The sequence below is a fragment of the Pezoporus occidentalis genome, unplaced genomic scaffold (genome assembly GCF_034315485.1).
Source record: "Pezoporus occidentalis ecotype Australia unplaced genomic scaffold, CSIRO_AGI_Poc_V1 ctg1, whole genome shotgun sequence".
Taxonomy (NCBI): Eukaryota; Metazoa; Chordata; class Aves; order Psittaciformes; family Psittacidae; genus Pezoporus; species Pezoporus occidentalis.
This window is the reverse complement of record NW_026912778.1, coordinates 7,743,645-7,887,823: the sequence shown is the minus strand read 5'-3', so window position 1 is coordinate 7,887,823 and position 144,179 is coordinate 7,743,645. Positions and strand designations below refer to the sequence as shown.

The 144,179-nt window shown below is 37.2% G+C and overlaps 1 protein-coding gene across 2 annotated transcripts; it reads left to right on the top strand.

Moving 5' to 3' along the window:
- The first annotated feature begins 71,243 nt into the window (after positions 1-71,243).
- Positions 71,244-143,111, top strand: VEGFC (vascular endothelial growth factor C). Of its 2 annotated transcripts, XM_062622561.1 has the most exons (8): positions 71,244-71,947; positions 94,381-94,437; positions 122,256-122,469; positions 124,349-124,539; positions 133,362-133,513; positions 137,264-137,373; positions 137,627-137,957; positions 142,332-143,111. In XM_062622561.1, the coding sequence occupies exons 1-8, from the start codon at positions 71,804-71,806 to the stop codon at positions 142,444-142,446; spliced, it is 1,314 nt and encodes a 437-aa protein (XP_062478545.1). In that variant the 5' UTR covers positions 71,244-71,803; the 3' UTR covers positions 142,447-143,111. The 2 variants fall into 2 exon arrangements, with proteins under 2 accessions (XP_062478545.1, XP_062478631.1); XM_062622647.1 differs by lacking the exons at positions 71,244-71,947; positions 94,381-94,437 and adding an exon at positions 121,311-121,466.
- Positions 143,112-144,179: the final 1,068 nt, after the last annotated feature.

The window sequence follows — 144,179 nt, the reverse complement described above, 5'->3', positions numbered from 1 at the left end:
CAAATTCAAGTATGATCAAATTATGTAGAACTGATCCAGGTTTGGATATTAAATTAAAAAATGAAACAAAACTCAACATTTTGGACAGAACAGCATTTTTGAAGTTGACTACATGAAGGAAATTAAAAATTTATTTTTTTTTTAAATATTAAAAAAAAAAAAAAGAGACTCCCAGCAGTTCACTCCCACAGGCTGTATGTAGTAGAACAATCCACAAGGAAGATAGTCCTGTATCTGATTAGTGATGATCACTCAAAACTGATTCACGATGGTAAGAAACACTATGTCAGTTTCTAAATATTTCTGAAATAATACTAGTCAACCTTCAGTTTGTTACTTCAGCTGCTTAAGTAATTCAAGTTAACTAAAGAGCTCATCTTTGTCTTGCAGTGTGGCTTATAGCTATGAATCATCTCTAAAACTGTTTGGCAACATGTTCATATTTTTCCCCTAAGAAAATGTCATTTTGGCAAAAATAAAACTTTTTTGGAAGAACATTTTCATTGGAGAAGTGTTTCTTAGATGCAGACTACAATTTCTAGCCAAATCTGTGGGAAAATAAACCCAGCCTACACTTCCTAATTGTCCGTAAGACTCCACTGAGGTTGGTAAAACACTGGGTTCCTGCATTATAGTAAATGCCACAAACACCGGGCTTGCCGTTACCGGGGAATATCTTCTCTGCTTTGTCATGCTTTGTGAAATTTCAGCTTTCTGAAGGAAATAGCTAAATCAAACATTTCTCATGTAATTTCTTTTTAGTATTTGATAGAAAATGTAGTTGCTTCCCCCCCAAAACTCTCTCTAGTAACTTTTGATTTACTGTGGTGTTCTCTTGTAAAGTAATTTAAGATCAATCGTCTGAGACCAGTGCTTGGTAAATAAAGGAGAATGGGAAAAGAGGACATTAAACCATATTTTTTTCTCAGTAAGTACAATAGCATGTATATACAAAAATACTTTAAAATTTGCCAGAATGTAATTATTTTTAAAAAAATAAAGATTCTGTTTTTCAACAGCTCTAAGTTTCCACGTTAGGAATTAGTTTTGGTATTGTCCAAATCTGTTTTCCATCAAAAAACAATGATGTTGAAAAAAATACTAAATTTAGCCCGTTTCTAAAAATAATACCAGAAAAAAAAGAATTTTTAACACTAGAAGAAACTGGAGTTTTCCTAATAGTTATTGCAAACCTTTGGTTTCGAAAAGTCTATTTTCAAAGCATGAAAAATAGGTAGGGTCCTTGAATCAATACTGTGCTTTATAGCACAAGAGTCAACAGGTTAATAATTTTCAACCAGCTAGCTGAACAGAGATATAGTTTAGTTATCCTAGATCAGTCTATAAGGTATATCAATAAAGTACCAGGTACTCTTCTGTAACATTGCAATCTTTTTGATAATTTCATTTGTGAATTGTTGTCTGTGATCCTTCAATTATCTTAAAAAAAAGTGTCCTAATGATCACTTAGCCCAGTATGAGCACCTACATTCTATCACAGTTTTCAGTTCACATAATAATCTTATTAGAAACTTTGCATGTTAAACAGAAATGTTAATCTTGACCTTATTTTGCCTAATATCCTCATAGTATTAAAAAAATTGTAATGGTGACATCTTAATACAGCCATTAATACTTCTCCCTAGCTTGAATTTTAATATTTCTACAAAAAAAATATAATTTATGCTGAAAATATTTATACCAGTTAAATACACATTTTCTATGTCCAGGAAAACTATTTTCATATAACTTGGAACTTACCCTACAGATCTTCTCTGTCAATAAGAATATTAATTTCAGTGTTTCTATTTAGCTTCGCTGCTTATGCTAGGAGACTTTTCAGTGAAGTAGACTCTAAGTAAATGTGGTGCTGAGGATCAGCAATAAACTATGAAATCACCATTGGTTTTAGCAGGCCAAAAATCAAACAGATCACTGATAGGCCTTTTAGTAACTAAGCATTTCAGCCTTGTTTTGTAAGCTTTATTCAATCTGTGTCAATCAGTGCCAATGATCAATATAAATAATAGTCCCATCTGTGTGAATGCTGCTTCTACTGGCATTCTTATCAAGGTCCCTGTAGAATTTTATCCTTGGATTATCTCCAGTTCTACCTACCAAATCATAATTTAGAAATAACTATGGATAACACTTGGCAGTGTGAAATAGTGGGATGCTGATATTTTACAATGGGAAGTAGAAAGAGCAATGTATAAATATGTGAAGAGATCCCTCTAAAACGTATATATAAAAAAATAATTGTTGTCATGACAACCTTTTTCCATTGACAGAGAGGAAAGATGAGGACGAGAAACATATGCAGTAAAAGATACGAGACTTAAAAGTAGGTACAAGAGAAATGTAAGAATAACATGACCAGTGTATTCCACACAGCTAATCAGGCAAACAGCCAGATGAATCTTTCTTTGCCTCTTTGCCCCTAATGAAATCTCATTTGTTTTTGAGAGAAAATAGCTTTGTAAACTGTTTCCCATCCAACTAGAAACAAAGCCAAGCATGAATACAAGGCTTTCGATGTGAAGTACAGATGAAGGAAGGTTCCGTTTTAGAAGTTCCAGCCAAAATACTTCTCGCCAGCCTTTTCCCTTCAGTCTTGCTCTATGACTTTCGTCTTGTCTGGAGTGAAAAGCCACATTTTGTGTTGGGTTTTTTTTTTTCAGTTCATACCGAGTCATACTGCTACCAAGCATCTATTGCAGAAGTGAGGCACAGTTCTAAAACTGAGAGATGTTTCTAACTTCTTGTTAGAATTTCTGATAGTATTGTGTGTAGTAAAGTTGTGAAATCTGTGGCTTTATTCCTTTCCAGTTTCACTGAGTTTCATTTTTATGAAGTTTCACATAAACCTCAGAATTTGAAAATCTGTTGTGTCATTCCAGTGCACTTGCTAGTAAATGAGACCACGCATTCTCAGACTTTATGCAAACATAGCTAGTAAACTGGGGAAATATCTGATAATTTAAAATATGTTTAAAATTAAAAATATTTACATTAAAATTAGAATAACTGTTTTCCCACTGGAGGAGCTGAGGATATTTAATTACTCTCTCTTTTTTGAAAAAAAATGAAGACAAGTTGGCTTTACATGCATTTAAAAGGCCTTCATCTCTACCTAACTGCATAATGTGCAATATGAGAAAGGCAGTCAATTAAGTTGTTAAAGCTATTGTTGAAGGGCATAGACTAAGGAGATGTCTACTGTGGATTTGCTGTGAGATCTGGGTCGAGTGTCAGAAAGCCTGCAATTAAATGTAACTTGTTTACTTCTGTTAACCTACAGAATTAGGTACAGAATTGGTATAGGATGAGGCTGAAAATTATTTTACTTCAGATCCCAGTTTATAAAAAGACGATGATATTGTCTTACTACAAGAGCTATTGCTGGCCCAAGTTCATTAGTATTAGTATTTTGATATGGCTATACCAGACCAGACCAAACAAAATTCCACCTAGCCCACTTATCTTTGTCCAATAATAACTAGCAATACATGTCTAGAATCAATAGGGAAACAATCTGGTACCTTCCAGGAATATTTCTGTGCCCTGCAGAAGACTGCATCTCAGAGATTTAATGAGGTCATGCTGGTCTACTTGTGCTTAATAATCCAGTAAGTTTGACTGCTTTCTGAAATTGTATGAATTCTCAGCAACATCCTGCAGGAAGGACCTTCACAGTTACTTTATTAGGTTTGTGCTCTCGTTTTGTTTAGTCCTTTTGGTTACTGCATCATAATTCTATAGTAAATATCAGTCATTATTCATCCTCTCAGAATTATAAAATCATAGAATAGTTTGGGTTGGAAGAACTGTATGTTGAACAGGGTTCCAACCCCCTTGCCATGGACAGGGACACCTTCCACTAAACCAGGCTGCTCAAAGCCCCATCCAGCCTAGCCTTGAACACTGCCAGGGACGGGACATCCACAGCTTCTCTGAGCAACAGAGAATGTCTCACCACTCCCATCATAAAATATTTCTTTCTTCTATCCAATATAAATCTAACCACTTTGAGTTTTAAGCCGTTGCCTCTTATCCTGTCACTGCAAGCCTTGGTGAAATGTTATCATTTTATAAAACTTTATCTTCTCTACCAAGTATTGAGATAGTATAGTAAAGAAATAGGAACATAGAGTAATCATGTAAGAATGTTTTTAATGCACATTTCTACTAATAATTTATGAAGACTTTATGTTGTTTTTTAAACACACCCCCCCCCCCCAATTATTTTAAGTTCTTCTCACTGTCTGTTTTGAAGACCAGGCCTGCAGAGCATTTTCCCAGAAGAATATCATGCCAACTTTTGTAGTATTAAACTTATCTGTGTTTATATGAGCTCCAATTCAACATTTTTATATCAAGAAATTCAATGGTGGTCAGTGATATGTAAAAAGACTGTTATCAGTCATTGTGGGAAAGAAAAAGAAAGACATAAGGAAAGTAGAGAGGAGGACTGAATATGTTACGGAAGGTCCAGTGGGTACTAAAATTTTAATGTATCCAAAACTAGACCCTGGATTTCTTAAGGATCTTTCTTCTGTAGGTTTTGAAAGTGTTCCCCTGCCTTAGTCTGCAGAGTTGGGTAGGACTTGCCCACAGGGTCCACCTATGATATTCGCTGGCTTGGGATATAGACGGAAGTTGAAGACCACCGGGACCTAGTTAGTATATCTGCGGAGTCATTCAAGTAGTCTCAGTCCCACTTTATGACACCAGTGCCACTAACAGCTGTGAAAAGGGACATAAGCTGTTTTCCATGGTGTATCTCAGTGCCATACTTCTTTGACAATGTACTGCAAACTCCACAAAATCCTGGGTCCCTGACCCACTCCCCACTAAAGCTATCACCAGCCTGGTACAGAGAATGCAAAAAATTCAAATGCAGGTGGCACTGCTATTTGCAATGTAAAGTGCATCATAACATAAATAATTTATTTCAATATTTAGCTTTTGTTTTTCTGGAATCATTCAGTCGAATTGGTTATGAACTTCAGTACACAAGCAGACCAAATTGCTTATAACCAGAACAGTTAAGATGTACCCAGAGAAACTTTTCCACTTGTCTTAGAGTACATGCAGAAAATACGGTGACTAAAGCATTTACCATGAGGCTGGTCTGAAATTATAGACCTTGTTCTGGTGATAAAAAAACAACTTCTAACAGAACAGAGGCTATTCAATGAGTATAGCTTAGTTATCCATACCTTAGATGACCTCTGCTCAACACCCTAACCGTTCTGAATTCCATTCTAATTCTTCCTAGGCTGTATTTCAGGATGCAAAATTAACTTGCCTAATTAATGGCTTCAGTGTTTGGATAGGATTTTAAAAGCCAAATGTTGCAGTGCCTACATCTTGAAAGTCCCGTGTCTTTGTGTATGCGATCTCTAAATTCTGAATTTTATAAAAGGGATTAATAATGATACCTACTTGAAAGGTATGTTTGGGAGAGTGAATACAATAAAGATGAAGAAATGGCCAGACATTTACCATCATGGGATCCTTATGTAAACCTGACAGGTTGTTTTAAAATATTTGCCATAGTCAAATTAGCATCAGACTTATTCTATAAATAAGCGAGTGCAAAGAACAATAAGACAGCTGTAATGAGAAGTCACAAGTCCATTCCATTGCCTTTCAATTACTTTGCTGAAGATTGCAAAAATGCACATATGTCTATATAAATATGGTTTGGGGTTTTTTTTATTTCCAGACTTACTTGGTGAGGGATGCCTGGAAGGGGTTGCATTTTAGATTGATGGCGACATGTTAATCTGAGCAAAACTGCAGTGCTATTATTGTTAAAATAATAAGTTGTAAACTGTTGACTTCCTCCAGACTCTCTACTTGATTTTCTTCTTACTGTCAGAAGCTCAAGAGAAATGCCAGAAACCAAGAATTCATAATCCTGTGCTCAAGTATTGCAAAGTGTCATGGTAGTGTTGGAACATGAATAAGACAGAAATAGAAGTTACATAAACAACTCAGCTGACCTCTTTTTATCAAAGTTTACTAGAACAAATACTGTGCCTGAGAAAAGAACAGATAAAGTAAAAATATGACCAAAATAAAACTGCCATGAAACAGTGTTTCAGTTAGAAGATACCTGGAAATAGATGTATAGCTGGATTTTATTCCTCAAAAGGACTTTAGTGATAATATACACCACTTTAGGCACTTAACTACCCATTTAGGCAACACTGATATCACTAACTGCCACCTTTCTCCAAAGACAGGTACATTCGCTGCATTTCAAGTTCTGCTTATGAGTTTGTGTTCACATCAGTTCTGATTCCAGCCTGCTGTTATCTTAGCTGCCGCTGAGTCCCAAAGGAGCACTCCCAGCCTAAGCACTTTCTTCCTCAGTAGGCTCCATTTTGCAGACATGTTCTGACCACAAATATGAAAACAGATTAGAATAAAATCGCTCCAAGTATTGGTCAACTATTTTTACTTTCAGTCATGTTGTCAGTCCAGAACACCTTGAAAGCCTTACAGTAAAGATACTTACTGAGGATAAATGACTGAAGCTGAAATTCCTGTGTCAAATTAGGTAAAGAACAGATTTCAACCTACATCCTGAGTAGTTTAACTGGGCTATTTTTTACAAAAGAGCTGTAAGTTTCTGCTTATTCCTTCTGGTTTAGGTTCTCTTTCTGTCTGTACAAACAAAGAAAACTGGAACTTATTGCCCTGCTCCCAGGAAAGGAGTGTACAGGTTTAGGACTGCATCCTAGTTCTACATCATTTTAAGGGGTTGCTCATTAAGACATTTTTGATGATCCTTCGTAATGCATCTAATTCTGAGATAGATATCTGCATCAAAATTAGTGGGCAGCTGTATAAGGATTTTTTGACAACTTCACATGAAAATATTCAGATTCATATCTGTCTGTTTTGAGAATCAGGTATCTTAGATCAAGTCTGAAAATCGAGATGGTGTATTAGTAAGTGAATGTGAGTACCCAGAAAGCGAGATGAACAATGATATTAGATCCAAAGCCATTAGCTAGTTCCTTATAGTATAGGAACTGAGGTGTGTCTTAATGGATGTCTCTCTTAACAAATACTGAAAAGACAGTAACTGTGTTTTCAAAAATTACTCCTTTTTAAATAATATTGGTTAAAATACCATGGGACTGATTTGGATGCCTAAACAGAGGTGCCTGCTATTCTCAAAACCATAGTGGCAGTATAAAATCTGAGCACCTTTTCCAGACCACAGTTTTACAAAGTGAATAATGTCAGCTTTAATGAATTTTGTGCGCATTTTTCCTTCAATAACTTCAGTGTTCTTTCACTCTCTCTCCATATGCCACTCTCTCTGTCTGGAAATATTTCTCTTTCATGCTCTCTCTGCTGTGATAGCAGTTTAATATTAATCAGGAAAGCTGAAACACTGTTTTATAAAAATTGTATGTGTTGTTAATCTATTTATTTTCTTCCCATTTACACAATTTACATTTCAATTTTTGCCCTTGTTTATTTTTTAGTTTTTTTTTTTTTTTCTTAGTTTTGGTGTTAGAGTAGTAATAAAAAAAACAGGCTATGTACCTGTAGTGCTGTCAGGAATATTCCCTACTGTAAAAAATAAAGCACATTCTGGAGCTCTTCTGAACAAGGGTTCCAGAGGTGCAGACAACCACACATAAGACCAAGACTTGCCTGACGCATAGCAGAGTTTAAGCCCACTGAAATTTTACTTCCAGCAAAGTTCAATCTCTATATGAGCTTCTTTCCATCTAATGACTTTCCTCTTTAATTCACTCTTCTTCCTTCAGAAGGGGAAAAAAATGAAGCAGCTTCTCAGAACAGTTTTCAGAGAGTGCCACCTCTTCTGGACTTTACCAGTAATCACTGGAGATAAAAATATCTGAAGAGAACTGTGGTGTGAAAAGATTTTCTGTTTAGGAAAGAATTATGTCTAGAATGACTCCCAGACTCTGTAAGGGAAGATCCTGTTAACACTGGCTGAAGTACTGAAAAAATCTGGCTTTGCATTTACTACCCAGGCAGAAAGAAAATATTTCATTAAAAATGTCATGCCGAGTAAATAACTTCAGTGCTTCATATTTCTGCCATTAACGTTTATGTCATTCCTGGTACTGTCCCATTCTAACAACGTGCAGAATACCTCCTAGCGGAGACTGAAGTTTAGTATGTCTGCATTTCCCAGCTGATAACTGAATTCCATACTGGTGTACTGGTAAGAGTCAGATATGGATGTGACAGGAAATTATTTAGATGTCCTTGAAAAGATCTTATTTTAGAAACAACTGGTGCTTTGGAAGGAGCATGGAAGCAGGCTAGACTATAGGAAAGGACTCTTGTCTTATTTGAAATTACTAAATACTCAGATATTTAGACATGCTAAGTAGAGCTGTGTTTAAGGCAGTACTATCTAGTTTAAAATAATTTGCTGACTTCTGATGCCTGGCTCCTACAAGTGTTTCCCAAAGTGGAATGGAAAAGCCGTCCTTCAATGGAAAAATGCAAAACATGCACTTGCATTGTCCAAAGGAGGACAATGTGTAGAGCAAATCAGGCGTGTGGAGTTTCATGTGATGCTACATTTAAAATTTAAACTTTTTTTTTTTTTTTAACAAAGACATTGTCTTTTGTATTAACATCAAGACATCGTTTCAGCCTTATAATTTGTTGTTGTGTAGGACACACGAATTGTTCCAAAACATTTCATATATCACATTGTTACAAAGAACATGCACATAAAGTTTAATATTGTTCCACACATTACAATGATTCAGTCATATTTGCTAGACATAGATAATTAAAAAAATCATTTCAGCCGAGTTTTTATTACTAAACCACAAATAAAGAGGAGATATGCGGGCTAATCTGAGCAGCTCTGTTCCAGATTCAGGTACCTTTGGAAAAGGAATTTTTTTCCATTTCTGATTTAGTTGTATTTTCTCTAAACTGATTATTTTTTTATTTAGAAAATAGACATTGATTATCACAGTGACTGAAAAATGTGCCTACACTTGGCTGTTCTCTGATGTTCTCTGAGTTTTTAGGCTTGCCTTCACATAAAAGCAGTATTCTAGGTAAAGCAACCATCCAGGAAGAAACATGTTGACATCAAAATCTCTCTGGAAACAATTTTACAGCAAATACTTGACATTAATTGAGATTATCAACTGTTTACTGTGGTTTTTATCCACAAAATCTTCCAATTAGCATTTGCAGAAGCAAATGTGCTGCTTCAAAATGCTGCCAAAGCCTACTTACTGCAGAAGTTTGTTTGAAATTAAAAGCAGGAAATGAGATAAAAAATCCTTTGGAACATGCCAAGTGCAAACACAAGTTTTATTTATTAAATTTAGGCTGTAAACCCTCATGTAAAGTGAAGAAAATGTAAAGTGAAGAAATCAGCAAGTTTGCCGATGACACCAAGCTGTGTGGTTCAGTTGATACGCTGGAGGGAAGGAATGCCATCCAGAGGGACCTTGACATGCTTGTGAGGTGGGCTGATGCCAACCTCATGAAGTTTAACCATGCCAAGTGCAAGGTCCTACACCTGGGTCAGAGCAATCCCAGGCACAGCTACAGGTTGGGCAGAGAAGAGATTCAGAGCAGCCCTGTGGAGAAGGACTTGGGGGTGTTGGTCGATGAGAAAATGAACATGAGCCGGCTTCAGTGTGCACTCAAAGCCCAGAAAGCCAACCGTATCCTGGGCTGCATCAAAAGGAGCGTGACCAGCAGGTCGAAGGAGGTGATCCTGTCCCTCTACTCTGCTCTTGTGAGACCTCACTTGGAGTATTGTGTGCAGTTCTGGTGTCCTCAACATCAAAAGGACATGGAACTGTTGGAACAAGCCCAGAGAAGGGCCACGAGGATGATCGGGGGACTGGAGCACCTCCTGTATGAAGACAGGCTGAGGAAGTTGGGGCTGTTCAGCCAGGAGAAGAGAAGGCTGCGTTCAGACCTCATAGCAGCCTTCCAGTATCTGAAGGGGGCCTATAGGGATGCTGGAGAGGGACTCTTCATTAGAGACTGTAGTGATAGGACAAGGGGTAATGTGTTAAAACCTAAACAGGGGAAGTTTAGACTGGATATAAGAAGGAAATTCTTTCCTGTTAGGTTGGTGAGGCACTGGAATGGGTTGCCCAGGGTGGTTGTGAATGCTCCATCCCTGGCAGTGTTCAAGACCAGGTTGGATGAGGCCTTGGGTGATATGATATAGCGTAAGGTGTCCCTGCCCATGGCAGGGGGGTTGGAACTAGATGATCTTAAGCTCCTTTCCAACCCTAACAATTCTATGATTCTATGATTCTAAAAAATTTAAACCCTATTTAAAAATATATAAATTCCAAATGTAATTGTGTTTTGTCAATTTTCTCCACTAGAAATAGCATCAGTTGTTCCTTGAGAAATCTAATCACAGATGCTTCTAGAATTTTCTTGTGCTTTTCTATTAAACAAAATAACAAGTGTCTTGTTAGAAAACAAGATATTTTCATATAATGCAAAAATATAATATAATTTAAAGGAAAAATCTGTTCTCAAGAGGCTGTAGCTGTTTCTTTTTCTAATTCAACTTCTCTGTCTCAAAGTTAAACATGCATGAAATACGAACAATGTTATTTGGTGTCAAAAGAAATACCCCAGCTTTTAAAAACCCCTTTAACTACAATTAATTGCACAGGCTTTGTGCTGTTGCTAGATCTTGACTTCATCGCTATTATAAAATGGACAAAAGTGATACAAATCCCATCCTTAGAATGTTTAAGCTTGGTCAGATACAGAATTGTAAGAACACTGACAGCTGAACTGTCAGTCGTAAGAAGTCCTAGGGTTTGGAGCTAGATGATCTTAAAGCCCTTTACAGCCCTAACCATTCTATGATCTGATGATCCTAACACCTAAGTAACACGTAAGCTGTAGTCCATCATTACTGTAATTTCTACTAATGCCAATAAGGGCACATGAATGACAGTGCCCTTACTACAGGAAGACACTCCAGCCTATTTCCTGAGATAACAGCAGTGTAAACAACCAGACATTTATACAGCCTTGGGCAAAAAAGTAAATGCCAACTTCCCACTGAATGCTTGGCAAGAACTGCCAGTATCAGTGCCACTAGGGCTTTCAAAATGTATAGCTATCTAAACATCTTAGAAACATCCCGAAAATACTGTAACCTTAAGAAATTTCAGTGATGGATTAGAAATCTAGAGTTAGACTCTCAATCTCCATCTGATAGTACTAGAAGTTAACATAAGAATTGAATTGGGCTATTGGATGAAAAATGTTTTGAAAGGTATGTGTTTATGCACATGCATATTTTCATACTATATTAAAACCTGAAAAAAAACTAGAAGAACTGTGTAGTTGCTTCAGTTTCAAGATACCTTAAACTGAGTCATTGTACTATGCTGGAATTATTAAACTTTCGCTTAAAGAAAATCCATCCTCCCAGGAGGATTTTCTTAGGTAGCAGTCATCTTGTTCTTAGAGAAAACTGATTCTTCAGATCATCTTGTCAAATCCAGTCTTTTTACAGGTCAGAATAAAGACACATTCGAGACTTTATAAAGCACACTTGAAAGTCTTAGGAAAGTTGATTGCCATCCTTATTTTGGATAAAATATATTGACTGTGGGAGTTACTGATATATAGACTAAAGCAGTTCTGTCTTTCATTTCCAGAAATGATAAGTAATATTCATCCTTTATTAAAGTAAAAAACAAAGAAAATATTTTCTAAACAATAACAATATTGACACCATTAAAAATCAACTGCATTATGCTAAATATAAAATTTAAACTGAATGTTCTTAGACACTTTAAAATCACTACAGTCATTAGTCTAAAAAGTAAGTGTACGTGAAGTATTATTTTATTGTTTATTTACACAGATAAGTATAGAATTAAGCTTATATACTTTTTATCATATAAAAGAATACTAGTCTGCATCATTGAATGCACCACTGTCATCTTGGAATGCCTAGCACATGGGAAATTATTCCTCATATCTGAATTATCTGACAGATGTGTCATAGAAGATTCACAATTTAGGTACACTGGGATGTCTTATATTAGCAACTATGGCTTACTGACACGAGAGTTATGTGCATTATGAAATCAACTACTGTAGCATTCCAGTTTTTGTCATGCTCTTAAAATATTTAGTTGACACATGCTACTTATATAAATAACAAAGTAACACTAGCAGAATGTTCAAGATTTCTCAGTACAGTTAATTGTTAAACTGAAGCAATTATTTATGGGAGACATTACTGTGGGGATCTGTTACAGGTCACCTGATCAAGAAGACTATGTGAATGAAGCACTAGACAGATAGGAAAAGCCTCACACTCACAGGACCTTGTTCTCATGGGGGACTTCAACCACTCTGATATCTGTTGGAGGAATGGTACGGCCCGGCGCAAGCAATCCAGGAGGTTCCTTGATTGTGTGGAAGACAACTTCCTTCTGCAAGTAATAGAGGAGCCAACAAGGAGAGGTGCCATGCTTGACCTCGTGCTCACCAACAGGGAAGGGCTGGTTGGAAATGTGACTCTGCAGGGCAGCCTTGGATGCAGCGATCACGAGATGGTCGAATTTGAGATCCTCAGGACAGTGAGAAGAGCGTGCAGCAAGCTCACTGCCCTGGACTTCAAGAGAGCAGATCTTGGCCTCTTCAGACACCTGCCTAGTAAGGTTCCATGAGATATAGCCCTAGAGGGCAGGGGGGGCCCAAGACTCTTGGTTGATATTCAAGGATCACCTGCTACAAGCGCAGGACTGTTGCATCCCAACTAGAAGGAAGTGCAGCAGGAGGGCCAGGAGACCTCCTTGGATGGATAAGGAGCTCCTGAGGAAAACTCAAAGGAAAAAAAGAGGCTTATAAAAGGTGGCAGCAAGGACAGGTGGGCTGGGAAGAATACAGGGATGTTATCCAGGATGCTAGGGACCAGGTTAGGAAAGCTAAGGCCCAGTTAGAATTAAACTTGGCTAGGGATATGAAAGATAACAGGAAGGGATTCTTTAGGTACACTGCAATTAAAAGACAGTCTAGGGACAATGTGGGCCCTCTCTGGAAGCTACTGGGAGAGCTGGCTACACAGGATTTGGAGAAGGCTGAGGTTCTGAATGACTTCTTTGCTTCGGTCTTCACTGGCAAAGGCTCTGACCAAACCACCCAAGACTTGGAAGGCAGACGCAGGGACTGTGAGAATGAAAACCTTGGGCCCACTGTAGGAGAGGATCTGGTTCGAGGCCATCTTAAAAATCTGAACGTGCACAAGTCCATGGGTCCTGATGAAATCCATCAACGGGTCCTGAAGGAGCTGGCAAATGAAGTTGCTAAGCCACTGGCCATCATATTTGAGAAGTCATGGCAGTCAGGTGAAGTTCCCGATGACTGGAAAAAGGGGAATATAACCCCCATTTTCAAGAAGGGGAAAATGGATGACCCGGGGAATTACAGACCAGTCAGTCTCACCTCTGTGCCTGGCAAAATCTTGGATCAGATTCTCCTGGAAGGCATGCTAAGGCACATGAAAATCAACAAGGTGCTTGGTGACAGCCAGCATGGCTTCACTAAGGAGAAATCCTGCCTGACCAATTTGGTGGCCTTCTATGATGGGGCTACAGAACTGATGGACATGGGGTAGAGCAGTTGATGTCATCTACCTGGACTTGTGCAAAGCATTCGACACTGTCCCACACAATATCCTTGTCTCTAAATTGGAGAGACATCAATTTGATGGATGGACCACTCGGTGGATAAAGAACTGGCTGCATGGCCGCACACAAAGGGTTGTGGTCAATGGCTCAGTGTCTGGCTGAAGACCAGTAATGAGTAGTGTCTCTCAGGGATCAGTGTTGGGACCGGTCTTGTTCAACATCTTTGTCGCTGACATGGACAGTGGGATTGAGTTCACCCTCAGCAAGTTTGCCAATGACACCAAGCTGTGTGGTTCAGTTGATAATGCTGGAGGGAAGGAATGCCACCCAGAGGGACCTTGACATGCTTGTGAGGTGGGCTGATGCCAACCTCATGAAGTTTAACCATGCCAAGTGCAAGGTCCTACACCTGAGTTGGAGCAATCCCAGGCACATCTACAGGTTGGGCAGAGAAGAGATTCAGAGCAGCCCTGAGGAGAAGGACTTGGGGGTGTTGGTCAATGAGAAAATGAACATGAGCCTGCTTCAGTGTGCACTCGGAGCCCAGAAAGCCAACCATATCCTGGGCTGCATCAAAAGGAGCGTGACCAGCAGGTCAAAGGAGGTGATCCTGCCCCTCTACTCTGCTCTCGTGAGACCACACCTGGAGTATTGTGTGCAGTTCTGGTGTCCTCAACATAAAAAGGACATGGAACTGTTGGAACAAGCCCAGAGGAGGGCCACGAGGATGATCAGGGGACTGGAGCACTGCCCGTATGAAGACAGGCTGAGGAAGTTGGGGCTGTTCAGCCTGGAGAAGAGAAGGCTGCGTGGAGACCTCATAGCAGCCTTCCAGTATCTGAAAGGGGCCTATAGGGATGCTGGGGATGGACTCTTCATTAAGGACTGTAGTGACAGGACAAGGGGTAATAGGTTAAAACTTAAACAGGGGAAGTTTAAATTGGATATAAGGAAGAAGGTCTTTACTGTGAGGGTGGTGAGGCACTGGAATGGGTTGCCCAGGGAAGCTGTGAATGCTACGTCCCTGGCGGTGTTCAAGGCCAGGTTGGACAGAGCCTTGGGTGACATGGTTTAGTGTGAGGTGTCCCTGCCCATGGCAGGGGAGTTGGACCTAGATGATCTTAAGGTCCTTTCCAACCCTAACTATTCTATGATTCTATGATTCATTTTAAGTATGCACCTCTCTGCATCTCTGTTGTATTTTCTTTTTTTTTTTCTTAATTTCCTAAAAAAAATACTGCTTTCAGAAGTTAGTCTTTTGGGGAAATACTTCATCAAAAAATTATGAGTACACAGTTTCTGCTGCACATAGGAACACTTAGTGTCAATCTATGTCAATTAAGATTTTATTCCAGTTGAAAAAGTTCTCTTTAGACATCAAATCACATACTGTGCAAAGACAGCTAAAAAGGAGTGTGTACTTGCTCCTGCTTTAACAGTTGAACTTGGTTATTTAATGCTAGTCATAACAGAATTATTCTAACTTTTGGTTAAAGAAAATCTGTTTTCCCAGGTGGATTTTCTTAGGTGGCAGGCATCATGTTGTTTATCTGGGGAAAGCTAATTCTTCAGATCATTTTGCCAAATCCAGTCATTTTGTAGGTCATAAGGAGACAAGTTGTCAAATTTTATAAACTCCTGGATCATTTTAGCTTCTGAATAAAAGCCAAAAGGCAATGCACTCAGTCACTAAAATGTTTTGTAAGAAAAAAATAGCAGATACAGGAAGTAATTAAAGTGTTTGATAATTTTCAATACCTCCAAAAATATCCTGCCTGTTGTGGCTGATACTTTCAAAAGTAGTTAAAAATCTCAACAGTCTTCAATAATAATGGCATTTGTTCAAGGCACTTTTCTGAGTGTATGAAATCTATTTTGTGAATTTGTTTACTGAGCCTGCCTTTCAGACATGTTTTATTTTATATGTGTGTACATGTCATGCAAAGTATGAAGTGGCCCACCCTTTGTAAATAACATGAGAGACATTAAATCAGTTTCTTAAACAGATTTCCCAACAGGCTGGTGGCTAATTGTGTGAGATACTCATCATATAACTAATGTAAAACTCACAGATTCAACACACTAATAGCCATTTCACTTTCAGCAAAGTAATGGTTTTGATAAATTTCATCCAGATCCAGATTCTTATGAGTAACCCATTGAGATTAACAAAATCTCTCAGCTGATTTAACTGATTGTGTATCATATTGCTAAATTAAAGCTTTCATCTGCAGTGTTAAAAATCAAGCCTGATATGAAATTTTACCCTATGCAATATTTTATTTGATCTATTCGTCTCCATGTACATGCCCTAAAATAACAGAAGATGCTTGGTTTCTTTCAAGAAAATTCTGCTAGCTGGGGAGTAGAAAATTAGGTATATAGTGAAAAGGAATCACTGAAATACTGTGAATTCTTACTTATTTAACACAACATTTGGGTTTGAGGCAGTAACACAGCATTTTGGAGTCTCCAAACTACAGAATGTTTTGTAGCTGAAAAGATGTGGCTGATATGGCTGGTGTTAAACCAGGCCAGGTAATTTTTTTTAACAGTGTTTCTATCTTAGAATAGGAAGAGGTGATTTTTCCATTTCTAAGATTTAAGGGAATAATTTCCAGGAACTTCCTTATCTGGAAGTAATAATTTAGGTTCTCCTTTCCCTTTTTTAATCAGTGCCTTCATCTAGTGAAATTTGGATTGCTTTGTTATAGATGAGAGTAGAGTTTGACCTGCGTAGCTGTTTTGTTTTTTTTTTCTACATGTTGAAATTTTGGCTAGTCTTTCATAAACAACAAGAAAAATCTAGGGAGTATTCATGTAGATAGGAACATGAAAAGTTTCATAAATCATGCAGCTTCAGTCTGTATTTTAAATTTTTGTTAGTCCAAATATCCTTTCTTACTCAGATAAATTGTTCTCTTCCTACAAAGTTAAATTTAAAAATTATGGTAAGTGTAATATATAATCATTATCTTAAAAGCACAGACTATAATGAGATCTAGAGATCCAAGAAATTATATGTCATCAAATTACTGAATATATTAAACATCTGTTTTAGTTATGCAAAGTTTATCAAAAAGCAGTCACTAAATATAAAATAGAAACAGGTCAGATTCAGGAGAATATACTTACTTCATAGCAACATTTTGAGCAGAAAACACTCAATCCCTACAATTGCAAACTAGTTGTGCAGCTGATCCAAAGTCACAGTAGATGATCTCAGGACATTCCTTAGATCAGCTTATCATAGACACAGAATCAAATATCAGGTACCAGTGTGAATACACTCTTTTGAATTATAGCCTAAGTGAAAATAGCCCTATCACAATTCACCATCTGAGCAGTTCTTACAGTTTTTACTGTTTGTGCCAAACAAACTGTAGTCACAGTAGATAGTTTTCATTACATCTCCTTAAAATGATGAAAATGTAGAGGAGTAACTAATCTTATGCAATGACCATGTTCAAGCTGCCATAAATCTGAGGAAAGGAATTATTTTGAAGAACAATTTTAATTCAACAGTGTCAAGTTTGAACATGCTTTGATCTTACATGCTATAAACTTAATTTGGCAGTCATAAGGGTTTAAGTGTCATTGCCTTAAGGTATCTGTATTTCGAAAGGATGAACAGTGGTTAGCTTTAACTTTTTTACCTTTTCATTTTACTCATTTGATGTTGAAATCAAATGTTTACCTTTCTGAAACAGTCATGTTTTCTGAATACTCTCAAGAGAAAAGGTAGTTGTTAAGTGCTAAAAAAGTGGAGCCTTCCTTTAAGTTTACATAACAGAAAAATACTTCACATAGGAAGTAGTCATCAACAACAGTAAAGTGATGTACAGAGCTTATGTCCTCAATAAAAGGCTAAGATATTTAAGCACATTGTCAAAAGGGAGATTATGTGGCTAGATAGGATTTAGTTATCTAAGTAATTCTGGGGATTTAGATATTCTTTCCTGGAAATAAATCATAAGGCTGAAATTATAGAAAGTTTTAAATTGAAAGATTAATATTCCACGGCCTTTAAGTTACATGAATAATAATCCTTATACTCCTTTGGGGGTCTTGGTAAAATAGTAGGACATTTTTTGGCACTAATAGTCTGAGAGGTTTAAACAAAATTAGTTCATATCCTCTGGAAGGAAACGTAGACCTTGTTTTTTCCTTTCATTCCTCCATCTCGTTTTGCAGTTTATTAGTACACTGCATTCCTGATGTGTAGTGAGCTGAAACAAATTTTAGTGCTAGAGCTTACGGATCTTTCTACAATTCCAGAATGTTTCCTTTTCTCATGATGAAGAAATATGTCCTTACACATCTATCAAAGGCCACTCTGTTTTCCATCACTACACTGGTTTAGCTGACTGTTTCCTTTTTTATGCGAGGAGCACACATTGCTTCTAGTGCCTGTTTTTCTTTTATCATAAATCCCAGTCCCCACAGAATAGGAAGATATTTGTTCACATTACTTATGTTTTCAAGCAGGAACATGAAGTTCAGATTCTGAAATATGTTTGAAAAGAAAAGTCAGAGCTGTTGTTGTTAGGAGTTCAAACTTCGTGTAACGCTGACATGAAACATTGCACTCATTGTTATGGGAGAAGCTTGACAGTTCAGATAGAATCTGTATTACAGATAGTTCCAAAAGGGAAACTAAAGGAGTACTGATCATATATTTTTAAAGCACCTTTCTCTATGCTCAGTTATATGTTATTCATGAAAGTGAGGTGGCCTTGCAGCGAAGAGACAATGCAAGCAGTGATTTATAAAAAAGCCTTATCGCAACTTGTATTAAAAAGTGAAAGGAAAATGTAGGTGTAGATTTCATAGTCACTCTATTAATTTTGCCTGTTTATAAGGAACGGTGCATAAAGAGAGAAGTTGCTAGTGTCTTTACTTTTAACGGATGGGTTCCTACCAGTAGAAGATGTGCACGTCATGAAAATAATTAAGTACTGCAGACAAAATGCCAAGACAGTCCTAGTAACAAGGGAATACGTAGTATCACTGCAATGTTTAAACTGCAACTTGATTTGATCATATTCTTAAATAATAAAATTCATTAATGAAGTTTTGATTGACTTTCTTCTTGGGGATACCAGACAACTGTAAATTCATAAGAACACCCTGATTCTTAGACCAACACAGAATGTTTTAATTCCACATTGTAAAATGTTATATGAGCTCTTAAATATCTACACTAGGTTAAATGTTTTGTTGTCTATTTGCTAGGGAATTATTTTGAACATACAAAATTATCTCATTTGCTTAATTTATATTGACATGTGCTCAGCACATGCAATTGCTCTAATGTTTTGCTGATTTAGGGTGTTCATCAATGTGACTATTTCATTATACCTGATAAATGCATCTCTGTCATAAACAGTGGTAAGACAAAGGATAAGATTTTCTAAACAGTTGAACCAAACAACGCTTGTTTGCTTATCTAACATTGTGACATCATAATATACATCATAGTCTGCTCTTCTGTGGATGTGGAATGCAAGGATGTTGCGTTGTCAGTTTTCAGAGTATCAGCCTATCATCTCCTCTTTGGAAGAATGGTTGGATTGATTAGTGGTTTTTTTTTGTCAAAAAGCAGAAAGATGTTATAGTTGATATCATGCTACAAAATAGTAATTATTTTTGAGTGCTATAATTTGCATAACCTCAACCAACATAATTATGCAGACAGGTACTTGAGACACATTAGTTGGAAACCATGGCTAAGCGAATTTTAGCAGCAACTGAAAGTAAGTCTTATTAATTGCTACCAAGGACCAAGCTGTTGGATACCATAAGTATGAGATTAATGTCTCTGTGTTCCAAGACAACTTTAAAGGGAGAGATTATCGCTCACATTCTTTAAAATTCCACTACAAAAGTTTAACCCTATTAGGAGCTGTACTACAAACATCAGTCAGCTGTAGGCTCATGTTTTCCTTTCTGTATCGTAGTTACACAGTAGAACACATTCATTTAAATTTATCAAAATTTTAATTTCTTAATATTTTTTATTAATTTTTTTTTTTGTCAAGTTGATAATGCAGAATGAGCTGTAACCAAGAAGTATTTAGAAAGTAGGTATCTGTGACTAACAAGTCACTAGTAGGTAACTGTCTTGAAATTGCTGAAATGGATCTCGCTACTAAACATTGATTTTTTGCACCTACATGTGGCTTGGAGTATTCAATGGTACACACTCAGTGAGTGCATCAGTAACACAGTTGTAGAGCTAGGACTAGACCCACAGAAGTCAAAATACCCAGCTGTTATTGAATCTGAGTTACACGTCCAACCTTTCTTAATGATGCAAAATTGGGTGAAAAACTACAGGTAGATAGTTTAATGAAGTTGGGAAGACGCTCTATCATACCTTAATCTAGCTACTGTGACAATCAATAATAGCAAAGAGAGAGCGCATAGGCTTTATGGTATGCTAACAGCCAGTGTACACTCTTCAAAAGCCTTAATTTGCTGTTTCCTTGCATGTCCTAAACCTTGAGTGCTTGTGTTTTGTTTTCTGTTACGTATAGGAAACTGGCTCTGGTGTGCCAGTGTATATCAGAATCATAACTTCCCATGCTCATGTAGATATCATAGTAGGACTCAGTATATCACATGCAGTGAATGACTGAATAAATGACTATGTAAGGTAGAAAAGGAACACCAAAGACCACTCCATTACTGGTTGAGGCCCAGCTGTGACTCTTGAGAGAATTGTCTCAGATGAAGACTGATTCCTGAAGGAGGATATTCATTTCAATGCTGTACTTCATCAGTATTGTAATGAAAATCCAGGTTAATTAAGCCAGGTGCCAAGCTATTTCCAGCACAATGGTATTGCTTCTGATATGCAAAATTAATAACCTCAAGGCACTGCACACTGCACATTTAGACATGCAAAGGTTAGAAGACATCTCCCTCTTACCCTGTCAATAATTTATGTGCCTCTTTAGATGAGAAACCAGAATCTTGCACTTAGATAAGCCTGAGCTTTTCCCATGAGAGATGGCAGTTGTGCCTAATGTACAAAAACTCTGTGAGATTACACATCAGAGACTTAGCACTGCAGTCAAAATACATTCACAAACTGCCTTTTTAGACACCGTTAGGCAAATGATATTTTACTGCAAGTTTACTGAGCTGCTTTCTCACCTCTTAAGCAATGGCTTGCTCAATTAGATTTTGGACATTTCTAGGTGTGCAAAACCCTGTATTTCTCACCGCATGGTTATCTTCACTCACAGAAGCTTACACATTCAGTGATTTTAAGTGCCCTCAGGATCAGAGCCTGGGACTGAAGTTTTGGAGTAAAGTTCAACCAAAAAAAAGTTTAAATACACAGCTAGGTCATTTGTGAGCTTTCTCTAACTCTTCTATGAATCTAGCCCATAAATGACATTTTATTCTTCAGTAATTAATAAAACTTCTCATAATGAGACTGAAGCTACAGACCTCACTCCAATCATTTCTTTCTCTGTTTGCTCTTCTTTCACCAGTTAGTATTAAATGCAAGAGAGTCAGAGGACTGAAAATCCATAAGCTTTCATGCATTTGGCCTGTTTGATTAGCAATTGTAGATGCCAAAGCAATTTTCTTTGTTATATGTAGTTAAAACATTCCTGTAGCTTTTGCCAGGATCTGATCAGTACTTACCAACTGAAATACTAAGTACTGAGTGACAATGAGGCACAATTACCATTATTTTGTCTATTATTTACTAAAAATAAATTCTTAACAATGCAATTCATTTCCCTATTAAGTGATTTGAAACGGTTATTCACAGCTCCAAAAAGTTTAAGAAGATCTTAAAACTACACAGATTTAAAAAACAAAGGAATGGAAAATCATTTATTGTGTACAATGTAACTGCACTAAAAGCACAGGATATATACTTCAGTACAGCAGAAAGGGCTCATTATCTAAATGGCAGAGAGATTTTTATTTACTGACAATTTAAAACATAGTAGTTCTATTTAATCATTTATTTAGTGTGACCATAATTGCTACAGTCTTCATGGTGATTTACTAAATTGCTGATTTTGAATATAGTTTAAAAATATTACGTTTACTTGTTGAACATACTTATTTAAAAACATGAACTTTTCCAGGTTTGATTTTGTTTTCTATTTTACTAACATTTTTCTCATACTCTAAAACAACAAGTGTGAGACATTATCAGCTAACGCCTGAAATGTACAACAAATATTAATTAACTCTTATTCAAAGCTAACGTGCCCAATTTTACAGGCCTTTAGAAAGTTACTTTTGAGTTGCACATTTGCTTTCTGCTGAAGTAGAACTCTGGCCAGCAGAGGTCATACTGAGTCAGTGGGATTTCGTATTCCCATTTTTCTGATGTTCTCTTCAGGTGAAATGTCCAATAAAAACTGAAATAATGTTTCCAGCAAAAATATCCCACAGCTGCGATAATATTCATAGCATGAACTGAGAACTTTCTTCCCTAGTCTGCAGGTTGCCAGTCATCAGTCTGCACCTTGACAGTGTCTCCTAATTATGGTAAAGTTCATTTGTTAAACTTTTCTTTACTATGTTATTAATTTCAAGATCTTCTCTATAACTGTCCACCTACACAGCACAAACTATCTTACTGGTAGGTGCCAGTTTTACAGGTTACAGAACACAGGACCATGGCAATAATGACTTTCTTCAGGGCCATTCAACAGCAAAAGACACAACTAGGACAAGAACTGTGCCTCCAAATGAACATGTAAGTCAACAGCCCATGCAGCTTTTCACCAGAATGCATATACAGCCTGGCTAGTTTTCCTCAAGCACCAGAAGAAATAAATAATCTAGGACTGCATAGGCATTAGTAGAAATTACTCCTTTCAGAGTAATAGCAGAAGTTACTCCTTTCACAGCAATAGCAGAGAATGCATTGGGGTGAGGGGTGGATTGATGGAATGTGTGGAACTGCAAACGGGAACTGGAAAAACTGAAGTATGTGCAAGATGCATCACAGTGGAGCAAAGGCAGGGATAGTGTCATCACAGTTTTCTATTCGCAAATCTAGAGCAGCACTCAGGAGCCAAGACCAAAGTAAAGGTGGCCAATAGATCATTACTTCCAGGAGGCAGCTAGCAGTAGCTCTGGGAGAAGAGAAAAATGAGAGTTTGAGCTGATACAAGAAAAGGAAAAACAGGCACCTTTGACCAGCCCTGACTGGTGAAGAGGGGACAATCCCCTAGGGTTTTTTAGACAGCAACATTATAAATCAAATGAAGGCTGGAGTGTAGGGGCAGAAGTGCTTCCTATTTGTTTTAAGACTAAATTTGTAGATACTCTACATATTAGTCCAGTCACATCTACCTCTTGCTACTTATATTAGGTGCTGCATCATCTCTGAAGACTCATGATGTTATTTTGAACATATGCAAAAGCTTTATTGTGATTAACTTAATTCACCAGGCTGACCTGTGACTGCAAGATGAGTTTACTATTTCTTCAACCTGAGAGAATTCACGCGTCAGCACAGCAGGCTAGTCACTCAACATTAGGCAAGGCATGATGAAGAGGTTTTGACTGATTATGTTTCTCATTCTCTTTGATAGAATTCATTATGTACCCAGAAAAGGAAAAAAACTACTTTTCTTGTCCAATTTCTGGTTTGTTTTGGTTTTTAATGTATTTATTTTTGTTGAGTGTAAAGATACTTGTCTTTGGTTTCAGGTCTTCCCTGTTGGCTAGTAGTTAAAATAATTTTTGCTTTCTGTGTTTAGAAAGCTAAAATACATGTGGGCTATAGCCTGTGTTAAATATTTCTCCTTGTATTTTGACTAATATAAAAGTTAGAAAATGTCAGTTATGGTTGGGATTTATTCTGATATCAACTGGTTGGAGCCCATACCAATATTAAAGAATTCTTCTGATCATGAAATCTGCCTCTTCTTTCATCTGTTGACCTGGGAATCTTTAAGCACCATTCACGCCTTGCTTATCTAAGACTTTGAATAAAGGTTATGTAAGAAAGCTTCATTTAGGGACTATTCACATCAACAGGTTTGGAACATCCTCTCTCTTCTCTCTCTATATATATCCTTTATTCTGTATACTGTAAACTATATAGAGTATTCCATATACTGTAGATCATATCTATCATATACTTTATGAAATTTATATTTCATTTTTCTATATATATGTAGTGTCAATGACTGAATGAAACAATGGCTTTATGTATTAACAATATATAAATGCATGTGATTCATCTTGAATACAAAAGGCTTCCATTCAGTTCTATGCTACCTTTATAGAATTAGTCTGCTATAACAAATCTTTTCCTACCCTTTTATGAAACTTTAAAGTTTAGAACATTACATAATACCAAGTGATGTTATCTCATATTCAGTATTTTTATAGTATATGACCTATAATGTCATTACATGAAAGAAAATATGTAAACTTATATTTAAAGAAAATAAATCTGTAGCTGGATAACAGAACTAATTCAACAAATAATACTCCAGTACAAATTGCTTTATGTTTGGTGTACAGCCAAAACATGCTGAAGTATGTACATTATTTTTGGCAAAACTTGAATTCAACTTGGAGTACGCTACTGGTTGCTTAGTTTTCTGTTACCACAGTTCCGCATACCTACTGCATGTAGTGAATATAACAGATAATGAATTGTAAAAGGCACTACTTGCTTGAACCCATGATAGAGAAAAAAAAAACAATCTGAGGGCACTTGGAATGTGTGGGGTTTGAATTTATTAGTCGTTTTTGTGTGATGCTGGCCTTTGGTATTCTGGGGCAGTTTAGGATTCACTTAGCAGGAGTCTACTCTGTTTTTATTCTTAGTGTGATATAAAAGCATAACACTATCTAAATAAAACTTTGTAGTTTAGTGTATAAATAACGTCTTTCACTGTCATATGATATGAACATTGGAGAAGAGCAAACAAAAGAAAAGGGCACTGAACACAGAGAACAACTTCAGTAAACCCATTTATATAGTATGAAGTATTTTGGCTTTTATTGTTTGCATTAGGTTACTACTAAAATGTCTGTTCTTTCACTCAGGGTAGTAAAATTACTCTAAGTACAGAAAGTATGCCTTATTTCTACAGATTGCATAGTACATCAGAGCCCTGTTCAGATTAGAACTGCAAAATATTTCTGAAATGAACATAATAGTTTTTTACTGGGGGTGTGTTCTAACCAAATCAAAACTAGTTCTCTTTAAGGACTCTTTGGGATTTCCTTCTTGAGAAAATCCCACATGTATCTGTAACCTGAAATATCATTTGAGTAGCAAGCTCTTGGGTGCATTTCTCAATCCTGCTGAACACATTTGCCATGTTTCATTTGTCCTGAGATTCAGTGTGGCCTTTACTAAAAGAAATTATGGGGGATTTAAGGGTAATCTGTAAATTGTTTTTAAAGAGGACCCAGAATACCTTTGTATCAGTTTGACCTACCACAGGTTTTAGTATTGTTAGTCAGTAATGATTCTAAAGCACTCAGGTATAAATAAAAGGGCAAAAGGACAGGGTTCTCTGGCACTTCTTGTTGATTATGTAGCTGTAAAGACATTCCGTTAAAGATTAGTGATAATATGTAAGAGACACATAAAAATTCCTGCTTTGGTTAGTGAGAGAATTAGAGATGTTTGCTTACAGGCAAACTCAACTTGGAATATATTTTCAGTATGAAGTAAACCCAGCTCTGTTTCTACCGTGCTAAAAGTGCCTAGTGGTCAGCTGCCTTTGCTTAAAAAGACAGCCTGTTTCCCAACAGTTACCACATTGTGGTTTAAGATAACGCCTTTTACCCTTTTATTATATGAGATACCACTGTGTACTGACGTGGTAAACGTAGACTTTTAGTGTTCAACTGAGCTGTCCAAATATTTAGCTGATCAAAAACTTCAGCTCTGTTTCCTTGTTTTAGTGGGGACTTTTAGTGGTATTTATGTGGTACTAATAAATGAGCACCTAGGAAAATTATCCAAGTTTTGTATTTGGAAAACCTGCCATCTTTAAAGTAGTAAGAAAAATTACAAACTATAGGCCATAATTGTCAGCATCAGTAAATGAATTCATGTCAGATTACTGATAACTCCTTGTCTAACTTGTGAGATTTAGCCTTTAGGAGTCATTTCATCTAGGCAAAATTTATGAATGCCGAGAATATTCAGCATCTATTTAGAAAGATTTTAAAAAATATTATTCTATTGAAAGTCTGCTCACATGTAAGTGCTTTATATAATATTGGTAACATTTCTGAAATATCATAATAACAAAGTTTAAATGTTAACATAGCAAGTGTGAGAAACCGCTTTATTTCCAGATGTACTATATACAATTTATAAGAAACATTTTCCTTTTGAAATATTGCTCTATAAGCAGTGTCTTTGAAACAAACAATATGAGGGAAAAGTCATAAGCCAAATACAAAACATTATTCAAAAGTACAAATTAACATAAGTATAATTTGACAATTATTAAACTAGAAGGTAAAATGGTACTTTGCAGAACCACAACCACAGTGACTCATGTCTGTAGTAGCTTCTCATTAGGAACGTTGGTCTTGTGGTTATGGCAGGGAACTGTGACTTGGCAGATACACATGCAACTCTGTAGAGCTCTGGTACAACGAGTTTTCCTGTGTAATATTTAGAATGGAATTTAAGGTTAGATTAAAAAAACCAACCAAACAAGAACCCCCCCCAAAAAAACAAAACGATAAAACCAAACCAAACCTAAACAAAACAAAAACTGCACCACCAAACAAGCTTGATGTTACAGTGCTGAGCAGCACTGCCCCTAACCTGCTTCATTGCCCCCCAGTTCCTATACAGTGCACAAAAATAATCAACAACACTTGGACTAGAGTGCCACTTCCTGCTGGCCTAACATAATCCTGAAAACAGGAATGTGGTTTAATTCAAACCCTTATCCTCTATTTAGGTGTTTTTCTCAGTGTTGCAGAGATGTGCCTCGTCTCATTCAAACTTCACAGCTGAAATCCTACTCTTCAGATAGCTGCCTGTATCCTTCCTTTCAAAACCTGTCTAGAAGAGGTGATAGTGGTGCCCTCTCACTTCTGCTTTTATACTAAGATAAGAAAGACCCAATACACTATTTTGACTGAGAAAATTGAAACTTAGTTCTTTTAGGCTTTCAATCTCTGTCCTACATACAAGTTATGAAAAGATAAGTACAATTTCCATCCCACATATTTAAACTATTCTGTTACAGGGAAAAAAATAAAATAATAATTTGACTATCTCAGAGAGAATACCAGAAAGTGATCAGGCCTTCTAGCCTACTGGTAAAGGTCTTCAGCTACAGGGAGCAAGATAGTATAGCTAAAACCTGATCCCTAGTTCTGTTATCCATCTGGTTTTCTCCATTTGCATTAAACTGACCACTGTGGACAAGAAATTCTCCAATGGATAATGGGAGTGTAGGGGCTAAAGCAGAAATAGTATAAGATAATGGGTTAATCACAGACTTTAGTTTTGCACTCACTTACTTATAGACAGTATGGGTAGAAACTACAAACAGAAACTGGCTTTATGTTGCGTCTTGAAGTGAGAATTCATGAGTCTTGCTGGATCCAAACTGTCTCTTCAGGCTCCAGTGACAATGCTTTATCAAATCGTTATGGATATCTTTAAGTTCATTCTACAACACACATGGTGTGCTCATCAATGAGAAGTTTAAAGGTGGAGAGAAAGAAAATTCTGCAGCAGTCTTAAGATAAAAATATAAGAATTTCATCAGCTGTTGACTCTTGAAATCTTTCTAACTTGGAAATATTGGTATTTTTTATTATACATTTCTTAAAGGCTTGAGAAAAAAATAATCACAGTATTTTGATTCATGTTATCTTTAGCATGAAGCAGTATTTATGCTGCTGTGTTTTTCCTCTCCTTTCACTACTAATACTGTTCAGCAAATGCTCACTTACCTTGTGCTGATAGCTAACAATCTCCAGTAAAGCATAGCTATGCTGTTGGCAACAGTGAGCTAATCTGGCAGGTAAAACAGATCAATAATACTTCATTATAAGCATGAGAATAGTCTTAAAAAGTTGTTTTGATTCCCAGTTCCTGCTATCTGGCTATCAAGGTAAGAATGCCACAAAGACATACGTATTTTTTTCTACTACTACAAACAAACACTGCAAAGTTTAGAGATTCATAGGGATTTCTCTTGTTCATCTGACTACTGCTTACATCTAGTTTGTGGTTTCTGATTACAGTAAACCACAATAATGTATTCTTAAAAACCTACTACTAAATGCATACTTTTAAAATTTTATATGAGCATTAGAAGTATCATGAAAACCTAAAAAAAAAAAATAAACAAAATTGTCTGAAGTCCCTCACAAATAATACTATGCACTTTGTGGCATTTATCATCTTCACAAGGAGTTGCTATATATTGCATTTGAAAACTGAACACCAAAAAGTTCTTGTAAAGCTTGAAGGTTAATGGCATTAGTCTGCCCCTTGACTATAGGAAGCTGTCTATCTAATTTGAACTGACAGATGTGCTTTTACAGCTGGAGCAATAGAGAGATCTTTAAGTTTTGGCCTACTGGGAGTAACTAGTGGGTAAAATAGCAAGAAATGTCACTAAGTAATTTTTCTAGAAGAGATTGATCAAAGTTTGGAATGTGTCCTGTCCTGAGAAGCCCCAAGAATTCAGAGAAGGATCTTTAAAGAAACCTTTTTCTGTTGACTGAAAACTCAATTATACCGAAAGGAATGAATCATTATTGTGGAACCGTACAATTTATGGTAGGATATGATTTCACCTAAACAATAGCTATTAGTTTGATTGTTTTAGTGTATTTGACAAACTGCCTAGTAATTCCCTCTATGTATTAACCTTATTCAGGATCGGGGGTTTTTTTTGTTTGTTTTTTTTTTTTTAATTTAGAATGATAAATATATGGGTAAAACTTTCTTTTACATAATTTGTATGTTAATGAATAATATATAAGTTTTGGTGGGCAGAATTTGAAATCTCAAAAAATGTCAAACTAGGCATTGTTCCATAGAAGTTTATTTCTATAAAAGTACAAATCCAGTTATTTCTGCAAGGCTTTCTAATGTGTATTTCATCTAAGGTAAATTCTATCTGATAATGGCTTATATGAAATAAGAAAGGGACTCTCTTAAATCTACTGCTTTGGCTTCAGAATTATTCACGTAATAAAAACTGCAACATTGCACATTTTAGCTTCCCAAAAATTTTTTCCACTATAGAGGTTTTCCATAACTAGTGCTATTCTGAGAGAATCAATAATTACAACATGCTTGAACCTTAATGGATTCAAGAGTCATTTCCTCATTCTTTGTAGAAAGTGAAGAAAGTGGTACAAAAAGTGCTACTGTTGATCTCTAAGGGCTATCACTGAATTCCCCTGAGATAATACATAGATAGCATCTAAAAGTTTGTTTGGAGTAGGACTGCACTGAGGTCACTGTTCAAGACAACAAACTGTCTGCTGCATTCCCTGACCCTGAAAGGTTAGAGTTTAGGAATTTCCTGGAGAGATTCTGTTTGGTCTAACATTTTTATGAAAGTATCAAGGGGATAGTTAAGAGCAACAGTAAGGTTATTTTCCCCAGAGCTGTAAAACTCTTTTATCTAGCCAAAAATACTTTCAGAGAGATGCCTGTTAAGTCTGTGTGAATGCAGAGAAGAAATCAGAAAAAGGAAACTTTAGTTTTTGCAGGAGTCTAAGAAAACACCAAATGTTTTTATAATTGTTTTATATTTGTTTTAAGTAGAATAGCACTCTTTTATGTTTACATTTTGTACAATATAAAAAAAGTTCTTTAACACTTGGTTTTTTTAACCTATTTTGTGTACAAAACCCTTTAAAAATGAAAAAAAACCCAAACAGATACATTTTTTCATTGATGTAATGAATTTGCTAGTGACATGTCCTGACAAACAGCTGGACACAGCTGACTGTACTCTTAAAAATACATCTGTATGCATGATAACCAAGAGGAAGTCAGAAGGAAGTTAACTTTGTCATAATTGCATTTGTTCACTTTTCTTCCACTTGATTTGGGGAACATTTAGATTCTAAACACGTACTGCACATCATGGCAGTATGAATTTTTTTAAGATATAAAAATAAATATGATCTAAAATATCTTAAGAAAGGAAATGGGTGTAACTTCATAGTACAATCTATAAGATTGGTAGTTTTACATCAGGAAAAATGATTGTGCCTTTCAAGGGCATCAAAAAAGATAAACTTTAGCCAAATTCAGCATGTGGTGTTCATCAGTGTCTAATTTAGGGTGTTAGTAGTAGCTCATTAGTACAACCCTAGGCACAATGTCAGTACAAATACTGACAAGCCAAGGCAGGCAAGTCCTCTGAAACAGGACAATACTTGATAAAATCTGGTAGCATTACTGCTAGTAGGACTGTAGAGCCAACATCCTTAAGGAAAACTCAGTCAGAGTTTCATATGGACGCAGCAGAGATGATCTGTTGGTAAGCGGGGATGTGGCATGAACTTTTAAAGAACAAGTTAGCTGTAGATCCTTAAATGGGGACAGCTGTCAGGATCATCCTTAAATAAAAATGTAGGAATAGGTGCTAAAAATATGCTGTATTTTATACATGTATTGACTGTGCTAAAAATATGCTGTATTTTATACATGTATTGTAGTGACTGTCACTAATCATCTAGACCATCCTATTTCTACCTTTGTCACGTCTAGTTCACTGAGGCAGCACCAGCTTGAATTATGTTCACATTTAGGACTCGCATCCTGATTAACTTTCAACATTGACTTGTTTTCTTCTTTGAGCACTTAGTCCTTACCTCTAAGGATCTCTTCATGTTTCAACTGTATGTAACTCTGTTCTTGTTCACAATAGTGCTTCCTTGTTATCTCCATTTCATCAAGCAGTTTTCTTTCTATACCTTTTTCACACACTTTACTTTTTGCTTAGGGCCCTACTGAAGGCTGTTCCTTTATTTGGAATAGCTTCCTGATTCTTACAGCTTTACATGAATTCTCATTTTTTTTTCTCCTCTGAGGCCTCCTTAACAGTAATAGGTTTATTCTTCATATAGGTTTAACCCTTCATAGGATTACCTAACATGTAAATTTATTATTACTTTATCGCTTTCAACTAGGGCTTTTGTAGGTCATCACTTTCACTGAAAAGTTTCTTTGGTAAAGGAGAACCGCTTTATTGATCAGTATTTTTGAGCTGTCTGTATTAAGGTCTTCAAGACAGACAGTGTGTCTGCTTTTTGTTTTGTCAAGCAAATCATTATAACCTCCATCTACAGCCATGCAGATTTCATGCAAAATGTCAGAAACAACATTCTGCCAGTTGGATTCAATTTTGGTTATCAGAACTAAAACCAAAACAAATACTCCCTGATTCCTCTTATTCCCTACCAGTGAAGAATTATTAGATCAAACACATCTGAATGATACAACCCAAAGGAGTCAGTTCAGTTTGAATCAATACTGGAGGTCTAAGTGATATGGTACACAAAGAGAAGCACTAACATTAAGCAATAGGTTATTTCATGTGTCTAATAATACACTTATAACTTACTATCTTATAAAATGTATCAGATTTTTTTACTATTTCCACAGTTTTTCCTTATGTTAGTAGTACACTACAACTTTTAACTGACCAGTCATGAGATGCTTATATAACTGCTAATAATGTGCTATTTACTGGCAGATGCTAATAATAAAATTAGGCATTTAGCCCAATTCAGATCTTGATATCCGGTAACTTGGGTTTGGATGCATTGGATTCTATTTTTCACTCAGCTGCAAGCTTAATTGGTTTTATGAACCTTTCACCTGTAGAAACAGCTCTTAATCTGTCAAGGAGTTTGTCAAGGAATTTGTGAAAATAAGATCCAACTCTGGATTTCAAAAGTCAAAGAATATTCTGTTTATTCAGAGTGGTGCTGTAGCAATTGATAAGATCTACAAAAACCTACTAGTACTTTGGAATAATTTTCTTCACCATTTTGTATCTACTAGTAAGGAGAATGTTTATGTCAGCCCCTTCTATTGCTGTGTTCTCTAGAGAGGCGTTAGGTAAAGACCTTTGTCTAGTGTGCAGAAAGGAAAAAATGCAATCGCTCCTTTAAGTGTTCACCCTTACGGTTTGTGAAGAGGAAGATGGTTACTAAGAGGAAGATGAGGGTATTCCTTAAACTAGTAACTGGCTGGGTGACAGCCCAGTAACTAAGGAGGATTCATGAATATTGTCTTCTAGTCAGAGTTTCTTTTGAGAGCGAGATGAGGTGTTACCATCTGTTAGCAACTGCTCAGTGAAATCAGACATTTTCTGCACCTGTCAATAGGAGCAGAAATGATTGCCAGTTGTGTACCAAACCATTTGGTAAGAGGGTTTTGGGCTGCAGCACATAAGATGTCATGGCTCTTGAAACAGATTTTTAAAGATACCTTTCCTAACAAGAGGCATAATAACTAACTTGGAAATTCCAGGTTTTCCTAATGACCTTGCACTTGATAGTTACTTTTATCCACAGATGGCTGTAGTGGCTCTTAAAGTTAATAGCAGCAAAGTGGTTTAGAACAGGCTGTAAAGAATCCTTCACCAATTGAAACTGCGTGGTAGTTTATATGCCCCCCCCCCCCCCCCCCAATATGCCTGTAGAAGTATGAATTTTAATTGTAGTTGCCAACACATGTTTTGTTACTGATGTTTTGTCACTGATTCTTGCTTAGGTAACTTTTTGTTCTAAACAAAACAGAAATAATCTGTTGAATTCGCAATTATGAGCCTCAAAGCTATAAATAAAAATTTTAAAAAGAATCTTGCAAAAAAAAAGTACTATAAGATGATAAATCTGGAATAAGTATGAAAATCTTTCCCACTCTGTCTGTCTAATCAGAATGAGCTATAGTTTTTTCAATAAAAGTATAATATGTACATTCTACTTGAAATAAAAGAAGTTCCTTTTAAACTGAAATTTAACCTCAAGCAATGCACACATACATAAAAAAATCTTCACTCTTCTGATGCTGCTTAACAGCCCTTTAATGGGCAATAAACTTGGTCCCCAAATGCACTATACTCTGTAGTTTGTCCTTGAACTCTCAAATAATGCATTGACCTCCAGCTGTTGGCAGTGCACCACACTAGTAAGAGGTATCATTAGTGCTACTAAATGTGAAAAGAAGAGTAAGTTACTGTGATCTGGAACATAAATAAACTGTTACTTCATATCCTCTATTCAACACTCCCTCTCTTAATCGCTGTTTACATCCTCCTGCTGGGGCATATTATGGCATACACTACAGCCCAAAATAGATATGTGTTCCGGGAGTGTCGTGGTTCTCATCCAAATCAGAAAACTGTCAAAAATAAAAAACAGCTTATGAAGATTAAAAAAAAAGAAATAAATTCAATCTTCCTGAGTTTTCCTTCACATTCTGTGGCTGCAATAAGTCAGTTCCTAAACTATCATTCTTTCCTTTTTTTTTACTTAGGTACTTTTAGAAATGTCAGTTCTGCAGCATGTCCATGTAAATTTTTGTTGACGAAAAATAAAATTTGTTGCATTACAATAATTTTGTTTGCACCAAAATAAAATTTAACTGTTTAAGTAGTATAATGCAACATGCTTTTATCCTATTCATTATATTATTAATTATTCTACTCATTATCTCACACTTTCTATTTTACAATTCTACAAAAATGATTCAATGAATATGAGCTTACTGTAGCAAGAGGGGAGAAAGGCTTTGTTTTTAACACTCCCTGGTTCCAAGAAACACGGTCCTGCACTCTGTATCTTTGTCTTCTTTTGAGCTGTGGTTGTTAAGTGAAATTTATGATACGCTACCTGATTTCACTGTTCCCACCAATATGGCATGACTCTGAAAACTTTGGAATGAAAGAAGACATGAATAAAAAGTCTTGCATTCCGGAGCAGGGGGTATACTCAAGAAGGGGAGGGAGAAGTAGGGAGAGGAAAAGTAGGGCTTTGTCTTCCAAAGCATAACAGCGTGTTTATAATAGAGAAAACACATACCCTTTTAAAACTGACTTGATTGGAAGAAAATGACTTTTAGCCGACTACTGAAATCCCTAAGCACATGCTGGTTTGTTTAATGGGAACCGATTTTGAAAGCATTTATGGAATGTATAGAAGGATCCTGCCTGAAAACATATACAAGGAAGGCATGCCAGCTGCAGTTATTCCCTTCATCCTCACTGACATTAGCAATTTAAGATTTAGCCAAGCACAAAACACCCATGACCTTCTGAGCCATGCAGTCCCAAAAGAAAGCAGTCAAGCTACACAGTTAGTCAGACCATCGTGAAGAAGCATCACTGTACAACAGAAGACCTAAAATAAATTTGCAACAGTATTAAGCACTGTGAGACAGTCAAAGAAAAGTCATAAATCTGTGTTTCCTCTCCTATGTTGCAATACTCTATTCTAAGGATCTTCATCCCTGTAAAGCTAGCCAGAGAGCAAGACAAGAGGACTGTAATTCAGTATGTCTGGCTCCTATTGTTTTCTCTGACGCTGATTTTTCTAGCTTTATGAATCATTCAACAGTGAATGTTGAATCATGCTTCTACCTGTTTTCTGCCTGAAAAAAATAATCTAAGTTTAACACAGACATCTGTGTGCTATATGACTGTTAATACTTCCTGATGTAAATACTGAATACTTCTTACATGCCCTATCAGAAGCTTGAAGGGGAAAAATACAGTGCCATTGCCATTCCAGATCTGTAGACTTGTCTAAGAAGTATCGGTTCATTTTAGTTAAATGTGTTTCCTTTATCATTGTTATTATTGGTGGTAGCAGTAGTGATTTGTGTTATACCTTAGTCACTAAACTGTTCTTACCTCAACCTGTGGGAGTTGCATTCTTTTTGATTCTCCTCTCCATCCCTCTGGGAGTAGCGGGAGGGAAAGAAGGGGGGAAGTGAGTGAATGAGCCCTCTGCCTGGTTTTAAACCACGACACCTGCTAAAAGTGTTTTTTGTTTTTTGTTTTCCCAAAGTTAGTGCAGAATCACTCAAATATACATACAGTCGTATTTTTTATTTCTCTAATTAACTTCCTTTTTAATAGTTGTTACCCAGAACTTTTTCAGGGATCCAGTTTATAGCTTTACTCTCAAAATAAGTGCATCAACATGACTTGAGGGAGAATGTGAAAAGACTAAGGGAGAGAATAAGATGCTGGAGGCAAAATGTGGGGGGGAATTTCCTAAATTAAATTACTAATTTACAGTTCTAAAAACTACTCTGAAGACATTTATGTGGGACTTTTTTTTACAATTTGCTTAGTTATTTTCTCAGATTGGAAGAAGGTCAACAGAAGAGATTGAAAAAAGTTCCCAAAGCAGTTTTTGGCCTTTTACTTTTGACAGGTAAAGCACTGTGTCCTGGGTTTAGCAGTAGCTAAATTAACTGCTACTGCTAAACCCAGGACATACTGTCTAGGAAAAGAGCATTCCTAGAGGCTCTTAGGTCCCTGATGAATTCTTTTGTCCTTCAAATAGATAGCCCAAGGAATATCATCCCATACCAAAATGCTTCTTTAAGTTGTAAGGTATTTGGCTATTCCAATTTCAAATTAAAAAATGTTTTCGGTTAAATAGAATTGTATTTCAAAAGCAAATGAATTATTATTCACAACAGAGCAAAGAAAAATATACACCTTGACACCTGAATTAAATTTTCTAGGCAAAGATTGACTCAATGTAATAAAAAAATGGTATTCTTTGAAAATCTAGATTCATGGTTAAAATTGATTTTATAATACATAAGGCTCTACAGGGCTTCTAGTCAACTTCCATCTTCACAATAAGAGAAGGTTTCCTCATAAGAAGAGAAAGAGATGGGAACTTGCCCAGATGGATTTTTTGCCACCTCCCATAGGAAAATTAGAAGAATGATGATTAATGTTGCCAGTATTCTTGGCAGAATTAGAAAATATATTTAGCCACTGAGCTCATAGTTCTAAATAGTATTGTTATAAATGTGCTTCATTAGTGGTGTGCATAGTGTTATAAAAATTTTGCATACATTATGAAAGTTCAAAACATGCCCATGGCACACTAAAGTGAACGGGGGTAATATTTCACTCTTATTTTAACAAGAGCAAGCACTCGTAATAAAAAAGTAGTGTTAATACATGACAAAAAACTCTCATCAATAGTGAAAACCTCTTTTTCATCAGCACTACCAAACATATCTTTCATTGATCAAAAGCTGTATTTGTAAGTGAATTCTTTTAATCTGATTAAATTTACATTTCTTGCACAACAGTGCTTAGCATCACCCTGGTATTTATAATTTCCCTATCTTTGTAAGACAGAACTGTCTATCATTGTTATTAACTTGAATATTTAAGTATTTTACAGCTTCATATCGTGATCAAATTGTATATCAGATAGAGAATGGGAAAGAAAAAGTCTGCAATTCATAAAAATACTATGCCCTTTGTTATCATCTCTCTGGAAGACAGTTATGTTCTATGTTGGTAATTTCCAATACAAAGGTTTCTTCATGCTCCTACTCATTCTCCTGGGCTGTGATTGACTGTTTGAGTTGATTTGTTTTAATTTGAATGTCAAAGAGTTTATCTTAACTGAGCAACAGATCAGTCAGGTCTTGTTTTGCACCCTTATTCCATCAAGAAATATATACATACTCTCTAACATGTTGCTAATAAGAAAAGCTATTTATTGTGGTTGGCATATTAGAACACTAATTTCCCTTGGAAAATCTCTTTCACTGAATGAAAAGCAATGTTTCTATAGGCATTGCTTCAGAAATGCTTACAGATTATTCATCATGCGGTTAGGTCAATCTAAAGCTCAGGTTTTGTCATGTGTAGGCAAAGCTCACCTCCAGGGAGAGTCAGCAGAGAGTACAGTTGTCTACCTCAGAGTAGACAAAATAATACAATGCTATGAATATACTAGTTGAATAGCTTGGGTTTGATAGTTTCCATTCACTGAGTAGAAGTTTTCACTGAATCTTCCATAATTAGCTTTCTGACCATCTTTTTTTCTTTCCCTGAAAGATTTGTTACTGCAGAGCAAATATAATGTGGACAATATATAGTACAGAAAGAAACCAATCTTAACTAAAATCTCTGGATGGATACATGAAAGAGTAAAAAGCTAAAAATTTTGGGAATATAGAGAATATTCAGGAATTGGTTTTATTTTTATGTTAGCTGACTAAGCTGAAGAATTTAATGTGTTTATCCAACTTGCTGAAAACAGAGGAAGGTAGCAAGTACAGAAGAAATAGATCTTAAAAGCTAACTAGGCTCAACCCCTGTCTACAAACAGGGTCAGCTAGACCTACATAATTCCTGAAGGATGCTTGTCTAGCCTTAATTTTCCCCAGGGAGATACATCATATATCTCCATATTGCAACCTATTTCAATGCCTAATATAACCTGCCATTGGAATCTTCTAATGACAAATGCAAATCTCTACTTTCTTGCCTGGTTTCAGTATATATTACCCTGTTCCCGTTTTACAAGTGAATACTGTTTCAATGCCTACCGTTGCTTTTCTCCTCATCAGCCTAGGTAATCAGAGTTTTTTGCAGTCTGTCCTTGCAAGTCATGTTTCCAAGATATATGATAGACTCCTGGTGCAAAAAGAGCTATATACAGAAATATACATAAAAGAGCTATATACAGAAAGCACTGTTCACATTAAAATAAAATTGAGCCATCACATTTTCAAACTCAAACAGCTACTATAAGAAAAAAATAAAGAAGAATTTGTTTTTCTCTAGAAGTTGCTACCAAATATCCTTATAAGATAGAAACTCTTTCTGAGGGGTAGGGTAAGTGGTTAGAAGAGCCAATTTTACATTAAAACCACATCCATTTCATAGCTTCATTAAGAGTTCCACTTGTGTGGGTAGAAGACAGGAAACATTTATACCAAGGTTCTGAAGAGACCTGAAGGAGTCTGTGTCCCCAGGAAATCTGATTTTGACCTATGACAGACACTGAATATTTTTATTATCCTTTGAATTATGGATTGGATAGAGGAACCTGAAAAACAGATACATTTGCTGGTCACTTTAAAGAACCATGAAAAACATTTCTCTTGTCTTGAGTCCAGAAGCATTTATGACAAGAAAGGGAATTTCTCCCACTAAAGATTAAGAAGTGAGACTGGAGAGCTATGTTGTCAAATTTTTTTCACCACTTTGACATGTCAGCAACAGGATTTGGGCAGGTGCTATGAGGAAAATTGAGTACGTGTTTACACACATTCAACACCCCCCTGGAGGCACTCTTTCCTCACACTGTCATTTGAGCTGCATTCAGCACCTATGATGCTTCACAGGGATAAAAATACCATAGATTTTTGATTTCTGCAGAAGACGGTAATGTTTAACAAGGCAGACCCTGAATAGGTTTGGAAGAGCTATGATACCTGGGTTCATGCTGAGAAAAAGGGAGGAGATGGATATCTGTCCTGTACAACTGAGATGTCTCTTTTCCTAGTTGTACCAGTACAGAAGGTAAATCCTGGTAAGGTCTATGATATTGCTAGTATGCCTGCCCTAGCAAACAAGAAATAAAATGTATTTGAACAGTAAACTTCCATAGAGAAATTGATTTCTTAGGTGCCTAAAGCAGTAGTTGTAGGTACAATTTAGAGATTTTATAACAAGATATTTGAGATCTTCAAGGCCAGGATGGACAGAGCCTTGGGTGACATGGTTTAGTGTGAGGTGTCCCTGCCCATGGCAGGGGGGTTGAACCTAGATGGTCTTAAGGTCCTTTCCAACCCTAACTATTCTATGATTCTATCTTTCCTGCAGATCAAATATCAGATCTCTTCATCTAACTGAAATTTAGGTAAAATTCACATTTCCCCAAAGAAACTGGAAAATATTTACATGACTTTAGGGTTCATCTATTTGCTTGTTGTTTGGACATTTTTTTGGTTGTTTTTAATCTGCATCAGGATCATTTGCAAACTGAACCAGCTGGAAGTTCCTGATGTTTTTATTCTAACTCTCATTCAACTAAGGAAAATGCAGTGATATCTAAACCTAGACACATAGCAATTTATTTACTAAAAAACTTTTCCAAATCAAAAGTGGTTTTCTGCTCCTTTGTAAAGACTAAAATCACAGAGAAAGTAAGGAGATTATTGGTACGAGTGACTGTCAGCATATTCTCCCTTTTGGAACCTTAAGTTATTTCTATAGTCCTAAGAGGTATATAATAATACAAAGTCACTACTTTCAGAATGAAACACTTAAAAATTAGAGATGCCACTGAGGTCCTTTCTCAAGTGAAAGAGGGGCAATTTGTATTATGTTATTTGTCAAAAGATCTCAAGAATATGTTGAAAAATATATGAAAAATTATAAACAAAGATTACTTAGGGACTGAAAAAGTTAGATCACTCACTTAGTGATCTTAACTAAAGACTGGTACTGAGGAGACCACTGATGCTTTCCAGGCATGCTAAAGATAGAAGTCAAATAAGTAAGAGTCCAATTAAGTAAAAAGCAATGATGGATTTTTTTTATTGGTGCTAACATAAATATGCTTATATGACCTTTGTAGACTGGTCTTAATTCCCTGGTATGACTTTACTATAAGAAATAAAAACAAAAGAGGTGGCATTGTAGTTTTAACATAGTAATATATGAAAATACAGGATTACACAGGAGAGACAATTTTGAGTGCTTTTCACTTTAATATCATTTGGACATATCTTACAGAAATATTATTAAATATGTCTTCATTATCACCTCATGACTCTCTTTAACAGATAAAGGCAAACAAGGAATGTTTCTTATTAGAATTTAATAATTAATTGCAAAATAATCTGCAATTACTGTGCACAGATCAGGAAACGATAAGGAAAAATATCAATGTTTATATCTTGGATTTGTAAAGGTTAAAAGAAAAATACCAGCATGATATATTCATTACTAACAGACACATAACAGCACAAGGTCACTACCCGGAGAAGGATACCTCAAAATATTTAGATGTTACTGGTGAGTTTAAGTTAGCTGATTTTTTTCTTGATTCTTCAAGAATCTTCCTGTTGGTTGCACAAAATCTTGTGTACAAATTGCTCAAGGACTCATAATTTTTAGGTCCATATGAAATATCCCAACAAGATATGCACGAAACCAAGGCTGAAGTTCTTTCCGTGGAAGAAGAAGGGTGGTGTACTCTGAATAATTTTTATTTTTCTTCTAATGAAAAGTAAAAAATAACCAGCAGAAAAAACAGAGCTTAAAAAGGACAACAGTTTCAAGAAAAAAAGAACAGGTGGAAAAATCAAAATAAGAAACCCAAAAATATATATTCCATAAGAGTTCTGCAGACGTGACTTATGTAAAATAAGGTGCATATGGTATTGACCATGCTATTAATTGTCCTGTGTCTCAAATCTGTGTTAACTTTGCAGGAAGGAAAGCTGTGCAGAAACTTTTGTTCTACTCAAAACTGAGCAGCTAATTAACAGGGGACATAACGACTGGGGCAAAGACAGTGACTCTGCTCCTTTCATTACTTGGTCTCACATCTCTAATTGGCACCACATAAATTCCTACAGAGTTATTAGCCCAAGGATTTCCAATAAGAACCTCTAAGTTTTTTTCTCTTTTTGGCGATGTTTCACAATAACAATGACATTATTGTGAAACTTTAACTCTGCCTTGAAGTCTTAAGATTGAGCTCCTGGGTTTTTTAAATGTTGTAGAGCATGTTCTTCTCTGCCTGGCTGAAAACTTTATGCTTACTTTCCAAATTAAGACAGTTAAAGGTCATCAAACATTATAACATTAAACAGATAGGAATAAATGAAGTTCTGAAAAATGATGGGGTACCTAGAATTGTTGTTTTTCAGTATAATTCTTGATCAGCTTGCTCAGGCTGCACACATATTTACATAGATGATTAGTGCTGTTTTATGCATCTGTCTCTCTTTTTTTGACTTAACCACTCTTTGGGAAATCTGGCTTTATAATTAAAAACATTGCCATCCATGAGTCATATACGAAAGGTGAAGGTAGAGCAAAACTTATCTATAGGTGTCAGTCTCATTTATTTTGGATGGTTGGTTGATGCCTGTAATTCTATATACATATACAATAAATAAATAGATAAATAAATAAATGTACACTTGTCTGTCAAGAGTGAAGGAGATTCAGTCTCTTTATATATGCACTTATCATATATACATACCTGCAGATACAAGTGTTGATAAAGGAAACTCATTAAAAATGGGTGTTGGTGACCATTGGCAAATAGAATTTCTCCGTTCTCTTTCTGTCTTTGGGAAAAAGTTCTGAAGTACCTTTCAAACCGAAACTGACAATCCTTTCTGAAAGCTGAGAAGCTTACAGGAATAATTTAAAAATGTTTTTGCTATTGGAAGATTTTTATGCAAATACTTAGCCAGAGATGATTGTAAGGATTGTTTTTTTTTAGCTGTTTTTGTTTCCAAAAGAAACACTGTCGTGGTTTAAATGTGTTTTTTTCTTCTTCTCTACCATCAAAAGAAAGAAGACAAATATGGCAAATACAGCACTTAAGGCTTGTCAAATATACAAAAAAAAAAAAAAATGGACAGATTTCAACTTATAACTGCTTTTAAGGAGAGAAAATACTTGGATTAAGTCTTTCTAGGCGAGGAAGATAGATACAAAAGCAGTGACTGAAAGTTAGCCAGATACATCTTGTGCATTTTATTTTGAATGCATGGCAATAGCTGTGGTTAATAACTGTGGGTGTGGGGAAAGTAAATGTACATTCTTATATTCTGATCTCAATGCTTTAGGAAAGATAGACTTTCTTTAAATAAGACATACTGGGCTTTATTGCAAGAGTGATGAAACAGTTCTGTAGGCCCCCAGTAAGTGATTTAACTAGATGACAAAGTGAATTTTTAATGTCTTTGAAATGTACTAATCATTTACAAAAAGCTTCTATTTTTTTTTTTTTTGGTAATATGACAAGTCTCTGAACCTGAGGATAATATAGCAAAGCACTGCAAAGTACATTATTTTTATTTAATGTTGAAAATCTGACGGTCAAGATATGAAAGCATATAGTTTTGAGCTGGAAATATTAGTGTTACTGTCAGACAGTCATATTTAGCAAAAGCTAGGCTCCAGTCCAGGAAAGTTCCTACAATTCTAAGCTCAAAAACATACCTAGTAAGGCAAATAAACTAGAAAATGTATAAAGCATTGTATGTGCTTAAATGTCTTTTTAAGCAAAACCCAGTGCAATAATGCTTGTGGCTCACTGGGTATTACAGCTGCCATCATCATGAAATGCATTTGAGAGGTAAACACAGCATGAAAAGCACTTCTGCCACATTATGCAAATTGGAAGTGGGATGTTTTTGTTTTTGCAATTAAGTGCAATGCTTTGAAACTGCTATTAAAAACTAAATTGGCAATTCAGAAATAGTTCAACTCAGCAAAATAAAAAAAGAATACTTTGCTGAGTTTCAGGGGAGGAGGAAGTTGTAAAACATTTGCTGTCTGCCTTGCAAAACCATTCGTACCATTTGAGAAATAAGAGACCCAGTGAAACCACATAAACGTTGATATAAGGTATTTAATCTCAGTGGAGACTGGATTCTGCATGGCCTCAGTAAACAAACAGGGCTCATCTCTGAGTCCCATACTGATTTGTGAGGTGGCTCTAGTAGAATTGGCTACTCTCATACCTATGTAAATATTCTACCTACTTTTCTTTCCACACTTGTCAATAGTGGGTTCATTAGAGCTGTAGCATCCTTCATATGCTTGAAGTAAACGAATTAAACTGGACAGCATTGCTATAATGAAAAAAATAATTTAAAAAGATAAAATGAGTCAAACCAATACCTACAGAATAATATCTTAATCCTCTTTTCTCTCACTATTTTTGCACAGATATTTCTGTTCGGAAAATCCCCATCATCATCAAACAATGCAAAAAGTCCTTGTACGCCTTTAGATTAATAAAAAGAAACAGTAGCCTTGGTAAGCAGTACAAGCCACCATCCTATTTCAATGCAGGATCATCAGCTTCACTCTATTCTGATAGGACTCTAAGAACCAGCTGTCCTTAATCTGATCTCTGTCAGTCAATCAGGGTTTATCCTCAGCAGCAGGGAGAAGGTTTGGGTGTTGACACTTAATTCCTGTGTGCTGATGAAGTACTGCTGTGTAGTGTGATCAGCATGCTTCTAGAGTCTTGAGTATTCTGGTTGGCTCTGATATCTGTTTGTTAGTTACTTGTCTAGTGATCTCTTCTATGGAAGCTTGGATAGGTATGTTGTGGATTCTTTTTGTTTCTTACAGTCTATTTCTATGTCAGGATTTAATAATATTCATCTAGGGCTAGATTAAAGGGTTACTTTGCATAAAAGCTGTTGTTGGTTTATTTCTAACACAGTAGTCACATAGATGGGTTTATATTTCCTGAAAAACAGTGTCATTTAACAGGGCCTTTTGTCAGTATTTAACTAAAATTTACTTCCTTTTGCATTACTGCGAAGGTGCAGCTACGTAACAGAAACCATAGGGAATAGGTGGGAGTGAAGTAAAGAGGTGCTTGTGAATTTTAGTAGGTGTTTCACTTTAAATGTGCTTTGCAATTGGAGCTCTTATTTCTTTATAGTAGTTGCAGAGGAACTGGGTTTATGGATCTATTTTTTTTTTTTTTTTTTAAGGGTTTAGTGTTTTGGTATTCTAGAAAAATAATGAGAGGAAAGCTAATGTGAAGAGTGAGTCAACACTTTGTAGAAAGAATTTTGATGCCAGAAATAGCGTATATTTTTATAATTTTTCAATTAAAATACTGCCAGAAAATATGGTTTCAACTTTGAAATAAAATTTTTCACAGTTTTGGGTTTTTTTCCTTTTCCAAAAGGAACGTGATCTAGTCATTGGATGAGTATCAAAATATACTGAACCTGTTTTAGATTCTTCTAAACTAAAAAAGCTGAGGTTTAATTATAAGGGTAATATTAGTTAATGTGATAAATTAATGTTGATAATATTTCTTCTAATGACAAAACTGCTGTATTTAATGGGGAAAAGAGTTTAGAGAAGGTTAAGAGGAATTAGTCTATGGGATTTTGATGAAGCATTTCCTCATACATGCATGTGCTTTTAGGCCCTGATTTTATTATACCCATTGGTAAAGGATAGGAGTAAGTTTTGTGGTGTATGGTACTTTAATAAGTATTTGTTTTTCTTATATAAGTGCTTTGTTTACTTCTTAGAACCTTTAGGTGTGAGAGTAGGGGAACTACATGAAATAGAAAAATGGATGAAAAAGTAATGTTAAGGTCATGAACAAGGAATATTATGTGAAATTATACACTTATGCAAAAAAGAGTCATATGAGCTACTGAAGAAGTAATGTTTCTGTAATGTGAAACTAGATCAATGGGAGTGAACATATTAATTATATACTGATAATTTGCAAGTAAAATTAGTACAGCTCTTGATGTTAAGACAAATGCACCATTTTAGTTTGGCCTGTATTTTCTCTTCCTAAGTTTATTACATATATATGTTTGTTTCATTATATATATATATGTTATATCTATTACATATAATAATGTTTTAGCTAGTCAGCGGTTACTAAAATCACCTCAGTGAATGAGAGTTCCTATTTTTCTGATGTCCACCACTACATCATAATTTCCTAACAGTGGTTGTTCTTACAGAAATACGATTTTTAAATTGGAATACAGTTTTAAATATGTGGCATCTAGACACTTTCAGAGCAATTTTTCCCTTCTTTCTCATAGCTCTTTAATTGGTGAGCATATTTCTGGAGTTAGGAAGCAAATAGAATGAGATGTGGGGCAATTTCTGGAACTGTGAAAAGTCATGTTAAACCTTTGGGAGTCAGTGATTGGGTCAAAAAGCAGGCAATCATAGTACTTTGATTGATAGTACTTTCCTTTTAAGAGAATTTTGAATAGATGTAGCAGATGTTTTCTAATGCAATTTAAGTACCCCAATTAGTTTTAGTTAGTGGGTTGGGTTTTTTTTTTAGGTGGCAGAAGTTGGGTGAACAAATGAAAGAAACTATGCCTCAGTTAACAGTAACTGGAGGAAAACTGATGAAGTAAGTGAAGAGAAAAAATTAAATGAAATAAGATCTCCCTGTGAAAAGTGTCCTTTTTTTCTTCTCAGAGTGGAAATGCAGTCATTAGAAAGGTGGGTTGTTTTTTTTCTTTGAGATTGTAGTGTTGATAACTATTTTTAGGTTGTTACCATGTTTCCTACTCTTATTAGAAATGTGGGCCCTGAATGACTGAGTAATTATCGCCTTGTTCCCTGCACAGTGGATTTGGACAAATTAATGCAAAGCATACTATGAAAAGACAGCTTTAAATGTGTAAAATGCACTACTTTATAATCTGTAATTTCACTTTTTTTTCTCCTTAATGGCAAGCAACTAAAGTTTAAACATAGGGAAAGGATACACTGAAAGTAGTAGTTTGATTTACCTCTCCCCACATCCATCTGCAGATGTGGCTGGTTAGCATCTAATTAACAAACACTGCTATGGTTGTTAAGCAGCTGATTGTTTGGTTTTTTCATCTTTGATGTGTGATTTTTAGTTATTTATTTAATTAATTTTCTTTTTTTTTCAGCCAAATTTCTATTAAGTACCTATTCCTGATTTCTGGAAAAGCTCAGTGGAACAGATCACAAAATAACAAAATGTAGTCTCTTATTTTGTTAGACACTCTGCTATTAATTATTAAACCTATACAGCCTAACAGTCTGAGATGATTATGTGCAGGCAAAACTTTGGCCAAACCACTAATCAGAAAAAAGACACCAAAACAGTCCAAATGTATTTGCATTTACACTAAGGAGGGATAGACTTAGTGTTAAATAAAAAGGAATCTTGTTTCTGAATCTTAAAAAGTTATCTCTTTAAACAAGTCCAATATGCTAAAAAAGCCAAACACTTCTTTAGTAAGAGTTAATAGTAACTCTTGTACTGAAACTTCTGCACAAGTTATACATAGAGCAATATAGTTAGGTGAATGTGTGTGAAACTTGAGAGTTAGGAAGGAAAATTGGTACTCCTTAATTGATTGGAGTACTTGGTGAAGGAGATATATCTGCTTCAGTTCATTCTGGAATACACTGTTCCTCTTTAATTGTTACTTGCGTGTTGTCCTTATAGGTGCTCGTTTTATTTATTTAAAAATACTTCAGAGGATGTTAATCTAGAAGCAAAAGACCTACGATTCAGGTTCTATTATCTGATACTCTGTTGGTATTCTTGTGTGCCATCCTTACATACCATAATATGCTAGTACATCACGTAAAGCATACCTGTGTTTAAGTCGTGTATTAAAATATCAAAGTCTGTTTAACTCTTAGTCAGTAATGGAAATAATAACACTGTGAAATTTTATAGAGTTTAGAGCTATCAAAAGTCTTACTTGCAAGAAGAGTGTAAAATTTGCCAGTGTGTAAGGTTTTGTGTTTCATATTCAGTAGTGTAATAAATCGCCTAGCAGTCAGAAGGCCATGGTGGCTATCCTGTTCTTGTGCAGAAGCGTCATGTGTGCCATAAGCCTTTAGCACATCCAAATGTACAGAAAAATTGATACTATGCTAAATTTTTATGGTCTTTGCAGCAGGACACCAATGTGCAAGCATCGTTTACTTTATCTAAACCCAGTTATCTTCCCAATTTTGTGGTCTGTGACTGCAAGGCAATCAGCAAGGAAAAGGGAGTCCCTTCATCAGGGAGGGAAACTGAAGACCAAATGCTTTAGATAAGCACACATCTCCCTTCAGTATTTAATAAAGAGGCAAACCACAGAAAGATAAACTTGGACAACATGGATAACAGATGTAAAATATAATGTGGCTAGTGAATAGACAACCGAAGTAAATGGGTTAGGAAATGCATTTTAATACTTGCATCTCTTAAAAGAGCTTGGAATCACTTAAAGTGTTTAATCGTAGAATGCTTTGGGTTGGAAGGGACCTTGGAGATCATCTAGTTACAAACGCACCAGTCACAGGGAGGGACACCTTTCACTACACCAGGTTGCTCAAAGCCCATCCAGCCTGGCCTTGAACACTTCCAGGGATGGGGCAGCCACAGCCTCACTGGGAAACCTGTTCCAGTGCCTCACCACCCTCACAATGAAGAATTTTTCCTTTTAGGTCAGGAAAACTGAAAACTGAGAGACAGTTCTGGTGGTGGGAAGTTCATACTCTTCAAGATATTTCTTGCTCATTAAGTATTGTATTTATGTTGGAATAGTCTGTTTCAGAGATGTTATTAATACAATTTTTACAGTGACATTTCCTTGACATAATATAGGAGCTTACAACTATTTAGGCTTTTAAAATGAACTATGAAATACGTTAAATAACTCTTTCTAGAACCTACATTTATCTAAAGGAGCAATGCTCTTTAGGACTATGATACTTATTGCAGTGTCTAATTCTGCTACATCTATATAGATTTCATTTCTAGCATAATGCTGTTGACCTTAATGTAGCGTGCATGAAATGACAAGACATAATCCGAAAGCAGATATCACTTAACACTAAGAAATCTAATAGCGTGAGAACTAATGATTCTGAATGTCATAAAGCTAAATTAGTGTTCAGAAAAGTTAAGAACTTTAAAGTCCAAAATATTGCTGAAGCCTGGTATGTTATCTGAGTTAGTAGGCTCCTACTAGGTAGTGATCATGTCTTTCTTCATATTAGTATTTTACACTGTTTCAAAAGTGCTCCATCTTTTAAATTTTAAAAAAAAAGATACCAAGGAAAAAGCTATTAATTTCCATGCCTACAGACAAGGCTATGTTTATATGTACTGTTCAGGTCCTAAAGGTAATCGCCGTAAGACCTTGGAGAGGAAAAGGTTTTATGTGAAATAAGGTGGGAAGTTTTTTTTTTTACCTAAAAGGCTGAGGATAAATGTGCTACTATTTTCAAAGAGCTGTATAAATGTCACCAAATGCTTGGACAAGCACTTCCTCTTACTTGGGCATACCGAATGAATAAGTCACAATTCAATCACAGTGTGGATTTCCTTTAAGAGAAGATAAGTAACCAAATTATAGAACATCTTAATAGCTGAACTGTGTGGTAGAATATGAACCAAACAGTACCAGGCACTCAAAAATGCTGCATTAGAGCCGTAAAAATTACCTAATGATTTTCAATGATAATTCAGATTTAGAAAGACTAATATAAACAAGATCTGCCACTCTGTTGCTAGAATTCAATTACCTGTGTCTATTCAATAAGCTCTTCATTTTTTCCTTTTACAAATTGCCAGAGTTTTTAAATAAACAACTCTGAGCATCTGACAGAGAGAGAAAAAAACGTTTATTCTAAATTGACAGGAAAAACTCGTTTATGAAACCGATGCATTAAAGACCATCTTGTTAATGCTATTATGATATTAAGGTATTTAGGGTCGTCTTTTCAAAGTATCAGTGCTAAAATATGAGTAAAACTAAGTAAAATATTAAATGTCTAACTTTATTGCCTACCTGATGGAGAAACATGGTTACTGTTGCCTAAACCTTGGGGGGGGGAAAGATACGATGTCAGTCTCCCACCTCCCAGGTAAGTTCCCCATTCACCAGATTTTTTTTTCTTTTTTTTTTTTTTTTTTTAATTCTGCTCCCTGGTTTTGGCCCAGTAAGCTTTTCATCACTGTTTCATGAGCTCTTTCAGCTCCAGAAAAACACTTCAAAATATAGGCTGTATTTGGTGACTGATTACTTTCCTAAGGGGGAAAGACAAATCTTGTGACTTGAATCTGGAGTAGATGACCACAGCTCTACATATATTGTTGTGCTTAATATGGCTGGAGCACACTTTAATGTTTGTTTATTGTTAGTGTTCTAACAGCCTGAAACACATCCTGAAAATTAAAATAGCAGGAGAAAAGGGAGATTATTTTTTCTTTTTCTTTTTTTTTGTTTTAACCCTATCTCACTCTTAAATGCTACTGAATCATAGGCAGTTGCTGAGACTTCTTTCTATTTATCCCTCTGAATGTGAAGTCCTGGATATTGACATATCAATTACTTATGATTTAGGGTGGTTCCTAAAGACACTGAATTGAAGGAGAAATAAATGAGAGAGAATGCAACTTAAAAGATGAGAAGGAATGCTTCCAACAAGAACCATCCCATTTCTCACTTTATCATCTACTGAACTATGTTGTTAGCTGTAGAAAAGTCAAATAGAGCAACTATTCCTTCGGATTAAAGGGCAGGCTTCTAGTTGCCCCTTGAATTTTAAGTTTTCTTATTTTAGGCTACTGCATACATAAAACTAAGATGCTGCAAAAGTCGGTGGTAATGTAAATTGGTCATACCTAGAGAAGCTGCTATTCTAATTTGCATTTTTCTTCTGTTTCGCATCAGATTTTAAGCATTTATTTATGGCCATATAAGGGGAAACCTGTGAAATACTGAATTCAGCTAAAAGAAGACTCACTATCAACTTACAGATGGAGAGTTGATGTAATTCACTTTTCATCTACTGTGCAATATCTCAATAAAAAAAGACAAAATCGAATGTTTATTCTGACTTATACCAGCTAAGTTTCTAAAACAACAAAGCAGCATCGTTATCTCAAATTCTAAAGCTCAATCATCATGTCATTGATCAGGCTTTATTTAAAAGGATTAAGCAGACTTCCCAGGTAGGCTCATTTCCATCCAAATCAAATCTGTCCAAATGATAACCCCACCCTATTTGTAATGCCTGGTGGAACACTTAGGGCTTCTGTTGTTTATGAAGTATGGCAGTGTAAGTAATTTGCCTGCATAAGAGATCTGTGGCTGAAAGGTCAAAGGTCTTGATTGCCTGTGACCCAGAAACAAGAAATGTTTATCCCTCTGTGTACATAAAGTATAGCCACTTCAAAACCTTTTGAATATGCCTGTGTGGTGCCCCTGCAGCTTTATGTGACTCTTCTCTCAATGGTAATTGTTTTTAAAATTCCTTCAAAAATAGTACCTTGCAGGGGCTGCTTGGCCTCCCAGAGTGTAAATAAAAAATACATTCACTGCCGCAATCAAGCTCTCGGGAGTGAATGATACCCTTGCCTAATAATTTGTTGCTTTAGGTTACTGTGTAAGCAGTAGCCTAAATTGTGATTTTACAGATAATATTTACCCTCATGGTTTAAATGACTTGTGCAACTTTTGATAATTAGCCTTGCTGCTTTTCCCTACATTCCATAAAATCTCAGTTTACAATAATGAAGAATATATAAATAACTTGCGTATGTTACCTTAGAAAAGAACTTAGTTTAGTTAACTTCAGGTATCTCTCAGATGCATGACAGGATTTTGACAAATGATCTGGAATATATCATTGCAGCTGCTGGATCAAGCGGTAAGGAAAATTAATCCAAAAATATGCTAAAAATTTGAACACAAACAGATTTCAGTGCAGTCTCCTTCACAACCTTGAGTGTGATCTAAGCAACATTTTTACTCTAAATAAAGTACACTAACTAATGTGTGATGGCTTCTCAAGGTTCTTGGAAATAAGATTTTTACAGTGAGTTGAACCTCTCCTTTGCCTTGGGGCTCTATTAGTTCTCATAACATTCCTTTTTTTTCTTTTTTTGGTAGAATACTGTTATGCTACTAAGAGTCCTGTTAGAAATATATAGCCTCAATCTATATTAGGCAAAATAATTCTGAAGATGGCCAGTCAAATCTCCCTAGCTCTCCAATTCGCACTTTGTTCATTTCACTACTGATGAATGGAGGCTGGTAGCAAAATAGGTCTTACAAGTAAAAACCAGATTTTGTTGTGGAACTAGCAAATGGTGGGTTAATGGGGAGAGCAAGGCTCTTTATCTGTTAGGTGATCATGATACAAATTTATTTCTGATTCTGAGCAGAAACCTCTCCTTAACACTACCCCACCGAAAAGCTTCCCATATGCAGCTGTGTTGGTCTCTCACTGTGTACAGCTGAAACATCAGGATATACAGTAGGGAGGTCATGGTGAAGTGCAATTAGGATAAGAGTTTACACCAGCGACTGTGTAGCAATTCTAGAAAAAGTCATCTAAACTTGGTGTTTAATGGGTATTCTGTAGAAATGGAGTGTCTCTGTTGCTCTAGTTACATGCTTACTTAGCGTATACACCAACTATTTTATTTGATTTAAGTTTTTATGTGGACTTAATCTCTGAGCTACATCCTTGTCAAACTTTTCAAACACTTCCATTTTTTTTGCTGCCTTTTCTTATGGAAAGAGGGACTAAAGAAAAGCATGTTTTGACTATTAAAGCCTCTATATTTTCTTCTCAAGGGCTGGCGTGGGGTAGAAAGAAAAAGCATTATTGAATGTGGCTATGAATGAATTAGCAGTAGTCAATATAAAGCAAATACATATAAGTCATGACTGTACCTTGTCGTAAACTCATTATTAATCATAGAATCAATTAGGTTGGAAAAGACCTTTAAGTTCATCAAGTCCAGCTGTTACCCCAGGACTGCCAAGTCCACCCCTAAACCATGTCACTAAGGGCCTTGTCTGCACATTTTTGGAACAGTTCCAGGGATGGCGATTCCACCAGTTCCCTTGAGCAGCCTGTTCCAGTGCCTGTTTACCCTTTCAGTGAAGAATTTTTTCCTAATATCCAGTCAAAACCTCACTTGGAGCAGGTTGAGACAGTTATCTCTTGTCCTATCAGTCATTACTTGGGAGAAGAGACCAGCCACATCCTCACTCCATCGTCCTTTCAGGTAGTTGTAGAGAGCAATAAGCTAGCCTGCCCCCCCCCCGAGCCTTCTGTTAGTGAGACTAAACAAACCCAGTTCCTGCTTTTGCTCCAGTTACCTCAGGTAAACTTCGGAAAAATATTTTCATGAATTTCATTAAGCTAAACATCTCTTCTTGGTTTTGATATGGTTAAACAACAGCTCCAAACAGTGGTGTTGAATGTATGTTTTTATGGTGTTTTAAAAGGTCTCTGTCCCATTTAAGCTTTGGTTATATGCTAACTAAAGGCTAAAGGTAGGGTGACAACTAAGAAACCTAGAGAGAAGGAAAAACTAGGATACATTTCTGTATAACAGTTTTTAAATTATTCATTTTACTTTTTTATTTGTTTTAGTGATATCCATACATTGCTGTTGATACAGAAAGCCAATGTAAACTGGAACATAATGTGCTTTTCTAACTACATCTTCTTTGCATGGCATGGCACACTTTAGCTGTAGATATTAGTGTATTCTTACATGGGAAATGTAAGATGAAAAGTAGGTTACTTAGAGATAACCCAGTTAATTGTAATTCTGAGGCAGACATGGCATGCTTGCATTTACTGATTGTCACAGCCTAACTTTAATTGCTATAGCTGACAATGTTTTATCTCTTTTATACATAGCTCTTAGCCCTTCATAGATTAGATCCCACTATTAATTTTCCTTGAAGGGATGGGGACTTACAGGTCAGTGATGACTTTAAATTACCATTTAGATTTAAAGAAAGTCAAGTAGTCTGTTGACCATGTGGGCTGCTTTTCACTTTGAAAGATAGCCATAGTTGTAATGCTATTTGTCATTTTAAGACTAGGAATATGACCCGGGTTTGCAGGCCCACATAGCAAATAAACACTTGTGTCTCTTGGGAGCAGTACTACTAGCCTACCACTAACTTTGGCTCATTATACCAAGATCACCGAACATTTGGTCCTTTTGATGTACTGTGTATGTGATATATAAGAATGAGTGAGTGGGTGTTGCTTGAAAATGTCCTCTGTTCATCCATAATATAAACAGGCCATATTTGCAGGTCCCTAGGTAACCAGTTTCTGATTCAGTGCTTAATCTGCAGCCTCCTGAAAAGATTGTAAGTTGGACCTGATTCTGTTTGGATTTGGAAATTATCTAGGGTTTGTAGAAATCCTAATGATTTAGTATACAGGTTTTTATCATATATAACCTAAATTGAATGTCCTGATAGTTCCCTTACCCTACATATCGTAGATGCTTAAGCAATAAATCATCCTAATCTTTGGGTTAGACTGTGTGCAACAGACCCCTCCAACATCTTTTTCTGTTGGAGGCTTCCAGTACACTGAACTTCATTAACTATGAGCTAACTTTTTTCTTTTGCTAACTGCCTGCTCCTTAATGATATTACCATCACATTTTAAAATAATTACTAATGATTTATATATAATAAATCATCTCATGATAGTGATTTGAAAATGTTTTTTCCCATTTTCAGTTCTCTCTCTGTTATCCCAGAGACTCTTAGAATTAGAAAACAGAAAAACCAAAGGGGGTGAGGAGTCTGGGCTTCATCAATTGTATTTTTCCTCATTATGCTCTTACTTGTATTTCATTTAGCACTTCTTGCACTGACAGTGTGGATTCTTTTAGCTTTTCTGTCCTGTCTTCATTCAAATGACAAATTATCACTCTCCTCAGTACAGTGGAGTCTTTCACTTCACACTTTTTTTCCCATTAGAATCTGGAAAATACCATGAGATGTTCAGCTAGAAGAAACATTAATTTGGGGGTGGGGGTGGGGGGTTTGCATTTGCAGAAAGAGCATTGTAAAGGTGAATTTTAGGATTCCAAAAAGGCAATACAAGCCTTTGACCGTTGTTTTTTATTATATTCCACTTCTAGGAAGTTCACAGTTTTAATATTTACTTCAGTACTCCTCTTGTTAGGTAGGGCTCAGAGGTACTTCAAATAATAACCAAGAAGTACAGTTGCAGAAATGAGGCTTATCACCTGTTTGTTGTTTACTACTCACTTGAACAAATTAACGTACCAGTTCATCAGTGCATACGGACCCATTTATGTCATTTAAACTGCATGTCCATTATATATTCTGTACTGGGCAGCTGAAAAAGAAGCAGAAAAGTGGAAAGCACAGGAAGTGGCAACTGGCAGCTTGGTAATTTATATAGATAGAGCCCTCATCTGAAATGCACAGAATTTTTAAGATTAATGCAATTAAATGGATACTGAAATTCCTAAGTCCATATTGCTTACAAGTTTGAGTGGTGTGGGCTTAAACAGTAACAAATATTTTCTGTTGAGTGTTTTGATGCCACAAAGTACGAGTAAATATTGCATGTTCATAACTATACCTTCAGAAAGAGGAAATATGCCTTTCAGATTCTTGCTACATGTTTTGTACTTTGTCAGCTATGAGAGCAAGGTCATCTGATTAAGAGGAAAAAAGAAAAAGGCACATAGTACTATTGAGTAAATACTCTTGTTTTTCTAGTAAGCTTTATTAGGAGTGGGAGGGGGGAAGGAATAAAAAGAAAGTTGTAGTTTCCCAGATTTAAATCTGATCAGACCAGCATAACACGGTATGCAAGAATATGTCACCTTGAGATTTGTAACCCAGAACTGTCCTCAAAAAGAGTATATAAATTTAACTAGAAGACTTGTAGCAATGATTTGTTTCAGTGAATGTCACGCTCACTAATTACAAGTAGATGATCTATTTTCATATGTACTTGCTTTCGTCTGTTGGTCAGTTTACATTTCTGCTAGATTAAGGATTCTCATTTCTTAACCTCCATTGGCTTTTCATTTTTTAAACTTTCTGAAGCAAATGCCTAAAGTAAAGGCAACATTAGGCTTGCAACAAGACTGCGTTTTACTTGGTCAGTTAAGATTTTCAGTTAAGATTTTATGGTATAATAGAGAATGTAAACTGAAAACCGTAAATCTTTTGAGAGCTGGCAGCAGCAAATGACATGTTAACCACAAACCCAACGGAATATTTTATCTTGCATGTACATGAATGTAATTTTCCAGAAATGGTTGTCAGTTAAATGACTGTGACAGATGTCACTGTCAGTTGCTCATCAGGAAAAACTGCCTCTGACAGGCTCACTAGTAAGTACATCACCTTCAGCCCTAACAGAAGGTGAATTTGCTGCTGCAAGTGTATTTTTCTTGCCTTGGTTCTTACAGGGGTTTAATATATTACATGTATATATACATTTATATATAAATAATACAAAATTTGCATTCAATATAATAACATTGTCCATTATGCAGCAAAATGCTTTCGGTTCAGTGGGATAATAGGAAAAAAGGAAAAATAGCATCAGATCATATTCTAGAAGAAATGGTACTGATAGCCCCTTCAGGTGTTTCAGTGCAGTATTGAGTCTTTTCTTATCCACAGTGGAGGCCTCAAATATTAGTGTGTCTTTATTACTTAAGAAGCTTGTGTTCATAACAAGTTTCTGGATGGTCTGTATGAGTTAGATAGGACTTGAGGAGAATAAGTCTTTCCAGGATTAGAATGCTATCCTGAAAACACTAAAATTAACTCTTAGTGAGGGCACCTTTCTTAAAACGCCACTGAATCTTTACTTTTAAGTTCTAAAATCAAGTATAACATCTGTAATTTACATTGAGCCATAGGCTTAGCAAAAAAAGCTGCATGCAATATAAAAGAATTTTGTTTATTTAGATTTCGGGAGCAAATTTTGTTAACTGTATAAGGAATATTCCTTGACTTAATGTTTAGTAATAAAGAAAGAAATCAGTGTTATGAATTATTAGGAATTGAATAGAAAACCCACTAAGCTGATTTAAACCCACAACAAACACACAAGAACTGTATGTAATCCTTTTTTCTTCACTTCAGTTGCAGATAAAAACAGGGTTAGAGGAGGGTGACAAAGATAATGGAATGTATAAGACTGTCTTCTGCATAAAAAAAAAAAGCATACTAGCTAGGAACCTTTGGGGGTGTGTGTGGTGGAAATAAAGAAAACAAAAGGGTGTACAAAAGGAGGTTTACAAAATCAAAAGTGTAGAGGAGAATGTGGATTGGGATTTATTTCAGTTCCACCATAAAATGAGAGGCATAAAATAAAATCGGTGATATTCAGAGCAAACCAAAGAAGATGGTTCTTCATGCAACATATTATTAAGCTGCCACATGGTGTTACAGATAGTGAGCATTTACATGATCTCATAGGGTGACGGTTCAGATTCCTGGAAAGAAAAATAATTTAAAAAACTGTTATATTAAAAAAAGATAATGCTTCTGCTCAAGAAGTTTTTGAGCTGCATCTTGCTGAGGTCTAGAAAATATTCTGGGGAAATACATCTATGGGCTTGTCTTCGTCTTCCTCAGGCACCTGCTGTTGGTCACTGTCAGGGTCAAGACAGCAGACTAGACGCATTCTCCCCAGTATTTTCACTTAACATACAAGATGTATCTATTTCTGAAATACTTGAGGGAACCTAATAGGAAAGCAGAAAGTAGGAAATTATTTTGTACATCATGTCAGAATTTACTTCTGGAAATAAATGTCTTACCTCTGAAAAAGAAACAGTACTTTGAGGATAAAGCTGTCTGAAGAAAAGGTTATATGGGTTTGGTGTTTATTACTTCTCAATCATTTCTGGTTCAAACAGGTTATTATTGCAAAAGAAAGTCTCTCTTTGTGAGTGATGCAGGCTGTTGTGTATTCTGGATGTTAGACCGGGATGGTAGGCAGGGACTGTTTAGTGGTATGGACGAAACAAGAATTCTTAAGCATTTGTTACCTAACCTATTCAGGTTGTATTATCTATGAAGGCAATTATATAGCGATTTGATCAGCAACTTTTTAAATTACTAATATATTGCATCAAACATGCTTTTGCATCTTTTAAAAACATGTGCTTGAGTTCTTTGAGGTCCTTGATGTTTTCCTTCACTGACATTTTAGGTAGTTTTCATAGTTACAAAGTTTGCACAACGATGTATTTCATATTCACTTTTTTAAAACAGAAAATTCCAGTAGTGTCTGTTATATCTCATCTAATTTGATAGATGTTGTCTGAATTAATTACTGTTGTTCTTCTCTCCTCTCTTGCTTGCTTAGTTCTCATTCTTTAGTAAGTTGTGTTAAAATACTGTGGCAAAGAGCAAGATGAAATAGTTGATTATATAACATTTACTTTTTACTAGTTTCCTAGTTCTTTTACTTTATTCTGCCTAATACTTTTGTTTGTTTGTTTCTTCCTTGTCTTTTCCTTGTTTTCACAGCCAGAAAGATTTTGTCCCAAATCCAAATTAATTCTGGAGAATTCAGTTTCAAAATGTACATAAAACAATTCTCGGCTAGGATTACGTTTTCTTGGCAATGCTAAATTACACACTTCACAGTTTTTCTCTGGTCAAAGCACTAAAATGACTTAATATGCAGTCTTACAACTAATGCACAATCTTACAAACTCTTGGACCTTAAGCTTGAAGGCTAAGGTGGTACACTGTCTGTTACCTCTGAAAATAATAGTCTCTCATCTTTCCCAGTTTGTACATACTACATGCTTTGTTGTGTAACAGAAGTTACTAACTGATAGAAATGTGCTGTGTTTTTGCATGAGCCTGAAAGATTAAACTCAATTATATAAGAGCTGACGTTTCAGATAAAGATGACATTTTACGTGATACCACAGAAAAGAAACTTGGTGATATGTGGGTTTGGTTTTTGGTTCATGCTCTGTAGTGGCTTGCTGTAGGTTTCCTGGTAGTCATCTCTAGCTGTATTGTTTGAGCTTTTACAGAGACTGGTATGAATTCCCTGCTTCAGATGAGCCTTTATGGCTTTAAAAACCCTGCTAAAATCAATTTTACAAATTTGTAATTGTATTGGCCTCAAGGAGGAATTATTACATTTATTTTAACGGGGAGAAACAAATAAAGTCTTAGCCTCCAGATACCAAACCTAAATGTTGGGTATCTGGAGAGAAAAAGTTAGGGTTTATAGCCAGTTTTCCCTATTATACAGTATTTGTTATTAGTATTCAGTATTGCAAGATAAAACCTAAAACCCCAGTTAAGCCTTGTCCTCTCTTTCTGAATGTGCACACCTCTAAGTTACCACAGTTGAAAAAGGAGTATTTCTGTCTGTTAAAACAGTATTACCTGCTTAGATTCTGGGCTTGCTTTCTTCTATTCAAAATAAGTATTAATTTTTAAATGGAAAAGCAAGTATTTTTGTAATGACAGAATCAACTCACTGTAAGCCTCATCTTGTCCTTAAATTACATTTTCATTCCTATAGAATGAAGAAATAGAAAGATATGTTACTGAGTATGCCAGGTTTAAAAGGTCCACTTCCCCTTGCTTTCAATACACAACTGAACTTCATGGAGAATTAAAGATTGGTTTTGCAACACAAAATGCTGAAGCTATGTTGCTATCAATTTTTCCAAGATCAAAAAAACAAAGTATCTATAGAAAAAACTTTGAAAAACAAAGTGTCTATAGATTTCATCATCATGGACTGTTCTGCCTAAATGCAAAACACTAGGGCTGAAACTTTCGCACTACAGATGGTGAAAAATTTTGTTATTGATTTTTAATAAACTTTGGATTTCACTAGCATTGGAATACCAGGTTTGGTGTTTGTTTTCTTCATTTGTTTGTTTGTTTTCCCTAAGCAAATAATGAACACAAGGCTCTAAATTGTGTCCGAAGTGGAACTTCTTATAACACTGTGACTTGAGTCAAATTCATAGATTAAAAACTTGGTAAATTTTTCTGCTAATTAAGTACAACGTAGATTCTTACTTTAACACTTTGGTCTTTCAATTGAAAATAAAATGCTGCAGAAGGGAAATGGGAAAAATCATGGGAATGGATAAAGCAAATCTTTAGAGTAGAACAAAACAGTGCTTTAAGAGTTAAATATCAGATGCCAAAAGGGGAAAATACCTTATTAATCCCATATTTGTAGAATCTTTATAGCTACATTTTTTCTGTAGGTAACCTATCTTAAGTAACATTTGGCTACATGTTTTGTTAATTTTTTTTTAACTATTCTGGTAGCATGCATATGACTTAACAGCAGGATGTCTTTAATGTACAAAGCACCAGGTATTAGTTAAACTACACTCTTGTCAATCTTTTATTTAAGCAAAAAGATCTTATTGACCCCAGCAGATCTAAGAAAGGTTTGTTTCTTTCTACCAGTACAGGACGATTGCAAGTACGGGAAGATAACAAGCTGAAAATTTCCTATATACAAGTATAAGTAAATATTTTCATAAAGTATAAGTGTGCTGTAAGAGTATTAGTGACATGCTTTCTGCTTTTCACAGAATGTCTTGTGGCCTTCTGCCTAATCTTCGGAAACAATAACGGTGACACTGATGTATTCAGAGCTATTGTGCCTGTTGTACTAGAAGAAAAAAAGAAAGGGACACTTCAGAATAAGACATTCTGTTTAAGACACATTTGGACAAACCAGGGGGTAAATCTGCCTGGGAAAATTAAGTGTCTAGAAAACAAGATTAGCCTTTTCCATTTGATTTTTGGTGAAATCATTCTGAACTGAGATGTTTCGGAGTTGACAGCTCCTAGTGAATTCGCTTTTTCTTCATGTTATTGGAGAGCAGAGGTCACAGGTTCTGCTGCCCTTTTATTGTCTTATAGCTCTGTTAAATCAATTCTCAGGCAAGAATTTGTGTTGCGTATATTGAGTAGTTAAGGCTTCACTAATAGGATTTGACATTATAATAGATTTCCAGTCAAAATTATAGAGAAAGATTAGATGGATTCAAATCTCTGTGATTAATAGGATATGTTACTTCATGCAACTTTTTTCTTCTTTGAAGTAAGAATACACAATGAATGTCATAATGTGTAGTCTGCAACTCCCTAGAGTTACTACCTCAGATGGCAAAAAAGGTAAATAACAACTCTCTCTTTCTTGTTTTAATAAAAATCAAGCATAAACCTCTGTAGTTAATGCAAAAAAGAAGGTTACGTGCTACTTTTTACTTAATTATGTAAAGATGAAGGCTACATATATGGTATCATTAAAAAAAAACTACTACCACCACAGCTGTGAAAGTTACTGTGAAGCAGACCAGCTAAATTCAGGAGAAATAATTCCTCTGTAATGTCTTACCTGTTCATTATGTTGTAAGACACCATCAATGCTCTAAACAGAGATTAAAAATACAGGGCCTCCAAGGAACAGATCTCTCATGTGGAAGTTGTATCTCAGTTGGTGCTCTCTTTCTACTCTGCTATCAATTCAGTTGACCAGTTTGCATTTATTGCACAAGAAAGTTAGATTGTTCAAGTATGAAATCTCCTCATCTACAGGTAGACATTTACTGTTTGCAGTGAGAATGCATATAGTGGTATTGGCCAGAATTTTCTAAGCTGAGTCTCAAGTGTTGGAGGAAACAAGTGTTCAAAGAAACTAAACGTAGTAGCTCTCGTACAATCTGATACTTCTGAAAATCAGACTACTTATATAAAATAATTGATACTTAGCTATACATGAAAAAATACCTGAAACACAGGGGTCTTCTTTCTATTTATTTCATGTTTATGAGATATACAAAGGAAAAACAGCACTGTTTAAATCACAACCATAAATTTGGTTCCAACAGAAGGCAGGGGTCAACTTGTAGGGAGTTTTTCATATCTAGCTTGCTGAAAAAAACATCCCATAATACATGCAGAGTGTAAGAAAATACCATAGCTCTATGTGAGAAATGAAATTCTGTGTGCTTCTCCACTAGTTTGTGAAATTCTGAGACTTATTGAAAACACCATTCCACAGTAGTCTTCAAAAAGCTTATCTGGGTATATACTGTCGCGGTTTAAACCCTAGCCAGACAGCTTGTTCACTCACTCCCAGGGAGTGGTGCTGGGCTGGAAGCAATTGAGCCCCCCCTCCTGGGGCTCTCCCCTTCCCCGCTCCTGGAGGGATGGGGAGGAGAATCGAAAGAGTGCAACTCCCACGGGTTGAGACAAGAACAGTCCAGCAACCAATGTACAACACAAATCACCACCGCTACCACCACCGACAACAATGATAAGGGAAAATAACAAGGGAAGAGAATACAATACCACCTGCCGGGAAACGAGTCTGACCCAGAAGACCCCATGTCCTTCCGGGTAACTCCCAGTTACCCCCCACCCCTGTGCATAACGTGCTGTGGTATGGAATACCTCTTTGGCTAGCCTGGGTCAGGTGTCCTGTCTCTGCTTCCTCCTGGCTTCCCCTCCTCCCTGGCAGAGCATGAGCCTCACAAAGTCCTTGGTCAGGGTAAACATTACTTAGCAACAACTGAAAACATCAGTGTTATCAGCACTGTTCCCAGGCTGGAAGCCAAAACACAGCGCTGCACCAGCTACCAAGAAGGAGAAAAATTGACTGCTACTGCTAAACCCAGGACAATACTCAGTCATGTACAACTGGACCAGAATTAGTGATGATCAGAGCTATGTTTTTGAATAAAAGGAGTTCCTTTGCTATGAGACAGACATATGGGAATGCACTTTGTCTCAAGTATCTGTATTTCCAACTTAGAAGACTTTATAATTGGGGGTAGAATGCTTCCTGTTTCTCACCCCCTCAAAAAGGCCTGTGGTGGTTTCAGGGAGCAAACTATGGCTTCACAACTCCTAGCTGGCTGGTTGGTTGTTTTTTTGTTTTTTTTTTTTCTCTGAGATGCTTTTTCTCCTTTTTCCCCTTTTTGTTGGGGGTAGAACAATAGTCTAAATCTTGTCTGAAACAGGAAAAAATAAAATTTTGTTAGATTTTCAACACTTGATATTAGCTGTGTTGTTCATCCATGATATTATCTAAGAGGTTTTCTGTAAGGTTTTGTTAAATGTATTTTTACCTACAGTAAAACTGGACTTGTAAAACACTTCTGCCCACTTTGTTACCTAGGCAGGCTTAGGATATGTTTTGTGTATGTTATGTCTTAATCAATTCCAGGAATTAATGTCCTCTATAAAACAGTAGGTCTATAGAAATTTCTCCCAAATCACTAAATAAATAAATAAATACCCTATTTAGGTATTTATTACCATACAGCAAAGCAGTTTACCACATTAGATGAAAATCCTAGTGAAGTTACGACTATCAGTGATACATGTAAAAAGGTTTGTAATTGTGGTGCAAGGAAAAGGAAAGAAAAATGACATGCTCGTGTGACAAAAAAAAACCCGAACCTATAAACATGGTTTCTTATTCCTTGATAAAACAGTAACCTTTATTTATTGAGCAGTATCTATTCATTTTGCTAACCAGAATATTTTGACTGTGTTATTCCTGAAACACAAAAGGAGCTGTGAGAGAGTCAGCTGGGCCTACGTATAATGCATTAAGCACATCACCAACATTGTTAGCAATTTCCTCTCACAAAGTAGTCTAAGAGAGGTTCTTTAACTAGAAATAACCAAATTGTTTTTTAGTTTTCAGAGTTTACAGGAATGGCTGCAGAAGAGGCAGGGGGTGAAGGGTTGGCGGTAGCATCTGGGTTTTGGGGGAATAAGGGTGTAAAATTAGAACCTTTTGATGTATAGTCTCTGGAGGGGAAAAATAGACCAACCACCACCAAAACCAATCTGGCTGGCTCTAAACTCAATAGCTACAGGACTTGATGCTGCCTCATCCTTCATGGACACTTGTACAGAACTCCCCCAGCTGTGAAGCAAAGGATGAACTGCACTTACCCAATGGCCAGATCCAAGAAAAAAAATCCTCTCTCTGTTCTGTTCCTTCTGCTCTTTGAGAGGCTGCCTTTGACTGCCTACTAGTCTGTAAAAAAGGCTAAAGTAAGGTAACATCATAAAATGGGAAATTCTGAGAAAAAGAAGGTTACTGCAGATACTCAAAAGTCTGTTCCCTTTCTATGACTTGGATCCCTCTGTGGATACTGTCCCTGACTATAAGAGATCTAACTATGCAAAATTCAGAAAAAGGGCAGTAATAATTTTAATGCCTTATTATTAAGCATATTCTGCTTGCTAGTAGAGTGTGAATATTGTATAGCTAGAAAAGAAATCATACAATTAGACTGGCTCTATAATTCTTTATACCAGCTCAAGGCATCACAGTGTATTACAGAGGATGGTGATGGAAAAAGACTATGCACTATACAGTATATTTGACATTCAGTGAAATTTGGCTTTCCTGATGTAATTTTTGTTCAGATAAATCTGTTTTAAACTGTTTTCTGAATATTTTTTAAAAAAAACTTTATTCTACTGCTGTAAATACTTTATTCTTAGTCTCTATAGTGACTGATTATGAAAAGTACTCAGAACTTGTTTATAAGCTTCTCAGACTTAGTAAAAATAGCTGTTACAAGTACAGTTTGGAAGTATTACAAATGTTTTAAAAAATGCAAAACTTTGATTTGCAGCTACAAGTTTATGTTCCTGACATTGAGATCTATTGTACCTTTAATTTTTTGTTCAATAAAGAGCAGAAAAGAATGAGTAAGACATAAATCTAAAATAAAAGCACAAAATCAGCAGTCAAACACTCCTTTTATTTTATCAAGTATGCCACTATTACCTTTGCTCTGTTTTGACAGTCCAGTTGCCAAGTTGGAGGCTAATTTAATGGATTTAATTACTTACCTTGCTTTAATTCCTGGCCCCCTTTCCTTGTATATTTCTTGGACAGCCCGTTACGGCACTGGGGCTCCCCAGGGACAGATTTTCTGATGTGGATTCTCAGTATGAGACTTCTGTCTCGTTTTAGGGATCTCAAAGTTACCATGTAGTCTCTCACTGTTACTAACAGAGCAGAAACATATTTGAGTGGATATCCTAAAGTAAGTACCAAAGAAATGGGGAACAAGTTGCCCTTCAGAAGGGGTCTATTAATTGATTGTAATGGACAACCAGACACTTTGCTTTAAAACAGAACTGTAATTCTGGGATGACAAAAGGGAAACAAGATTATCTGTGTGTTTTACTCTTTTTGGGTGCAGTTAGTTCTACTGAATGTCTGCCCACATGACTGCTGTTGAAAACAACTGTAATTCTCCGTTTGGGTTTCACATTCTTTGGTCCCATGTGAATTGCTGAATGCTGGCATGATGTAAGAACAATATAAAGGCAACAGTGAGCTTGAGGCACTCTGGCATTTGCATGAAATTTGGTATTTCAATGTATTGTGATGGCTGGAACAAATACAGCTCAACTGATGAAGTGAAGAAAATGTCAAGCAGAAAATTTTTTAATCCTTGCATGGTGAAAATCAGTAGAAGTAGCCTATAAATTTCTATTTTTAAAAAACTATCTCTCTTGAAGAAAGGAAGTAGTTAAATATGCTTTGAAATGTCAAACAGCTCTGTTTTGTTAAAATCAAATGGTTTGGCTTTGCATCTTAGGAGGGGGTCAAAAAAAAGAGTTTATTCACAAGGTCAAGTGTTCAAGCCAACCTGAAAGAATTAGTGTTATAATTACTCCCACTGCTGTGCAAACATGAAGCTGACTGATGAAATGAGCCTTCTTAATTATGAACTTTGTTATTGTATATTTACAGTAAGCTTTTGAAAACTCACTGAGTTTAGACCCAGCTCTTTTTGACCTAGACTGAGAGTAGACTGAACTCAAGAAGTTGGTATATTCCTACTGGAACTCAGCATTATTATTTAACAAGGCATCTGTTACACTATTCCACTAAACAATAGGTCACACAATAAATAAGCAGAAAAAACTTTGAAGCTACTGTACTGAAACATCTAGACTTTGAAGTTTGTTTGGATAAAAGGGAATAGAGTTTCCCTCTAGTTTTAAAACTCAAATGATTTTTCAAGACCTCTGATGAGTATTAACAGCTTTGCTATTAATATCACTACATAAATGTATCTCCAATCTCAGTGAAATAGTCTTACCGTTTTTTGATAGATCATTGACACAGTTGGAGAAGAGCAAGAAAATGAAAATTCACTTACAAAATCAGATTTTATAAGTGATTTCAGAAGCCTATTAAAATTTGAAAGGATATTACTACAATTAATAATTGTTCCTAATTCCCTCTGGATGCTTTGGAGATTTCAGTGCAAAACTGTGGGATAGAAACATTGTCCTATCAGGTGAATGTAATGCTCATGTCACAGCTATGTAGAAACACATTCCTTTGGACTATTTTAATTTTACCAGCTAGAATACTAGAACTCCAAAGATCCTGCAGTAAACATCTATTTTCATTGCAAAAGATTAGAGACTTGCTAAGAGTAACCCAAGAGCAAAACGTGTGATGTGCAGCTATCTGCAATCCCTTGTAAGCATAAAACATCATGTTTTTAAAACGTCATCTCTCTTGTGGCTATCTTTGTAGCATGCAGCAGCAGCATCATGTAGTTCGAGCACAGTGAGCTTCACCAGATTCTCCAACAGTACGGCCTCCTCTGTACCTCTGCAGCTGGGGCAGCCCAGAACCCAGCACCAGTGTGTTCCCTCATCACTCCTGCAGTACAGGGGTTGCTCCTGACCAGTCCTATCTTAAGAGACTGGAAAAATAAGATGGAAGTATGACCAGGTCTTTCTCCATCCTTTTCAGGTGAAAAAGCTGTGAGTGGTCATATGGGGACTAAACTGCTAGGGTTACTAGGGAGGAAAATCTGGCTCCAGAAATGTTAATAATAAAGCTGTTTTTTTGACCACTCATAAAGCAGAAAAGATAAGCAAAGGTGACTTCTGTGCACCTTTGAAAATTATTTTAATGTTATAATCCATATTTTGAAACTACCTTTTTTTTAAAAAAAAAATATATAAAATGTCTGCAAATCTTAGCTTTTGTATTTTAAATGCTTGTTTCTCTACCTCTTCCTTCTCTGTCTGGATCAGCTGGCTACCCTGGGAAGATGCCATCACTACAGGGAGTCTTACTAAGAAGCTGGGGTTGTTTTTAGTTTTGAATACACTCAGGCTTATATTCATTATCAATAGAAAAGATTAGGTTGAGTTCCACAGCTGGAACCTGCTACTGAAAATGGTCTGTTGCTCTACCCTTTGCACTTAAGAGTTTTTTGGGACAGATTAGTTGAAGTGTCCCTGTGGAGTATAGCTGTAGGTTTGTGATGGGATAGGAATTTTAAAAATAGCTTAGGCCCAGCATGCTACCTGCTTTTTAGATCAGTAATTGCTGCTTGAATTCAAGTTACAAAGAGATAAGCAACCAGAAAGACAACGGATGGGCTGTGCTGTACTGAAGGCTGCTTTGCCAAATGATGACCTGGTTCTATGTTGCAGGTATCAGCGACCTAGTCTAGCCTGGAGTGTTGAAAGTCAACTGGCTAAAGGAGGAAGATTAACAGGCTGTGCTGAAAGGAAGAAACAGTCAAGAGCTGGTCTAAGAATGTCTCTTATTACATAAATTCATTAATGATAAAGGGGGAAATTAGCATGGCTTTCACTGTACCACAGGGAACTAGGATCTGTGTCACCCAGTGTTGAGTGCTTAGGAAAATGAAATTTCCTGGCTAGACACTGAGGGAAGGAGTTGCCTGTGGGCTCTGGGGCAATCTGCATATCAATGCACCTTTTTGTTCTTTAATTCTTTGTCTTTGGTCATTGCCCTCCCCCCCCTTTTTTTCTTTTTTTTAGGGATAGAATTTTGAATTCTTACAGATGGTGGGTCCTCATCCTTCTAGTTTTATGCACAGGATGTGTCTTCAGGCCTGAAATTTTAAAGGGAAAATGTTATGGTTTTTATTAAGCAATTGTTTAGTAGAAAACAAAAATCTTCTTAGTAACCAAGTTAAACATGGTGCCAATTAAAACTATTAGCAATGATAACTTACTGACTGAAAATTGGTACATAGGTTTTTTGTTTTGCTTTGTCTTACCATTTGGTTTTTTTAAAAAAAAAATAAAATCAAAAAATTAAAAATCCGCTGCTTTACCATATGTATCCAAAAAGCAGATACATGAAGTTTTTTCTAAGGTGGAATGATTTAATATAGTTTGAATGATGATAGCATTAGCACTTTTTATTCATTTCATTGTAGATTATAAAGAATATTTTACAGATTGGATTTCCTGTGTACTTTCTTCCAACCCTATCTGTTGGACTGACTTCTGGTGCAATAATGATGTGTAAAAAAATAAGTATTGTTGTTATGACTAAGTATACGCGGTCTGAACATGAGACTAAAAGACAAAAACACATTTACTTTGTGGTTTGGACCTGAATCAATGAAAAATTGATTCACTTTCCCTTAAAATATAAAAAATGTCCTATTGGCTCCAACAAACCATCTGTCTAGACTGTCCATCTAGTTTTTCTGTCTCCAGCAGTTGCAATTGAACATGCTATTTAGGGGATAGGGGAGAGTACACAAGACTGTCTGCTTCTGCAGTCCATTTCCTTCACACTTTTTGCAGCATCCGCATTCATTGAATTAGGCATGCAGAGTTTGTCCTCCTCTACTCCTACCTTTCTTTTTTTTTTCCTGATCCTCTTTAATTTGTCTGATCCAGTTTTAAACCTCACCGTTTTCTGCTTCCAACTTCTCATAACAGCAAATTCCAGAATTACTACCTGGTGTATCAAGAAAAGAAAAAAACAACCAAAACCCAACCCAGGCCACAAACCTCTCCTTTCCATAATTTTTAGATTAATCTCCACCTGTTTTCAACTATGTGAAAAATAAAGATGGGCCTAAGCAAGAACCTCAGATCTGAATCTCTCTTTAAGAGATCTGTAATTTGCTTTGGGTAATTCAAACACTTTTCTTGAGATACTGCCTTGTGTTGTCCATTTTTGAATCATGTTAACCCCTTATTATAGCAAGGGTTTTACACTGTTGCAGTCATCCAGTCTGTAGCCTAGAAAAATTCTAATGTTAGATACCACTAGTCTTGATTTTAAGTTTAGAAAGAAAAGCCCTGAGAACAAAGAAACCCCAATAATCCTGTAATCCCCAAATATCAACCAGGGTTAAAGGCTGAAGACTAAGGGTTCTTGTTAGTTAATTTTCAAGAGGGACGAACTTTTATACTAAATGGAAAATAATTTTCTGGGTAGTAAAGTGCAGCTTGCTAGGTCATGTATTGCAGAAAATGTTTTTGCAGCAGTGATGTCTTTCTCATTGCATTAAAGTTATTCATCCTAACAATATTTTTAGGGAAGATAAATGGATAAAGCTAAATTTCAGGATTCCTAGCTGGAGATTTGGTGCAGGGCAGTTTCCCATGGGTTAAGTTTTATGGTGAGGATGTCTGATCAAAGTCAAGGAAAACGTTTCAGTTACTTTTGATGATGTTCAAGCTACAATGCTGATTCTTTTCTAGGATCTTATAAGGAAATACTACATGAGGGCCCATTAAAAAAAAAGTTTGTTTTTAAATCTGCTTGTGAGGAATGAGAAAGGCCATTATGCACATAATCAGTAAATCTGCGGTACTCCTAAATGTTCCCACTAAATCATATATGTTTTTTTATAAAGAAAGGGGGTTGAGAAGTGGACTAAAGCCTGAAATCCACTGCACCATCTTTTTTTTTTTTCTCAGTAGCTAAGTCTTCTCTTCCATAGAACTGGTTACTCCAACTACATAAGCAATATGATAAGAAATGTGTAATAAAACTTGGGATTGGAAGACTCAGTTGGCAGAAAATGTTTTAGTGAACAGCTGTTCTAGTAGTTTGGCAGTGAATCTGAAATGCCTTGTCAGTTTCTTTTCCCTATACATATCAGCCTCGTTTACACTATTTACATAAGACTTTGATATCTCAGACACTGATCAATATCCAGATTTTTTTTTCCCATGCTTTTAAGCATGAGAGGAAATATAGGGGAGTCCTATCTGTAGAGGAACTAAGGACTGAAGCTTACTATAGTGCCTTCATCTTTTGGAATGACTCCAGAATGGCACTTCCATAGTCTTTTGAGTTGCTGCACTTGGGGAACAATGTTTTCTAACTTTGACATTTACATTAAATATAAATTCCATTGAAACTCACCAGTAAGCCTATGTGTGCTGAAACAAACATGGCTTGTTTGCAATTAGCAAACCATGCTAACTAATTTTAAGTCTTGCCTACATATGTCTATATATGCCTCTATATGTCTAAGAATGCAAAGGAGATTGGTTTGAATCAAACACAAAAAAAATATAAGGAGAATGTAAATAACATGCTGTGTAAAGAAAACAGCATTATCATTTAATTGTACCATCAGCAAGTAGATCAAATTACAGTAGCATCCTACTGACTTTTCTTGCTGCTATTGACACTTTTCTATTCCCCGGTCTCAGTTCACATTTCTTATACTGATTCCTCTCTGACTTTTTGTACTGCTGATGAATGGAGGTAGGAAACAGGTATTGAAACCCATCCACATTTCAGAATGGATACAGAGAATTTATCAGAAAGGAACATACTCAGTATGTCTAAACTTAGAAGAGGAATGTGCTTGACAGATGTACATTACACCAACTTGAACAACAGAACGGGCTCTGGATTTTTTAATGCAATTTTAAAACAACATCAAGAGAATTTATTTGAAGGAATCTTACATCTGATTATAAAAAGCTTCCTTTGTTTCTCAATAGTAACTGTCACTGCCATTGAAACATAACAAAATAAGACCTAGACCTGTATTGCTATACTATAAGGGATATCTCTTGTGTCTTTTGTGCTTATAAGGTCAGTTCACTGTCAGTGTACTGATTGCTACTTAGAACTTTAATTCTGTTGACAGATTTCTGCTTAATTTGAAAACAAGAGGAGCAATATTAATTATTGGGAGGTGAGGAAAGGAGAAAATACTTTAAATCAGTAAGCCTTTAAATAAGCCATCTTTACAGGATGGAAAGAAGTACAGACTGAATTGAGGAAAACCTTAGTGTCCCAGAGCCATTGGAATACTTGTTTGTAAACAGAATATGTTTGTAAACAAAAGATATAAAGTATCATAGATTTTAAGCCATTTATTTTTAAAACCTTATGATTAGTCTGTGACTTGAGGTGCTATGACTGTGATTATCAGCTTTCAGTTATGAGACTTTAAACTTGCTATACAGAGCAGTTGGTGGAAATGCTCTTTTGTATAAAAGCTTTTGATCCTGTGATGGATGTTCCATGGACTGGGGGAGGAAAGGGACAGAATGCAAATGCTGTGGAACTGGGGAAATAAATAATGAAGCCAGCTGATTATGATGGCACAGCAGGAGTGGTATGTTCCATCCTGGTTTGTGATTTAGTTATGGGGCATTCTTTGCATGGCACTGTTATTGAAATATTATCTGTGCATGGTTTGTCAGGCAGATTTTATTAATCTGCTGCAAAAGTATTTGCTTTTTACAGTCTGTGATGTATCTGAGAGGTTTTAACGTGTTGAAACTCAGTAACGCTGTATTTCTATTTAGATAGGTTTTGCATCCTGGCCTATGCGCTCTTTAGGCTTTAATCCTATGCTTTGATCCACAGCGCTGTAAGGGTCCACTGAAGAACAATAGGCTTCTTAATTTAGGTATACTATCATATCTTCATAGCTGGTCTGCTTAACTTTTACCACTGGCTTTGCTTCATGGCTTTACTATGTTGTGAAGATGTTAAAAAACTGTTAGTGCTTTAATAACTTTCTAGTAACCATAAAAACTTAAAATGCATCTCTACTAAAACTTCAGATTTCATTCTGATTGCAAATGCGGTGATTACTTCCTAGCGTAATAAAAATACTGTATTGTAGCAGCAAGGTTCTTGGAAATGGTAAGAAATAGAAAGAACAGGAGGTACCCAGAGGCCTGCTAGAGACCCCTTTATGCATAACCCCCAGAATATTGTTCCCTGAACAGTTATGTAATGGAATTCCCAAAGAATAAGAACAGTGTACCATGAGCAGACTGCCAGCATCCAGCCAAGGCAGTCAGGGGTCTGCCACCACAGTTTGTTCCCACACAGTCTCAGTACCAGAAGATATATAAAAGTGATTCAGAACAATTTAAAAAGCTTTACAAATATTTACGCAAGATTCAATAATCCTGTTCACATCGAGCAATAATAATAGTACAGGGAATATAACATTTTCCTTTTGCATGGCTGAGATCTGAGCAGGCTGCAGTGGGGTACTTTGTCAGCAATGTTCAATCCCTTTTGGGTTTACTGCTTGACTTTTTTTTTGTTTTCTTTGAATCACAGTGTCACTGGAGCACAGTGTCAACTCTTTTATTTAGTGCTTTGAATGGGGTGTAACTTCTGTTCAAAGATAGCTCTGAGATGGCACTGATAGGAAGTTTATAAACAAATATGGTACTCTTGAGTTACTCTGTTTCCAGCATGGCAAAATCTTTTTCTCTCCAGGCAAAACTCCCTCAAGTGAAGGGGAGTACTGCTCAACAAGTACCTGATGAGAATTAACAGAGATTTTCTTGCATGCTTTCTCTGTGTGCATTTTACCCAACTGCATCTGCCGAAATGAAACAAGAGGGCACTTTGCTTTCCCCTCGGGGCTGGGACCTACAGCGGGATGCATCCTCGCAGGGCCAAGGCTCGGGGCGTGACCAGCCCGACTCTGCGGGGCCGCCTGTGCCCGGGCCGTGCGGGCAGTTTAGGGCCTGCCCGCCCCCCTTTCCCGCCACAGCTCTGACGCGACGACGCGCTCAGGGCGACCTTCTGCTCGCGGGGCGCCAGCACAGCGTCGGCGGCAGGCGGCAGCAGCAGCAGCGGCGGCAGGAGGAGGAGGAGCTGGAGCAAGGCCGCCGCCGGCCCCCTCCCGCCGCGCAGAGGAGCAGGCAGAGGGCGCTTTCGCCATGCGTGGCCCCCACCGCCGCCGAGGAGCCCCAGGCGCCGCGCACCCCTCGGGCGCGCTGCAGCTGACAGCCGTCCGGACGGACCTCCGCGGCGGGCGGAGCGGAGCCTTTCAGAGACCCCCCCCGGCCGGGCCCGACCCAGAGCGAGGAGAGCTCCTTGGGTGCGCCTGGGTGTTCGGTCCCGCGCTGCCCCTCGGTCGCGCTCTGTCTCTCCCTCCTTTCCCTCCCTCCTCCTCCCCTCTGCTCTTTCCACCTCCCCTGCTCCTGAGTGAGCGCAGCCTCGGATGTCCGGTTTCCTGGTGGGTTTTTACCTGGCAAACTCCGGATAACTTTGGTGAGAATTTGCAAAGCGGCTGGGAAAGTTGGGAACTCTCCTGCACGCGTCTGGGAGCTGCTGCTATCGCATCTTCTCCATCCCACGGATTTTACTGCCTTGGATATTGCGAGGGGAGGGAGGGAGGGACGGAGGGAGAGGAAGAGAAGGAGCCTCATAATTTCGCCTACATTCCTCCAAGTGCTCCGCAGCCCCGCTCAGCGCCTGCCCTGCCATCTTTGCACAATGCACTTGCTGGAGGTCCTCTCCCTGGGCTGCTGCCTCGCTGCCGGCGCCGTGCTGCTGGGGCCGCGGCAGCCCGCCGCTGCCGCCGCCTACGAGTCCGGCCACGGGTACTACGAGGAGGAGCCCGACGCCGGGGAGCCGAAGGTAAGCCTGTACCCCCGCGGCAGATGCCCTCGGGGCATGGGCCTTCGGGTCCGTTTGAACGGACGGCGTGGAAAGCCCACTGACGAAAATATTTGTGAGAAGCCTTTTTAAGGAGGGGGTTCTTTAGTAGTGAGGGAAGGATTTATTTAAGGAGAAAAAATACTATATTGTTAAGATTTTCAGGGTTGCTGGAAGGAAAGCTGCGTGGGGAACAGCTGCATTCACAAAGAAACGGAAAGCACCTGATGGGTAGAGGCAGCCCGCAGGCTCCGCTCCTGCAGCCGCGCGGAGCTCCCTGCGGGGAGCGGGCTGTGGCGGAGCCCGGGCAGAGCAGCGGCCCGCCGGCCCCAGCTGGTCCTAGCAGCCGGACCGCTGGTGCACCCGGGGCTGCCGCGGCACGGGCGAGGCTCTGGGTTCCCGCTGCGGGGTCGTGCTGAGGGCTGGACCGGGCAGAGCCGGGGAGAGCGGGCGAGAGGGCTGAGAAACGCTCTAAGCAGCAGCTGTGCATGGGACGAAGCGGCGAGGGAGGCGTGGAGGGACGGTGACCAGGACAGCCGAGACTATTTGTTGAAAAGCCTCTTGGAGTTACTGACACTTTGGATGAGTTGCTGCTGCGTGACAGAGGTGACGGGAGGTGTCAGGTGACACTCGAGTATGAAGATTCTCGTTTTGCCCAGGAGCAGGGGAAGGCTAGGTTTAAATTCTCAGATTTCAGTCACAAATACTTAAAATCCTGTGTTAATTTCTGTTTGCATAGGAAGTTTCGTAATGTAGCAGTCAAGTACCTTTGGTACTTGTGGTTGCAGTTCCCGGTATGCAAATACATAAAAATGATGCATAGTATGCGGTTGTATAAGCATGTGGCATTACTAGGAAGATCTTTGATGTCTGAGCTTTAACAGCTCTTGCCTTCATCTCGTTGATTTGAAGATTTCTGACATAGTTACTGAAAGTGATCATGACCTAGCTCATTCATTATTCATTTCAGTATGGGGAAGGGAGGGAAGTGTGTGAATTAAAAGTTAAGCCTATATTCTGATTTCCCCCCCCCCACCATTCCCCTGTGCTGTTTGTTTTACTGAATAGAAGTTTTACTGTAACTACGTGGGAAGTCAAATTTTGACTGTGTACATTGCCTGTGCTTATTTCAGGTATTCAAACTGTTGCAGACCTCATGTTGCTCATGGAGTTCCTGCTTTTCAAACAATATTCTGTGTGGAAAAGGTTACTGAGTATACTGTAGTGTCTCTTAAATTATTTTAATTACAGCTGAATGCTTACCATTGAAGTATTCTGAATGCTAATATACTATCAGTGATCATATTGCTTAGTTTATCAAGTACTTAAAAATAGGAACACGAAATCAATTCATCTGGTTGCTCTTACCACTTAAGACTACTTTAAAAAAAATATGCAGAACTTAGTGAAGGGTAAAAATACCTCAACTCTTGCCAGCCCATGACTGCAAGTCAGTTATTTACTGAGTGAAACAGGTGTTTGAGTTGTAAAGCCTGAGAATAGCTTATGTTTAAAAGGTAGAAAGAATCTAAACTGCAGTGTGATGCATATTTTGTACATCTGAACTGCTGAGGAGGAACAGCTGATACTGAAGATACTCTCCTTAGGGATGCTGTACGTTCCTCTGCATGTGTTGGGGCAGTCACTCTGTTTCTTGAAGAAACCTCAAGAGTCTGGGGAGTTGCCGCTATAGTGCATTGTGTAGAAGTGCAAGTGCTCCCTGGAAAAAGGGGAACTGTCAGCAAGCTGAAGGAAGAAAGGTCAAGAGACTGGGAAGTGAGCGGGATAGCATGTGTTAAGTGAATATGTTAACAGAAAAATGTTTTTGTGCCTGACTACTGGAGAGTAGTAGGAAGGGGGGGGGGAGGGGGGGAATGACTCTGGATCCAACCAGTCTTAGTCATGTTGGAAGCCTTTAGTTATGAGTTTGTTGCTTTTGCTGGAACTGTTTGAGTGAGTGAGTACTGCACATTATTTGTTCCTGTGATGAGAGAATGCCTGAAGTAATTATGAAAGGATTAAATAAGTAAACTGTAAGTAATTGTTTCAAGGAAAATATGATTATATCATCATCCATTTGAGCTTTATTAACTTAAGTGTGAAATGTGTAGTCACTTGAGTTTGTGTTCATAGATGTTACGCTTCCTCTATTTTTACTTTCCATACATATGGCATACTGCTACATATTAAACTAATGTTTAAGTGCAGGTCATACAGCCTTTTTGGGTCAACTTTTCACACGTTATATTTATTTCTCTTTGCTCCTATTTTAAAATCTTCAGCTTTAGAAACATCTTAAAAAGTGAATGAAGTTGAGGGTCCTCCAACATAGGAGTAAAAGCTGGGCGGAAAGTAAGGGTATTGTGGTTTTATGCAGGTAAATGTTATGCATTAATCTTATCTTAGATATTTGCAGCAACCTGGAAGCATTAGAGATAAAAATAGTAGCAGTTCCTCATACACACTTCATGCAAGGGCATATTCTGCAGGAAGTGGGCACTGGTAAGCCTGTGCAACACTGCCTCCCCCTTATTTTTTATTTTTTTAAGCCTAGGGGCAAAGTTCATTATTTAACAAGCTTATGGGGTCCAGAGTAATACTTTTCAGCTGAACTGTGTGCTCACTGGGATGGGAATGAATTCTACCTGCAAACCACCTCCTTGGGATTTCCTGCAGCAGGGAGGATTGCCCCCATGAGCTGAACCCTTTCTTTGCAGCCACCCCACCAGGGCAGGAGGCAGGGTGGCCCTGCTCCCTCTGTCCCTCCGGGTGGCCTGCTGCAGAAGACAACCTGGTACTTCAAGTGTCTTTCTGTCTTAGTTGGGATCGGGGAAATCAGCCCCCTTGTCCCCAGTGTTCCTGCAGTTTGGATGGGACTCTGCCCAGCATGGATGCTCCAAGTGGCTGCAGCAAGGAGAGGGTGAGCAGCTTGTACTGTCTGTGAATATTGTAATAACTCTTATAATGTGTTTAGTCTCTGGCTGTTGTTCTTTAGGTAGTTTTGAATTGGGAATGTGTGGTGAGTACACTCTGTCTACATGGGAGGGCTAAGTATTTAAAGTAAATTCTTTATTTGTTTGCTGAAAGGCTCAAAACAAACTGGAGGGACTACACAGGCATTCTGGGCAAGAATTAATCTTTCTGGGTTATTGAAATGAAGGTGTGACAGTACCTAGACTGCATAATGGTAATAGGGTAACAGGAGCAGGAGTAGTTTGTTATGGTAATGATGATGGTTAACAGTGGTCTGGTAATAATAACTGAACAGAAGCCACACAGCTGGGAGGGTTTGCCCTAATAGCTCCACCTTCATACTGTTGCACAGTCAGACCTCTAGGATTATGTGACTATCCAAAAGCAGTATTAGTCAATTTTCACACATCGTTTTAAGAGGTTTAAAACTATATTTATGCAAGATTTGTAGTTTTGTATTAGGATGGAAATAACAAATGCAAATGTATTTGCCTGTTCTAAAGGGCATCCCTGAAAGTGGCACTAGGGCTGTTTTACACAGACAAAGTATAGAAAAGTCTGTCCATGATTTTCTTTTTGCAGTGAAAATAGGTGCACTTGCTTGAGCTCCATTTGTCTTGGACGCTACCTCAGCTGAGAGCTACCTTTTTATTATTAATATTTTAAAATTACTTTATATCTGACCTAAACATAAAATGCTGCTTGTTGATGGCTAATGGAATTTAAATGCTGTTAGTGTGGGAGTGTGAGGAAAAGCAGTGTAAGTTTTGGGCTCCTTTCTGTCACTGTTGTAATCTCAAACCCATCAGTTCTGTGGCCATCTCTGTTAATGAAGTGTGCCTTACTCTGTGTTGTAATGTTGCATGTGCTGGTGAGAGATGGGGCTACATTTTCTGCTCTGAAAACATAAACCTCACTCACAGTACTCAAGCAGTGCTAAATTGAGAAGGTAGGGAGAATGTTATTTTTCCTGCTGTTGCTGTTTTGTCTGCTACAGCTTTCCTTTTCATGTGCGTATAGCCACTTTCTTTTTCAGACACACATGCACACGCAGAGAGAAGCTGTCTTTTTCTAGAAGCATGATTTGTATCACTTACAATGGGGTGAACAAAAGTATCATAATAGGATCTATTATGAAGATTAAGCAAAACTTCTGTAAGCATAATTTATTAAACCTTGGCCTAGCCTTTGTGTGCTAGTATTGTACTTGGCTTCTCCTAAGAGCTCATGGCACTTTCTAGTTCTTGGTGTAGTTATGTGCATTCCTGGGCATCTTGTGTAAGCACACTTGTATGCCTGTGAGGGACTTGATGGTATTGCTGCTGACAAACAACTGTACTTCTGAAGATTCTAAAAAAGCTGTGGGGATCACTTTAACTAACTGCTGTTTGGAGGCATTCAGAAACATCCCATCAAAAATATTATTTTTAGGTTCAGCGTGTGTTTAAACTCTTGCATGTGCTTCAAGCATGTGTTCCTGCTTATTTTAGTAAAAACAAACCAGGACTTGTTTTTCGAGCTGTTGTAGCTGAGGATGATGGCAGTAATACTCTCCATTGATATGCTGCATCAAGATCAGTAAGCCTGTCTAGAACCTTGTGTTCAGCTGCTGCTTTTCTGAATGTGGTCAATGATTCATTAAAACAAAATGCTGGGACAAAGGGAATCCAACTGAAGTCAGACTGGTATCCTATCAATTTTAATATCCTGTTTAATGTAAAAAAAACATGGTACAGCTGTCTGTAGAATGAATTATAAGAAATTCCAAGCCGGGTTGTTGTTTGGAAGTTGTAAGCTCTTTCGAAGTCCAAGTTGCGCCTTAACAGTTTTGCTTGGCAGGGTATTGAATTTTGTTTAGTGAGCAGGATAGGTATGATCATTTTCGTTATCTATTATAACATTCAATAACTTCTTATTTTCCTAATTCTGCCTTGCTTCTAACCTAAGTAATATGATTCTATGATTCTATATGTAATACCAAGTTCCTCTCCATGTATGTATATCTGCTTCAAAGACACTGAAGGCTGCATAAATTGCAACAGAATTTTAATTTAAAACATTGATAGCTTAGGCAGACCATGGGAATTCTTTGTTGAATTACTATTGTATATGAATTTGTTAGCTTCTTTTTCTTGTTTTGTGTTTATCTGTCACCAGAATTTTTTTCTGATGACTTAGTATTTATGTGTTACTGTATTTTCCCCCCTTCTGTTGCATTTCAGACTTTAGTTAGAAAATAGCTAAACTGTAGGTTATTTATTCTCCTACTCTCCCATTGTAATAACTGTAAATCAATCCCTGTAGCTGTGTAGTAATTTGGTTTTTCTTTTGATATTTCCTGGCTTGTCTAAGATGGCTATAACTCCTTACAATTATTTAGAGGCTGCAGTTGCCAGTGGAGTGAACAAATGTTTTTGTAAGATGTTTTTGGTCCTACATAGAAGTAACTGAGGAATAGTATTTTTTGGTGGAGGAGGGGAAAACACAGGAAGGATACCTTCTGATAACTAAAGGAAAATACCCCAGATCAGTAGTAGTTGGTATATTTTGGCTGTATTATAGTCTTTGCTTGGAGGATACCATGACAGTAGCTTTCACTGGAAGTCAAAGAACGCATTAGGGTTTTTTTCCTCTAAACGGATTGTATCCCTCAGCAGTATACCAAATAACAAACAATCTCTGCTTGTTTGCAGGCTCACCATTACTCGGAGAGCAGTGGTCTTACTATTTCTTCTTAGAAATGATGCAGAAAAGGAAAATTATGTAAATTCAGTTGTTCCAGTTACATATATTTGTAACTGGCCACAGATACACAGAAACATACTTTGCCTGTACATGTTAATAGTACCAAGACCCTTGATGGAGACTGTCTTTTTAATAGAATTGCTACTTATGGTTATATTAGCAGTGTAATTAATTGTCTAAGGAAACTAGGAAATAAACTTGTGAGGTGGTGCCTTGTTGATGTTTGTCGCTTGCCTAGGGACAGATGTTTCCAAATTAAAATGGAGTCTATGACTTCCTCTTCACCCCACCCGCTCCCAGCAAATCTTGCATAACAGGGCTGCGGTGGTATAAATGTGACCATTTACTTCCTTTCATTTTATTCATGTGTGTCAAGGTACTCATGTTAAAATTTAAAAAATCCTTATGTCAAAGAAATATTGAAATCTTATTTCCTTTATATAATTAATATTGAAATAATATTCTGGGATTTGGAGGAAACGAGACAGTCCTGTTAATAATCAGCTGGCTTGCACTGTTGAATCACAGTGGGTGGATTCAGTAAACATGAAGTGTTTTTTCTAGAAGGGAAGATAGAGATGGATGATTATTTTGTCTTTCTAGTTGGGTGTGTTTCTGGCTGGCTAGAGAGGAGTAAAATGGTGGTTCATTTAAAAATACCAAGAGCCCTGTTGTGCAGGACACAGCTTTCAGGAGAACATTAACAATTGCTAAATATCCCTCTGACATGACTGGATATGGTAGTTATTGGCCTGTCTCCTCTGCAATTTCATTCCCTTTCATGGAAGCTTCATCTAAACTACCAGGCAGCAGAAGGCAAGAGGTTAGGATCAAAATCAAGTTCTCTGAGGGCCTCCTGGTTCACTTGCTGGGATGTTAGTGATGCTGAGTTTGTGCCTTCTGCCTTATGTTCCCTGGGGCACCATGAGACATGAGAGCGTATTGGTTTTGAGCACGCTGTTTGGAAAGGTCTGGTCTCCTCTTGTGTCTCAGCAGAGCCCAGCAGATGGGCAGCTCCTGGCTGCCTCAGTGAAATTTCTTTTGCCTGCTAGGAATGCAGTGTTCATAGTATTGGGCACATGAGATTGTCCAGGCTCCCCTTAGGAGGTAATTCACTATGTCTGCAGAGGGAGGTTGTTTGAACTGTCTGGAGATCCGGCTGCCTTAGAGTGGTGAAATTGGCTGATAAAAGGTTGTCTCTGCAGTTGCAGTTTCCTCCAAGACCGCAGTGCTCAAGTGAGAGTAAAGGCACCCATACAGCTAAAAGGTGTGGAAAGTGATTTGTGGGGAAAAAAAAAAAAGCTTTTATTTTTCTTACCTGAGAAGAACTGCCTATTTCTCTCTGATCAACTGTGAAAATGAGGAGGATCTTTAAGATTAATGAAAACCCTGCTTCTTTTTTTTCCTCCAGGCAGCTGGGCGGACAGGTGATCAAATGACTAAAAACTAATGAAAGGGCTAAAGAGCTGTAGAGGACTTCTGAGTACTTTCTGTTCTGAAATATCTGTGGACAGGCTGATAAGGCAGTAAAGGTACACTGAATCATGGTCTTGGAGCAGGAAGTAGGGGAAGGAGCAGTGGAGGATTTTCAGAGGGCAGGACCATGCTTCAAAGGAAGGAAGAAATGGCTGTTCTGTTGCATCAGGTGGAACTAAAGAATTAGACAAACTCAACAGTCATTACTAATCTGGATTAATAGTATGAAAAGGCTCTTTGTATTAATGAAACTCTTAGAATATCTTAACAGTTTCAGAAAACTAATGAAATTTTCAAATCCTCATTTCTTATGACAGACAAATGATCTGTATTTTTCCTTTGAGCCTGTAAGTTGCTGCTTTACTCCATGATTAGTTTGCTTATGTTATTTCTTTTAAGTATTGAAGTCATATAAGAATGTCTGTAGCTGGTCAGAGAAAATGCCTTACTAGCCATAGATGCTGCTTCAAGCAGTATCCAACACAGGCAACTTTGTGCAGCCACTAAATGTGTGCAGCCACTAGATGCTGCTTCAAGCAGTATCCAACGCAGGCAACTTTGTTGGACAGCCCCTCCTGTGCAGCCACTAAATGTGTGCAGCGTGCCCCACTGATGTGGCCATGGATGACTTGGAAAGTGATGTTTGAAACCTCATGCATGGCACATGATGAGAAGCAGTCCAATCACACCTTCCCCCTCACACCCCCTTTTCTCCAGTTCCTTCCAGGTGAAGACTGCCCTTTACTGTGAGGGTGGTGAGGCACTGGAATGGGTTGCCCAGGGAGGTCGTGAATGCTTCATCCCTGGTGGTGTTCAAGGCCAGGCTGGACAGAGCCTTGGGTGACATGGTGTAGTGCGATGTGTCCCTGCCCATGGCAGGGGGGTTGGAACTAGATCATCATAAGCTCCTTTCCAACCCTAACTATTCTATGATTCTATGTCTCTTCCTACAAAAAGGCAGTGCCCACTAAATCCTGGCCACCGAAAGTTTCTTTTTTTTTTTTTTTAATCCTCTGTCCTGTAAGCCACACTGCTTGCTCGCCCTGTGGGGAGCTGTTTGTGCAAAATCCAGCTGATTTGTCCCCAAACCATTCCATAGAAACAGCTTGAAAGAGTCATACTCCACTTGCTTAGTTTCTTCACCTTTGCGTCCTACAGACCATGTTCATGAGAAGCCCTGGTGTAGAAGCGTGTACTTGCTGCTCCTTCCTTGGTCAGCTGGGGACTTCGGCTGGAAAACCCAACACCAGGCATCAGATGTTTACAGGGTGCCCAAGCTCATCATGGTTTTCATAGTGAAAGGGCAACCATGGCAACATGCACCTGGCTACAGCCACGTTTGTGGCTCTTCCAGTACCTCTTAGGTTTTTTTTGGCTGGCCTTCTCTATTTATGCCCTTACCAGCCAAGGCGCGCGCTGCAAAATTACGGGACCTACTTGACAATCTCTTTCTGAGCAAAGAAATGGAAAGTATCAGTACATGCTTACAGACTGCTGGCAGTGGGCAGCTTGTGGACTTCCTTGCCTTAAATGATTGGGGGGGGGGGTGGTTATTTTGTTTTATTGTATAGCTTTTAGTTGACGTGTATCCTACGTGCTATCCAAGTGCTTATGGAGCCCACAGAAGCTTTTGATGTCAACACCTTTCTGTATCAAGAAGTTTGGCGTTGAGTAGATCTTCTGGTTTATATATATATATGATAGTAAATTTTTAAAAACAAGCAAGCCCCAAAACTGAAAGAACCATTCCTTCTGCTTGTCTTGAGCCTGACAGCTGTTAACTATGTATGAAACTTCCCCAGTCCTTGTCCTGGACAAGACAGAGAGCAGTTCTGTCCATGCCACTTCTGAGTTCATTGAGTCCCGCTCTCCATTGTTCCTTTTCAGGCTAAAGATCCTTCACTTATGTAGCTTGCTGTTTCTAATGAAGCTGTTCCTTACCTTTGATCATCTGACTTCATACCTTTCTTAATTCTCTTTAAGCCTGCAGAGCAAAGGGGAGAGTCAGGAGTGCACACAGGATCTGTGTAGGGATACAATGTTTTGCTCTCTTTCCTAATAATTAAACTTACATTTATTTTTAAAGTGTGTCTCTACTGGAGAGCATTTTGTAACATGTCAGGCAGGAGTATGATTAAAATGCCTCTTTCAGAGAGCTACCTGTGTGTATACTGAAAAACTGGATGGGGGGGGGAGGCATTTCATAGTTATTACTGCATCCTCAAAATTCACATAAAAGCTGTTTTTAGGGGCCTGTTTCAAGATGATGTATGATTGTATAACGTGTGTGTTCATTATGCTTTGAATGTGTTTTTCTGCCTGCCACATGTGCACAGTGGGAGATTTAATGGTACTAGCTATCTTCTGAGTTATAAACCAGGAGCTGTCCTGGTTTAATGTCTTTAATGATTTTTGTTTTTTAAGAAATGAGATGTGCTTTCAAAGTATTTTGTGAAACATGTCAGAGATCTGGCAAAGGATGTTGATACCTGTTAACAGTAATGTGTTACTGTCAGGCAAAATTTGTGAGGGCATGGTTATATGCCCTAACTAGGTGCATATGACTAAGCAAATTTACCAGGAACCTACCCACACTTGCAAATTTTTAGGTACACATCAAGCTTAGCCTAAAGTATGTAAGCATATAAGAAATATATAATAAGAGTTTGGCTTTCGTCAGTCTCAGCAGCACATGCTATTCTTTTTAAGATGAATGTTTGGGCTTAGTTGCTTTCTGCATTTTCCCTCATACTCTCCTAACATCCACAATTGTTGGGCTGAGTATATTAGAAGACATGCCTCTGCCTATTCCCTTCAGTATCTGTTTATGGACATCTTGTTACATGGATTTGTCTAGTCTCATACTGAAGACACCATGAGCAGTTAGTAGATACTGAACTACTTCATACCAACACAGCGCCAGTTTGGGTGCAATGGAGCTTCCTGAATTTGGCAAATTAAGTCATCTAGGAATTGAATAGGGTTTGCTTTGGTTTGGTTTTTATCTCCTTGCATTCATTGTTCCTTCTGGGTGGCGTTGGGACATCTTTCCTCTGCCTCACTAATGAAGTGCTGTGTGCTGATCTGAGGAATTTGTGCATCTTGCTAAGGGTCCCACTGAGGCATATATGTTCAAATCCTTATTATCGTAGAGATATTATCTTATAAGTGATACATTGAATAAAACTGAAGTTCTTCTGGATAATCATATTTTTTTCTCTAAATGTTTATTCCATGTTTGTGCTAACCTATTGATTCTGCTGTTATTCTGCATATTAAGTGAAAATTGTATTTAGTTTTGATTTTATTCTCTTTCCTTCCATAAAGTGCACAATGAATTCTTCAAGATCCTTGTTATATACATTTTCATACAGTCCCTAACTTACAAGAATATGTGTGAAAGTCTGAAAAACCTTACATTTTTATAATCAAGATGTGTATATATATTTTAGCTTTTCAACTGCCTAATGAGGAAGCTATTAAAAAGTAAACTTATTCTGAGCCAGAGCAGGTTGTTTGTTAGCTAACTGGTTCCACTAGAATGGGAATTTCCCTTTCACTTTATGAGTTAGTACAGAGTTGAGGAATTTAAAGTAAATGGAAATTCTGAGATATGCAATTAATTGCTTATCTTCTAAAACTTGAACTGATAGCCGAGTAGCAATTTTAAAAGAAAAATGGAATTAATAAACATCCATTTTGGTAATCATTAAGGTGGTTGAATTTCAGACAGAGCTATTTTTATCCACTGTTTACCAATTATCTTCCCATGTCCTTTCATAAAGTCAAAATTATTTTGCAGCCAGGGTCCTTATACTCTGAAATGGAAATGCTTTGGCTGGACTGCAATACTGGCTTCAAAGTCTAGGAAATTGAAAGAAAAAATACACTGAAAGGTGTTGGAATGGGCTTCCATCTCCTCAGCTGGATCGGTTTTCTTACAGGTTCAGCATGGAAGCACTTAGTCTGGTGCTGCTTACCACCTCTCCATACCACACCCTATTCAGTCAGGGGGAGGAACAGGTTAAATAAGGAGGATGGGACCAGCTGGAACATGGGGTGACAGTGAGGAGCAGATAAGGGGGAAGGCAGCACACCTGATGCTTTGGGAAACTGGTCACACAGGCCTGCACCCACTAAAGACTGTCCTCTGGACTTGGATGGTAGAACTGTGCCTGTGTCTGTGTCTTGAGACCTTTAGGTGTTATTTTCCATTCAAGGCAGCATTGTGTAAATACTGAAATAGCTGAGCAGGGCAGCAGGCTGTGCCTTTAGGCTTCTGTCGTTCACCAGTGTTCTTGAGCAGCTCCTGGGTTTTGAATGCATCTCTAGTTACTTGCTGCTTTCTCTATTACCTGCTTCTCCATCAGACTGTGGAAAGATTCGGTATCTACCTTCACCTTATTCATCATCCTAACTTTTAGTTGCCCTTTCTCATGTGAATAAATAGCAACGAGGCTGCATCAGGCTGTCACAGTTCTGGTTCCTTTGGTTCTTTGTCTCTGCATAGCAAATACGGTGCCGGCCCAGGTCCCTCTCTGGCTTCAGATCTAGCTTTCCTTTCCTGCTTCTCCCACTCTCTTCTCCGAGATCTAGGTTTCATCTGCAGACTCTGGCTCTATTCCCTCTCTGTGTCCTTCCTTTTCTTCTCGGGGTGGACTAAGCCTTTTTCTGCTTTCTTTTCCCTTCCACTAACCCTTTTTAGCTGTCTGCTCTGGAATCACTGAGAGTACATAAAGGAAAAACCTTATGGCTGTCACTTCATGACCTGCTGCAGACCAGACCTATACCTGCACAGCAAGTATTGTTGAGCCCCTGCAGGGAGCATAGACTCATAGGATGGTTTGGGTTGAAAGGGACCTTAAAGCTTATCCAGTTCCAACCCCCTGCAATGGGCAGGGACACCTTCCACTAGACCAGGTTGCTCAAAGCCCCTTCCAGCCTGGCCTTTGAACACTGCGGGGGGTGGGGCATCCACAGCATCTCTGAGCAATCTGATGCCCCTGAGGCACCCTCTGTTTTTCCTTTCTCTATCACTCCAGATCATACTTCTGTCAGTTTAAGATGTCAGTTAAGTTCTTTTAATGTGGACGAGAAACAAGCATTAGGACAGTGTCCCAGTGGAAAAATCAAGCTTCAGGTTAAATAAAGTCTGTCAAAACTTTTAAATACAGTTAGAAAGAAGGTCTTAGAAGTGGAAAAATGGAGCAGTTTCAGCTGAAGTTAACTGCTTATACCTGTGTAGTTTGGTGGCACTAGCCCAAACAGTGTTCCCATTGCCCACTTGCTTATTTGTGCCCTGCACTGTCCCCTTCTGAGTGCCAGTAGGAGTATGGGGGAACTGAGTCAGGAATGTGATGTGACTGGCAGCTTGTGGGCGGTAGAAGGTGTGTGGGTTAAGGAGTACTTGGATGGACCGCTTTTTCAGTCTGGTTTACCTCTTGGCTTCAAATATGCTTGTATCTGCACTGGAGACCAAGGACTTGTGGGAGGGAAGGGATAAGCAGGTGGGAGTAGAAAGAGCAGAGGAGGATGGGCTTTTTTGATAGTAGTCTAGAACACTTATTGATCAGTAACTTCAGATCACAGTTAAGTCAGCTTCGAGGGCCTGTTTTCCTCTCACTTTGCAAGGTCCTATGGAAAAATAACCTTAGAGCAGAAAATGCCTTGAAGGAGGCAGTAATTCTTTGGAAAACACCTGTGGTCATTGGTTGGTTTTATCTCACTTTATCTAATTGAAGGTTAAGCAACTGAGTCACACTGTCTGGACTCCTGTTGTAACTAGAAAGCAGAGACAGGCACCTACAAGGAATACTTGACATGACCTCATCAGCCATGCTTTCATGTTTTCTTAAGAAATTTCAGGTTTAAGAAGTTACCAGTATTAAGTGGACATTCTGGTTGGGGGGGTGGCATAGGCGTTAAATGAAATAAGTGTATATGTGCACGTCTGTCTTTTATAGCTGCAGCATCTCTTTCCAGTTGGATTCAGTGTTTTTTTATGTTCTGTTTGCTGAAATTGCTGAGGGATTTTACATAAGTGTATGAAGCTGTTCTCCTTGGACCAAGCTTGAAAGGTTGCTGAAGTACTGAAGCTTTGCTTAATGTTTAAATCCTTTTTGTTGGTGCTGAGTTATAAATAGTAAGTGGCTGAAGGAAAAGGTGAAAGGGGTAAGAAAATGTGGCAGCAGCCTGCAGCTTCAGTAATATGTAGCAAGAAACTGAGGTTAATAGGAACACTATATAACATATTCTACAGTGAGAGTCTAAAATATTTATGTGTTTTTTAATTGTGTATTAGATCAATGTATCTGATGCCTAATACCAGCTGTTGCCTTGATTCCCATTCAGTGCCAATACTTAATAGTGGAATTAAATGAGAGTTAATTATAGTATGGGATTTCCTGAGCTCATACAGTTTTATTTTAATGTATTGTTCTGTGTCAGGATGCTGTTGCTTAATTTAGGTCTAACTATAGAATATAACGATGCTGTTCCCACCCTTATATGTATATTGCGCACACACAATGTGTCTATATCTATATATACACAGATCCTTTTAAATATGTATTATTATTTTTCAGATATTTAATGTGTACTTAAAACTGCAGACTGCTAAGCTATTTCTCAGGAGCTGTTTATTATACTTGTGCAGTCTTGAGAATATTGTGATTAGGTGTATGTTAAGATCCCAGGATATTCACTTCCTATGTTTATTAATATGTCATAGACATCAGGTTTTAAGTCTGTATGCTCATTTGCAAATATACTATTGAAATCTGGTATAGTAGAGTGCAGCAAATACATGTTATCAGGAGAACTGTTTTTCTTTATAAGAAACATATTTTCAAGTCAAAATTGTGTCTTTGTTTAGAAACGCTTTTCTGATTGTTAGCAGCCTCACTCACTAAATGGTCAAAAATCAGTGTCCACTCTATCGACTTCTATACTATGAAGTGGTACACAGTGCAATACAGTATTTTAAACAAATGGAACCAAAGTTAGCTCAACTCAGCCTGCTGTTCGTCCACATCAGATAAAGATGCACAGGAGACAGAAGTAATTGACTTGAGCTTCCTTTAATTAATTTGATACCTTTAAGTAGTTTTTCAGGTCTTTGTTCTCTGATCTGCATGGACTGAAGTACATATGTGATTATAACTTGTTCCATAACTAAATGTGACTGTTCACAAATGTACCTGTAGATACCCTGAGAGACCTTTGTTGCAGTGCCAATGAATCTGTTGCCTATGGCATTTTTTATGACAAAATGCTGTTTAATTTCATTAGAAAGGAAAATGGAAATTGAGCAATTAAACTCCTTATTTCAAACCCTTACAGTGGAGTGCTTTAATTTTTCAGCATAATAATCCTGACCCCGTCAGGCCTTATGTTTGTGGCTGGAGGTGAGCGTTGGCAGAAACAAAGCGTAAGAGCGAATGTCTTCTTGAAAGCTTGCAAACTTTACTTGAAGAACAGTTCAACAGTTATACCGTGCTAGTCTGAATGGTCATAGTAATAAACTGCAAGTGTTTATATGGCCTATAAAATGACAACCTATAAAGATAGGGAGAGCAATAAACAAACATATATTACTGTTGCAGAAGTACTTTTTATGTCACTGCTATCTGTTGATCACATGCAGAAACTTTTCACTCTGTAAAATGCTGTCAGTCTCAAATGTGAAAAATCATGAGACTTTAAACTCATGGTACTTGAAACAAAACTGATTTGTTTTCTAGTATTTCAGATTGAATATGCTTGTTATATAGATAAAAGACTAAATAATGGAAAGTAGAACTAGAAGAGATTTAAGAACCATAGTAAATACATTTCTATTTGATCCTTCATTAGGCTGTTGTCACTGAGACAGGATCAAAAGAACCTTGCACATGTAGATGGGAGCAACGGTGAGTTGCAGCAGAGATGTACCCGTCTCCCCTCTTCTGTATATGTGCACTAAGACAGCTACTGTCTCCAATTTTGATGTGTACAGATGAACCTGTGCTAAAAAACTGGGTTGGGGGAAAAAATGTATAACAAAAAAGAGAGTCTTAAAGAGTTGCACATGAATAAACTATCAAGAGGAATGAAGACTTTAGCATTTATTCTAAGGTGTTCTCAGATAGAGCCTTGCAGTTTCCAAGACATTCAGTTCAGTGCTGGGATGCATAGATGAAAATGGCCATTCCATGCAGGAGGCTGAAGTAGATGATCTTCCTTTGCTGTACCTGACTCTTCAAGCAGCATACCTTTGTATAGGCACATATAATATGGCATGCCAAAATCCTCTTCAGTCTGACAAGTACAAGAAAGAATTAGAAATGCCACGCTGAAGTCTGTCTGGGTTAGCATTTCATCTGGTTGTGTTGTGAATAGCGAAGGACTGCGTGTGGAGAGGTAGGTTTTGTCAGTTTTATATTTTGGCTTCTGTCAGGCACTAGCTTAGCGCTGAGCCGGGGTAACTCTAGGCCACTGAAGTAATTATCAGGTTATATACTGAGCCACTCCAACTTTGTCGAATTCCTCTGCTATGGCTGTTTATAGCTCTTGGCTCCACAGTCTTCCACGGCAATGAGTTTGAGTTGCACCATGTAGTTGAGTCTTGGGGGGTGGAACTCCTCATGTATCACGTCACCTCCCTTTGTTTAAGCCTGTTATTTGATTGTTTCTTTTTATTTCAGCCAGTTCTTTTTTTGTAAGAAATGGTGTTGTAGTCGTTTGGTATTGCCATTCATAATTTAACATGTATTTTACAGCTCATACAGAAACGGAGGTTTAGCATTGTAGGTTGTACTTTTCATCCTTGACTATCTGCTTGTCAGATCCTCTTTTCATTTTGAGGTTGGGTGATCTCCTTAGTGCGTGATGTGAGAGAACATGGGAAATTAATGAGGTATAATGATACAAGACCAAAATGCAGTTATTTCCTGTCAAATCAGCTGATACTAGTCTATGTTACATATCCAAACATGACTTTATCCCAAGACATGCTCATCAGTGAGTAACATACAGGTGTCTCTTCATTGTATTGGCTGTATATCCCATTACATGATCAGAGATTGCATGCTACCTCTTACATGTCCTTCATGTCCTTGTTCCCTCAAGCGTACATGCTGATATGTTAACAGACATTCATCCATCATACATCAGTAAACTAGAGCAGGTATCATCATGGCATGCCCGTTTCTAATTAAGTGAAGACAGAACTGTGATCTTTATGTAAACATTATGATGGGGATAAGCTGTGCGAATAATTCATGCAGCTCCAGCTTGCCCTTATTTATATCTAGAAGTATCTGAAAAAGACGACAGGAGGGAGGAAGCCATAGCTACATGCAGAACGAATTATTCTAGTGAGCCAAATCCAGCCAGTAATTTTGGGGACCTCAGTCCAAATGACCTCTCTGGCTTTGGAGGAAGTACTACATTTTTTAGAGCTTTTTTTGTCATTGCTGTGTTTTTTATAGAAGCGTATGCAAAAGTCTGAATTTTGATTGCCTCCAGGAGTTTTAAGTAAAACAGTAAAAACTCTGAAGATGAAAATTAAGATTTGGCAGTGTTGTTAACAGAAGAAAAAATAAGCTTTTGAGCAGCGTACTCAGGCAACAAAGATAGTTTATTTTAGAATTAAACACACCACTTTTCCTGAACAAAGCATGCTAAGCAGCCTGGAGTTCACTTTGCATATCAAAAATATGTGACTATTCTAATTTGTTAAGGAGCTTAAAAATCATAAAGAAGTTAAATCTAAGAGATATTTTGGCTTATGTTCTTTTATTTACTCGGTTGTATATCCCAGATAAGTCTCTGGGCTTGTACTAATGTGAAAACAGAACACTATCCATGTTTTTGTCCCAGTTTGCAGACTTACGTGCAGATCCACATATGGAAAGAGACAAAATATATAACTAACATCCCCAGTGCAAATCTCAAGCTTTTACTCTTGGTTATACTTTTGGATAAAAGACCAAGGGTCTTGTCTTTTAGTCACAGCAAAGGCAGAAAAAGAGCAACAAGCTGCCAAAGGCCAGATGCTGTGAGCTAGCGGTACCAGACCTGGGGTATCCATAGCTAACCTTGAGGCACTGACACCCTGGGTAGCAGCCTAGAGCAAAGCAAGTCAGTGTGCTGAATTGCCCCTTTGGTAATACTTGCTGGGTGGTTTCCAACTTGTGGGGTAGCAGATCCCTGTTTCCTAGGCAAGTGTTCAGGACACTAAACCATAGATAAAAAGTGGTCATTGATCACCTCCATTAAGTGTATTGTGTAGATGGAAGCACCTGTTGCACCTTGCACAGAACTCAAGCTTGTTAGGCTGTGTGAAATGCCTTCAGAGCATGGGGAAATTTGACTTGGTGACCTTCCTTTATGAATCCCAAATAACAGTGGGAACATGCTGTTTTTTCAGATTGGTAAGCAAGCATAGTTAAGTATGGTGAAATGTCGTAGCTGAGGGTACTGAGCATGGTTAGAACACACAACTCCAGCTTATTTTGTCACCCAGGTAGATGTGCTGTTTTCTGTGGCCTGTGATAAAAGTGTTAGATGCATCTTCGGTGTGCCTCAGATGCTTCCTATTATAGGCCAGAAAAAAATCCATTAGAATGGATTTTTATTTTTTGTCTTCTGAGAAGCATAAAGTATAGATGGGCGCAGGGTCATCTTTAAAAGGTCAGGTTTAAGCCCTTGTAACATGAGTAAATTAGAACGGCTTTGAAATTTCAGGCCACAGTAGCTGTGGCATGGAAGTTCTGTGGGCATTTGTCCTCCTCCTTTCATTCCCCTGGTGAAGGCTCTACTTGGAAAACCTGTTAGTGCTTCATATAAAACACTTCTGCTCAAGAAAATGCTTCTTTCAGCCACTGAGTCCCCTTTCCAGCCTGTGAATGTGGCTGAAGTGTCATGTACAGAGGACACACCAGGTCAGACTAATTCCCTGTTTTGAGAAGCAGTGAGCACCAGCCAGGGACTTGAACCACATAAGAAGCTAGTCTTGGAGGAGAAATCATGGGCACGGTAGTGAAGGTTGCTGTAATTATCTTCTTTTTCAGGGAGAAAACCCCCACAAACCCCAAAACTGATTCTGCATTTTTCAGTGTGTGAGTTTATGTTTCTATATAAATCCATATTATTGCTACAGAAAGTAAAGACCCACTGATACAGTCTTTATTTTGCTCCTGTAATTTTCAACAACCAGCTGTTTGGTTAAGGATCACAATGGTGAAGGGAGGGTTAGAAAGTAGTTACAGTTTTGAATTTCTCAAGACATCTGTGCTTGACCCAGATGGAGACCAGTAACGAGTGGTGTCCCTCAGGGTTTGGCGTTGGGACCGGTGTTGTTCAATATCTTTGTCGCTGACATGGACAGTGGGATTGAGTGTGCCCTCAGCAAGTTTGCCGATGACACCAAGCTGTGTGGTTCAGTTGATACCCTGGAGGGAAGGAATGCCATCCAGAGGGACCTTGACATCCTTTGAGGTGGGCTGATGCCAACCTCATGAAGTTTAACCATGCCAAGTGCAAGGTCCTACACCTGGTTTGGAGCAATCCCAGGCACAGCTACAGGTTGGGAAGAGAAGAGATTCAGAGCAGCCCTGTGGAGAAGGACTTGGGGGTGTTGGTTGATGAGAAAATGAACATGAGCCGGCTTCAGTGTGCACTCAAAGCCCAGAAAGCCAACCGTATCCTGGGCTGCATCAAAAGGAGCGTGACCAGCAGGTCAAAGGAGGTGATCCTGCTCCTCTACTCTGCTCTTGTGAGACCTCACCTGGAGTATTGTGTGCAGTTCTGGTGTCCTCAACATAAAAAGGACATGGAACTGTTGGAACAAGTCCAGAGGAGGGCCACGAGGATGATCAGGGGACTGGAGCACCTCCTGTATGACGATAGGCTGAGAAAGTTGGGGCTGTTCAGCCTGGAGAAGAGAAGACTGCGTGGAGACCTTGTAGCAGCCTTCCAGTATCTGAAGGGGGCCTATAGAGATGCTGGGGAGGGACTCTTCATTAGGGACTGTAGTGATAGGACAAGTGGTAACGGATTAAAACTTAAACAGGGGAAGTTTAGATTGGATATAAGGAAGAAGGTCTTTACTGTGAGGGTGGTGAGGCACTGGAATAGGTTGCCCAGGGAGGTTGTGAATGCTCCATCCCTGGCAGTGTTCAAGGCCAGGCTGAACAGGGCCTTGAGTGTCATGGTTTAGTGTGAGGTGTCCCTGCCCATGGCAGAGGGGTGGGAACTAAATGATCTTAAGGTCCTTTCCAACCCTAACTATTATATGATTTTATGACCCCCTGTTTAAGATAACTAATGGGCTATTTCTATGCATGTAGCTGGGTAAGGATGGATCTCTGGGAAAGCCTACATGAAATCTCTTGGAAGGATTTTATCTATGCTTAGTTCTGTGTGGCAACAGTCACTTCGGTGTTAGTTCACTGGGTAACCGGTTTGTTGTTAACTCATGCGTCAGAAGCTACCTTTACATTTTTTGTTTGAATTGGAAATTAATGTCATGATTAGATGTATCATGCAATGTAGGTACAGTGAAGACAATGCCAGGCTTTCTTAATTCAGGGGTCTCGCTACTGGCTTTTGAGATTTGTATCCCCAGCTTTGAGCTTACTGGTTACACTTCCGTAGCTGAATTTTCTTGAGCTGATGACCGTATACATGAGGATCATGAGCTCTGCATTGGTAGTGATGAAATTCAAGATCTAATTCAGAGTTTCTGAAGTTAGTGAAAGACCTAACAATGGGTTTAGTAGGCCGTGTGTGTGTATAATTATTATAGTAGGACTAAAGTGTCTACTTCAAGATCATATAAAAATAAAAAAATGCTGCCAAAAAAATCTTTTGCCATGACTTTTAATAGTCAGTTAAAGTTCATTAATTTTATTAGGCTACTATATCGAGATATGTGAACATATGGTAAACTATTTGATTTATTTTTGATAAGTTCTAAAAGGCAGCATAAAATAACATAAAGTGATACCAACTTTTTATCCATGTTCTAAAGAAATGCGGGAATCTTTGGAAAATTAGTGATTTGCAAGATTCTGAGCAAAGTAATAGTTATTACTATCTGAGGACTTAGTTGTTCTCGTTAACTGAGTTGTGTTTTGAACACCATTCAGCATGTATAGGCATTTGAATGAGTGTGGTATTAAAAATTTAGTCACCCAAAGCTGTTCTGAGAGGGATCAGGGAGACAGAGCCGCTTCAGAGAATAGTTTAATCCATGCAAATTCTAAATTAGCCCCTGGAGGTTCTCTTCTCTCAGCAATGCCTGAGGAATTGAGAAACCTGAGATTACTTTGTGCCTAAAGTTAAATGGAATGCATGTGTTGGGGTTTGGTTGTTGTTTCATTTTTGAGGTGGTTTTTTTTGTGCGTATGTGTGTGGGTTTGTTATTTTGTTTGTTTGTTTTTTCAACTTGTTACGAAATCTCTTTTGTGTTAATAAAAGTCAAGTTTATTTCCTTTATTTTTTATATTCAAGGCAGTTTTAAAAATATTGGCCTTTTAGGTTCATGTCTTGGCTCTGTTTTTTGTTTGAGTTTGCAGGGCATTGGAGTTTGTTTAGGAATCCAGTACTCATGGGTGTGCTGTGCTGTGCTTGGGTTTCATTATGGTGAGTCTGCATGGGCTTCTCTTAATCAAGATAGGCTGAACACTGTATCGTGCCTTGATGTGACTCTCATCTCCAAGAACAGGACTTTCAGACACCTTAGGCATCCACTACCTCAAACATCTGTTTGCACTGACTCCAACTGTGTGGTTTCTTGTAGACACTGTTATAGAGCCTCCACATGTTTTTCTGTGCTTCAGTTTTTCATCACTACTGTTTAGAGAGCTTTGGAGGGCAACCAAGATTTCTCTTCTAAATGATTGCTGTAATGGAAGTTCTTCCTCAGCTGGAGCTGTAGTAGTCCAAAATACTGTTTTGCTATGAAGCTATGTTCCTTTTCCCTATTGTTCCAGATTTCATTCCCTCCTGAAACCTCTTACCATGATCCTTTGTTTTCTTTGCTACTTTATGAATGCAGACAGTCAAGCTGTTTTCAACCTCTTACTGAAAATTAGTTATTTGTCTCTGCAATCTTTGTGGTTTGTTCTATTGCTTCTTCAAACAGCGGTCCAAACAGATATCATCTACAAAGCTAGATGACATCCTGAGAACTGGGCACATGGGGATGCAACAGAGCTGCATGGACTTATCATACTATATCCAATACAACCTTTAGTTTAGTCTTAGTGTTTTGTAAAGCCAGTTTTAGTTAATATATCGGATTTATGTCTCTTTTGATCAGTATTCTTTTTGGATATAGGCTTTTTTTGTAGGTAGCTGACTGATCCAACTGCATTTTATATTTTTTAAAAAATTTGATATCTCTACATTACTTGAAAAAAAAGTGTCTTTAGAAGCTTAAGTCTTCTGACTTCTGATCACCACTGCAATCTCAGTCATACCATATCATGAGTTATGTGACAAGTTCCAGCTATTCCGAAATCAAACCAATAATATCAGGAAGGAGTTTAAAACTTAGTATGTGTGCCAAACAAATGTCCACAAACCAGTGATACAGGTTACACATTTTAGTTGACTCAAATTTGTTTACTTACTAACAAAGCTCTATTTTCTGCTCAGTCAAAACTGAGTTAGGTTTTTATGAGTGTAATGAATAGTAAGGTAAATACCTGTTGATCGGCTATTAGAGTGTACACCTTGAAGGGAGAACAGTTTGAATGTGTAAACATTGTGTCCTGGCAAATATTGAAGCTTTTTACTGTTGAAGGCTTCTGTTTGTGTATTTTTCTTCTTACCACATCATGTCTGGCATGGCTGTAAAGCTACGCAAGTTAGTGAGGTTTTTAAAAGATGTTATAGATGAGTAATTTTGTTGTATGCATTAGTGCTTATGTAGCAATAATTGTTAACATTGTTTGGCATTACTTAGGCCTTTCAATGTGATTCATCTTATGATGTTACTGTACATTGTGTAGTGGCAAGAGCAGAACCCTGCTTCAAAGTGATTAACATTCAAACAAAGAGAGAGACAGGAGAGCAGTGTTGCTTTTATGCCTGTTTAGCAGTTCTGTGTGTATCCCTGTCCAGTTCACTGTAACCTTATTTACTCTAAGAAATTTGTGGTCTAAGATCAAGATGAAAATACGGTCATTGATCTATAGGTTTAAAATTTATTTACTTATTTTTCAGTCTAGACCAAAGCCATAAGGGGTTACTTTCAGCAGTGGAATTTCTCACATGCAGAGAATAAGGTTAGTCTTTGGAGATTTAATTTATTTAGAAATTAGCTAGAGTTAAGATTCAATATGGAGCTATTTCAGAGTGCATTTAAAATGATGTGCTTAAGAGTGTTTATTTTATTTTTAGCAAGTGCTTTAAATTAAACTTGAATTGTATTAAAAGTGGGACCAATAGTAATTTTCAGTTTTATTCTCCCTAAAATTAAGTATTTTAAACAGCAAAACACTTGAGCTCAGTTATATGAATGGAACCTCAGCTAGAGCTGCAGTGCTAGTGTCTTTATTACAGGGGAGAATTCTTTCTGGAAAGCCCAATATTGCAGGTTTTTATGACGTAATTATTATGAAAGACCCTTACTCTTACCCTTTAAACTGTTATGCAACTCAAATAGGCTGCTGACTTGACTTCAGGATTCCTCTTTCAGGTTAAAGCCATAATGTGATGCTGAGTATGTTTTGATTAGATTAATTCTTACCCGTCTAATTTATTAGAACTTTAGAACACTTTTGCTGATTATCAAATCATAACTTTAAAAAAGCATCTTATTTAAATGCAACATTTAGTTTCATGTTTGATTCACTTTTGAGCTCTTTAAATACAACTGGACTGCTTCTGAAAGAGTTCCCACTGATGTCCTCATGATTATGAGCAATCTAAAATTAGCAGTCTGGCTGTTTTCAAATTACTAATAATTCATTTTTAAGAATCCTCATCCATTTTACTCCTAGTGGTTAATTTGGTTGTACTTATGTTTTTTTCCTTACAGTGATGATATGTAGGAAACAGATTATAACCACTCACAAAGGGTAAATGTAAATACAAATTATCACTACATTATGGGCTTATTTAAACAAAGAAGGTCTGTAGCAAAGCCTCCTTTTAAGTGCTCCTGTAAACTTTCTTGAAGAGGTGACTGTGGACTTGGCTGTATGAATTATTGCAAATGGCAGCAAAACTGAATAAATTTGGTTAATACCTCTCATGTCATTTCCTCTTCTTACATCTTCCACTTCAGACCACTTTCTGTATAATTTATAGAAAGAATTTTGGAGGATGGTAAGTCATGAAAGCAGTACTCATGCTTACTGTGTCTCAAATACCATTCTATAGATGTGGGCATTCCTTGTGTATACGTTTGGTTTATCATCCACAGAAATTGGTGGATATTTCATTATTGATTTCAGTGAGGGTTGGACCAAGATACTTTTGCATAGTTTGGTTTTGTTTTTTCTTGAATGATGGTGCCTTTTCAATTAGAAGCTTTACTTGCACAAGTGTGGTTTGTGAACCTCTACATTGTTTAGAGTAACATACCAGCTTTTGGGGGGTTTGTTTTAAAGAGAAGGAGGTACAATTTCTGCTTTTCTGTGTTCTAAACTATATCACTTTATGTTAAAGCAAGTTATTAATTTGTATTAATTTATATTACAAGTTACTCTGTATTTTACTAATGAAATACTTTTTTTTCCATTACTTCACTGTAAGGATACCTGACCATAAAATATTCTAGTAAACAAAATGGCAAAATAATCATTAAAATGATGCCATAATTTCTTGTTAGCTACTTAGTAAAGTGTCATTATAAATGCAAAGCTTTAACTTAAGAATGATCCCCAGCGTTATGTTTATGAAGCCTAGGTAGAAATGTTGGTGTTGAGGTCTGTATATTATGAATATATTGTTGCAAGACTACATTTTTTTTTCTCCTTCTAAAGAACTTCATAGTTTTGTAGTGAGTCAATAAATCAAGCCAACTCTACAAGTGTTTCTTACACAAAGAATTGGCGTCTGCTGAATGTCTGTATAGTGCAGCTAGAATGGAAAGTCATTTTGTTTGGAGCGACTTTAGTCGACATTTTCAGAAAGACATTTTGTTGGCTGGTTATATCCCGACACATTTAATGAAAAATCAGTCTGTTGGATTATTTCTTGTGCATTTTTAAAGCAACTGTACTTTCCCTGTAATAGATATAATTAATTATACACAAGGACACTTTCATGGAAATGAGCTCACACGTAGAGCCGATAAAGAGTTGTCCACATGAATTTTGAAATAGTATTTGGTCCAGTGAATCTACCTGAAGCCTCAGAATAAAAGAAATTTTGAATAAATACATCCTTATTTTGTTGCATAGACTTTGGAATATTTATAAAATTTTTTAGTAAGCTATACTCATCTATATCCGTTAGAGAAATTTGCCTTGATTGGTTTCTGTGACTTCATTTGTGGTGGTACAATTTTGACATAAGACTGGCAGAAGAGTAAGACACTGTCTAGATTAAAAGCAAACAAAAAAAAACATGGTAGGTCTTTGTATGGGGCAGTAAAGAGAAAACTGTTATGAGATAAATAGGGGGCTTTGCTTATATGCTTGTATAGATCTATAGAAAAAGAGGTTATTCAACACAACTCTTTTTCTTGACATCCAGTGTAAATATCGTGTGCTGTAAATGTAAGTCCATTACTGTTTGCCCTGGATAATGTGGATATGGGAGATGGCTTATTTCCTCCTTCTTTATATTTAGCCCTTTACTCCTCTCAAGCTCTTCAGACTAAACAGTGGTCTCTTCAGTTTGTTCTTTGTAGTTGTTAACTTGTGTTTAGCTTGTGACTCAGATAGCTTTTCTGGAGAGCTGCTACAAAGTTGGAACCTCTTCAATTTGTGTTTGTCCACTTGAATATTCCTTCTTGAGGGACAGAACTTAAAAGATCCTGAAGAGTAGACGTGTCGTGACAAAATCTCATCGTCTTGCTTTTTTTTTTCGTGTATTTCTATTATCAACCATGTTCCTTGTGAATTCTGATCATGTCCTCCAAAATTTCTACAATGTATCACACAGCAGTCAGCTGCCTATTTTGCAAGCATTTCCCTCTTCTGCCATCCAAATCCAGAACAAATATGTTAAACAGCACAGCCCCAAGAGTACAGCTGGGTTCACTTTGGCAGTGAACCATTGATAAGACACTGTAGGGTACAGTTTTCCAACAGTTTTACTTCCCTCTTTGTAGTAACTTCCTCTAGATCATATTTCCTGCATCTTAGAATATCAAGGAAAAAGTCTTACCAAAGTCAAAATAAATTACAGAGTGGACAAGATGAGGCTTGTAATGAACACTGAGGCCACAAGCTTTCCAAGAAAACAGGGGTCAGGCATCTGAACTGACAGAAAAAAAATGACACACTTCTTTTTAATAGGAATTGTAAGAGGAAGTGCAGCTCCATGACAACTGTTTCTGTTTCTTGTAGTCTTTAATCAGTGCAGCACATTGGAGAAAGGGCCAAGTCTGTTTATCAGTATCTTTTAGTGGGTCACTTTGGCCACAGCACCTTACAAAATCATACATGGGTGGAGGGAAGCTGTTATACAAATATTTGATGTGCAGCTATAGCAGGTTTTGCCTGCAAATTTTTATTATGCTGCAGAAATAGTATGTTTAAAAGTATATGTGGTCTTTCTAGCAGCAGAAGCTGTTTGGATCTGACTGGTGTCTGCATTTCCATGCAGGGATGGTACAGGCTTGGGAAGAAGGGTGCAGGGGGCATTGAGGTTGGTCTGGGCTGTGGGTTTGCAGGAAGAAAGTGAGGCTCTTCCCATGTGAAAATGTTAGAATACTGCTTATTATGCAGAGGGTTTATCCTAACTCATCTGATCCCTGTCACTGATTTCTTATCAGAATGAACCATTTCCCTGTCATAGCAGGAAAATATAATGAGACTCATCTGACATGATTTGTGCATTATACATGGCTGTATCAGAGGTTTACAGTCTCTTGCAGGGTAGGGGATAAGGATCCTTCTTTTTCCACTCCCCAAGAACTTGCAAACAGCTTGTTTATTTATCGTTTGCTCTATTGTTTGTGCAGTTGGAGTTGAGCCTGGGAGAAGAGCTCTGGTTTTCTTTTCCAGGCTTCTGAAACCACCAGTCTTCCAGATTGGTTATCCTTCTCAAAGGTAGCAACTAATAGTTCTGTTGTTCCTTCTGTCAAAATTAAAAGTATCCTAGGGAAAACTAGATGAAGTAATTTGATTTTATTTTCTTTTCCTAATGTACAGAAGAATGGTTTCCCCATTTTAGTTGGAGCTCTTTGTCACTGTGTTGATCGTGTCAGCTGCCTGATTGCAACTAACCTTTTAGAAAAAAAGTAAAGAGTAAATAATATAAATCTGTCTTCTCAGTGCTATCTGTCAGTAAGCTGCTCCTCTCCATTAGGTAGAAGATCAACTTTCTTTTGAAGGTTAATTGACTATTAAATTGAAAACTGTTTTTCCTTCTTCACATTCTCGACTAAGTTCTTCCAAGTAGTTTGAGTCAAATTTAGAAATGTTTACTTTTCAGTGGTTTTCTCTATCCTCTGTACTGAAAATTGTGATAAGTACATAACAGAAGGTTGCTGGACAATCTGTTCTGCTTTATTCTTTCCTCAGCGGATTGGAAAGTTAAAGCACATTTGTTTCCCAATACTGATGTCCTGTACATTGGGTTGGATTGTGGGAGGCTATGTCCTACTCAACTTTCTGTGGTTAGTGTCGTTACCTTCTTTTCATTCTTGTCACTGTCCAATTAAAGTAGTAGTTATCTGTTTATACACCATGTGCTGTAGTAGATATAATGAGGCACTAATTGGCATCTACTGTAATTATAACTTCGACCAAAACCAGCAGTGCTTGCTGATACCCGTATGCCGTAAGAGGTTTCTGTGCAGAACTCAATCACCTGATTCAAAACAAAACACGCACACACACAAACAAACAAAAACCCCAAACAAACAAAACAAAACAAAAGACAAGCAAAAAACAACAATGAAAAAACCACCACAACATGAAACATATGTAAAAGCTAAATGAGATAAATCTGTGCCTGGTAAATCATTTGAACAGATGAGAAGTTAGAGGGCTGGATTTAGAGCTGTGCCATTTTACATAAGCTAACAATCTGGTCTAGGAAAGGAAAAACAGCTTTGTATTTATAGGGACATAAGGTAGACTTATCAGAATTTATGTGTTGCTGGTGATTGATGTTGTACATAGACATAATAAGTGCCAGCTGTTCCTCCCCCATAAATCAGGAACAGTAATATTGCCTTTTATTTCAGTGTGAACTGACTTATTTGAATTCCTTTTTAATTCAAATGACCTTTTATTTAGTTACATATTAGATCTATATCCACACAAATTAGAAACCTTGTGAAATCAGAGTATAATGCAACTGGAAAACAGCGTCACAAATACCTTTGCATTATCAGGGTTTGCTGTCCTTCATGAACTATGTAAAAAGCACTTTTCCTTTTCTGCTCCTTTCTCTGAAATATATATTTCTGTCTTTCTCCATTAAAGTTGATGTGTTTGTGGTTGCCCACATCACTTGGTATTCTAGCCATATATGGAAGCATCATGTTTTTGTCATGTTAACCGTACTCAAACAGATTTGACTTTTATTCCTTTTGATCTCCGCTTTCAAAATTCCTGCTTTGTCAGCAACTGTGAAAAAAGGGATTTACATATTTATTATGAAAAAATCCAGGATAGATGTACTAACATACAAATATAGTGAACTACATGGTGCAAGTAGTTGTCTGAAAGTTATGGCTTATTTGTCCTCTTTAGGCCTTAAGGAGATTGCATTTCCTTACTGTTTGCTTTCAGTTTTTTGTAACTGATAGGTGTGTTGATGAATGTCATGTGTAATGTAACAGGATCAAAATAAAAAGTGTTACGTGTTTGCGCAGTGCACATGGTTGTGGACTGTGTAAGGTGGAAGGAAGTGAAGTTGAAATAAAACGTTTGCTCAATATGCATAGTCAGGTAATGCAACAAGCACATTCCTGCAGCCTGTTAATAAATTCAATAAATGAGAGTTATCAACTGCTGGTATCTGCCTTTATAGTTACCCAAATGAACAACTGGTGCATGGTGACCTTTGATAATTTATTTTAATTGTATTTTAGTGGCTCTTTAGGGTTCTCAGACAGGTTTAGTTAATAATAGAAAATTTTCCTCACTAGCATTCACTAAAGGCATGTCTTGCACTGTTTCTCAGCCTTCAATTTAAGTAATTTTTGTCTTTTTAAAATGAAACTGTACTGTTACTTGTAAAAGAAGACATGGCTACTCTGTTCATGTGGATGACAAGTGGCATCAGTTCCCTTAAAACAGCTTGCTGTGTTCCAGTGGTGTTTCATTTCTAGGCCCCAATCCTGCTAATTTGTATGTACTTCATATGATGCGAATTTACTGAATTTTCAACTCCAAACTAGGATAGGTTACAGATTGTATAAAATATACAATTCTTGCTTTTTTCTTTGCATGTGAATTGTTTTTTCTATTTTAGAATATATGAAAAAGTTTTACTTTTTCTCATGTTCTGAAGCTTAAACAGAAATTAAATAAACCATTTTAATTTGTGAAAACACACGAACCTCCTATTTGCCTTTTAATATGTTATTCCACCATTTCAAATGTATTTTATTCTGTCATTTTAATCCATTTACTTTTAAAAAAGATTATTAGAAGTCATAGAGGTGCTACTGCTTTGAAATGTAAGCCGAAGCCTTATTATTTCAGGACTTGTGCTTTTCAGAAATACATTTCCCTAATTTGACCCCCAGTAACCCTTGAGAGACCTAAGCACAAGTTACAAACTAATTACATGAATTACTTTACTGGAACTTGTTAGGCATTTTCTGTTTATACATTAATGTAATATAAATATAGCTTAGGCAACAAAAGCCCTTGGGGCAAATTTATGTCCTGAGTAACCCTGTTCTAGTGACCTCAACAGAATTACTCAAAGTCAAGACAGAATTTAAATTGGAAGACCACATCTTCAGCTGCCGTAAGTAGTCTCAACTCCACTAAAATCAGTGTAGCTGCTGTCGCAACAGCTGTAAAGACAGAACTGCACCTTCAAGTTTATTTTTGACTGGGATTTTTAATTTATGGTCACTTCTATCAAAGGGATTGGGCTGTCTTTTCTTTCCATAGTTTACAACCAAGCAGAATTTATCTGTAGAAATAATTCTGATTTTAGTCCAGGGCTGTTATAATGTTATACAATCTGCTTTTGTCTGAATTTTGAAAAAATGCTTCATGGACTAACAGTGAACATAACATATTCTGGTCCTACGTCTTTGTGTTTTCTGTGCCTTTTTTCTATGCTATGATCTAGCTTCTAACAAAAGTTTCTCTAACCAAGCAATATATAGGAAATTGTACTCAGGTCCTGCTTAAGAGTTTGTAAATATTATCACCAGACAGTGTTTGTCTTTCACAATAGCTTTGTTTCAAAACCAGATATTAAATACTGGCTAATCTGTACTCCACTCCTAGTGACATGTATATCATTTTCCTTTCATCTTGGGTATTATCTCTTTGATTTAGTTGTAAAAAACTAAAGTGCTTAGTATTAAGTCTGGACAACTGAAAATCTGGATTAAGAGAATTCTGTTTATGAGGAGCCATGAGTGATCTGTATTTTTTACAATATTATAACAGTAATCAATAGGAGTTGTCTGCTGTGTTTTTAGATTCAGTAGTCAGCATTAACACTGTGGGGTTCTCTCAGCTAACTGTAGGGGTCAATAACATCTTGGATTTTTAGTGACCTCCACTCACTAAGCGAATATTAAGTTATCAGTCAATTCACTTGCTGGAAGAGAAACAGCATACATTTCTTATAAATGCTAGCTTACAATGAGACTCTTCTCAGCATTATCTAGAATTCTTCTGCAGGCTTGGCCAAGGGACTGGAATTGTGGTTCAGGATGTGAGGCTGGTGATCCTCACTGTTGCTCAGTGTTTCCATGTCTTGCTGGGCAATATCCCCAGCAGAACTGAGGCCCTGATGATTTTTCTGGCTTAAGATGCATTTTGGGTTCTATTGCTATTTGCTCTTTATATCTTAAGCCCTCAACTATGGTAGCATAAGTGTTGCAAGCAATTCTGTGCCTCTTAAGAGTTTAAACAGCTGCCCTTTCTGCTTTTCTGTGCCAGTGCAGCACAGTCAGCTTTCCTGAGAAAACGTCTTCCTTGTAATGTGCTTTAGGCTTCCTATTCAACATGCAGTTCAGCTTCAATGGGATAAAACTGTTCACTTCCAGATGCTAGAATAGAATAGAATATTTAGTCAGAAGGGACCTACAATGATTATCTCGTCCAACTGCCTGACCACTTCAGGGCTGATCAAAAGGTAAAACAAATTATTAAATTAAATTGTTCCAATCCCTCTTAAACCATGAAAAGCTTGGGGCATCAACCACCTCTCTAGGAAGCCTATTGCAGCATTTGACCATCCTCTCAGTAAAGAAACGCTTTCCAATGTCCAGTCTAAACCTCCCCGACACAGTTTTGAACCATTCCCATATGTTCCATCACTGGATCTCATGGAGAAATGGTCAGCACCCCCTCCCTCTTCAGGAAGGTGTAGAGGGGAATGAGGTTGCCCTTCATCCTCTTTTTCTCCAAACTAGACAAATCTGAAGTCCTCAGCTGCTCCTCATAGGGCATTCCTCACAGCCCTTTCACCAGCTTTGCTGCCCACCTCTGGGTACATTTAAGGACCATCACATATTTCTTGAATAGTGGCTGCCAGAAATGCACATTGGGGTGAGGCCACACCAATGCTGAATACAGCAGGATAATCACCTCTTTTGACAGGCTGGTTAAACTGTGTTTGATGCACCCCAGGACGTGATTTGCCTTCTGGGCTGCCACGGTACATTGCTGACTCACGTTGAGCCTGCTATCAACTGGCATCCCCAGATCCCTTTCTGCAGGGCTGCTCTCCAGCCACTCCTCTCCCAGTTCATACTAGTAACTAGGAGTTACTCCATCCTAGCTGCAGAATCCAGCATTTGGACTTGTTAAATTTCATCCCATTGCCCAGTGCTCCAGTCTATGTAGATCCCTCTGCAAGGCCTCCTGCCTGTCCAGTGTCAGCAGCACCTCCCAGCTAGGGAGCCAGTGTCCCATGGGAGTGTATCCCATGCAAAACAATGAAGTTAGGCAATCTCATTACTGCAATTGATAGATGTCCCTAGGGTAACTTTTAATTGAGGTAGCTGGAGTACCAGTGCAGGGTAACTGCACTTATATGGCTGTTCTCTCAATCCAACACACTATTTTCTGTTTGCAGTTTCAGACTTTAAAAATCATTGTGTTATAAGAGATTTTAGCCTTGCTGTCTAATAGCCTTTCCATCCATTGCCTGAATACAGGATACTGACTGAATGTGCTAATGCACAGCCTTCTACATCTTTTTCATCATTTTAATTTACCAAACATAGCTTTCCCAGAAGTAGCAATGCTAATTTGAGAGTGTGATAGCTGATAAGCAGACTGCTACTTTGTTAGATTGTATGCACTTTTTAATTAATGTTTTCTTACTGGAGTGGAGAGGGATAGAAACTGATTTTAAAGAGAAGGAAAAAAAATTCTGTTGGGATAAAAGACTACAAAATTTGGATGACAGACAGAAGAGTACTATCAGCAGATGGTCAAATCTGAGGAAGAACTCTAAAGCAAAACATAAATCTTCTGGTTTATAGACTGTCAGGGAAGAATTGTGTGCACACTGATGCACACAACCTAGGAATCAATTAGGAGACAGAGCTCTGCATGCAGGCACATCACTAAGGCATTGTTGTTCCAAACAGTGATGGATGTATATAGGAAGACAGGCAGGGAAGAAAGGATTTCCTTTTACATAAAGAAGCAGTTTGAGTGGATGGGTTGTTTGTGGATTAGTATCAGAGGAGGGGCTGGTGGCATTATGGTGAGCATGTGTTACACATCATCTGGTTAGTATGAGGAAGAGGACAAAGTCACATTTAAGCAACTTGGAGCCCCTCGTTCTTAAGGGAGACTTTAGCCTCCCTGACACCTGCTGGAAGGGCAACACATGTAAGCAATCCAGGATGTTTCTGGAGACTGTCAAGGGACTGTAGCATAGATGCGGTATACGTAGGTGATGCTGTTCTTCCAAATAAAGAACTGGCTAAGGAGGTAATAATCAGTAGCAGCCTTGGCTTTTAGCAGCCATTAATTATTAGAGCAAACATCCTGAGGTGAGTGAGGAAGGCAAGTAGCAGAGTACATGTCCTGGCCTTTGATAGAGCAAACTTTGTTTTGTACTGAGAACTGCTAAATGGGATCCTTTTGGAGGCAGCATGGTTATGCTAAGGCTAAAACATGATTGCATAATCTGATCACCATTGATGTTGACATTACTAGATCTGTGGATAAGGGCAGAGAAGTGGATTTCAACTACCTCTACTTCAGCAAGGCTTTTGATGCTGTCTTCTGCAGCAGGTATGTTGATGAACTTGTTTGTATGTAGCAGTGGGCCACCAAAATCAGCTGAAAAACATGCCCTATGAGAAGAGTCTGAAAGGATGGGACCTAATAGTGGTCTTCCAAAACTTGAAGTTGCTAAGAAGAGGGAGCTTGGCTCTTCAGTGAGGTGCACAGGCTTAGAATAAGAGACAGTGATGCTAAGTAGAAACAGGAGAGGCTTCCAAAAGATAGAAGGAAAAAAAAAATAAAAAGGAGGAGGGGGAAATGGTTAAGCATCAGAACAAGGTTCCCAGAGGGGTTGTAGAGAGGTTGTAGATTTTTTTTGTCTTTGATCTAGGTTTGACTAAATGGCTGTTGGAGGACCTTTCCAGCCCAAATAATTCTGTTATTCTGGGAGGAACAGCAAGTATCCAGTGCTAGCCAGCATTAAGCAAACAAACAAAACAAGAGAAAAAGAAAAAAAACCCAACCCCAAACCTGCTTCCTTTTTGTGTAACTCAAATAATAGTTTAGTGGAGTATGCTGTGTGTTTATAGCATACAAATACACCATGCTTTTACAACTTAAATATTTTGTTCAAGTTACTAGTTTATGCAAGCTATTATTTGGCAATGAAAGGGGGGAGGCACATAGAAATGCATTCACATTTTTAGAAATGGTCAAGTTAATACCCCACATTCCCGTGGGGAATGTGCAGATGTCAGAAATGTCAAAAAAATGTCAAAACCTGGAATGCTGCTGTAAAATTGAGTTATTATTCTTCTGTTTCCAGTTTTTGTGTTTAGGCTTGTTAAGGAGACTGCTATTCTACTGCTGTTAATCCTTTCAGTATTGTTATAGGAGCTCTGGTTTCCCTGATGATATCCAAGGAGATGAGATCAGAAGGTAAAACACTACTCTTAAGTCAATATTGAAGGAAAGAAGATGAAATCCCAAAGAAATAGATGTTAAAATTGAGGGTCCAGGGGAAGAGTGGAGAGGAGTAGGAGGAGGGATTTCTTGGGAGTCCTGTAACAACACACGCAGGAACAATGCAAGAGTCAGAATGGGAGGCTTCTCCAGTTTTTGTCATTTCATAGAATAGTTACGGTTGGAAAGGACCTTAAGACCATCTAGTTCCAACCCCCTGACATGGGCAGGGACACCTCACACTAAACCATGCCACCCAAGGCTCTGTCCAGCCTGGCCTTGAACACCATCAGGGATGGAGCATTCGCAGCTTCCCTGGGCAACCCATTCCAGTGCCTCACCCCCCTTACAGTAAAGAATTTCTTCCTTATATCCAATCTAAACTTCCCCTGTTTAAGTTTTAGCCTGTTACCCCGTGTCCTATCACTACAGTCCATAATGAAGAGTCCCTCCCCAGCAATGTAAATCAGGGTTATTTTTTCATTTGTTGAGAAATTATAATTTGTCTGTGTAAATTGTGTCTCTGGTGAAGTTCACCTGTCTCTCAATGCAAAGTAACTTCTTTGTGGGATGAAATTTTCTATGTATTAGCTTTCTCAATCTGTTCTGAACACCTGTCCTTCAAATGTGGGAGATGTTAATTAGAATTTAAAGACTTTTTTTTTTTTTTTTGTAACCACATGAGTTGCAGAATCTGGACTTCTAATATAAGTTACAAACATTGTCAATGTCATAAAAGTTTGGCTTTTAGATCCATGTCTTTGTGCCACCTTTTTTTCGAGAGGAGCTAAATACTTTTGTTTTGTTTTGTTTTTTTTTTCCAAAATATGTCCTTTTGTAAGGCAGTCAGGTACATGAATAAAAACAAGCAATAGCCACTCAAATTTTAGATTGAGGCTACATTTACCTATTTTTGCTACATTTGGGAGATTATTTCCCCATTCTTTAATTCTTCCCACATATTGTCTGTTCCTTAAACATAAAAAATGTTTCCATGTGACCCACTAATATATCTGAAATCATGTAAATGTGATTCATTAATATACCTGTGATAAATCTGAAATTATCAAGCACATAACTGTATTTGTGAAATTTATATTGTTGCTGGATTTGACTCTACTGCATTGTCTATTTAACATTCCTTTGACAAAGATCATAAGCAAATTATTCATAATAATATGCCATATTTTCTGTCTGGATGTGGGCTTTCTGCCATTTATTTTTGTCTAGGATAGCTTGTGCTTTCTGAAGACCAGATTAAGTATAAATCCTAGGCAATAACTTTAAATATAACAGCAAATCAACGTCTTTGTAATATGCTGTACTTCCTGATTCAGGATTTGATAACAAGGATATTTTCTGCCTTACATTTATTAGGAAATGTAAAGCCATTTATCAAGATTATTGGTGTGGTCAGTTACAGAGTGCTTTTCCTTTGTTTTCCCCAGAAATTTTGCTTCTTCAAGTTTGGACATACTAATAAATAGGTGTAATTCTGTCTGCCAGTGATGTTTGCCTGACATGGCTATCTCAAACAATTGAGATAGGGCTTTAGTGTGTGTGGTCTTTTTTATTGCCACTGGGCAAAGCTGTAGGAACAGAAGATTTATAGTACCACTCCCTTTCCCATGTATTTCCTACAGTTACTATTCGAATACTAATCTTGTAAATGGAGAGTATCATGAACATGTTGCCACTCATGTCAGCAATGTCCATGTGCTTTCCAAAACTACCTGCAAGTGTGTTTAGCCCTAAGATGCTGACTTAGGCAGCACTGGCGTCTGAGGGCAGAATTAGTAGGTGCAGATACTGTTGCATAGACAAGCACTGCGGAGAGATTTTAATTCATGTGTCATTTGGTCTTAAAGACTTTTGAGAGGAGTTTTAGGCATTTCATGTAAGGAATGTTCTGAGAGAATGCTGGGATTAAGCTCAGGAAACCAACCGCATATGGTTGCAGAGAACAGGGATCCATCCTTAAATGACAAGTATTTGTTAAAAATCTGAAAAAGGCTGAGAATGGAAAAGATATATCTGGATACTTCAGCGAGAAAGTATTTTCTGTCCTGTCTCTAGGCTACAAACTACCATGGCTTAGTGCAGGCTTTACTGAAAGAAGGTCAGAATAAGCCACACAAGAATTTCAATTCACATAAAAGCTAGTTTTAAGTTCAGTTTAAAGATGTGCACTTACTTGGCAGGGCTAGTTACCTTCCAAAAATTGGATTGTCGAGTTCTGATTCGTGACCTCCATGAGTTTGCTCTATGTTGCTTACAGACAGAATAACAAGGTAACTCAGCTTTCATTTAAATTACAGCAGTCTAGCCTTTGAAGCTAATCCAGCCTCCTTTACTTGTTGTGACTGAATACCATGATACTGAAAGAGACTTATACGTTCTCATGAAAAACCAGCAAGCATCTACTGGTTACTGCATTATCTGGCAATCAGCTGTGTACTCTACTGCTACTGTATATGCCAAGGGCAACTAGAGTATGATAACCACACTGTTGCTTGAGTCCCAAAAAGAAAATTGTCTCTGCATGTGATCCAGACCTGACAGTGCCTATTGACTATGGCCTTGGAGCAGTGTCCCAGACGAGGCACTGACTTCACATCCCTTGTTTAAGAGTTAAAGTGCTTTTTGGTGTTTAAAGTAAACAGCTGATAAAATCTCCTAAGTAGCACATGCTTTTCAAGCATGGAAAATACAGCTGTGTATGTCAATTGACAATGACTATTTCACACCTACTGGGAACGTAATGTAACCTGGACAGCAGACCCTGTTAAATAGTATTCTGATCCCTCACATAGGAGTATCAGAGAAACTACAAAACGGGAGCAGTGATTATACATCTTCTGTTGCTTGCAATGAACTGGTGGCTTTTTAACTAAATGAATATACTTAGTGTGTCTTTTCAGTTAATGCTTCTGATTCTTATGTAACCAATTCTTAATCTTTCATCTACTGCTCCAAAAATCTTGTTCAAATGACAATAAAATTATACTGAAATGCATGTACACCAGAGGATGGAAAATAATTATAGTTATATGTTTATGATATTTGTTCTATACTTTTAAAATGCCATAATTCACAGTTGTACAGAAAAGAGGCTTTGCTAATAAAAATGTGTTAGTGTGTTGACCTCTCATAAGACAAAAATCAGTCTGTTAACTCACAGTGTCTCAGTGAGTTCTCTTTAAATGTGGTGCACAGTTAATGTATTGCTTGAACAGTTAAAACTGAGGCCAACAGGAAATTTGATGTTGCCCAAACACCAGCATAAGCTGAAGACCACTGATCTTGGTAGAATGGTACATGGTATTTCCTAAGGAAGCAAAGACTATATCCAGGTGGTCTTTGTGGACTGTAGTAGAGACCAAACTCTAGGCCCTAGGCTGCTTGGGTATGGGTCCAACCCCTGTTGATGCGGTGTGGTAAGCCCCCAGAGCAGGCTGACCACACACTTGAGCACAGCAGTTTGAGTTCCCTTATCTCCTATGTAACATCTGAGGCATAAATTTTTATTGTTTTGGAGGGTTCTTTTGTTTGGAGGCATTTTTGTTGTTGGTTTTGAGTATGGTTTGTTTTTTAAATAGTCAGAGGGTGTGTTTCAGCCACCTGGAAAGGTGTTTGTGGAGTGTAATGCTGCAGGTGGCAGTTGCATGCTCTGGGAGGAGGCAGAAGGGCTTTATTGGTGCCAGACCAGCTGGGATGTAGAATCATAGAATCATTTTGGTTTGGAAAGGACTTTCAGAGGTCATCTAGTCCAACCCCCCTGCAATGAGCAGGGACATCTTCAACTAGACCAGGTTGCCCAGAAGCACATCAGCCTAGCCTCGAATGTCTCCAGGGATGGCACATCCACCATCTCTCTGGGCAACCTGTTCCAGTATTCTGCCATCCTCATTGCAAAAAATTTCTTCCTTGCATCTAGCCTGAATCTCCCCTCGTTTAGTTTAAAACCATCAGACCTCACCATATCACAAAAGGCCCTGCTAAAAAGTTTTTCCCTATCTTTCTTATAGGCCTCTTTTAAGAGCTGAAAGGCCTCGACAAGGTCTCCCTGAAGTCTTCTGTTTTTACAGTCTGAACAATCCCAACTCCTCAGCCTTTCCTTATAGAAGAGGTGCTTCATCCCTCTGATCAGTTTTTTTGGCCCTTCTCTGGACCCTCTCCAATAGGTCCATGTCTTTCCAGTGCTGGGGGCCCCAGAGCTGAATGCAGTACTGTGGGTGGGGTCTCGTGAGAGTGGAGTAGAGGAGGAGAATTACCTCCCACGATCTGCTGGCCACGCTCCTTTGGATGTAGCCCAAGATATGGTTGGCTTTCTGGAGATGAACTTGTGGCATTTTGTATTTGCACTGTTAGAAGTGGGCCCTTGAGTGAATTCTCCCGTCAGCTGTGTCTCGGTTTCCTCATGCATCCAGTTTGGATGAGGAAGAGACCAACAGGCCTGAACTGACAACGTAGAAATGCCCTTGCCTTTGAGTCATACAGCTGGTCTGATAAAAAATGATAGCATGCACTTTGTCTAGATTGTACTGTTTGCCTAATGGTGCAAAGATGTTTTATCAACACATGTTGGGGGGTAAACTATGGACGGACCGCAGGCGACCTGATGTAAACATCTGAAAAGAAAATTGGAATTGAGAATTAATAGTACAAACATGCTGTGACAGGCAAAAATGTTCAGAGAAGTCAACAAAAGCTATTATGGGCATCGGTAAGATCGTCTAAAACTTAGCAGACTGCTTTAATAAGGAGCTGAAATGTAACCAAGGATTTAGGAGAAAGACTTTAGGGTAGGAAAAATACTGTCTTTGTATTTTAGCAGAATGACTAATAAGGTAGCTCGGTCAGTAGGTTTTGAAAGCAAATTAGCATGTTTGAAATGAAAAATGAAGCAGCAATGAGACACACACTGGCTGCCAGGTGACAGGTCCAATAATCTTGACCATAGAAGAGCTAAAGAAAGTTTAGCGTAACAGAAGGAAACTGAGTTTTAGGGCTTTGTGAGGGTGAAAGATTAAAAAGCACAACATGACATTTCAGGCTAGTAAAACTGCAGACACTGTACCTGTAGGGACTGAATCATACTGCACACAGTGATGTATAGATGCAGTCCTTAAGCTAGGAGGCAAAATCCTGTAATCCTTACTAAACAAAAATCCTACTCAAGTCGGCAAAAGATTTGGGTGAACAAGGAATGTACAACTGGGCAATTAGAGACAAACTTGCAGCCTGACCTTGACTGGGCCTTTGTGCCTGTGATTAGCTGTACCCATAGCATCTGGGCACATTCATTTAAAGGCACAGTCAATTTGAATTACATCTTAAAAAAAAAAAAACACAAAAAACCCACAAAAAAAAACAAAACAAAACACCAAAACTAAACAAAAAAAACCCACCAAAAAACAGTTATGCCATAGTTAAAGTTCTAATTGATCCAAATGCAAAGAACTGCAGAGAGACATATTAAGGCTACACTTTTAAAATCTGAGTCTTTTGGAACAGTAAAACTCTGCATTCTTTGTTCCTTTCCTTCTCAGGGAAAACAGGAATTTAATAGATACTGTTTTAGTTTTGTCCCTAGTAATTTAGAGTGACTCTTATGTGACTTTTCAAAGACTTAAGACAGTATGGGGGATTGTAGGGTAGGATGTCAGAAATAACCTCCAGATAAATTAATAAAAATATGTAACAGCATCTGCCATATGTGTTTATTAAGCTATGTTAATAATTGCTCTCCAGATTGTCTTAAAGCTATTTCAGTATGAAACAAAATGTTCTTAAAGATCATTCATTTACATTTTTCCCCTCCTTTGCGATCTTAGTTCAAATAAAATTGAAAATAAACAAAACACTTTCTTTTGAAACAAAATCTAATTCAGCATACCAGAAATGTCATTCTCACTGCCAGTTACTCTAATGGGACATGTGTTCCTTGTGTCTGAATCTACTTTGTTTGAAAAGAGCTGCTGTCTCAAAGCCTTGAGGAAATTGCAGTTCTCAGTAAAAGAAATGCTCGAAACGTGTGCAAAGAACAGTCAGAAATTGTTTCATGGTCTGGTCCTGTAAATGGTAACCTCAGTGACTACAATGGGCTCTTGGTATTAACAAGTGTGTGTCCAAAATTCCGATTTCCAGGACTGCAATCCTGCAGACATGTGTGTCCTTCATGGTGTACACAATTAGCTGCTGGGAAAAAAGGCAAAGGAATCCTTCTACTGCATTAATTTTGTTCAAACCATTACAAACAATCACTGCAGATTGACTTTGGGAAGTGGTTGTATATGCTTGAAAAAGTGCTTCCTTAAGGGTTGCTGGTAGTGCTATAGAATTTGAAATTCCTCTTCTGCATAAACTTTCCTTCTTTGACACTTTCTTTTGCTAAAATCTCAACAAAACTGTAAAACCTTTTGAGGAAATTGACTAATGCAAGAAGATCTGTTTTATTCAGAAAGTCTAGAGCCCTTTAATTGTTTCTTCCTTTTGTATTAGAATCTGTTATCTTGAGAAGTGTGCCTTTGCTTCTGAAGAATAAAATCTCAGCCTGAGACTGTGAGGTTGCCCTATCTTGCTGCTTTTACTTCCTTGTCACTTTCTTCCCTCACTTCCATTTTCAGCTCACATACCTGATACCTGGTTTGTTTACTTAAAAGTTCTGTTCAAGACTGTGACCAGTTGAATGCAAAATACAGTGACACAAAACCTTTTTTTTTCCAATAAAATAATTGTTTACTTCTAAGAGCAAATAAAGAGCTAATATGAGTAAATATTTCAATATAAGAGTAAGGTTTATTCATAAGCTTAGCTTAACTTTAAACATCTTCATTGTATCTTTCTACAGACTCTGAATAACTAGAGCCTCTTTTTCTTCTCTCTATATGCCTCCTTTTAATATGTATATTATATATTTTTCTTTTTCATTAGTTTCTGGGTCTGGAGAAGAATGCAGCATGGTGGTATAGGACAAGTCTTAACTAATGGCAACTATAATGGATTTCAAAATGCAGTATTATACCTTCCATAAGAGATTATACGTGTTCTTGCAATCCAGAGGAAGATGATAGCTCAGGGCATATTTTGTAAATCTTGGATTGCAAAAACTTCATTCCGCAGTCAAGCCTCATTCAAAAAGTCTTCTGATAGCATACTGTGTTCAGCATTGGATTACTCTGTGTCCTGTCAGTATAAATTAGGATCTAATTTAATACGGCTGATGTTCCCTGACCCTTTTTAAGTAACATTACAGTACAATACACTATTCAGAATAATTTAAGCCAAAAATAATGGGCAGCATACATTTCTCCTGCTTTGGTTGCATGAAAGGGAATTGTGACCAAGTCTCAAATCTATTTTTTGGATTTGCTGTTCTCAAGGATTCATTTGCCTTTCTCCATCTCTCATGCCTTGCTGACAAATCTCTTAATACCTGTCAGGTTTTACATGGTACAATGAGCTTTCTCCTTTGGTGATACAGAAGCATTACTTCTCTTTTTGTGATCAAAACCCCTTGTTTTTTATTTTTATTTCCCTATAAGGGATGTGACAGCTCCACGGAACTACTGGTCTTTTATGTCATAGTTGTAATGAAGTTAACTCATCAGGGAAAGCAAAAAGGAAAAAGTTATTATAGAGTCAATGTCTGAACAAACATTTTTATTTTTGTGTATCTTCTCTGTAACAGGTAGTCATCCAAAGCATGTTCCACACAGAATTTAGGACTGAACAAATTTCAGACACAAGTTATCAGGTTGGGCACAAGTGGACAGAAGGTAGCAGGTCCTTTGCATTCTGTATCTACCTCAGGCTACTGAAAGATGATCTCTTTCTTTTGCTTACATTAATAAAGAATCTTTACATAAAATATTTGGGTAATACATTGACAACAAAAATAAAAGGTGCTTCTGGTATTTTGTTTATTAATGAAATCTCACAATTTAATACTTAGTTACCAAAGGCTTAGCTGTATGATGTTACTTTGAGTTACCAAATAGACTTTTTAGTGACTTGTGTAAAAAATTACTTGAAGAAATGTGATGCTAAATAAAATAGATAACAATCTAATTTTAATGGTGTACTCTTAGAAAATCTAAAATAGAATGAAATGCCCAGGTTTCTAAGAGACTTTATGTGATATTTTTTTTCTTTTCCATATATGCAAAACTTGTTTGTAATAATTTAAGATTTTTCTGTGTTCTAACATACTGATTATTCTTTAGTTTTTTGTTGAGTTTTAAGTAGCGTATTGTGTTTAGAGCTGGAATATTTGTTGAAATAGGCAATGTGACAAGGTAGGTGGTCTTCTAATTAATATTTCTGTATGGATCTGTAAACTGTGTGCAAGGTTTGTTTAACAAAACAGAAATCATGTCCTATTAGATTAAGACATTTGTTTGGGAATAAAGTTCAACTTTTTCTTTGAAATTCACTTGATCTTGTTTCATGGCCTATGAAATAATTTATTTTAAGAACCATTTTAAAAGGATAAGTGATTCAAGAAATCCTGTTACCTGTTGCTAAATATTTAGATCATATATTAATTACATTTGTTCAGGGCTTCAGATAGTGATTTTAAAAACTTGGTTAAAAGGAAAGTTACCTGGTAGTGAGAGAAATTATACAACAATGATAAGAGGTAACATGTTCATATAATCTTTCTGTCCTACAAATGGCTACATTGTTCAAAATTGAAGACTAAACAAGTGTTGAATTGAAAACTACACACACTCATCACAGTGAGAACACACCACGTGCTGTAGCCTGCGTGTTCAGCATAACTCAGGAATGTTCTTAAGAATGTGCAATTTCTTATTCTGGCTTTTAGTGAAACCTTTTTGTATGTACTTTTGACCTGTAGAATAGAAAACCTTACATTAAAACTGTATCTACTGCCTTTTTGAAGCCCATCATTTGATACATGGCCAGAACTCTTACTTTTCACTCGTTAGGGTCTAGGACATCTCTGCATAGCTCACATACTGTGCTCAAGCAGGATCTTAGCATGATCTGGCATTCAAATTAAATGAAAGGGCTGTCCCTTACCTTCATGCTTAGAAGCTTAGTAAATCTCTGCTTGATACTGAGAAGGTTTTTAATACTCACTGCCTGTGTTACAGCTGCTGACTTGATGACAGGTAATTGCAGCATTACCAGGATAATAGTTTTCTTCAAAAACTGTCTCTGTATTTGTTTGCTTTTACTGACAAAGATAATGGCAGTTGTTAATAACAGTAATGATAATACCAGTGAAAGCTCAGTACAGACTGAAAATAAACAACTTTCTTATAAAGGCCTTATAGTTTATTCTTGTGTACTGATTTTAATGAGACACATCTGACTGTTGGAAGGAAAACAAAAAGTTGCAAGGTATAAAACCAAAACAAAATAATATCCAAACTGTTACAAAATTTTGCTTAACTGGTGTTTTATCTTCCGAGATAGTAAGATAACCACAATTTTTAGTTCGAGTTCTGGTTTGAAGTACTTCAGTTTTCAGAATTCCATGATTCACTTTCCTCAATGTTAGTTAAAAGTTACTTAAAAGTATTCAAAGCAAACATATTGTTTCTATAATGTGTCAAATTCTCCAGAACTGCCATGTGGTGTCAACCCAGATGCCTCACAGTTGGGGCATACACAATTGGCACCAGAACTTCACCAGCTGCGATGGCTGTTTTGCAGAGGGCACTGGAGTTCTCATGCTGCTGGCTGTCTTCTTTCCAGTGGATTGCTGTGTCTGTTAGCCACTTTGATTACCCAGCAGTCATCACAGTGTTGTCCTTTAATTTCACTTTGCAAGTGTGTTTTACTTATAAATAGTTTTGATTTACAAACGTTTTCCCGTTTTGTCTGGTCATGCATGGTGATCCTTGCATTCATCACCGACTGATCACTGTAGCTGTGGATGACCAAGAAAATAACACAAATCTCATACAGATTGCACTGCCTGATATCTCCAAGATTTAATCAGTTGGAAGCCTTTCGGCAGCAATAATCCAAATCCTTGTTGAATCCCAATCTACTCTTAATGCTAGCTGGAAGCTTTGGCATGAGTCTTTGTCTCAATTAAATAATCCAGATGTAGCTGCACTTACCAAATGGTTATCCTACAACTTTCCATGGCTGCTGTGCAGCCTTTGACCTGTAATTTGAGGGCTCATCTAGTGCAAGTTCCTGAATAGTGAATCAAGTCCATTGATAACGGGCTTGATTTTTGTATTTTACTTTGCAATTATGACTTGCCGTATTCTTAGAAATGGTCTGTGTGGAATTTAAGAATACAAGTTGAAGGCTACTGCTGTGGAGCAATGCAAATTTCAAAGATCAGGCTGAAGTGCATGAGAACAAAACCATTTCTGTTACTGTTATCTAGTTGTGAAATTACTTCAAAAAAGGCCATAGATATTCAGAGTCTGGATAAGGTGCCACCAAGCCTCTTTCCATCATGGTCAGGAATGGTATTTGACACCTTTTCTTTTCCTGTTTCTGTGCACATGTGCACGCATCTGGACTGTATGGATTTCTGTCATGGCACTATGGCATTACCATCTCTAATTGCATGAGATACTGTGATACCTACAGCAGTGTCTTAATTACCCAAATTCATAGGAACCTGGGAGAAGTGGCCATTTAAGGCAAGCTTCTAAAGAGACCAGGCAGCAGAGCAGGGAGTTGCTTTAGAAAGCAACTAGAATTATTTTTTTCTCTGCTTCCCAGGGAAATCAGACTCAGGTCAAAAAAGGGTATTTTCATAAGTAATTACCATTGAATGCATGAAAGTACCATTAGGGAAGGTTGAGAACAATTCAAGAATGTGGGTACTTGAGGAATAAACACTAGGCAAGAAGCATGTTTCAGAAAATCAGTAGCAGCTAAATGTTTGATTGAAGGACTGAAGTGCCTTTGCGCAAATCTATAATCTTAGATACATCTTTCTGCATTTTCTAAGAATATCTAGATTAAATTTTACCTGGAAAATGCTGACTTGCATAAAAAAATTCCCTTCATGTGAAAATTTTACACTTTGTACCTCAGCTTAAATACTTGTGCTTACAACTAGGAGAGCAATGCTAAATAGGATAATCCTAGGATGATTTTTCTAGCAGTTTATGCATCACCCTCTCAAATATTGTTCTGGACAAAAGAAAAAAAAAATGTGATATGTAATATAGAACTGAAACATCTGTAGTCTTAAGCTTATCCTTATAGCCAATGTCTTTTTCTTTTTTAACAAATTCTCTTTCAAGTGTCTTCTCAAACTTGTTTATTTTTCCTTTTCTATATGCTTTATACAGTCCCCTCATCACCCATTTATTTGGGGCTTTTTGCCTGGTGTTATTCTTGGTATATAAAATGCCAGAATGAATAGAGGTCACTTAAATCATAATATAGTTCAGACTGGTTTATTTATTTTATACTTTCATTCTTACTTTTTATGTTTGTCTGATGTGGTTTGTAAGCTCTTTGGAGCAGAGACCAGTTCTAATCTCTGCTATTCTCACAATGTTTTGATTTAATTCAAATTAAGTGCAGTGGTCTTACTGCTTATTTAAGGTAATGTGAACTAAAAAATTATGTTCACTTGCCACTTCTGTTAGTCACTGTTTTGTAACTGTATTGAAGGGTAACTTAAAATGTTGCAACTGCAGGCAGTCATTCCATTTTGCTAGTGACAAATTGATGCATAAGAGATAAAAGTAAGACTATTTAGCATGATTGTATAGGTGAACAAAAAAAGGTTAACTTAATACTTAACTTTGGCTAAGATATTTAATTAGAATATTTTCTTCTTTTACTGTCATCTGCTTCCAAAAAGCCTAGCTCTGAAATACAAGAAAATTACAAGAAATATTATGCAAGTGAAATGTTTATACATATTTTTCTTTTGCAATATTTTCATTTGCTTATTGTTTCAACATTTGGATTTAACCACTTGACTTTTACTACATACCAGTCAGTCAATAAATGAAGAATATAAGTATATTAAAATGGAGGGGGGTATAGACAGCATTTTCCTATTAAGCATTGTCAACAAAATCCTTGAAAATGAATTGAGCTGACAACTATATTCAGAGCAGATGCGTAAAGTACTGTTATAGCACATTGCGCCATCAATTATGTGTCAAGCATGCTGCCAAATATTAAGTGTTCTGACCTTTGTTATTAATAATAGGGGTAGACACCAGGGACATGTGAGAGACAAATAATGCATGGGAAATCTATTAAAGATTTGATTTTTTTTTTTTTTTTAATGGATATAGAGCCTATTTAATATCCTGCCCCTCCCCTTGCAAGCTATGAAAAACTGGACATAATATATGATGGAAAGCCACATTGTGAAAATTAGGAACATCTTATTCTATAAAATCATAAGTTGAGAGTGCTTGTCATCAAGCTTTACTGCCTGATTTATATGTGTGTTTGTCATTTTCCTCTGTTCTGGGAAATAATGTGGAAGAAGTGAAATGAGCAAGCTTGTCTTTACTGTATTCTCCATTCATTCTTGTGTTTTCAAGTTGTTATTTTGCTCAGTATCATCTATTAACTTGCAGAGACTGGCTAGTCGAAGGTTTAACAAACATCTTTTTCCAGAATATAGCCTCTAGCGTTTTTAGGTGGTCGTGCAAGACAACATTGATAATATGTGAAAATGACAAAAACAAAACAAAAAAAACCCAAACACAGAATGGCCAACCAAAGGACAGAGATAAGTGCTTACAAAAGGAGTGGTGGTAAAAAAAAAAGGGGGAGGTAAAGGAGGGAGGCACAAAACCCAACCCCTTAACTGATTTAAAACAGCAAAGAAAATAGAAAACATGGGACAGAGATAACTCTTTCCTCTACAGGCACTGATGGCACTATTTCCTGCTTCCTTCTCAATGTAGAGTATAGATCCCAGAACGTCTTGCCAGAAGAACCTTGAGCAGTTGGTCTAGGATTTTATGTGGAGAGCACTGCAACTGATGACATGAAAATCAACCTGGTCTAATGGAATGTTTTGCTGCCTGTGGCCAGGGGTTTGGAACTAGATGATCTTTAAGGACACCTCCAACCCAAGCCATTCTATGATTCATCAAAAAGCTTACTTTGGTCCTAAAAATTGTAGAATTTCTCTTATCACAATCTTTGTTAACATTATAGTATTTTCAGACAATAGAACAATTTTTTTTTTATTTATTTATTTAAGATTATATTTGGGAATAACCAGCTTATTAGTGTGACATTAACTTGCATCTACAGACTGTATTTCTTCCTAAACTTCACTAATCTGGACTTGAATAAGATAAGTGAAAAATTAGAGCTCTGATTTCTAGCACATACTTATGGAGGTGTGTCTGTCATAAATTTTGTGCAGGTGTCTGGATTTCCACTGGAAAAAAAGTTTTGAGGTTTTAATTATTTTTTTCAGTGTCCTATACTAAAAGCCAGTGCACAGTTAAGAGCCAGCAAAGAATCTGGGATAAAAGGTAGGGCCTGAGTCAGTGTATTTTTTTCACATTAACCAAAATTAGCACAAAATGAAAATGTTGCCAGACAACTGTTACATTTACAGAAGCAGTTGCATTCATCTCCTAAAAATCTAGGAACTCTTTTTAGCAATCCTTAATGATCTGATGCTTTTATTGTATGCAGGACACACTCTTCTGATCGATCAGAACTTAAGATTTTATTTGATGTTTATGTCAAAGTTTGACTGTTAGACAAAATTGAATCACTCCACAAGGTCCTTAGGTATGTGCCATGAAACATTTTGACACAGGTGAGAGCAATTTTGCTACAGTTAAAATACATAGACTTACAATGAACATTTTGGGAAGAGGTCACTGATCTGTGTGTCAAGGTAATATTGGAAACGTTGAAAGAAAATCAACTTTTTTTCTATTTGTTTTTTCTTTCTAGCTCTGGTCACTGCAGGTCCTTTATTTATTACAAATGTATGGGTTTCCTTCTCCCTTTCTTGCTAAATCAGAAGAGGGGAGAGAACAAAAGCCCTTTAGCAATCAAGTTGGTTTTTCACAGTGTAGGTTTTAATTGAAGCCATGGTTACAAGCAAGTGGCTTTATTAAACTAAGCACAAAATAATTCGGATGCAATAGTGATGATTAATCTAAAAAAAAAAAAAAAAAGCCCAAGCCAAAACCCCAGTAGTTTTATATGTCTGCTCCAGAAATTGTTTTCCTTTTGTTCACATAAAGTGAGCACTTCATCTTGTAGACACAGGGTGCTTGTGCCCATGCAATATCCAGAAAGAAATGCAGTTGGAAACAATACTTGATTGAATTTGATACAAAACTCTGTTAAAGCCACTAATTCTTTTGTATTTTGACTTTTAGTCATACATATTTTATATGTGGATACCGAATTTTCGGTCCAGCTGGAAAGGCATGACTTGATTTCCTGACCAAAAAAGATTGCACCAACACATACTACTTCTAACAAATATAACCTCTTTCCTGCTCTATACCCTGGCTTCTTATCAATGAAGTGATTTCAACTTTTGTTACTTATTTTTCTGATGATCTAGGCCTGTACTTTGAATATCTGAAATAGCAATAACCAACATTTATCTACAGTGGGTGGCAGAGGCTTTTAAAGGATTCATCAGACCACTTTTAAAGGTTTCATCCATATGTAATGGACTGGCATCAAGCCTTGTGACAGGATATACATGCTGTCTCCATGCCATGACCTCACGTGCCACTCATATTCCCATCATGTGGCAGACATGCATCTGCAACACTGGCATTTGGTGTACTGGCAGTGACCTCATTCCTATTACCCAAGGCATGCGCTGCAGCACCCTCAGGAAACAGTCTGTCAGGAATGAGGCTGCTCAAACCCTGCTCTTCTCACCTCTCAAGAAATGAAAGCAAGCAGACAGTGGCCGAATTAGTAGTTTGTTCAGCTTGGGTTTTTGTCTGTGATCAGGAACCTGTGTGGCATCCTTCCAGGAGAGCAGGGCTGATGGGAAGTGAGATGTTCTGTGTTGCCAGTGAATCGGAAGGCAAGGCCCCAAGATACTGCTTGCTGGGTGGCTTGCGTCAGAGAGGGCCCTTCTTACGGAGGCAAGGAAAGAGATGAAGTCCTGAATGAGCGTATTTCCAAGACTGATAGCTTGGTTGTTGAAATCTCTCAGGCCAGAGTAGTTTGTCATGACACTGTGGTTAGGGAGGCTTTAGTGAGAGAACTTTCAAATTTGTTAACTCTTGGACACATAAAATGACTTTGAAATCTGTATTAGCTTTGGCTCCTGTATTTAACTGTATTTATGGAAATGACTTCTGTGAATCTGCCTTACCCCAAGGCGTTTCTCCTGTATTTGACACCTGATAAGGAAGTGAATGTGACAGCAGGAGCCATTTGGTACCTTTTCAGTTGTTTATCAGAAAAGGAGCAGTTTTGATTCAGGTGAGCTAGTTTGGAACTGGTTGTGTTGCTCCTGTAGTGTTCAAAATCACTGAATTGAATGACTTTTTGTTAGTAGTGGAGTTTAATGAGGAATCTGAAATTTCAGTTTCTGTAGTTACATATTCCTGGGTTTAGGAACAGCCTAGTGTTCCCTGGGCTAGAGCAATAGTTTTGTAGTAAATCTGCAGCCAGCTGCTGGACGTGTTTCACAGTGATTTTGTGTCTCTGGATTTGGTGTCTCATACTGCCATCTAAGGGCCATGTAGGCTGAGAAGGTGGCTAAAGGTTCTTCAATTCTTTCTCTGTCCTGCCCTTCCCTTTGGGAAGTCAGCAATTCATGGATGAGAAGAGTGGGCAGGGAATAACGACGGTCTTTTGATGCAGGATGTTGTTTCATCCAAGAGGATAGAGGGATCTTCCAGGTAAGTGAGAAATTAGAATGTAAATGTGAGTTGTAGTATTTTAGGAAGATGCAATTGCAGTGTTTGTGTAAAAGCCAGCAAGTAAGAAAGCGAGATTACAGGATTTGAGGCTACTGTAAAAACAAGTTAAGGAATGTAGTGCTTAGAGTCCTAAAGAGTTTCAGTTGAAACTCTTAGGAGTGAGGGAGTTTGCTGTTCAGATTCTGAAAGCTACCAAAGTCCTTGACTCCTACTGATTTCGGGATTAGTGCTGTATAACAGAATTTGTTTAGTAAGATTTTCCCTAAAAAGGTACAAAATAACATGAATTATTTTCTTCCTTTTTTAAAATTGTTTTTGTGTTTCTAGGTGTTTCGATTTTCCTGGTTTAGGGGAAAATAAGCAAAAAAAGTTGGTGTTATTTCAAGAGTATGTAGTATTAAATGACATAAACATAATTTAAATATTTTGAAGTTTAAGCATTCACGATTTTAGCATGAAAACTTTTCTTTCCAAGATAAAAATGCATTAATCTCTAAACTATAATATCTGTATTGGCTTAATGCTGTACCTGTTTTCTCACAAAGGTATTTTGAATTACAAATGTGATAAAGAATTAGTGACAGAAGCAAAACATTTCAGTATTTCTTAATGTAGTACTGTTGGCATTGACTGACAAAAGCAGTTTTTATAATGAGGACCCCTTTGAGCACATTTTTATTTTACAATATAGGAGGTGTTTTTCAGGCTAGTTTCCAACAAACCTTGTGTCATAGAGAAAGTAATTAATCTTGCATGTTACTTTCACAGGCTCATGCAGGCAAAGACCTGGAAGAGCAGTTGCGGTCTGTGTCCAGTGTGGATGAACTCATGACAGTACTTTACCCAGAGTACTGGAAAATGTTCAAATGTCAGTTGAGGAAAGGAGGTTGGCAACACAACAGGGAACACTCCAGCTTTGACACAAGATCAGATGATTCCCTGAAATTTGCCGCAGCACACTATAATGCAGACATCCTGAAAAGTAAGTACAGGGCACAAACTGTGTTCTAACACACAACGAATTAAAATCTGAAGGCTTCTCAGTTGTGTCAGAAAGACTTTAAAAGCTAAGCATTGTCAGTAAACCAACCTCAGCAGTTTGATTTGATGTCATGTTTGTAATACAAAATCCTTGACAATCAACTTCCAAAATGTAACAAATTGCTCTGCAGACATATTTTTAGTATATCGATTGTAAGAAGGGTGAATCCTGCTTTATAAAGGCTGTAATAATTTTGCAGAAAGCAAAGAGGGCACTAATAATCGGATTCATTGAACAGTTTCTGCTCATTTTCTGTGATTACATCACAGCTGGTAAAGCTTTCTTCTCTTGCATGTTACTACTTTAGGACACCAAATAATGCACTTGTAGGTTTTTCCTGTTGCAAAAGGGTAGTTGTCATGTTATGCTCAAACCAGAAAAAAAACAGCTTGAAACAAATACGTCTGAAGTGTTTCAGATGGCCTGGATAAAAACATAATAGCTTACAGTTTAAGTAAGCGCTTGCAAGCAGAGAAACACAGGATTTATAGCAGGAAGTGTATTTTTTGACATGATGCTGGAAATCATGTACTTAATGGAGACTTTAAGTTATGCATTAGGTGAAATTTCCATTTTTGCTGAATAGCCTCTCAAGAACTAGCTCCAGGAGAGAATAAAGGGATCTGTACAGCTGCAAGTCTAATGGGTGTTTCATGTAAGATTGTATTTGATAAAAGGCTGGATAACATGATGTGAAATGTTTGCCCAAATTTACGTGAATAATCTGGGCACAAATAGCACCTTTCAGATTAAATTTTATGATGTGTATAATTGCTGACCTTTTGCTTTAAATTGTACTTTTGTAGTATTCAAAGTAAATGTATTCAAGCTTAGGCATCAGATTTATTGCTTCTAATATATAGTATCCAAGGGAAGTACTGTGTGGGACTGGTTAAAAATTATTTTGCAGAGATATGCAGTACTTCTTTAGTCTTCAGTCAAGGTAAGGAAGCCCAGGCACACAAGAAAGGGTATGTACAGCTTCAGCTGCTGGCTAGGAGGTCGAGGGAGATGATTCTCCCACTGTACTCTTCTCTTCAAGACCCCACCTGGAATACTGTGTTCAGCTCTGGGGCCCCCAACAGTGGAAGGACTTGGACCTGTTGGAGCAGGTCCAGAGGAGGGCCACAAAGTTGCTCAGAGGACTGGAACACCTCTCCTATGAAGATGGACTGAGAGAGTTGGGCTTGTTCAGCCTGGAGAAGGCTCCGGGAAGACCTAGTTATGGCCTTTCATTAGATAAAGGGGGCTTATAAGAAAGATGGTGACAGACTTTTTAGTGGTACCTGTTGCAGCTGGACAAGGAGTAATGGTTTAAACTAAAAGAGGGTAGATTTAGATGAGATATAAGGAAAAAATATTTTACAATGAGGGTGTTAAGACACTGGAACAGGTTGCTCAGAGAAGCTGTGGATGCCCACCCCAGGAAACATTCAGAGTCAGGCTGGATGGGGCTCTGAGCAACCTGATCTAGTTAAAAATGTCCCTGCGCACTGCAGGAGGGTTGGATTAGATGACCTTTAAAGGTCCCTTCCAACTCAAACCTTTCTATGATTCTACGTCATAAGCTCTCCCCAGCTCTGTTATGTTGCCTTTTCTGTCACTTGCCTTCTGCTCCATGACAGTATGTCACATCCCTACGGAGAAGAAACATTAGCTAGAAATTAAGAGTTGTGTATTTCACTGAATAAAGGGTCTGAGAATGAGCAGTGCATATTCTGGTTCTAAACTTTAAAAAAAATCCTACTAATTTACTGCAGGAGAGTATTGTTTTTAAACAGTTACTTTATAACACATGAAATTCCCTATAACTTGGCAGGTATTGATACTGAATGGAGAAAAACTCAGTGCATGCCACGTGAAGTGTGTGTGGATGTGGGAAAAGAGTTTGGAGCAACTACAAACACCTTCTTTAAACCCCCATGTGTATCCATCTACAGATGTGGAGGTTGCTGCAATAGTGAAGGACTCCAGTGTATGAATATCAGCACAAGTTACATCAGCAAGACAGTAAGTTCTTACTTTTACTACAATTTGAGTGCATCTTGCAATTCCATTTATGATCATGCATTTTTTAAACCTTGTTATTGCGATTGTGAGAAGAGAAAAAAATCAATTCCAGAATACATAGAAAAAACAGCTGAAGAGACTACTTCCTGGAAGAAAGCGTTTAATGCTATTTCCCCCTAAATATATATCTGTTTATTATTTTTAGGGGAAAAAATGTGATGTTCCCCTTTTTTTTCTCATCTACCATTTGCCTCATGTATGAAGCAAGCACTCTGAAAAACTAGCCTGTATTTTTATCAGTGAAGAAAAAGACTGTTTCAGGACATGTGCAAATAGGATACATGTTGCAAATAAGGCCTTTTAGGAACTGAATTTTACTGTATTAAGAAATATTAGTGTAATTTACCTATTAATTTTGTTTAATCCATCTCCTTCAGGTATATGTGTGGGTTTTAGTCTTCAAGGCTAGTGATGAGGTAGGAGTATGCAGAGGTTGTACACTAAGCCTGTGAGCTGCCTTTAAAAGAAAAAGCATGCATGCTATAACATATATGTAGTACATAAGTAGCTGTAACAATTTTTACAATTATTTTGCAACTTTTCTCTCAAAAATCCTATAAAAATAGCTATGCTTCAAAATGTTTTCTAGAATATTTTGCTTTTGTTCCAGTACTTGGTAGTATTTTTGTTGATTGTGGGTTTTTGCTTTTTATCTCATCATTCTGATACCTTGAAGAAAACTAATTTTAGTGTAAATCTTACTTCCTTTTTCAACTAGCTGAAGATGCAGTACATATTTATAAGGAAGACACACAACTGCATAACCAACTTTAAAATTGTAGCCCATAGAAATGTCATTCCTTTATCATTAAACTTCTTAGTGCTCTGAGCCTTCTTGAGAGGGAATTAGAAAAACGGGATATACAGAAAACATTTAGTACATTTTCTGTCCTAGTTGAAAATGTTTAGTGCTAAGTTTCTTTTTTAAGATCTTGATGTCATTGGTGATGATATGATATAGGAGTAGTTAAAGATTTGAGAGACTCTGGAAAGGAAAATGTTAAAGGACTTACTAGAAAGAAGAAAGAGGCAATAGCATTGTTTTGTTTTCTTAACTGATTCTGTAAAAGCAAGCAGTTTAATCTCTGAGTTTTCTATCTTGCTTCTGCTTTCCAGTTTTATCTGGTCCTTGACAGAATGCAGTTTTAAAAAAACCCTTAATAAAGGAAGAGAGCTATAGCTATATCTCTTCATCTGTCATCATCTCAAATATTTTTAAAGTTATGTGACCACAGCTTACCCCTATATCAGATGAGAATTAGGAAGAAAAAAGTATTGGATTCAAGACCCTTCTGTGGAATTCAGGTACCCTACACACCTATTTTCACTACTGTTTTCCTTTTATTTCCTGAATGAAAAGAGAATTTATGGTTAGTTAACCAGCTATCTTCTGGCTTTTCGTAAGTCACCATTTTTGAAACTTTATAAACAGTGCATAAACTCCCTAAGATAACTTCATACTGTTCACCCAGCAGAAAAAGTGCTTAATGGGAAATTAACTTTTCAGCTGGAGGTTTTACTGTGAGGGCAAGCTCTCGCGTTGGTTCCAGACATTAAAACCGAAAAGAAATTGATATCAGCTTTAATAAAAAATAATTGAAAAGAGCTAAGCATATAAATTATTTTTATGGGGAGCAAATCATTGATTGCCAGGTGAATGGATTAGGTCGGATGTTCCCAGATTGGCTTGTGGAACACTGTGGTGGTCTGGAGAGAGGTCAGTAGTTCTCCAGTTCAGACTGTGTTCCTCCTTTCTAGCTACTCAACTTTGTTAAGTGAAAAATGGAACAGTATTCTGCTTTGCTTTTAATACCATTTTCCCCACAAAACCTGTTTCTGTAGTTGCAAAAGGGTGTTTGTACAGTTATGATTTGGACATGAGAAAATTTCTTAATTAGAGGTGTGGTACAAGGAATATGAAAACATTTGATCCCCTAGGCTAATGCATAAAATTCAGTAGAACTTTTCCTTTATCTGTGACACTGCAGTAGCCCAACTTTGTAAGTGGTGGCTTGTCTAGTAAAGGTCTGATGGGAAAGTGGTTTTTTTTGATTTTTGTTTTTTTTTTTATTTTTGTTTTGTGGTGTGGTTGTGTTGGTTTTTCCTCTTAATTTATTAGTCAAACAGTTATTCTCCATTTCCATGACATGAGCAATTCAATAGGAGTTACAAAGATAGGAACTACCTGGTGGAGCAACATCCTATCCAGTCGCACTTTTTTATGCCATGTAGATACATTGAAGCAGTAAGCAGATGGCAGAGAACCGTCTCATTCCATTCTTCCTCTTAGCTGGCAGGATGGACAGTTTTTTGACTTCTTTCAGATCATATGATGTAAAGGTCCTAAATCTTCCTTTTTCATGTTTACAGTAATAATTCCTCAAGAGAAAGCATGTTTCAAAGTAATTTGAAAATAGATTTAGAGGAGCTTTTCTCCCAGGAAACAAGTTAACAGTTTGAAATGGTTTTCCATATTTGATATGTACATGGAGTTCCCTTACATGATTTGGAGATGCATATGTCACAAGAATTTTCAGTTTTGAACTTCACCATTTATGCCATCCATTTTTCTATTTTAGATTTAAGACGGTAATGATCGATATAGTAGGTACTATTAATAGTGGGAGATACATCATTATAATTTCCAAATGCTTTTTGTTAAAAGATATTTTGAAAAGTGATTCAAATATAAAAAGATTGAGTATACTAATTAAGCATATTAATCAGATATGAAATGTATCAGATAGGTTACCTGTTGCCTTGAATAGGTTACACATAAGCCTTGAAATACTGTTTTGTCAAGAAAGATGGTAAAATAAATAAAGATGATTTACCATTTTTCAAATAGCTCATTTTCATTCTTTCCAGTATAGAAATATTTAGAGTTTTGAAATCAAACAGTCTTACATCCTTAGCTTAAAAACTTCTCTAGACACATTGTGCTCTGTTACGCTCATTATGTTTGGCCAGCCTTACTGACACTTTAGGAAGCACAAAGATCACAAGTGATGGAAACTAGGAGTCAATCAATTTAAGGGAAACTTGCCAAAATAAACCACAGTCCATCAGAAGAATATAGTGTACTTAATGTAAATCTGGGAAAAAATAATACATAAATCCTGTATTTGAAAAGTATCTGGAATTACAAGCTTTCCTTATCCTGGTATGGAAATAACAGTTTTGATTGTTTTATATTTCAGAAGTCAGAGATCATAATAATTTTATGTGTGCTGATACAATGGCACATATGATGATAGTGTTGAATAAATTAGCCACTGAAGCAAATAAATACTTCATATAGAAATCAACAGGGGTTTGTTGTGGGGGTTTTTTTTTAGAAAGTATGGCATTAAGTCCTTCTAGTTTAAAGAAGGAGCTATCAGTGCAGTAAATCAAAAGTACATGCCTTTATAAGGATCAGTGTGGAGGATTACATGGGAATTTTTTTCAGAAGGCATTCTGATAGTGCTTTTGGTCAAGCTGTTAGCTATTTTTGTGTTTTGGGGGCTTGGAGTTTTTTTTTAAGCTTAAAATCATGCTGAGCTATAGGTTGTGGACCCAGCTATGGTCCCACTCTTGTTGCTGTTCTCCACTCCAACTCTGTAACTAACTGGCTAAAGGAAGAGCGTTGCCAGTATGAGAACAGAAAAGAGCCTACTACAGGGATGGTCTGTGGGACCACACAGCTCTGGCCTAGACACTTCTGATAGGATGGCTGAACAAATAACAAAGCTGGGAAAAAGGGGGACCCTGGTACACATGGCTCACGGTAATGGCAGGTTGTGGAGTGCCAAACACCAAGTCTGGTTGGGTAGAGCAATTAGGACTCACTTTTGCCTAGTGTCCTCTTGCAGCACTTCTTACTTGATATTGTACTGATCTTCAAGGATTTAAAAAACCTGATGGCAAAAGAATGAAAATCCAGGGAAAAAATTGTTTGTAGTTGCGTGCATAGTTGTAAAAGTGGTGTGCTTATTCATTTACCTTTGTATTAGTCAGAAAAGTTCTTTAATAACGTACCTGTCTGTACAAGGGGGCAGAAAGTACAAGTACAAGAAGCTGATGTTTGGGTCTGTAGGATAAGCTGCTGCCTTTTAATTTTGTCTGGTGCAGTGGAACAAAGGGTAAGGATTAAGCTTAAAATACTCCTTATTGCAGATTATGTAATCCAAGTGCATGAAGAAAAATTACCTTCCTGTATATTTGAAAATTAACATTTCTAGTTTGGCTAGACAGTGGGAACTACGGAAAATACATATCCTTAATAAATAATTTAAAAAATTGTCCTGTAACCAAAACTTTTGTTTGATTTTGTTTTTAAATCCATAGAGTACCAATGACTGTCATGGGTTTAGCACACATTTATATTTAAGCCATTTACTGTAAGAAAGACTTGCATTTCTTCATGACATAAAGATGGGGACTGTTATAAGGAAGCTCAGTTATTAACACCAAGAACATCATGTTTCCTTTACCAGAGATGTATCAATATAATGACCAATATCAGAGGGGAGATTCAAGCTGGATGTGAGGAAAAATTTCTTTACAATGAAGGTGGTAGAATACTGGCAGAGGTTGTGCAGAGAGGTGGGGGATATGCCATCCCTGGAAGCATTCAGAGCCCATCTGGATGTGGTTCTGAGCAACCTGATCTGGTTGAAGATGTCCTTGCTCATTGCAGGGGGGTTGGACTAGATGAGCTTTGAAAGTTCCTTCCAACCCAAATGATTCTATAGTCTCAAATAACCTTGTTCCATGATAAACAATTCTAGTTTAAGTAACCTAATACTGAGGTTATCCAACATACTCCATTATAAACTCTCTTGTCATTCTTATCCTGATTTTGCTATTCATTAACAAGAGGGAGTGAAATTTTCTCTGCCAGATGCAGCTTGATGTGTTTTTTTTCTTTAAAACTACAGAAAAATTTGTGGTTCTGCATTTTCTTAGACCAGAGTGAGAAAGAAGTGTATATGGCTTTATTGTTAAAACAGAAATTGTGATTTTTTTTTTTTTATATCAAAAAATTTTTCATGTTTTCTCATTTTAGGTAAAGAATATAATACTTGAGGGTTTTGTATGAGGAATTTGTGTTTTGGTATCTTTCAGACAATCTGTTTGCTTTTAAGCGTTAAAAGAAAAGACTTAGGGAGGCAAATGGAATTGTTGGGAGACTCAGGTTTATTTTTAACTAGAAGATTTTGTAACTTGGAGCTCAACAAAAATCTGATGCAGTTCCATCTTCTACGAAGAGCCTGTCATTAATACACTCTCCTTTATCTTTTGGGGAAGGAAGGAATCTGGTTCATCCAAAAGTGGCTGGGACAAGGCATGTGTGTGAAAGAATGCTAAAAATTATGCTAAGGAACCCAAAAAGAGGAAAGGGAAATCAAGTTTGATGTGCTGGCTGAAAGGGAAAATTGGGCTGGGCTGAAATGATGGGAGGTTAGCATGGAGAATCATATTGGGTGAAGACCTAAGGAGATGAGGACTGAACACAGTACATTGAAATGTTGGATAGGGTGGAAAAGACTGTAGGAAAGACCTGCCATCTGGCTTTCTGTGACAAAACAGCCTTAGACTAGCTGAATGGTATGTGTTAGGTTCTTCTGAAATGCATTAACTGTGTATGGCTTTCAACTATTCTTCAGTTACATAGAGCTTCCATTAATATGTGTTACGCATTGATATTAACCGCATGTTACTGACTTATGCTTATGATATTAACTTCTATGGAAAAGGTTAGGATTGAGCTTCAACTATGATTTTGTGGTTTTGTTTATTCGGGTTATGGAGTTTGTTTTTTTGTTATATATGATACTTTTTAGTTACTGTCTTACACATTTCTTCAGCACTTGATTTCCGCTGGATTCGTGGCAATGCAGTGTTGGTAGCACAAATGTACAGGGCTGCATAAGCAAGTTGAGTCTAGTTTTTTTTCTTCTAGCTTTTGAGTGTTTGCTTCTAACTCTGGCAACACTCACAATGTACTATAATTACTAACATTTTTCTGAAAACTGCAAGGAATGAAAGCTCTCCCCTTTGAAAAAACTGCCCTAATCCCTACTCCTTTCAGATCTCATGTTCTTTTGGCAAATGGAGTTCAGTCTTTGCAGTCTTTATTCCTGAATATCTGTCTTCAGGCATTGGTCTCTGAAGAACTGACCTGAATGAAATGTCTTTTCTCCATTGCCTGTAGTATGAATTAGTCAGATTTTTACTATCATTTGAAGTTGGGAGAGAAGAGAAGATTCAGTCCCTTAAGAATACGGTTAAAACAAATCCTTTACTGAATGAGGGATCAGACAGAAATATAAGCTATCTTCTGTCCAATAAGAGGTACCCATTAGGGCAGTGTGGCAACAAACAATGGTACCCGCAGCCAGCACTGATGCCAGAAAAGAAGGGAGTCAAGAACCAGCCTTTCCTACATAAATGTTATGGTGCACTTCTCATAGAAATATCCTTTCTAGATGTTGACGTTCAGCTGTTATATGTTGCCAGATATGCCCTGTAGTGACAACGAGTGTTGAGCTTATTGTTCTGTTGGATGAGAAAGATGAGCAAGAAATAAATTAGAGATGTTGGCAAAAATAGCATTACGCAAGGTCTGATCTTGCCTAGTTTGAAATGATTTATTAAGGTGATAATTCAAACCCATCTTATGCATTTTGAGAATTGATTCACTTACACTTAAATAGCTTCATTGGATTTAGGGAGCACAACACAGCTGAGAGCATAATATAGATTTTCTGTAGAATGGATCTTATTTTAAAATGCCATAGATTATTTAAACTGAATTATTCTGAATATTAAATACTTTTTCTGTAACAAACTACTTTTCAAGAATTAGTTTCTTGTGGTCTCTTCTTGATATATTTTCATTATCAGAAGAGAAGAATAAATATCTCCTTTTCAGTATGCATCAGGCTATAGTATCCTAATAGCATGTACAGACAAAAGTATAGGAAGGACAAATCAACAATTCCAATCCTATTATTTCACTTCCATCATTTCTAGTAATGAAAATAGAGCTGGTTTATATTTTTTTTCAAAATGCTAGTTCATGTATCAAGCACTTTCCAAAAGTGAGGACTAGAAATGTAATACCTAATATATTATGTTATAATCTCTAATTTAAATGGCTGATTTAAGTTTTTTGACTTTATATAAGCAGTAGCTACTGTTGGGTGATGTAAAATACATTGTTATTAAGAGAATTTAGTTGAACAAACTGCAGGTAATTCAATAAGATCAAGGAAGCTAGTCTACTTTTGCACTGTTTAGCTAGGCTTGTTTTGCATTGCACCATTAAAGTGCTGATGGGAACAGATGTTAGTAATATTGCTCTCTAAACTGATACCTGTTGCAGTTTAAATTGAAGGATAAATGTAGATTAAATAAGAAGGATAAATGTAGATTCATGTTCACTGTCATTTATACTCGCAGTTTGTATGTGTGTTATAGAAATTTCTCTCAGCGTGCTCCTGAAGCCAAACAGGAGTACAGTTGGGCTGACAGGGACTTGAAGAATCATTCTTATATTCACTTTCTAAGTTTTATCAGTTCTCCCTGTAGTGGATTTTTACTTCAACTTCTGAAAAGAAAGTTCATACTGTCATAAGAGAGCAAACAAGTTTCACTTTACATGTGTAATATACTAATTAAGTTCATACTCTTTGTTCTATCCTGCAATTCATACATGTCTTTTAAGGATACATTTTCTTACGAGATATTTAATATAGTAAAGGCTGTTACATCTGTATTCTTAGCTGTCTAGATTTTCAGAGGTCTCAACACTTGTACTGTCCTGAAAGCACAACTTGTTTAAACAAGATACAAACCTTGTATATGTATGTAAGTTTTGTCATCTGATTAAAGTTACCCAAAGAACGCAGCATATATTTTCTCAAATATATACTATTTCAGGAGACTACTGAGTCATACAATGAAACCTTCTTAACTTGATAAAGTAGATGTCCCAAATTAAATACTGAAATGAGTCTCATTGTTTGTCTGTTATCACATGTTCAGTTTTTCTACAAGATATTGTTGAAGTTGTCCTCTTTCACCAGTTGAATTACATTTACCACTAGAATTAGGATTTTATTCATTCACATACATGATTATTTTCTTAGTAGTGGATATTTCTTAATATCTTGGGGGGGGGGGGAAGTTCAATATAAATTCTGTTAGGGTAACCATATAATTTGCATCAATAGAAACACTGGCAAGTCAGAAGTACAGTATGCTGCAGTTCAGAACTTGTTCATCCAAAAATATTTTGATCTAAGTCCAATATATTGCTGTTTTACACAAGCTTTTGTGATTGTGCAACTGATGCCTTAGGTTTTAGCTTACCCCCTTTTAATGTTATTCTTGTTTTCCAACTTTTTGAAGCATTTTCCAAATGTTAAATTTTAGATTTTTGAAGACTGCCAATTTGAAGGCATTTCCTCTAGAGAAATGAGATTTTAGTACATTTTCCTCTTTTAGCTTAAATGTTATAGTAGGCAAACAGGCACATGATAGGCTTTAACCCTAAAAGTGTTAATTGTCATACCATAGCTACTGTATTTATTTTGCACATAATGATTATTTAGTGGCATAATTGAATGTGCCACATAATGATGGTAGATAACAAAACCCTAAACTTAAATTCCTTATAGCTTTTTCTGTATGTCCTTATGTTATTTTTAGTTGTACTGTTACTGATGTATATAAAAAAAAAAAAGTTCTTTTCTTTTCTTTCCCTTTTATAGTTATTTGAGATCACAGTGCCTCTTTCTCATGGCCCCAAACCTGTAACCGTCAGCTTTGCCAATCACACGTCCTGCCGATGCATGTCGAAGTTGGATGTTTACAGACAAGTTCATTCCATCATAAGACGTTCCTTGCCAGCAACACAAACTCAGTAAGTATGAGACTTGTCTTTCTTTTCATATTATGAGCAAGCCTATATAATTAGATATAAAATATTGCTGGAAGCTTTCACAATTAAATAGGTCCCTTCCAATCTCCAGCATACTGTGATACTGTGTGTGACTTAGTTACTACGTGAATTACACATTAGTAGCAGCAGAATGCATTTTGCAAAGGACCTGTTTTACATGAAGAGAGTGTACTAAAATAACATTACCTTTTTACCCAGTGAATAAACTGGGGCTAAGTGATTTAAAAATGAAAAATTGTTTGTGGGGAATTTTTTCATAGAAAGAGCTAAAATGCAATTGAGGCTTAAAGGAATCATCAATAAAAACAACTTCTTAAAAAAAACAAGTAATCAAGAAAACCTAAAAATATTTCCTTTTGCAAATGAGGAGTAGACAACATTTCTCTCTTAACTGTATTTTCCTATTTCAAATGCTGTTAAAATAAAAAAAAAAGAAAGGTCTGTTTTTATGGAATCTTTATCTACAAGTCTTTTTGGACATCTTTATATGCCAGAGGTGAGAACAGAATGGAAAGGGAAAATAAAGGGTTAATTGACAGTTCACATAATTAACATATTGATTTTTTTTTTAGTGATTCTGAATTTAAAAAGAAATCTGGCACTGAAGCAAGTGTTATTGAAACACTTGAAGAGCTCTTTTCCTTCATTTTAGAGGACTGAGTGATAATTTTATGATGCATAAATATTTAGGAGGAAAAAAAAAAGTAACAGAAAAACAGCTGCTTTATGGAAGAATCAATGACTAAAAGCTGAACTGGAATTAAGTGTAGACATTTTTAATAATGTGAATGAATAGTGCAAAATGCCCACAGATGTAAGCTACCTTGTTTTCCCTGTTTTCATTCAGTTAAAATCTGGATGTTTTCTGACATGTTGCAGCTAAACAGATTATATTCTATTTGGATTCACATTACCGCATTTGTTCATCAAAACATGGATCATAAACAGTAAATTAGAAAATTATTAGAAAATAAATCTAGTAATAGTTTAATTATTGCACAATTAACAGATTGTTTAAAAAAAAAAAACCTCAAGAGTCAATAATAAAGTTAAATTATGCTGACTGCTGGCAATTTCTAAGTGCTTCCAGGTTAAAAGCAGTTGTAATTACCAGTACAAGAGTTTATTCTAGATGGGAAACATCTACCTGTAGTTAGAGGGAAGTAAGAATGCAGATAAAAGACTTTGACCAGCACTCACAGTCAACTGTTCTTTAAGTAAGGAATTATGCTCCAACAAAGGTAAGACAAAGTAGTACTAGATCAGAATATATATATAGGCCTTCTCTACTGTTAAGTACTGTCTTTTAAGTTTAAAATCTATGGCTCTCTACAATGAAATAGAAACAAACAAACAAACAAACAAAAAACCCACCAAAACCCCAAACTACCTGCTTTTAGAGTCTAGATAGGAAAGATACTTTCTTGTCACAGTGGCAGATCTGCATGTGTGCATGTATTTATGTACATGCTCTTTTTAACAAAATATATTAATGACTTCCTTATGTATTACTGAGAAGAAAAGCCTAAGAGTATAATCTCTGCTTTTAGTGTTGTAACACTTGGGATCTAATAAGAATTCAAGGCTGGATTATGCCACAATGCACAGGCACATGTTAAAAAGAAGAGTGACATGACATGTAAGATAGAAAACAAATAGTCAATCTTTTTTTATATAAAATATATTTTCTACACAATTTTATCCTGACAATTAATGTTAAGTCTTTGCCTGTTCTCCCACTATTTTCTTCCTTTTCCTTCTAAAAAGTAGTAGCTACTTCTAGATGCTTGCAGAGCTGAGGCATGTCAGTTCATGTTAACTGGTGTTTCAGAATACCTCCTCTATTAATGGTGTTTTAAAGTGTACTCTTCTCTGTTCATATACAATGTCATCAAGATGTGCAACTGAGAAAATTGTCGCTATTTTAGAAGTTTAGCAATTTTGGCAGGGGGACCAGAGGAGCCTTTAATATTCATAATTCAGATCAAGTCTCTATAATGACATTTTTTTCCCTCATTGATTGTAGGTAGGTGCTTACAGAGCCAATAAGCATATTTTAGATGTGGTTTGGATGTATACTGTACACGTATGTTTCCCGCTCTTACACGTTATCTGTGCTGACACTGACAAGTAACAAGTTAGCATGCTTTAGTTGAGTTGACAATGATTTGGAAAGAGGCAGTGAAATTATCTGTAAAGTGGTTTTGCCTCTCGTATTTTTTCTGATTTTTTTTTTTTTTTTTAGCCTTCCTGAACTTTCTGAAATGTTACAGTAAGTCGTTTTAACATTTCAGCCATATCCCCCGGTCATTTTCTGTACTAGCAACCAGAGTAGAATTTGTAAACAAACATTTGCACTTTCTTTTGCTGTATGTCTCCAATCCTGATGCTGGCATACATATCGTTCTCTTCAAGTTTTGGTAATTTAGGGTTTGTATCAGTATTGTGTTTTCATGGGTTCATGTGTACTTGGTGGTTTAGGTTTTTTTTGTACTTCCAGCTAGAGCCAGGCTGCTCCAGGTGTGAATGATTTGTTGTTTTCTAAAAGGGAATACAATAATGTGTCTGTAAATTATCCCTATTTTCCAAGCAGAATCAGGAGGCAGGCAAAAGGACATGTGCCAAGTGAGGGAGCAAGAGTGAGATCATTAGAGGAATGAAATCAGGAAACACCAGCTTGATAAAACATGAGGTGATGCAGGGTGATGTTAAATTACAGCAGTCTTTACAACAGAGTAGTCTAATGTGGTGTAGGGGAGTGGTATATTTGAATGATGAGTATGGAAGAATGTCCCAGCACCTGCATTTTTGAATGCTTGAGTAATGGTGCTCAGGGGAATGAAAAGTGCTTCAAATGTATAATGTATAACGTATGTGCTGCCTTAACAGATGAAAACTGTCGGAATACTACAGGAACAATGAATAAATAACACAGCCTGGATGCATGACGTTAGGTTTGACTTGTTAAAAGTTCTAATGTAACCTGTGATGATAAAGAAATTGCAAGCAAAGGAAGGTAATACACATAAATATCCTAACTGTGGTATACCTACCAGCTAAGTTCAGTCATCCTTTAAAAAGGCACCAGCTGCTGTTACAATTTTATGCTTTCTATGATACCATTATGTTGGACTCAAAACTCTAGCAGGTAAATAGCACGGACTTAAATACGAAGAGGCATCACTGCTGTAGTCCAAATCTTTAGATTCAAGAAAGCTATCCAGGATTTAGAAATCAGTTTAGTCCACAGCATTCATTCAGAAACTATTACCAGTTTTCTTTTGACATCTGTATGTGTGAAAATAATTTTGTACTTCAAAAAACAACATAAAAAATTATGCCTGTTTCCACCTGTACAGAAATTGGTATGCAAATATTTTTTTATACTACTCTATTTTCTATATAAGACTTACATTACTGTTTCCAAACTATATTTGGAAAGTACAAATATCAGCTTCTAGAAGTCAGAGCTAAAACTTGAAATGTAAGAAGGTATCTTCAACAAATGGTTGAAGATTCCTGTCGTGGAGAAAACACTTAATTCGCAACAGATTTGAGAGGTGTTAAAGATAAGATTATGAATGAGCTTGAAGCTCTTAGGTTTTTGTAAGGGAGGAAAACAAAAGCAGTCAACCTAAAATTGTTTGGGTTTCATTTTTTTTTTTCCCAAGTTCTTATGGTAGTAAAGCAAGAGTATATTTCAATCAACAGGTGTCATGCGGCAAACAAAACCTGTCCAAAAAATCATATTTGGAATAATCAAGTTTGCAGATGTTTGGCACAGCATGATTTTGGTTACTCTTCCCATCTTGGAGATGCTGGTAAGCAGTTTTGCTTCAATGTTTAAATGTAGTTCCATGTTTTGATTTACTTAAATGAGAAATTAAAAATATTAAAAGTAATAGTTGAATCTTTGTCAGTACAATTACTAGTAGAGTAGTTGCCTGTCTTTTGACATATACCTGTTCTTAAAACACCTTAAGAGTTATGGATTTGCTAGCATTTCTTCACTTAGAATAGGTGAATGGGTAAACACAAAATTATAATTCTGTAATTTCTGTGCTCTATTTCTAGACCCATCTGAAGCATTCCATATTTGTGGACCAAACAAAGAGCTGGATGAAGAAACCTGTCAATGTGTCTGCAAAGGAGGTGTGCGACCCTCAAGCTGTGGACCTCACAAAGAATTAGACAGATCGTCATGTCAGTGCATGTGCAAAAATAAACTTCTCCCCACTTCCTGTGGGCCCAACAAGGAATTTGATGAAGATAAATGTCAGTGTGTATGTAAAAAGACCTGCCCTAAACATCAGCCACTAAATCCTGCAAAATGCATCTGTGAATGTATAGAATCTCCCAATAAATGCTTCTTAAAAGGAAAAAGGTTCCATCACCAGACATGCAGGTAAAAAGTCTTCAGCCCTTTGATTATGTTTAAGGTATAAAAATTTGGTTTGTGTTATTAACCATCTTGTTGAATTGATTTTTAGTCTTAAGTAAACAGTGAGCCTCTCTTCAATTCAGTTTTATCTTCTATGATTTTTATCATCTCTAAGAGGAAACTACTAGGCAGAATAAGTATTTTAAACCACATTTGGTTTCTTGTAATCTTCCTACTTCATGTGATTTCTCTTTTGATGAAAATGAGCTGTGAGTCCAAGCTCCCTGCTTTTTTATGCTACTTAAAATCCCACCCTGTTTTTATCAAGAATTGAATATTGCAATTCAAATGCATCAAATATTCCTAATTAGGATTCAAGTGATTACTTCATTTTCACTTTCTAAATTTTTTGCATATCCTTCATTTCATTAAACTGATACTAAAGATTTAAGAGTGCATAAACAGTCTTACAGACATGCATAACTATAAAACAGACTGCCTGTATTCATCATTTAAAATGAGATTTGGTCAGGAAGAAAACTCTTTATATGTCACCAGAGCACACCCATAGCAGTTACAGTCTGTATATAAAAATATGAATGTCTAGGTTCTGAGAAACAAACCATTATTTATACTTTGTATATGTTATGAGGAAAATTTTCCCATAAAGTGAATTTGATAAATACATGAGAATTATTAAATATATTTAAATTAATGGCAAATAATTTAAGAAATGTTCAAGCACTGGAAATGGAAAATAGCAAATTCGGACATCCAAATGTCTGTGGTAATTTGTTGCTTATCAATAATAAGCCATATATATTTTTATTATAATATGTAATTAGATGGCATAAATATATAATAATAATAGTTATATATATGTAGTCATGTCTATACAGATGAGTTCCTCCTGAATAAGGAAAAAATGTCTAATATTAGGAATGACACCTGGGGAAATAGGAAATAATTAGTAATACCTGTCATTACCTGTTCTGCTATGCTTGGCTTTTTGAGTGGAATAGAATAGTTCTTAGAAACATAAGAAATTGCTTCTCTATCATTCAGGTTTTATTTTGATTTTCTGTTTGTAGAGGGCAAGGAAACTATCTGTTCACAAGAGCTTTAGATGCTGCATAGCCTTATAGCGCTGCTCTAGTGTGCAGTTCCAGCAGTACTACACATATTTTAAGAGAACATTCACATGAGGAAAAGTCAGGCATTTAAAAAAGCTAAGAAACACCTCCTTAATAAACATACCACCTGTCTTGATTTAAAGACGTAGTATTTGAAGGAGGGAATTGAGCCCAGCTTTTCTCTGTGGTGGTGTAGTTGAACAGGATAAGGAGTTTCAGTTTCTTTCTTACTTCCAAGGAAAATGTGATATAGGATGCCTTTACCTGTTTCTGTTTCCCAAGCATTTTGTCTTAGTGTGGAGGAAGAAAGATCTGTACATGGTGTTATTCCATAGCGCCACAACCAGTAGCCCTGTAGGTGCTGGTACTGCCAAGGGAAACAGAGGTTGCAGTCTTTTTACTCCCTCTTAGCACAGGTTTATCACATTCACGCTCTGCCCACCACAAGCTTTCTCTAAAAGGAATAAAGCCCCAGCAACATCCTGTTTGCCTTTGTAAGAAATATCTCTTGCTGTTAAGAGACCATGTAAATGGAGGCACCACTCTGTAACTTTTTGCAAGATGCCTGAGACCTAGACGTGAGCAGATTCCTATAGCCGTGTCCCAGACAGCTCACCATGCAGAGTAGTTCTTGTATGTCCTGGTTTTGAAGTATCAACATTTTTATAAGCTGTACCTAAAATGTCTGTGCCTCTAATGTTATACCCGGCTCCAGAGGAAAGAAATAAAGTAATTTACAAAACACAGGATAGGAAGAAAAACCTCAACATAACATCCACCTCCCCTCCCCACCCCCCCCACCCCCCCCGCAAAAAAAAAAAAAAAACGCAAACAAAAATCCCTACCATAAAGCATACTGGCTTTTAGGATGATCATACTGTCATCACCCCTAAAAGTAGCATTTCTACTTCAGTTTCATCTGTAGAGTTGTTGACCAAACTGATAAACTGAGGCGTTTGGTAGCAAAAATCCCAAATACTGGTCACAAAGTTGCTGCTGACTCACCCAGCACTATACCTATTGACTGAGATCTATCTATCTTAGTTCCAGCATGCTCAGATTATCCTCATCAAAACAGACATCTTTCACATGAAAGCACTCTGTAAACAACATTGAGCCCAAATCTTTTGAAAGACCTGGGCTATTGTTCAGCAGAGTTTCCTAAGGAAACCACATTTATGTAGTTACAATGACTCTGCTGCTATTCACCCTGTGCTATCACCTCAAAAATGTATTTTGGTCAGTTTTGGCAGGGCCAGATAACTAGGCACCTCAGCTGCAAAGCATTTTAGGGGAGGAGAGGAGCCTTCTTGCTCTGTTCAAATGTCCCAAATAAGGCTAAGAGTGCAGTAACTCGACCTTGACTGCTGCCAGACACAAACTCGCATGGGAGAGATGCTTTGTAGCACTCTCAACTGTGAGTTAAGTTCAAGTTCACAGTTCACCAGGAGTCATACTCCAAACAGAGTGAACTCCTAATATTTAATGATTACGTGACTGCTTTTCATTTTGTTCAACGTGTCAGGTGGATCGAAGAATTTGGCTTTGCCTTTTTTTTTTTTTTAATTTAATTTTATGGTCATTCAGTACATGAAATAGTCTACTTTCGTGGCAGAGGCAGGCAAAAAGGCAAGTGAGTTTCACCTATTGCATCTCTGTGAAGTACCTTTATCCCAGAACAGACCTAGTGCTGGCTGCCCATTTGCTCAGAGTATTAGATACTTTTGCAAACATTTCTGTTGCTTTTTACCACTGTTTCCAACTTCATTGGCCAAAAGATCAGTGGGGCTGTGAGAGATTCCGATGAGCTGTTACACTGATCTCAGATATCTGTATTGTGCCACAAAATGTTACTCGCTTAGTTATAGAGACCACACTGTTTAACTAATCTATGATTAATGACATTGAAAACACTGAGCAAGATGTGACTAGTTAATAAATGTCATGTTTGCAGTCTTCCTCATTCCTTATTGTTTTTCTCATAGCCAGCTTTATTGGTTGAAACTAGCTGGCATGAATTAATATCACTGTAATCCAGACCTTATATCATAAACAAATTATTGCAAAGTAGTAACTTGGTATCCAAAACAAGCACACAACATATTAACTTACCTGCAACAATAGGAGTAGCCACAAGCCTGAAACAAGAATTACCTAAAAGGCTAGTAACATTGCCTTAACATAGTAATACTGTAGTGCTTTGAACTGAAGTAAGTATAAATTATAGTAATAGATCATAATATCAGGGTTCCACAAACAGGCACACATTATTTAAGTACAAGTTGTAAGTATAACTGTGTTGAAATTCAAAACATATACTTTTGTCTTTTGACTCATTGCCAGCATCTGAAAAAACACACCAGACTTGTACTTTGTCTCCATTATGCACCAGAAAGTATTCAGGCATTGTTATTTTAAGGTTATTCTAGGTCAAGTTCTTGTTTTAATAGAAAAATAAACTAGGAAAAGGAAGAGTTCAGGGACAACCACAGATATTTTCTTTGTGTAAGTTCTATTTTTCCATCAAGGAATCTGCAAAGAAAAATTCTGCTGCTTTTTAGGTAGATGTGACTTTGGTTTAATGCTCTATTTCTGTTAAACTTATTTTAATCAAAGAGTGACTATTTCTGTTCTTACCTTTAAGATTTACCATAAAAACTCAGACTCTGATCTTACTTCAGTGTGCGCATAGATGCAATATGAAGTGTAGATGTATTTTCAATGGACCTAATGGCTATAGGAGTTTGCAACTTGAAAGGATGTTCTCATTTTCAGTACTCAAATCACAGCATAACGTATGTAGACAAAGCTCTCAGGCTTATTGCATTAGTAAATACGATAAGAAACAGTCCTGGGTAAGAAGATGGTAGATTTAGTTATCTGATTCTGAATTGCCACCTCAAACTGGCAGCATGCAATAGGTCATAACAAGCTACTTTGACTACAGAAAATTATTGCTGCATTTTCAAAATTAAATTAATAAAAACACTCTAGAATATGACTAGAATCCGGCAATATGTTAAAAATAAACATGAGTATCTGTTGCATTTCTCTTCAGTAGCATTCAGTATTCTTACACTGATTTTGTGAATAGTCCAATTAAAAGTAGTTGCAAAAACATAAACATAAGTTAAAAGTATTTGTAGGAATTAAATCTCCCATTGATCAATTGCAATCTAAATGCACACAGATTTCTACTCCAGGCTGATATAAATGATCATGTTATATTAATGCCCACTTTTTTTTTGTTTGTTAATGTCTTTAGTTGTTACAGACCACCATGTACAGTCCGAACGAAACGCTGTGATGCTGGATTTTATTTTAGTGAAGAAGTGTGCCGCTGTGTACCCACATACTGGAAAAGACCACTTATGAATTAGTGAAGAGAGCACTTCTCACTCTTTTGATGTACATTTTTCCACTAGAACAAAAGAACAACAGAAACTTTGCTAATATTTGGAATCAAATGTGCACCAGAGACCCTGTGGGACTTTCAGAGACAGACTCATTATGCTTTTCTCAAGATGAGGAAAGCAAATGTAGAAAATAACTGGGGTTCATGTTTTGTAAAGAACTCAATAAGGACTTATTTTCTGCCAATGACCAAACAGCCTAGGTTCTTCTTCTCATGATTTTTTTTTTTTAAAGAGATAATGACTATATAATTTATTTCCACTAAAACCATTGTGCAGCATTTCTGTTTATAGCAGTAACAATTGTTAAAGCTCACTGTGATCAATATTTTTATATCTTGCAAAGTATGTTTAAAATAAAATGGAAATTGTATTATATAATGGTGAGAATGTTTAATCTTCTGCTTAAAGAAAGGAACAACAATTCAGCTTTACTGTCAGGGTTCTTAAAGGGGGGGGGAAGACAATTAAGAGAAGGCACTTTTATGAAAGGAAGACTACAGCCATTTTCTCATACCTGTTTTACATGTCATTTGACAGAGTTCTACTTAGTGTTTCATGACCCAGTGATATTTCTGTCTGTAGTCTGCAACTAGCAAAGCAAGTACAATTAAAGACTAATGAAAACCTTGGAGAGTCTGTACATGACTGCATTCACCTCTTGGACCCCCAAGAAAAGAAGGATGTGGACCTATTGGAGCAAGTCCTGAAGAGGCCACGAAGATGCTTTGAGGGCTGGAGCACCTGTCCTATGGAAACAGGCTGAGTTGGTCTGCATTCAGCCTGGAGAAGAGAAGGCTCAGGGAAGACCTTATAGCAGCCTTCCAGTACCTAAAGGGGGCCTACAGGAAATCTGGAGAGTGCCTTTTTACAAGGGCAGGTAGTGACAGGACAACAGGGAATGGCTTTAAACTAGAAGAGGGTAGATTTAGATTATCTGTTAGGAAGAAGTTCTTTACTATTAGGGTGGTGAGGTACTGGCACAGGTTGCCCAGAGAAGCCATGGCTGCCCCATTGCTGGCAGTATTCAAGACTAGGTTGCATGGGACTTTGAATAACCTGGTCTTGTGGAAGGTGTCTCTGCCTATGTCAGGGGTTTTAGAACTAGATGATCCTTAAGGTCACAGTCCTAACCATTATATGATTCCATGACTGCCCAAGGATAAAGACTTTGTTTAAAGGACAGCAACAACTCACATTCGAACATACCTTCTATTGTATTACTTGTTAGTGTTCTTCAATAATTATATAAAACAATGTCCACTGAAGGTTATTAGTATGAAAGTGGAAACACCAACTATGCTTTTTATTTAGTATTACAGGCTATATTGTATAATTTAAAACTAAATAACTCACTTTAATAATAAAAATAATAGGAATAATAAAATAATATTAAAATATTATTTTAGATTATTTTATGTTATACTATAATTAAATAATGATTAATAACTTAATAATTAAATAATGCACTTTACTCTTTCCTATAGTCATTCAGTTATCTTGATCAACAATATATGTGTATTCAAAAATACTTTGAGGGAATAAAAGTAATACAATTTATATTCCAGTGGAGACATGAAAGGGCATCTGCCAGTCTGCTACGGATTGACATGATCTCTACATAAAATATTGTCAGCACGTCTCTTTATTAAAGAGAATGCAAAATCGACATCTACAACTCCAAAAAAAAGGTAAGTTTT

Coding starts and splice junctions, on each gene's coding strand:
- VEGFC (XM_062622561.1), top strand. CDS start 71,804: ATGCACTTGCTGGAGGTCCTCTCCCTGGGCTGCTGCCTCGCTGCCGGC. Junction 124,540..133,361: donor CAAGTTACATCAGCAAGACA/GTAAGTTCTTAC, acceptor TCCCTTTTATAG/TTATTTGAGATCACAGTGCC. Junction 137,958..142,331: donor TTCCATCACCAGACATGCAG/GTAAAAAGTCTT, acceptor TAATGTCTTTAG/TTGTTACAGACCACCATGTA.